At 46.9% G+C, this 121,896-nt stretch overlaps 3 protein-coding genes across 14 annotated transcripts in view; 2 read left to right on the top strand and 1 right to left on the bottom strand.

Annotated features, from left to right (window-relative positions):
• Nucleotides 1-4,274: 4,274 nt before the first annotated feature.
• Nucleotides 4,275-17,436, bottom strand: UBLCP1 (ubiquitin like domain containing CTD phosphatase 1). 3 transcript variants are annotated; one of them, XM_014610115.3, is made up of 11 exons: nucleotides 17,322-17,429; nucleotides 15,207-15,400; nucleotides 14,621-14,712; nucleotides 14,084-14,169; nucleotides 13,874-13,989; nucleotides 12,943-13,041; nucleotides 12,022-12,059; nucleotides 8,909-9,007; nucleotides 8,396-8,512; nucleotides 6,362-6,489; nucleotides 4,275-5,283 (listed from the first exon to the last, which is right to left on the bottom strand). In XM_014610115.3, the coding sequence occupies exons 2-11, from the start codon at nucleotides 15,358-15,360 to the stop codon at nucleotides 5,256-5,258; spliced, it is 957 nt and encodes a 318-aa protein (XP_014465601.1). In that variant the 5' UTR covers nucleotides 15,361-15,400; nucleotides 17,322-17,429; the 3' UTR covers nucleotides 4,275-5,255. The 3 variants fall into 3 exon arrangements, with proteins under 3 accessions (XP_014465601.1, XP_006268668.1, XP_019331524.1); XM_006268606.4 differs by having other exon boundaries at nucleotides 15,207-15,397; nucleotides 17,322-17,426; XM_019475979.2 differs by lacking the exon at nucleotides 8,396-8,512 and having other exon boundaries at nucleotides 17,322-17,436.
• Nucleotides 17,437-18,598: 1,162 nt separating this feature from the next.
• Nucleotides 18,599-84,809, top strand: RNF145 (ring finger protein 145). 3 transcript variants are annotated; one of them, XM_059712952.1, is made up of 12 exons: nucleotides 25,921-26,014; nucleotides 29,180-29,334; nucleotides 37,643-37,856; nucleotides 52,536-52,644; nucleotides 60,862-60,953; nucleotides 68,298-68,533; nucleotides 73,128-73,303; nucleotides 75,831-75,971; nucleotides 77,089-77,271; nucleotides 79,450-79,597; nucleotides 81,573-81,929; nucleotides 83,146-84,809. In XM_059712952.1, exons 3-12 carry the CDS (start codon nucleotides 37,673-37,675, stop codon nucleotides 83,593-83,595), a joined length of 2,076 nt encoding a protein of 691 aa, XP_059568935.1. In that variant the 5' UTR covers nucleotides 25,921-26,014; nucleotides 29,180-29,334; nucleotides 37,643-37,672; the 3' UTR covers nucleotides 83,596-84,809. The 3 variants fall into 3 exon arrangements, with proteins under 3 accessions (XP_059568933.1, XP_059568934.1, XP_059568935.1); XM_059712950.1 differs by lacking the exons at nucleotides 25,921-26,014; nucleotides 29,180-29,334 and adding an exon at nucleotides 18,599-18,650; XM_059712951.1 differs by lacking the exon at nucleotides 29,180-29,334 and having other exon boundaries at nucleotides 25,913-26,014.
• A 14,476-nt stretch (nucleotides 84,810-99,285) lies between these two features.
• The window catches only part of EBF1 (EBF transcription factor 1), a 296,884-nt gene continuing 274,273 nt past the window's right edge, over nucleotides 99,286-121,896 (top strand). For 4 of the 8 annotated variants that reach the window (XM_014610157.3, XM_019475980.2, XM_014610150.3 and 1 more), the window contains exons 1-6: nucleotides 99,288-99,715; nucleotides 99,906-100,062; nucleotides 100,147-100,210; nucleotides 100,374-100,429; nucleotides 110,687-110,760; nucleotides 118,501-118,569. In XM_014610157.3, the coding sequence (XP_014465643.1) occupies nucleotides 99,582-99,715; nucleotides 99,906-100,062; nucleotides 100,147-100,210; nucleotides 100,374-100,429; nucleotides 110,687-110,760; nucleotides 118,501-118,569 (554 nt within the window). In that variant the 5' untranslated portion in view covers nucleotides 99,288-99,581. Of the gene's footprint in view, nucleotides 99,716-99,905; nucleotides 100,063-100,146; nucleotides 100,211-100,373; nucleotides 100,430-110,686; nucleotides 110,761-118,500; nucleotides 118,570-121,896 lie in introns of all 8 variants that reach the window. The other 4 variants (XM_014610139.3, XM_014610131.3, XM_019475981.2 and 1 more) reach the window with 2 other exon arrangements.

Below are 121,896 nucleotides of genomic sequence, written 5' to 3'. Positions count from 1 at the left end.
GAGCAAGAAGATAATGCCAGGGAATGAAGGGTGCTCCAACAGAAGGCACCAGGCTGGGAGTCAGGATCCCAGATCACCAGACTACGATCAAGCCACCTTTGCCGAATTGATCTAAATAGATTGAGCTCGTTAAGGCCGCTACTGAGAGGCAGGTCCTCTGGACCTCGGATCATTCTTGTCGCTCTCATCTAAACCCTTTTCAGTTCAGTCCGTTCCCCTTTGTGAAGAGCGAGCATCAGAACGGGACACGTGAGCCTAGCAGCGATTCCCCCTAATGCTGCACTCGGCAGTCATGTCACCTTCTTTCTTCCGCAAGGACGGCTGCTCCTTGGAGAGGGATTTCTCAATTAAGTCTACCCGTTCTTCCCTAGCAGAGATGCTAACCTCCAGAGATCCCTCTCGATGCTGCTCCTTTTCCCTCCATCTGCTAATCGGTGCACTCGGAAAGAGGATCCAGAGCTGTGTATTTAATTAAACGAAGGGTGGTCACCCGGAGGAGCGAGCACTGTTGCATGTCATGATTTTGGCAACGCTGCTGGGATCTGCCACAGTAGGCTGTGCCCTTTCAGAGCCTTCTGCTCGTGTCTGGTTACAGTAGGTTAAATGAATCACTAAACTCTGCTTTTTTTCCCTTCTGGAGGCAGGTTTCTGCCTGGGCTACACCTTACTGGGATGGGACAAGGATTCAGAAGTGCTCGTGTCACTCTCAGGTGCATGCCAGATAGGTAGAGTGGGAATTCGTCTTAAATCCTTTGACACGTAGTCCGTCAGCTGCATATCAAATCAGGAACGAAAGCAGATGCTGACAAGCGGCTGTAGATTTCACACGGCGATGCAGTGAGATTTGCAGGGCTGAACTGGCAGCTCAAACCTGGCTTCAGCTGTCACTCCCAGTGATTTCAAGTCAAAGCATTCATGCTGCAGTCAGGCATCGGACGTTCGGTGCTTGAAAAGACATCTTCATTTGTGGACGGATCGGCTCTGTTATGAGCAGCCACAATCAGAAAGCCAGCCGTCCCCTTTAGGTCCCAGGGTAACGTACGTTGGTAGACGGAACTGATACAGATTACACCAGCGATGCCAGGCCCAGTGTTTAAATGGCTAGGAATGCAGCACTTGCCTGTATAGGTCACTTTGGGATATGTTTGTTGTTATACTCAAGTTGTCCCATTACATATGTTACAGCCCAGTTTGCCAGAGAAGGAGTACCTTGGTTAAGGGTCTAGGCTGCAATCCTAGCTGCACTGAAGCCAGCATCAAAATGCGAATAGACTACAATGGGGCCTGGATTTCTTTTTAAGTTTCCTGCGTATAATAGGGGCAGAGGATACAAGTTTTCTACTGCACAGCTGGGAATTTTTGAGCAGCAAGCTACAATCATGCATTTAAACAGATTCCTCTTCCTCTCTGTCTCATTTTTGGATTTTTTTTTTTCCACCTGGCTGCTATATTACTGATGGACCGGTTAGGTGTGTAAACGGCCTTAGGAGCCTCTTGGGTGAAACGCATCACATGAAGCGGTCGGGTGCATGCTCTAACATTAGGTCACTGCAACCTAACCAATTAAAGGATCAGTTTTAAAGCTTCCTGTAACTTCAGGGTTCCTGTCATTAGGTACTTTTCCATGCTGGGGCTGAGTTTGTAAGCCAGTTGGGAAGCACCTGGCTTGGAAACCCGTGGGAGACAAAGAAATACAAAGCACCTTTTTCCATCTACCCAAGGCAAAAACCAGCATTCATTTGATTTCTGTTCCACTGGTTTAAAACACAAGTCAGGTCTGCACCCAACCACAAAGAGCAGTAGATAGGAAACTGCCTTTTCTGACAAGTCATTCAGCCATGGCATATTGTGTTTGTCTTAATGGTTCATTTGTGACTGCTGCCTTGACACTCTGACACCGTCTGTCAGGTTCTCAGGGCAGCTGCACACTTCAGTATCCCACTCAACACCTGCCTCATCCGAAACAGCGCGCAGCCAGCTCCTATTTCAAATGTGAACACTTTACTGTGTGTGATGGATGCAATATCTATTGTAGCGTGGGCCAACCTTTTTGGCAGGCGTGACAAATTAGCCCTGCACCCTTTCCAAGGGTAACTCCAATCCCTTTCCCCTGTCCAGTCTGGTGTTTTGTGCTTCCAGCCCTATCTGCTGCTGTGCTACCTGTCCCCTCGCTGACTTGCCGCGTATCGCGCACACAGGCTGCCCAAGCCACTTGTGGAGCAGGTTGCTCGCCCCTGATCTATTCTACAGGACGATTAGATGAATGTGGCCAAATCTCTTCTGCTTGATCACTATATAATGGAAAAATGAAAAATGTTAATGGCTATTCATAAAAGATCAATATTTTATTTCTAAATCATCTACGTGTAATGAGTATGCAACTAAAATTCGGTACAGATCAGACAGTATTAAAGGACCTTATAGTCGATTCCAGCCTTGGAACCCTTCCACCCACGTGAAGTATTACATTACACTGGCGAGGAAAACATTGCTGTTTTGAACCATTAAAAGAAACAAAAACCTTGCTAAGGATGCAAACAGCTGCATTCATATGCATACATTTAAAGTTTAATAGTACATTTTTGCTTTGGTGTTACTTAACTCATGCCGTATTCTCAGACTTCATACTGGGAAGCATGTGGAGGAAGTATATCAGGCTAATAGCCTGAGCTCTACTCAAGTCAAATGTTAATTCCTCAGACTGATCTTACTGAAATGATTAGCAGCATTTGGCTTTGCGAAGGATATTTAAAGCTCTTTCTTTCTTAAGGAATCAGAGCTCTTAGTAGAAGTGGTACCTTTTATTAGGCCAACTAGATATTTGCAAAATAATTCTTTATTTGCAAGCTTTTTGCCACACACACTCTTCTTTGGGCATAGGAGAATGCAAAGATTATAAAATTTCTCCTAAGTGGAAATGAAAATTCATATTTCACAGGAAAGATGAAGGTGTTGCAGGATCTCTTGGTTGGAAAAGTTCATTTTGTGCAAATAAAAATTAGAGCGGTCTGTTTACCTCGAAGCTGTCTGACGGCAAGCGAATTTCTTAAGAATTCATCTCATGTGCTGATGCTTTTTAATTGATACCCAGCAATGACTTTGTTAGTTTGGCAGGTCCTGAAATATGGGGAGGGGGTGAGGCAAGTGTACTTTCCTGCTTTAAAGAAAGAGCTATTTAAAAAAGAAAAACAAACCACCCTAATGTGCAAAGTCAATGAGTGCTACATATCCTGCTAAGTTTGGAGAACTAGTTTTAAAATGGATGCTTGAATGTCCAGAACAGGCCTGGGTATTAAGTTAAACATTTTTAAACAAAAAAAAATGTAAAAGCCTTGTGTGAGCAATGGTAGAATTATTCAATTACAGGAGTGAATGGGTCTCCTTAAAGCCAGAAAATATAAGTGTTGCTTCTTTAACACAGGTTTTAAAGAACTGTGCATGAGCACCAAGGAAAGGCAAGTGAGAGACAGAGACTAGGACTAGTCACTGTAACCAAAAAGTTGTCAGGCACAGCGATGTGACAGTGAAGGCTGCCAGGGTGAAAGTGAGTCCCCCTAACCAAATCGAAGTATCTGTAACATATATGCAGCACTTAGAAGGATTCACTGAATTTCAATGTGGTGTTTAAATGACAGGCTATTAACAGTAGTGTATCTGACTGCAGTTTGGGCTGCTGTCCCTCAGTCCCTGAGACTGTCTTTTATAGTACTCTACTGGACTACCACAAATCAACAAGCCCCAATCCATCTAATGTCGTAACACAGAATTTAAGAGGTACGGGGTCATGGTCTCTATACTACAAATGCACTGTGCTACAGTGGGAAAGAAAAAAGAAAAAAAGGACTTGCAACCACTGCTAGTTGGAATTGTTTGTCACAGAAATACTGGGCGGTTACAAAGTGGATATTTTGAAAGCTTGACTTGGATAGGTCATTTCCCCTCCTTGACATTATACAAGGAAAACTTAATACTGAATAACCCCTTTAACAGTCAGTTTCTCAAGCAACACAAGTTACAGACCAGCAGATCCTGGATTTTGGCTCAAGTACTGTTATTTAGAATTTGCTTCCCCCCTTTACTAGAAAGTTTCTCGAAGATTTGACTGGGCCACTCTAAATTTTAAGCGGAAACCAGGCAAGAACAATTCTGTTTAAAACGCAACTCTGTTTAATATAACAGAGCTGTGATAAACGAAGGTCAGGAAGTCACCATGTGGACAGCCGCCTCGCTTGTGATGTCAAAACAGAAGTTTAAGACAACATAGGACACAAACACTAAGAAAAAGGTATTTATTATTTACACAACTGCTATAGTTCCGTAAGAACAATATACACCATCCTTATTTGAACGGGTCAGTCTTCTTTCAAACATCAGAACCGAACAATCCCAGACCATTGGTAATGCAAAACAGCAGTCACATCACACTTCTATAGTGCAGGCTGAAGCAGCGCAAGTAAATGATGCTTTAAGAACAGTATGGCTGAATATTGTAATTCAAACAGTGTTTGCACTCTAACAAGATTTAACAAGGGGGTTTTGCTCATGCTTTATTGAGAATGTCACCTTCTCATTTGAGGTTCAGTTTTTTATTGGGTTATGAGATTATTTCTTCTTTAGACATACTGCTTTTGACTTACCATCAAACAGGATTTTTTTCCCCCTTCAGTCTGTTTATTCCAGTAAACTACTGCTTTATAATACAAAATTTGCAAACTAGAGTACGTCTGCCATAGAGGTGGCAATTTCCAATCTTATTCTGCCTTGCACAAAGGAACACTGACATAGTGAAAATACATGTCAAATTTAGAGAGCTTGTAAATACTGGAATAGAAGTAGGAGATTGTTTATAAGACAGAGGGAAGAGATGACTTACATATAGGCTGCCAGGGCTGGCACCTCATTCAACTTTTTTGGTCTAAACAAAATATTGTTACCAGTTTTATAGAATGGTTTTTGGTCTTTAATAGTCATGGTGGTATTACAGTAGTAATGAAGGAGAAAACGATTTAGTCATACCAAAAGTAAATGCAAGGGGGGAAAAAAAAAAAGCAACTGGCCTATTTCTCCCAATTTGAGCTTATTGCTGTGATCTTAAAAAATAAGACTCACAAACCAACTGGAAGACCAAGTATAAGCAGTCATTCTGGCATCTGATTCAGTGTCCAGCACTAGTATACTCTAGCATAAAAGCAAGGAAAGGTCTGAAGATCTCCATTATGTTCCCTTCAATTCACTGCCACAGGAGTTTATTAAAGCTATTGTCCTTGCTTCTTTGAAAGGTACCTGAAAGGAAGAAATAAGTGAGAGTAAAACAGTCTGATGCTAGGCACCTGATGCTTCCAAAGAAATGCTGAAGACTGAATTAAGATGTCTTTTAAAGAGTAGAGCTTTGCTGGAGGGCACAACTGCTAAGCCCTGTCTCTGTAACAAAGCCAAAGTCTCATTATCCAACTTCAGCTTTCTCCTGCTCCAGTTGAGAGAGGTCTCACACTGCAGAAGCATCAAAAGCTTTTGTGTCTATTAAAATACCTTAACGTGCCCTTTGCAGTAACATCCAGAGAATTCCAAAGTACATTTGATGTAACTTGGCCTGTGGCTTTCCAGTCTAACTAGCAAACCTCTGGTGCTGCTCGTCCGAGTCGTTGAGCAAACATTTTCACAAAAGCACGTTGGGTAATGTCTGCGTATTTCGTGGGATAAGCAGTACCGATCCAAGCCACAGGCAATAGAAAAGAACAGTATGGAGAAGACTTTCAAAGGTACAATGGGGCTACATGCCAGACTTGCTCACTAGGTGCCTTGCCTGACTCACTCAAGGAAGATGAGCCTTAATACAAAACACTTTGCTATCCAAACGTGCTTCGCAGCCTAACTTCTCACTCCAGCATAGGCCCTGGTTATAACAGGTTTCTGAATGTTTTTATGAAGTGCCCCATATTCAAGCATCCTAGATCTCAATTTTATCTTCTCAAAAAAAAAAAAAAAGGCTGGTAGTATGCCCAGAAGATTAACCAACCAAAGCCCTGTCAGCATCAGGATGGAAAAGGAAGGGATTTAGCAGGAGCAGTCTGGGAACACAACTTCGAGGCAGCCTCCCCCCACCTCCACCTTTTTGTAAACTACAGAGCTGGTATTCCCCTGATGGTGTGGGAAGAGTTCGCACTCAGGCTGCTGGATCCCAGACCCCAAAGCATATTACAGCTTGGCTCTTTTACCTAAATTCCATCAAGAAACCAGTGACCCATCAAGGGGAAATGATGGCGAGGTTCCATGGTGTGGTCATTTCCTTGAACTAATCACGTCAGCACAATATAGTGGGAGGAGTAGGGAGCAGTGGATGAAACGGAAACTTAATCCTTACCTTTCCCAGTGCTTGTGATTCAGATCCAAAAAGTCATCTAATTTTGCTATTTCTTTGAGGTACTGAGTAAGCTTTAGAAGTTCCTTGTCTTTATCCCGATTTAAATGCGCTTTCATAAAAGGCCTTATCTATTGAGAAAATGATAAAAGTATCTGTTTAAAAGGAACATGCCACTTCAGATGCTAATGTTTTCTGTTCAGTACTATGCAAAGTACATTAGGTGTTTCTACTACTCACTTGTGTAAAGAAAAATTAGAGACACCTATGCCAAAACATGCAGATAAATGAACTACATCTTTTCCAGTACTTACATAGAATCAGGTAAGATCACAGCTCTTGAGAGCTAAGAAAGTCCTCATCTCTTAAAAAAGTATCTAATTGCTTCTGTATCAGTACAGAATATATTTCTTGTTGCCTGTTTTGCAAAAAGGGGCCAATGAGGGCACTTACCACAACTAATCTTTCCACTACTTAGCATTTGTAGACTAAACCTGAAACTAGAGCTTGCTCAACTCTTCTTATGTGGTGTGCACGCTGGATTTAAAATCTGGAAGCTTGCACTCTGCAAAGTGAAACACTAGACTTATTTTTTCAATGTCTCTTTGAAATTTGCTACCTCCAACGGAATAGAAACTGGGCACAGGACACATTTAACATGACTAGACATGAAGTGCAGTTAACTGCAAAGAAGGAACGTACACAGCTCTTGTCACAGTGATGTTTAATGTTAGTTACACCAGCATGTCTTTAAAAAAAATTGAAACTGAAAATTACTTAACTGGAGGGTAGCGATTTACAAAGGAACCAGGTAGCCCAACCCTTATCTTGCTATTGGCATGTATCATACGCTTTGGTGAAACTTCTGATGACTGCCTGATTACATTCTTTTGCTCTGGGTTGAGCATTTGATCTCTCCTGTCTCTCCTCCAACATCCTTCCCACTCAGCCACCTCCAAGGAATCTTGCTGTCAATATAACCTGGGCTGTAACATGTTTGTGCTGTACCCCACGAGGGGCTGACAATACTGTTGTCAGTCTCATGCTTCATCAAGTTTCCCTCTCGTTAGGCAGAGCTTTAAAGCGATGTGTAGTGGTCTTGTCATAATTTTTAATGCAACTTGATAGATTCTACAACAGGGGATGTGCGTGGTCTTCAGCTCTGTTTTATGGGCTTTGTGGTATCATTTGAAGGAGATGTCTCTTCCAGCATGAACATTTTCCTAACATGATAGCTTCTTGGGCAAAAGAGGGCAGAAATATAGCTTTCCTGACAACTACTTTTACCTTGGAATACATTATACCTGTGTCTTATTTTAGCCACTCAACACTCCTTCCTGCTGCTGTTTCTGAATACTCCTGTGAGAAACACCTTGGCAATCCCTTCTCAAGAATAGCACTGATATTCCCCTGCTCCTAGGACATGTTTCTTATTGGTGGGATGACAGGAAAACATCTGTTACTAAAGAATGCAATAACTGATAATTGTAGAAAGTATCTTTAGAGCCCTATATTTTCAAACATGTTTTTTTTTTTTTTTTTTAAACAAAAAAAGCATACCTTACTCAAACTGTACTCTTTCTCCTTAGTGGTTGGCTAAGTAGCATCAAGGATTTCACACGAGCAGGATTTTTGTTACCCAAAAGGCACAGCAGTAAGCTAGTTTCTGGAGACACTTTCTGGTCATTGGCATATTTTTTAGTCTTATTTAGGTTTGTACAGCACCTAGCTCTACAGGGCTCAGCATGGTTGGAACCTGAATGTGTGAGGGCAATTTAGGTATCAGTAGTAATTTCAGTCTTCCTTTTACTAACCTATAAATGGGATTTTTCTTAATCGTGAATCAAAACACAGTTCAGTACATCTCCAGTGTTACTAGAAAAAGAATATCTAGTCCAAATGAATTACTTTTTTCTCTGTACTTATTCTTAAGTATGTATTCTTATTACTCTACAGCTCATTAGAGAAGTTGTCTTAAAGTAGAAAGGAGCTATGGTAGAGACCATATATTTTCCTGAGAATATGACTGAAAATTACCTTTAATCCATTTTGTGGGTTCATTAGAAAGTTTCGTCCAATATCATCAAACATGATAGTATTTTTCCTGCTGTAATATTCTGAAAATTTTCCCCATATGACACCAAGGGGCTTGACCTGCAAAAATAAGTGTGCAGGTGTTTGAGATTTAAATTCATGATTTAAAGGTTGCAAGATAGAGAACCTAAGTACTGCAACCTGACTGCACTAAATGTTTGGATCTTTTTGTCAAGGAACTAATAGGTGTGTACAGCCTATGTTCTTCATGATAGCACCTCATAAATCACTCATCATTAAACATGTATTAAAAATAACAACAGATCCAATACATCCACCACATAAGACAGATGAACATTCTCTCAATAGTCCTATATGTTGCTTGGTTTGGTTATATCCTTGGTTTGGTTAAGGAAAATATCTCATCCTAAGAAAATGTGTGTATGCCCTCTTTCATACACTTATTAAAAAACTGTTAGCTTATGGGGGCGAAAAAAAAAAATCAAAGGTCCTTACGTCAATTAGGCCTCTCCTTGGTGTGTGCACTGTTATCATGGCGGCGCTGTCCAACATGAAGGTTATCTTGTAGTTTGCATTTGTGCTCACTCCCAGCTCCTGCATCAAAGATTAATTATTGAAGCTTCAGATTATGACAGTTTTACTGTTATATGCTAGGAACCTTGATTGTAATACATTACATTTGTGAAAGGATGACTAGAGATGGGCTAAAAATAGGTGTCTGTTCTTCTATCCAAGGAGAATGGTTACAGTATTCTACCAAGAGACAATAAAGCTGGTGGGAATGAACTTTTGCAGTTTCTAGAGTCAGAAAGTTAATGGTAGATGCCAGTATAAAATTGAAGTGGCTTTATGGAAGTGGTGAGAAAAAGAGCAAGCTCTTTTGTTCCTCTTCAGTGTCATCCAGTATGCACAACAGGAAGGGGAGGGGACATTCTCTTCCACCACTTCCAGATGTTTTGGATCCCTGCTCAATCTTTAAGCCAGTGATATTCAACCAGGGTGCCCCCAGGTCCTTTGAAAGGTGCTGCAAGGTGAGAGGAGATAAGCAGATATGCTTGTCCCTGTTTGGACAGTCCCTCACCCATACTGCCTGGCCCCTCTACAAGGAGGCAACACATAAATTAGTTTTGAAAACTGGGTGCTGCTTAATTCACAGAAGGTATGGCGAAGCACCTCATGTCAAGGTTGAGAACCACTACTCCTGGCCAGAAGGTGGCAGTTTGCCTGTACCCCACTTTTATTTGCTTCTATTGTTGCTACAACTGATCACCAGGTCCAGAGACCAAGTAAAAAGCATCATAGTTCACGACAAAAAAGAACTGCGGATAATGGAAAGACATCACTACTTAGAGTCAGTACAATGATATGCCTCAATCTCTAGTGGTTTGGCTCCTTTTGAAATAAGGATTGCAAAGACAATTTAAGTCGCTTTGGAAATAATCCTTGACTGACTGGCTGTGCATCATTTCCATTTCAAATCCTTTCCAGAACTCTAATGCAATGCTGAAATCTGCTGACCTGCTAGAACATAAGTTTTATACTGCAGACTATTATGCTACTGTGCACATCATATTTAAAATTCAGCCCCATACACAGCATAGGCAGAAACCATCCACTGAAACAGCACTCTTGCAGCCACACTTGAATGATTTGTTCTTACGCACAGAAGGGCATATCCTCCTTACACGCAAAGTACCTTCCACTTGGGTCAGTGTTTCTGTAATGCTGAAGCTAAAGATTAAGCAGACTCTGAATTCCATGTGTGTGTGCCTGGTAAGAATTTGATCTGCACTCCTTTTTTGCTGTTACTGACTACCTCTGAGCATTGAAAAAGACTCTGGTTACTTTTGACCACAGACAAAGCCATTTGTTTCTGCATCTTCCCTTTAAGGTCCAAATACTCTTAAGGCTGTTGTACCTAGATGTAGAATGGGAATAGTAGATTAGGAATGGCAAAGCTGAAGAAGGGTAAGGATATACAACGGGAGTCCTCCTTACTCCAATTAGAGAACCAGCAACCGGAGTCTTGAATGATCAAGATCCAGGCCTTGGCCACAGCAGGCTCCATGTACAGGGGGAGCCCAATAAAGGCTGTGCTTTAGCAGCATGTAGAAGATCTGAGAAGAATGTCTAAGAGGTAAAAAGACAGGAATAGAGTGAAGCAGGCAAAGCTCGGTATGTAACAAATGGCTGCTTCTTAGTCTAGGGACCCTGGACTGGCACACCTGGCAGATGGTAGTCACCCAGACTTCTCTGTGGCCACTGAGAAGTAGTCTGGTCACATTCCTGCAAGAATGGGGAATGACTTCATCAATGCCTGCAGCCAGCAGCTGATGACTGCACAGCTGCTAGGGCCTGGGTGCAGGTCAAATATGATGTGGGTTGTGGACCTGTGTCATTGGGCTTTCCTTATCTATGGAAGGACTTCAGTTAATTGTCTGGTTGAGAACCAGAGAGAGGAAAGTGAGGCAGCAACATACCTAGTGAACAAACACATCTCTTACAAGGATATGCAGTCACGTGCACATTGAATTGAAACTACATTTTTGTACTAGTGAACCAGTCATTTTAATTTCTTTGGCTTACCTTGGATTTTGGCCAACAGTAGCCACCCTCTTCCCCTCCCCCCATAAGGAACTGTAAAAAATTAGCAGATATTTGATAGGAGCACATATCTGGCTACAGTTAGGCTATGTAATATTTACCCTTCTAACCCTTACTTTGCTTTTTCATAACTCAAGAAGTTTCATAGCTTAGCTTGAAATGAGCTGAGCTGTACCTGTGATTTTTTTTTTCCCTCAAATTGAGCAAAAATGAACACAAGCAAAGTAGAAAACATGTTTCCCTGTTAAATAATGTGAAACAAGGACAGCCCTGTAACAGCAGGGACACCAGGGTACAAATTTTGTGGGGAAAAAGAGCCCTCCTTGAGGAGGACATACGTTTGACTTTGCAACTAAGGAAACTGGTTTTGAGTTCACTGAATTATAAGCAATAGGAAAAGAAAAAACAAACAAAAAAAACTTCACAAGCTAAATACAAAGCAACTTCAAAGCCTATTAAGTAGATATTTAAATCTGACTGCAAATCTGCTTCCCAAGTTTGTTGTACCAGCACGTGTTTTGTTTAAAAGCCATAAAGAACTGAGTTTGAAAGAGGGGCTCCTGCAGACTTCGTAAGAAAGGCACCTCCCAGCATTCAATATGTATTTCTACTTTTTTAAAAAGCTGCCTTACAATTACAGAGCAGCATACGCTATCCCAATGAGAGACTATGCATGCATACAAGGATAAAGAAAGCATAACCGGTTTGAATGAGACCACTTCAAAACCTGTGTTCTAGCTGTGCAAACTGAACAGTTGCTGCACCGCTACTGCATGTGGAATTTTAAAGATTAGACTTGCTGTCAATTTTGCAAAGGAGACTAGTTTTAAAACTCATTTTGAACTTCTTGAAAGCTTGAACAGCCTTTGATCTCATCCTACCTGCTCCCAATTGCTAGTAACATTATCTGTTCTGCTGAGTGCAATCTGATTAAAGAACACGAACGCAAGGCTACCAAATACTGACAGTACAGAAGTATACGAGTTATTTCCAGAACAACTTACTTTCATTTTAGCTTCAATCCACTTCATGTTAGTAGCAGCTAAAACAAGGGGAAGAGGGGGGAGGGGAAAGAGGGAGGAAAGAACACTATTGAAAACAAAACTCTTTAATTCTCACAGATTCATTTTTTTGAACTATACAATCTGCATACAACACTTAATAACTTTGATGTGCAAAATGAACTTTCCTCATTATACTTTTCTTCCACCACTGCATTCAATTTCATTTTGACTAAAATATTTACATAGGGAAATTCACCAAACTAGTCTTTCTTACCTAAAAGAGAGACTAGATTAAATATTTGTATATTTGAAACAGATTATTCTAGACTGTTCAAGATAAATTAACCCTCTTGTGATACGACTAGGGCTAGTGCACACCCCAGCTCAGCTAAAGATCTTTCTCCAACTGTTAGACATGAAATGAATGAACTTGTTGAAGCAGATTAGCTACCATTTTTTGTATATAAATGGGATAGTGTTGTTTGTTTCCAGCTTACCTCTGCTAGAGGTGCTCATTGCTTATTGCCTGGACTGGGATATTTCCACAACAGAAAGTTATGTATCATCAAGCAGTGCATGGGGGTCGCTTATACAGCTTCATTCCTTCAAGTACTTGTTCATCTGCACAAACTAACAATCGTCATACGGAAACTACTTTATTCACTTACTTAAAAGAACAGCGTGTGATACTTGTCCACATGAGATTTACCATCTTAGTAAAATTATAGATCTAACTACTCCTCTGTACAGACTCAACTCAGTGAATACAGTACAAGTACCATTAAACTATTGCCTGACACTCTGTGATGCATAGCAAGAGCTATAGATACCTTTAACTTAGAATCTCCACTGCAACATCCAGCATTATGTATGCTGAACGATTTACAAGAAAACTTTAACTTGCTAACAAAAATAACTTACACCAAATTACAATATCATAATCCTCATACGCAGATGTTAGGAATTCATGAAGATATGGCCTCATTAACTCTACCCCAGTTTCAGCACATGATCTGTGGTCTGAAAAGAAAACAAGTGTTTATCATTAGTTTACAATGTTCTAGTCTGACATTTCTTCCTAGCTAGATATTTGTAGAAGCCCCATCAATTAAGCTTCCGAGCACTTTGAAAACATTAGTGAATTTACTTTCCTAAAACACCACTATGCAGGGACTAACACCCATGTTCCCTCAAATCCAGTTGTTAACCATAAGACAGTCTTTCTTCCCTCATCTCAAAAAAGGACAATATTGGTGACTGTGCACACCTGACTACAAATATAGCAGCCTGCCTTAATTAGAAAACTACTGTTTGTGAAACTATTAAATACAGATTTATTAGCGGCATCCTCACCTCAAGCTGTAATTAAAAGCTTGAATCGGTCTCTCCTGATGCCCCCAAATTCCAGTCCAATGTGAAGTTATCAAGAGGAAATGTTGGTTTTTCAAGGGCATTGATCTGATAGCTTCAAGGTGAAGTGTGTCTGGGTGGACTTTTCATAATCAAGGAGTCTCCTCTCCCTTCCCCCCCCCAACCTGCCTCCCAAGAGCTGGACTCACTTGCAGGCTGAGTTGCCCTTTTGCACTAAGCCAGTTCCTCACACATGTATCACCTAAATGCTCAGGACAGAAGATAACTGGAAGCTGACTTGGTACAATTTTACACTATTTTTTGTAAGTCTTTTTTTTACATCCCCATGTAGCAACTATATGTAGTATCACGTTAAATCATCAGTACAAAATGCTGGAAGGGCACAAGACTATTTATTTAAAATAATAGCAAGAGAGCAATACAAGCCAATATAACCAAATGACTTACAGAGCAAAAGCAATCAAAAGGTTCTTCAACTTACCAAACAGTGTGTAATCAACATCTAGTACCAACAGCTTTTTCCCTTCCCTAGGTGGATTCAGCACTTCCACCTTGTATTCTTTAACTCTGCGGGAGATTTTTAGTAGGTTTTCTTCCCTGATACAACAGTATAAACAATTATGGTTAACGAGTGCAGACTGAACATTGAGTAACAGTGCAATCTTTTCTTAAAATGGCTAGAACAACACACCTATTTTCTACTTCAACAACTTCTTCCTCGATATCAAAATCATTAATGACATCATCATTATCTGGGGGTGGTCCAAGGACATCTTCCTAGACAATAATAAAAAAAACAAACCACAGCAGCAATAAATGAACCTCATGCCAGACCCATAGATTTTGTTACAACACATCACAGGAAAAGTAACACTCTTTAATCTAAATGCTTTTCACTTCAGTAGTAGCATAATTATTTATAAATACTGATAAATATTAGTGACAGGCTTGAGAAATATTATTGCCAGGATATCACAGCAACAGGACTTGCACATAAATTCGGTCACTGCACAGCAATTTTGCAAAGCAGTACATTTTCTAGCGTGTGGAAATCAATTAAAGTTCTGTAAGAAAACTCACGTTCCATACAAGTGACAGCAGCACAGAGTTATAAATGTGCCTCTATTTGTACATTACTTTCTGGAATGTTAGCATTTCTCAAAGGCAGAAAACAGCTGACAAAAATGCAGTTCATTTTAAACAGGAATAAGGGAACAAAACAATTTACCAGACTCTCTTCACGAGTTCCCATCATCATAATTTTAGTATTTGGTTTCAGCTTGAGAGCTCCGAGCTTAACGTCGTCATCTGCAGGTCTGCCTGCAATAAAGCAGATTTTTCTATTTTCTTCCCCTCTCTTGGAAGTTGCACGATCACATTTGATCCAAGATGACACACACAATACTATGCCATTGGAGCCTCAGTTTCCCCTTGTATTGATATAGTCAAGGCAGAAGTGTTATAAATGCATTGACAAATTAATGCTAGTCCAAATTACTTGCCATGTAAAGGTACTTAGAAGCCCGACCAAGACTGGGGCTCCACAATGCCACATTCTGCACATATGCAGCTCCTGTTGCATTTATAGTTTAATTTGCAGCAGTTTAAACTGCTGATGTACACCATGATGTGCTACATGTTGTAGCATGTTGACATACTAATGCTAAGCAACACCTAATGTGTTAACCATCCAAAGCGTTCAGGCATTAGGTGGGGAAGTAAAAGCTCTGTTAGTGCGCACCCCTTGGACAGGCTAAGAAGAAGCTCTCCATGTAACGATTGAGGTATGCCATCCACAAATTCATGATATTTACCTTTCATTTTGAGGCCAAGCAGTTTTTGGCGCTCTGGTAGCACTCCAGTAAGACCTTTGAGAGACTGCTTGAGATCTAATACTGTATCTTCTTCTGATAGTGAGGTGATGGTATATTCCTGTCCACCCCATTTTATTGTGAGAGACAGAGACATCCTTGAAGCATATGTTCGGTACTGCTGCCAGAAAAACCTGCTGGGGTGAAGGTGGGGGGGAAAGATGTTCATATAAAACACAGAACTAAGAAGAGCAGTTAGCTGGAAGGGGAGATTACATTACAAGTAACAATATTTTTGAACGTATTGTAGATTATTGTGAGCCCTACACACTTTCTTTATGCAGTTGTGCTTCCAGAATTATGTTTCTAAGCCAGGGGCGAGCAATCATTTCGGGCGGAGGACCGCTTACTGAGTTTTGGCAAGCCATCAAGGGCTGCACGACAGGCAGCCAGGGGCAGATAAATATTAATTTTCTAAATTTTCTAGGGGCCCTGTGGACTGGACAGAATGGCCTGGCGGGCCACATCTTGCTCACCCCGGTTTTAAGCACACAGTTAGGATTGAGCGTTGGCCCTCCTTACTCACTTACACAGATCTGTGCTCTACCTGCAATAATACACACTCCAGGCCATATTTTATTATGCCACTATCAAGGCAGGTGTTTTTGAAAACAAAGCCAAAACACACACCCACACAATGCAATTAGACTGCAACCAGTTCACTTTGATTACAGTGCAGACATCATAACAGCCATAATTACCCAATCTCTAATTTAAAGTAGCATCCTTCATAAATTGTATTCAAAACAATTGAGTTAGTTTACAAGCACAAGAGCAGATGGGGAGAGATTTTGAGTGAGGCATTCAACCAATATTATCCTTGGGGTCTGTCAGAAAATAGCCTTACCACCTGCATAACAGGAACACGACGGAGCCAACAAAGATCAAGGCCTCGGGTAGACACAAGACCGCCTGTGCCCCAAAAGTCAATCCAAAAATCACTAGGGGAGAAGAATGCTAGTATCCTAACATCACCGATGAGAAATCAAGCCCCAAACAGACTAAATAATTGCCCAAGATCACGCTGTACATCAGCGACTACGCCAGGAGCTAAAACCTCAAGCGCCGGCACCATCTCCTCTACCAAGAGCATCTTCCTCCCCGAGCACGGCCGTGCAAGCAATGACTTATTCTTGCTGGGATGCAGCGCCTGCAGTACGAGCCGTATCAAAAGCCACTAACGGAGCCGGTTGCCGGTGGAGTTACATTGAGTCACCGGAGCCACCTCGGTTTCTCTAGCACGTCCAGACCTACAAACAAATCCCCTCGGAGCAGAGAGAAGCGAGTGCTTCGCGCGGAGCCACCTCTCCATCCTAACCTCCTCGATCACCTTCCGCCCGCCGCAGGACGCGGAGATGAAACCAGCTTCGAAGGGTCTTAACGGACACGTCTAACGCTCGCGTCCTACAGAAACGCCCTCCGGGAGCGGCCGCGGCCCCTCGCAATCGGTCCGCGCCGGCCGCGAGACGGACGGGGACGTGGCTCGGGGGCTGCCGTCGCAGCGCCGGCGAGTGCCGTCTAGAAACCTGCTGTCTAGACTTCTCCAGATGCAAAAGCTCTTCTCCAGAAAGGAGAGGGATCTGCCGGGGAGCGCCAGCAGCTGGGAGCCACCGGGCGGGCTGCCGCTGAGGGACGCCCGTTGGCCGTTCAGGGAAGCAAACGCTCCTGTTTCTCGCGGGGTCGGTCCGACGCGCCGTGGCGCTTCCGCGGTCCCCGAGGAGGTCTGCGAGCAACGGGGCGCGGTTCATCCGGCACCGACTGGGTCCCGGGAGCACGGCGCGCACGCACGCCGATGTCCGATTCGGTTTCGTGGACGCTGTTTTCCCCGCACCGAGGTAAAGCGTCGAGGTGGGCACTCAGTGAGGTGATGGGTACCCTCCACCTCGCCCCAGCCCCGCGCTGTTTGCTGTGCTGAGAAGTTAATGGATGTGTACCCCCCTCCCCACGGGGGCCGCCACCCCCATAGCGTTGAGGGCACCCCACTCGTGGGGGGAGCTGAGGAGGGCCCCCCTCCCCCCAAAGTGACGTCACCCCTGGGGACGAGCGACCCTGGCTCACCCAGGGCTGCGGAACCGGCACCTTCCCAGCAGCAGCCGCACCGGAAGCGGAAGTAATCCCTGCTCGTTTCCCCGCGAGCCGGAAGTGCGTGTGCGGGGAGCGGGGAAATGAAAGACCCGGATGTGGCAAAACTCAGCTCCTTCCCCATAGAACGTGGCCCGCTCTGCCGACTTCCGGTGTGGCCCGGAAGTGCACGCCGCCACCCGGAAGTGCTCGTGGCGCGGCCGCCGTTGCCGGGGCAACAGTGGGGCGTGACTGAGGAGGCCTGGGCCTTGGGTTTGGGGGCGCTCCGTGCCCGGCCGGGGGTGAGGAGCGCGCTTGAGAGGGGCCCCGCACCACCACACACACACACAGTTATCTGCACACACGTGTCTATATACACGCACGCACACAGGTGTCTACCCACACACACACATATGCGTGTATGTATGCGTACGCACCTGTGTGTGTTTGTGTATGCAGACTCGTGCAAATTCACCAAATAACCCCACTCACGTGTGTGTGCATGTGTGTAGGGGGATGTATTTGGCTGCTGTGTTGGTCGGAGACAAAAAGAAATGCAAAACTCCAGGCCTCTGGGTTCAGGGATGATCCCTTTTCTTACACCAACTGAGAAAACTGCCAAAAAAAACACCCCCAAAAAGGTATTTTTGGGGCTCATGCGCCCTTCATCAGGCTCAGGGAGATTTAAAGATGGTAAAAAATCCCCATGGGTAGGAAATAAACTTCATTTTTGCGTGTATACGCACCTGTGTGTGTATACACCCACTTGTGTGTGTGTATACGCACATTTATGTGCACGTGTATATATGCATGCCTGTCTGTGTATACACCCACTTATGTCTATGTGTATACACACACGTGTGCATGTGTATACGCATACCTGTGTGTGTGTATGCACACACGCACCCCACAATGTGTGTGTATGCACATGCCCACCTGTGTGTGTGTGTGTAGACACATGTATACCTATGTATGTCTATATACACACATCTATACAGACATGCACACACACAGTTTAACGAGTGTACACGTGTGCAGGTGTATCCCGCCTTCAGGGCAGAAGCCAGCCGACGAGGCTTCGGGGCCAGATCAGCTGTTGGGCGGATGGAGCGTGCTCATGGCTCAGGCCCCAGATGAGAGCGTGTGGCGTCTGAACAACTGGGGGATAGGGAGGAATAAGGGCTTTGCCCCCAAACCCTGCTTGCCTCTACACACCTTTTCAAGTCGATCTCGGAAATTGTCATTTCATCAGCTCGTGTTTCTGAGAAGAGCGGTATGAGCCGGAGAGCGAGGGCTCCTACTTCACTCGGAGGCGGCCCAGAACAGGTACCCGAACTTGGCTAAAACGATGTGTACGTTCATGTACTGAAATGGTTCACTTCTTCGGTGTACAGAATTCTGCCCCTGCCTATTTCCGATACCGATCCTTTAATTTCACGTGCACGGTGCTTCCCTCCATGCATCTCCCCAAGCCCTATCTATCCTGAAGAATACAAAAAAAATCCCATCATTGCTAACACGAGTTCCGGACACGGGGCTTGAGCATGGTGGAGTGGAGCTGTCAGCGTGGTGTAATTTACCCTTGCTGGGAGCCCGTCTAAGGCCTTATCTGCAGCAAACAGAATGATTTAACTCGGTGACTCTCAACCCCGGTGCTGCGGCTTACAGGCGTGCTGTGAGATGCCGTACAACGTTAGCGCTGTTAGGTGTGATAAACGAGATAAACCCAGAGATTTCAAACAGGAATCCGTAGCGTTAAAACCCTCCTGCTCTGCTGTGATATTTCCGAGTTCTTTGTAACAGAAGAATCATTTTACTATTTTTCTGTTGTTAAAAAAATGACTGAAAACACCTGGCATTTTCCAAGGGCCTTACCCTGAGCCAGTTGAGGGGTGCCTCAGGTCTAAAAAGGCTGAGAACCACTGATTTAATTAAAATGGTGTCTAAGTCATTTTAGTTTAATCAGTGCTGCCTCATTGTTTGGGCACTTAAAATCAGTTTTGTGAGGGTTTAATATCATTTCAGCCTGTTCCTAGATTATGCTTAAACTCTAAGTAACACTAACACTGCAGCACCCTCAGAAAGAGGTGTGTTTTAGAAAGGCATCATGACTCAGAAATTAATATTATTAATGTTAATATTTTTAACTTTTGGGCTGATTCCATCCAGCCTAAGGGGTCTTCTCTTTTTCAAGATTTCCTGGGGTGATTCCTGAGAATTGGCTTCAGTCAGGATTCAGGGTTTTTTTGGTTTGCTGCTAACTGAAGTACTGCAGAAAAATAATTTTCTCAGCACAGAAAGGATGTCTTGTACCAGAGGGCATTCTGTTTGATGAAAACTGTTTAAGGATAATTGTTTAGCTGCAAACTGCTTTCTTAGATAGGAATTAAACCAAAGTCATACAGACACTTGATTTGATTTTTAACATCATTAAAGAGACAGGACCAGATGGAAAAAAAGAAATTCGCAAAGTATGTGCAGAAAGGTAGGAACTATGAGCTTCCTTCTCAGCAAAATAACTTCACTTTTCAAATGCATGCCTAGCATATCAAATCCTAATATTTAGAAAATAAGATGTAAACAGAACCTGCTTGGGACCTAATCCCTGCCCCCCCCCCCCCCCAATTTGTTTCCTCTTTGCAGATTGGAAACACATTTAACATATTTGAAGTTCTAAAGTATACTCTGTCTCAGGCACACAAATACTTTTGGCTTCCAAAAACAGCATAACAAAGGGATACTATTGTAATGAATATTCCTGTCAGGTTTAGCTCTTGTCTGCATGCAAATCCAGGTAAAACGAAGGATTACGCCATCAGTCAAGACAACACATTCCTTACAACGTGCAGTTGCCCTCTATTGAGACAACCATTTCAAGTCATGCTGGAAACCTTCCAGAGCTGTAAATGATAATGAAAAGTCACACCCTAAAAGGATGCTGGACAGGAGCATTGCATCCCCAAGGCCAGTTCCCATTTCCTCTTTAAAGATACCGAGTAGGAAATTGATGCCCCAGCTCTGAAATTTTTGTGATAGTTCTTAAATGTTTGGCAGAAAGATGATTTCAAAAGAAAAAAACAAAACCTAGCATTTTCATTTGCTCTGGGGAATGAAGGTGAAGAAAGAGACTATTTTAGGCCCCAATATTAATCAGGCATGCTTTATTCCTGGTATACGATGCACACAGCTTTTTAAATTATTATTATTTATGATCCATTAATGCCTTAGATCCCCTGTTACAGACCAGGACTTTGTTGTGTGAGACCTTGACGAATCCTTACAATGTCCTGTGGCATAGGTATGTGTTATTACTCTGTTCAGCCTACCAGGGCAACATAGTGGTAAGTCTAATTTTGCCCCACTTTCTTGGATCCAGAATGGGGGAAACAACAGAGAAGTTTTCTAATGCATTCCTTTTCTCTGTCTTTTCTTGATATGCTCCTTCTGCTGGCATGTTCCAGACTGAAAGACTTTTTATTTTTTTGCAAAAATCTTGTTGGTCTCATAAGAGAGAGAGCACCTCTACTGGGAGCCCCAACTGCTTTTTCCTCTAGACCAATATGACTATAACCTGGATACCTGACAGATTGATTGAAATAGAAAAATTGATAGCATAACGATATGGTAGCATGCCAGACTGATGCCTGCTGCCCTTACCAGTGTGTCAGGTCCACGGCACGCATTGCTGAGCACCCCGAAAAGAGCGCTCCTATGCATGAATGTTTGAGTCCAGCGGCTGCTTTCCTAAAACATGGCGGATGCTGCCTATTAAAAAGAAGAATCCTTGCAGCAGCTCCAGTATGTGGCAGTTCTAGGAATGTGATGCCAGGAAAATGTTAGTTGGTCACTGAAAACAGAAAGCAGAGAGTAATTTCAAAGACAAGGCTGCCTTCCAGAATGATCTATTAAGGAAAGATTTTAGCTCAGGCAGAGTAAGTTAAGAAGGAAAGGTAACAGCATACTGAGGCAGAGGTGTTGAGAACCTGCCATTTTCATGAGCTGTAATGAGTGCGAGATCAGAACCTGCTTGTAGTGCAGATTATGGATGAACCAACATCCCTGATATTAAAGGCTTTCCAAGTCCCTCAAGCTATTTGGTTCATAAATGTCATTTGAACCTCTGACATTTCCCAATTTTGCACACCAGATTAAACACATGCAAGGGAGAAGGTCCAAGATTGCAGGTGGCACTTGCTGGTCCCCTGTTTATGTTGTTTTTTATTTGAATATATGTTTCATTCCCCTGCACTCCTACACTTTGTCGCTCGGCTTTTCTTTTGTCCCACTTCTTGTTCCTGACTTTGAGTATCCAAGTTGCACAAAATGACAATTAGTGCCAGATGCAGATTTAGGGGTGTAGGTTGTAGCCGTGTTGGTCTAAGGACATAGGCAGACAAGGTTCCTTGGGTGAATTTGATATCTTTTATTAGACCAACCCAAATAGTTGGAGAATAGTTATTAAGCAAGCTTTCGGGTTCAAAAACCCTTCGTCAGGCTAAGGAAGTTTCAGCAGTCGGTGTGTGCTCTTCCTGGATGGAATGAAAAGTAAAGAAGCCAGGGGCTGGGCTGGGGAGTCAGATTGCAGATTTATGCAGGCATGCTCTTTATGACCAGTGATGCTAAGTGTAATGTAACAGGCTCTGTGGCCTACTGGATTGTCTGTCATGGCTGAGCATTAAGAACTGCATTTGAAACCTGGATTTGAGTCTGATTTTTCATGTGGCTTTGGGTAAATCACCTAAGGCAAAAATGTCGAACACAATCCCTAATTGTGGGGGTGCATCTGTTGCCAGTATCACAGCTGGAGAATTGGGTCTTTGTCAACTTTAAAATGAAACATTCAGTATTAGTGGACACTTGAAAACATAAGACCTAACTACTCTTTGTGTCAGATTGTCTGTCTTCAAAGTGGAGATTGTTAATATTTCTATAAGTACTCCATCAGAGTGCTGTGAGGATTATTTAATCAATGCTACTTCTCTAATATCCTGCAAGTCCTAAAAGGGAGTATTAATGTATATTGCAGTCCCTTGCTTCCTTACTGTAATTGTTGGCTTTCTGCCACTTTTGGACAATTATTTTATTTATGTATTTATTTATTGTCTTAGCAACCTAGAGGGATCGCTTAGTAAGGAAGATAATTGTGGTTCTTTTGCTTGCAGAACAAAAACAGATTCATCACTTTTCTCACATCACCAACTCTCTCTCCTACCCAGCTCTGAAGTGTCTCAATACAGATTGGTATATTTTTCCACCGTAGGCAGTAGTAATCTCTGCATACAGTGGAGTCTCTATGTCTTTCTGCAGCCAGGGCATTCCAATATCCTGAAAATGTTAGGACCCTGGATTTTTTTTTTGCTGAGCTAGATTTTTCCCATATACTCTTTTCAGAGATGTGAAAAAAGTAATGTCGCGGAAAGTTCAGAAATAGATGAGAGATGGGTGGGGGGAGAAGAGAATCCGTTGAATGGAGGTGGATTGAGAACTGGGACTGTTGGGTGGGGGGAAGCCAGGCGTTGGACAGAGACTTGGAAAGAAAAAAATGAGAGGGGAGAGTTCAGGGACCCAGGAGGCTGAAGACTGAGATTGGATAAGGAACCATGGGACGACGAGACTAGGACTGATCGGAGAAGAAAACGGGATAACGTGTATAGGAAGAGAGACCAAGTCACAAGACCGAGTTGAGGGAAGACGAGGGCTGGCTGGTCAAGAACACCTGAACTGGGAGCCTGTGATGGGGTGGGGGAATGACCAAGCTCAGATGTAGGAATTAATAGGATCACTGTAGGAATGATACTGGTATAAGGAGGACAGGGTGGTGAGAGAGGACTGCAACTGAGTAGGCAACAAGAAAGATTGGACTGGGACAAAGACAGGTTAGATTTCTTGGGGAAAGAAGTGTTGTGCTTGGGGGAACAGTCAGAGGAACACTCCCCTCCAGGAGTGTGAAATACCTGATCGTGTACATCTCAGACTGAGCACCCAAAACTAGCAGGTATCTTTGACCTTCTTTGTTACTGACTTTCCCTGCCCCATCTGAAAAATGGAGATGCTCATATCCCTGTGCCTGTTCTAGTGGTGTTGTGCAGAAAAATGGGTTGTGAAACACTCCTGTGCCATGGTGATGAGTCCTACAGAAACAACGGTGAGGCAGTTCCTAATTGTGTACTCAGGGGCGGTGCACTGTGTTACTGTCCACTAAGGCAGGCCTAGGCCGCACACCTACAATGAGCATAAAACAAAATCCTGAATAGGGGCTCATGAAGTGAGCCCTGTCTAACCTCTGCACTGAAGGAAGCAGGAGTCCCAGGGAAAACCAGTAGGTGGTAATGTAATTAAAGACCATACCATAATGAATACTCACAAGGGAGCCACATTATAGTTCTACAGGCGGTCTTAATTCTGACATTTCCTCACTTTGACTGCATGACGTTGAACCTCCCTGCTGTTCCTTAGATGTCGTTTTTGTACGTTTATTACACTGCGTTGTATCAGGGTATCTAGGGCACACTAAAATATACTTTTTATACGTGTACGTATAAGTTTCTTGCAATAATTGCATGGAAACTCGTGAAATAAAATCCCTCATGTTATTGTCCGTCTTCAGCATGGAGGAAAGCATCATGCACGCTCATGTTTCTTCTGCTCTTGAAATTCCCTCTGAGGGACTTTTTGTGTCTGGTGTTGGCACATGTCCAGTCTCTCACCAGTGAGCTCTGGGAAGGTCCTTTGAAAGGTTTAATGAGACATCTCTGCACAGGGTTTTCTTCAGACCTCAGCCGAGCTTTTGTTTCCGAGATGCACTGGCTCTCTCTTTGCTGTTGGACGTTTGAAATCCAAATGATTATTTGCCTCGCCTCTGCTGATAACCAGAAGTAAATGACTGTTGAATTCTGGACTCATACCTACCACCACGTGGAATTGTAAAAGGGTCTTTGAAATCCCTGACAAACGAAGCAGGAGGGTTTTGAGAACTAGAGGACAGCAGGGCAGCGTGTAAAGCCTTGTACCTGGTCTGCCCTTTGGAAGCTCGTGCCTTTCTGAACTAAAACATTTTTGCAACGAAACGTTAACTCGGGAGAGGTGAGAGATGAAACGGAGGCCGAGGCTGCTTGTAAAATGTAACTGCTGTCTTGACAATGCAATGCATCATTACATTAATACTTACAAAATAAGAGGAGGAACGTTCAAACCGTTTTCCAGAAATCTCTGTCAACGTTTCACCGATAAGTACGGGGATGGGGAATGCCTTCACAGGTGTGCCGCAGGAAATTCTTACTCATATTAGCGTGCCTTGGGCTGGAAACGGTTGGGAAACACTGCCTTAGAGGGCTCTGACCTCGGCCCAAACAGTGCTCAGATGGCAGGAATGAAGTCGTGCGTGTTATTTGGTCAAGATTTGTCTCTCTCTTATGCTTGCTAAAATCAAGAGTAATTGTGTCTGAGAGTCCTTACAAAGTTTGCTTTCCAGAGTCGCATGGATCATCATCATAACCCGCAAAGCACCTGCGCAGGGGGAAGGGACGGAGCGGCAATGCACCTAAAGCTGCGGGCAGCTGGGCTCTGTGGCCCCATTTCTGGCGAGGGAAGAGTCGGTGCGGCAGCCTGGTAGATGAAGAGAGCCAAACACCACCATGGGGGGACCTGTTAGGACTCTGCCTTTGGGGCATCCAAAGAAGATTGCGGGGCGCTCATACATGAGAAACCTTCAGAGCAGATCACGTTTTTAGAAGACCCCTTTCCGGGCTGAGCTTGCAGGACCTCTAGCAAGACCCAGCATCCACGCACAAAGTATGGATGGGGGGAAAAACTGGTTAAGTTGGACAGTTTCTCTCATAGTTGCCACAGGATTTTCCCTCCTGAACATTTTCTTTGTAGAGCAGAATTGCAAGTGCCTCGAAACAATGGCAGCGGGACTCGTGGTGGAGGTGATGTCTTTTATTGGGTGGGCCAACTAGATTTTTGCCAAAAAAAATTAATTGCTTTTTTGTGTGCAGAAGTCTAGCTGGCTCAATAAAAGATACCACCTCTCCCACGCGCCCCGATTCCTTCCTCCTTTAGTCCAATACGGCTACAACCCGGATGCTCGAAACAACGGGACTTGGCAGCTAATTCCATCGTGCTCGGATGTGGCGCTCGCGGCTTCTCCGCCGCGTAAGGCGCGGGCCAGGGCTCGGGTCCGATGCAAGCAGTGGCCACGAGCAGGGTTACTGATGCGAGCCAAGGCTGCAGGCCTGGGCCCGGAAGCAGGGGTCCTTGGCGCCGGGACAGCATGGGCTCCGCTTCCCAACGCTGGAAAGAAAGGACGCTAAAGCGCCGCCACCAAAGGTCAGCCCCGTCGTGCGCGGAAGGAGGCATGCCGCCGCCGCCGCAGGAGGGCCCGGGGGTGCGCTCGCGGCCTGCGACGGAGAGACAGGCGGAGATCGAGACGGGCTGGCTCAGGCACCGGCCGAGTCCGAGTCACAGCTCGCGGAGGAAGGAGCCCGCCCAAAGGGCCGGGCACGGCGCTTGCCGGCCGCCGGGCTGGGGAGGGGCGGGGCGGGGCGGGGAGGAGCTGCGCGCCTGCGCCGTGCGGCCGCGGGGGCGGAGAGCGGCGCGATGGCCGGGGCCGCCCGCCCGTGGCGCCGCGGGGCCGCGATGCTGCCGCCCGGGGGACGAGCCGCGCCGCGCTGAGCCGCGCTCCGGCCCCGGTGAGCCCCGACCGCCCCCTCCTCTCCCCCTCCCCGGGCTGCAGCCGCGCCGGCCGCCGGGCGCGCTCCCCGCCGCCCGCATTGTGTGCGCGGCCCGCGCCCGGCCAGGCCCGCGCCTCCGGCCCGCCTCACCGAGCGGGGCGGGGGGCACTGTGTGCGTGCGTGCGTGTGTAGTTAGTGCGCATAGTGTGTGTACTTAGTGTGCATAGAGCGTGTGTGCAGTTAGTGCATGTAGTGTGTGTACTTAGTGTGCACAGAGCATGTGTATAGAGCGTACAGCTTGTGTATAGTGTGTGTAGTTAGTGTGCGTAGTGTGCGTGTAGTTAGTGCACATAGTGTGCATGTAGTTAGTGTGCGTAGAGCGTGTATAGTGCGTGTACTTAGTGTGCGTAGAGTGTGTGTGTGCAGTTAGTGCACGTAGTGTGCATGTAGTTTGTGTAGAGTATGTGTGTAGTGTGCGTAGAGCGTGTGTATAGTGCATGTAGTTAGTGTGCATAGAGTGTGTGTAAGTGCACATAGTGTGCGTGTAGTTAGCGTGCGTAGAGTGTGTGTGTAGTTAGTGCACGTGTGTAGAGTGTGTGTAGTGTGCGTAGAGCGTGTGTGCATGCAGTGTGTGTCGTTTGTGTTGATTGTGCACATGCAGTGTGCATAGAGTATGTGTGTGTGCATAGTGTCTGTAGAGCATACGTGTGTGCAGTGTGCATAGAGTATGTGTGTGTGCATAGTGTTCATGGAGCACGTGTGTGCATGCGGTATGTAGTTGTGCACAGAGTGTGTGTAGTGTGTGTGTACTGCATGTAATGCGTGTGGAGTGCATGTAGCGTGTGTGCCCAGAATGCATTGCATGTGTGTGGAGGGTGTGCGTGCGTGTGTAATGTGCCCTCTGCGTCTGCAAGGGGAGAAGGAAACTAGCCTGCTCCTCCTTTCTTGCTTGTTTTCCCGAGCGTCAAAGGAAAACGAGGAAACCTTTCTCTGGGAGATGGTTTCCCGCCGTGGTGCCTGTCGCCGCGCTCCTTCCTGCCTGCGATCGCAGGGCTGTGTGGGAAAGAGGTGGCACGTGTGCGTTGTGTGGCGTGCTCCCGTGGCGGGGCAGCACGGCGCGGGGCTCTGAAGGGGCAAGGTGCTCTCTTCTGGCACGCAGCACCATCTGACTTTGCGTATCGCGACGTTTGTCAGCCCCCGTGATTTGAGAGAGGTGCTGGGATGCAGCAGCATCTCCACTGGCCCGCAGTACAGAGCAGCCTGAAAAGTTTGTGTCCAGAATAAAATGCCCCTGCTATTGATCTTGCTTGTACCAGGTTCAGGCTGTGCGCGCACGCTCCGGTTACACTCAGTCCTCACCTGCTTGAGGTCTTGGGCATGGCCGGTTGGAAACATAGCTGTGTTTTCACCTCGTGCAGTTAAACCCTCGGGGTCCTCTCTGTCCCCTGTGAGGGTAGTGTGGGGGAGCTCCCACAACTCCCCACCGTATGCACATACAACACGGGTGCAGGAGGTGTGCACCAGAGAGCTGTAAAAGCAACCAAGCCTTTGGTTAGAAGCTGCAGAGTTGAACCAAGACCCGCAGATCTCTCGGCCTCCCTGTCCATCCATAGGAGCTTTCACTTCGGTTTGTGGTTTCTCAGGGTACGTCGTTTAATCAGGTGGATTTTTGTCTTCTAGGAACTGGGCTGAAGCCACCAGCTAATTTCCCGTGGGCTCACAAAACAGGCAGCCATTCTTAAGCCGGCTGGATTTGCAGTGGTGCTATTTGGGTGAAGGGCTCTGTTCCTCCACCAGCCCCTGCCTGATCCAGCGCCATCATGTCTGCTACCTCTTTGTTAACAAATTTTAGGTCTAAAAGCCTTTGGTTGCTCATACCAAATAGAATACATAAGAGCTGTTATCCTATTTTTAAAGCAGCAGTTGAGGGCGGCCGTTGGTTGGCATTATAGGAATAGAAAGAATGACACTTTTTTGCCTTCCTCTTACAATGTGGAAGTAGTACAGACAATACGTTAGAAGCCAAATCCTGGCCCTGCACTGCACGGGCACACCGGCCCCCTCCGCTCATGTTTGTTAACACGGTTATGGTTTGCAGGATTGGTGTCAGATTCGCTCGTGGGTTGGACGTCCCCGCGACACGGTTCAGACTTGCTCTGTGTGTGTGCATACGTACATGTGGGCACCAGGAGTCGAGGAGAGGGCTGGTGGAAAAACCGAGGTTTAGGGAAACAAGCAAAAAATAATCTTACAGCTGTGCGGCTGTGTTGCATTCTCCATTGCGAGCTGTGCTGGGGTAATGGCGTTTAGAAATGTGAACCCATTATGCTTCCAGATGGCACCAGACATCAGTCTGGAGTTACTTGCCCTGCCATGTTTCTGATTATGCTGTGGAGAGGCTCTTGTTCACTTATCTTCATGCGTAGTCCTCTCTTGAACGTAGGGGTGACCCACGCTTGAGATCTGCTGGCAGAAAAACCACCTACGTTTTGTTGCCTGTGTGTACCAGCTTGAGTTAAATAACTGCAACCGCTTTAATTCACACTTGTTAATTTTGGATGAGAACTTTGACCCCTGACTGTGTTTTTGCTTTGATTCATTATGTAACGCTCGCTTCCTCTTTAGGTGAAAATCACACTCATCCAGTCACTTGATCTCATCTCTGCGGTAATTGCTTTATTGCGCTGTTTGGATGGAAGAAAAGGGGAGGGGGGAACCTATTGGGTATGCTTAATAACTTCTTGGTCAAACAGCAGAACTGCTGAGTCTGCTCGCTGCGTTCTCTCCCTGTAAAACTGCCTTCATTTGAACTCTGAAGTCTGTCTTGATGTGATTTGACATTGCTGAGCTGCTGTAGTAAATCATGAACAGAACGGGCTTGGAGGGAGGTGGTGACCAGATCCAGACTGTAACGGTGCGGTGCATAATCCTAATTTTTAATTGGCTGAAAAAGTGTAGTTATTTGCAAGGCTACGCTGTATTCAGCTTTCTCAGCAAAAATGGTTGAAGAGTGCTGTCACTGTTAGCTCAAAACATACCCCAGCTTAAATTATATGTCACTGATGCACCTTTTACTACTTTTGCTGCTCACTGCTGCTGGGCTGGGGGGAGCATTGTTCTCCTGCACCCGTCACCAGTCATCACTCCAGAGAACTGGACTTTTCTGTGGTTTTGTGCCTGCAGCTGAGCCCATAACAATTGTCCACGCCCCCCAGAAGCCAACATCATGTTGCAGCGTACAAGAATCCGAGGCCCTGAGCAGCTCCGATTCTTCTGTTTTAAATCCCCTTCTGCTCCCGGGAACAGAGCAGACGTGCACCATGGAAGGACGCTGAGAGGTACGCACAGTCTCCGGAGCACAGCTGGTGGGTCTAATTTTAGGCTTCCCGGCCGTGACATCAAACCTTTTAGTAGATCTTAGTCCAAATAAAATCCCTGCAGCTAGGTGTCTCTCCCCCCTCCCCCATCCTCTTTCTTCTTTAAAGATATATTTAACTAAATTTAGCTTATTCCACAATCGGAGCTTTACATGGTAGCATTCTAATTTTAATTTTAGAACGTCTTGTTTAATGCTTCTTCTTTGTAAATGGAGATCATGACCAAATGCTGCTCTTGCGCGCAAACGGGTACCCCAAATCACTGACATTTTGCAGGGGTTAGACTTTAGGCAGATGTTGTTTTTTGTTCTTTAGTTTCTTGCAAATTTCTCCAGGCTGCTTATGACATAACTTGGTGAGGTACTAAGTGCTGCCTCTGTCCATAAAAGTCCATTTAGAGACTAGTGCGCATCTCAGGAACTGCAGTTTTTTGAAGTCTAGTTCCTAGTGCTTAATCTGGCTTCACTAGGAATCCTACTGTTGTCTTCAACTGGGAACAAAGTTAGACCGGCACTGCAGGTTTTGAAGATAATCCAGCTTTTACCCTGGTTCTGTAGCTGCTTGCAAACTTTCTTATTTATGGGCTTGTCTAAATGTGGAAACTGCCAGTTTAACCATTAGATTTTCTACCTGTTCACTTGAACCAGGGCAGCTTGTGTTTGTGTGTGCGTGCCCTTCTTGTTGGTTTAAAATCAGTTTAGTCCAATTTATTGTAAGTTGAGTGGTGCATTTTCAGTTTAAAAAAACTAACCCCAAATCCACATTTTTCCATGGTTAAAATGAAACACCACTAATATATAGATATACGGTGGTGTTTCATTTAAATCATGGAGAAATGTGGCTTTGGGGTTAAAATGAAACCCCACTAATATATAGATATCTATATATTAGTATATATTAGTGGAGTTTCATTTTAATCATGGAAAAATGTGGATTTGGGGTTAAAATGAAGCACTACCTTATTTATTTATTTATTTATTTATTTATTTATAGCTATTTGTGGTGTTTCATTTAAATCATGGAAAAATGTGGCTTTGGGGTTAAAATGAAACACCACTAATATATAGATATCTATATATTAGTATATATTAGTGGTGTTTCATTTAAATCATGGAAAAATGTGGATTTGGGGTTAAAATGAAACACCACTAATATCTAGATATATATATAGCTAGATATTAGTGTATATTAGTAGTGTTTCATTTAAATCACGGAAAATGTGAATTTGGGGTTGCTTTTTTTTAATCGAAAATTGGAAATTATTTTAAATTGGAGAAAACCAGGATCCCTCCTGATAAAACAGCTTGAAAATCACACCAAAACATTGCACTGATTTAAATAAACAGGTATAAAATTGCACCATTTGTCACGATGCTACAGTTCTTTGCATAGACTGAGACCTATTTAAAAGGAAAGTTTGTGAAGGTTTTACTCAAAAGGTTGCTGGTAATCTTTCCACCAATGAAACTGGTAAGGTCCACGTTTGTGATAAATCCAGTAACTTTTTTTTTTTTTTTAAAATAGTTGCCAAAAATTAGACATCTGAGCAAAGCCGTTTGGAAATGCTGATTCACGGAAATGGGAACTTAACCAGAGTTCACAGGAAACGTTTCTCAGTTCCAAGACGTAGTTTCTGGGCAGAGGAAGACCTAGGCCTGTGCCGTGGGGTTTCACTCGGCTCTTGGCTGCCTGGGCTCAGTTCCAGGGTTCACGCCATGACCATGCGAGTTTTGGGGTGGGGGTTGCACCCCTGCTTTTGCTTTGACTGGTTTCCATCTCTCCCGTGATTGAGAATGGGAAGGGAGTTGAAATGCTTAGTGCAACGTGCTTAGAGCGGTGTTATTTTTTGCTTGCCTCTGTTCTGTCTTACTGGAACTCAGCAGCAACTTCACCTGAGCCCTGAGGATACATGTGTTTGGACTGGAGTCAGTTTAAAAGGGTTTCTCATTAACAGTAGATATGGCAACAGGATTTGCTACAGTGTTTTGGAGTGGGCCACTCTTCTGTAATATGTAGCTTATTAATTGCAACATTGTGCTTATCACAGTTGTTCCTTAAAAGCACAAGTAGGGATTTAAGCTGCCTAGTTAAATAAGAAAAATACCATTCACTTTTCCTAAGGTCCCAGAAATTGGTTTGTGAATTTGAAAGGGTAAAAGAAGCTTGGCAAAGATGTTCAACTTAACTTGGATATTCATGGTCTTATTTAACCCCGTGTTTTGGAAAACTTGCACTGAAGTCCACAGAAGTTTGCTTGGGTTTGGAGAATTAAGGAATCTGAACAAGACTCATAGAAAAACTTTGCTCTGTACAGAGAAGTTATCAGATGACCGACTCTCTTCAAGTACGGCACTTGTACATGTTGAGAGCATTTTAATCAGATTCATGGTATCATAGTATCATAGTGCTTAGGGTCGGAAGGGACCTAAACAGATCAGCAGGTCTGACCCCCTGCCCCGGGCAGGAACGGGTGCTGGGGTCATATCGCCCCAGCCCAATATCTTCCCAGCCTCCTCTTGAGAACCCCCAAGGTAGGAGAGAGCATCATCTCCCTTGGGAGCCCATTCCAGAGCCTGGCAGTTCTGACTGTACAGTAATGTCTCCTGATGTCCAGCCTGAACCTTTTCTCTTGAACAATTTGTGGCCGTTATTCCCAGTAACCCCAGGGGAGCAGAGCCCCTCCCCCAATGCCTGTTGGCCCCCCTGGTGAGTTTGTAAAAGGCCACCAGATCCCCTCTCAGCCTTTTCTTGTGGAGGCTGAATAGATTCAGGCCCTTTAGCCTCTCTTTGTAGGGCCTGCCCCGTTGCCCCTTGACCATGCGGGTGGCCCTCCTCTGGACCCTCTCAATGCTAGCCACATCCCTCTTGAAGAGTGGTGCCCAGAACTGGATGCAGTACTCCAGCTGTGGCCTGACCAGCGCTACATCAAGGGGGAGGATTACCTCCCTGGACCTGCTTGAGATATCTGTAGATGCACGACAAGGTGCGGTTAGCTTTACTGACCGCTTCCTTGCATTGGCAGCTCATGTTCATCCTGGAGTCAGCAATGACTCCAAGATCTCTTTTCTGCTGCTGTATTGACAAGACGGGTGTTTCCCAGCCTATAGGTGTGTTGCTGGTTCCTTCTCCCTAGGTGCAGCACCTTCCACTTGTCTGCGTTGAACTCCATCCTATTCTTATTTGCTCACCTCTGTAACCTGTCTGGATCTACCTGGATTCTGTCCCTCCCTTCCAGCGTGCCCACCTTGCCCCACAACTTGGTGTCGTCAGCAAATCTGGACAGCGTGCTTTCCACACCCACATCCAGATCGCTGGTAAAATGTTGAACAGTACAGGCCCCAGGACCGAGCCCTGGGGGACTCCACTGCCCACGTCCCTCCAGGTCGAAAGCGACCCGTCCACCACCACTCTCTGGGTGCGACCATCTAGCCAATTTGCCACCCACCTGACTCTGTAGGCATCAATGTCGCAATCACCAAGTTTTTTTTAAGAGAATGTGGTGGGAAATGGTGTCAAAGGCCTTCTTAAAGTCCAGGAAGATGACATCTACCCTAGATCACCCTAGATGCATGTTTTTACAGCAAATACCATAACTTTGTAGGCTAACATTTTTTGTCAAGCTCTAACTTGGTGGCCTTAAAAGTAATCTTGAGAAACTTGTAGGCAATTTCATGTTGATGAATCAGTGAATTTACACAACTGGAGAAGTAAAGGGTTTGAAAAATAGCTTTAACCCTTTCTGCATAACCTGTTTGAGGCTGTGCATCTATTAATCCCAACTTTCCTTTTGATGATAGGCTAGTCATTTCAGTTGGAATCCCCCTGAAATTTCTCTTCAAAAATTAGCCTGGGTTGAAAAACCTGTTTTGCTGCAATAGGATCACAGGAAATTTAGGCTGGAAGGGACATCACACAGTCATGTAGCCCAGCTTCCTGATCAAGGCAGGATGATCCCAACCTAAATCATCTGAGCCAAGTGTCTGTCCAACCTGCTCTTGAAAATTTCCAAAGCTGGAGATCCCACAACAATTTCTCTAGGCCACCTATTCCAAATGCTTGACCAGTGCTACACACAATAATTAATAGCTTTTCAAGATGAGCAGCTTGCTTGATAGGATAGTAGTGGTAGTTTATATACAGCATTCACCAAAACACTACAAGAAAATGAACAAATAAAATAATCTAAAATAACAGCATTTATAGAATACATAATTTTTACTAAAACACTTGATAGGGTAATTGGGCTGCTATTAGTTTGGGACAGGCATCACTGGTGTCTGTTTTAGCTCTAAAAGAGTTAAAACATTATGCATCATCATGCTCTAGGCAAGTGTTCAGGCCAGCTCTCTGTACACAGGCAAGTATCAACTCTAAATTATGATTGTTAATCATATCCTATCCTTGAGGGTTTAAGTTGGATGTGGAATTATGCATGTGCCTTATGCTGGCCCTTTGAACAAGGGCAATTTCATTCAGTCTGAATAAATGGAAATGTAATTGCATTCTATTAAAATGCTGTATTTCGAAGCCCGTGTGTACCGTTGAGCATTTCAAGTAAAAATAAAATCTGACAAGTGAAGCAATATCATGAAGTAAGGTCCTGTAAACTGTATTCCATCTTGTAGTAATTAGAGTGTAACAGTATTAGTGAAACATTAATATTGCAGCGCAGCAGCAGCTGGTGTGGTTTACTCGGGGCTCCCAAACTGCTTCTGTCGCAACCGATTGTTATACAGTTTATTCAGCAAGAAGGCATCTTACGGGATTCTCCAAAGTCACGCTTGAGGTTTTGGAACACCCTCTCCCAGGTCTTTTAAAGTGAGAAGCATTTCTCGTCTTTGCAAGTGTTTTCATGCAACTGGGCAGAATCCTGTTCTTTAAGCTTGTCCCCCCAAGACGGAGACTCTCAGCCTTTTGCAGATCCTGAGCTGAGGCTGGGTTGTCAGCCTGCTGCAGTGGTGGTTTCTGTGTGTACGAACAGATTCATAGATTCATAGATGTTAGGGTCGGAAGGGACCTCAATAGATCATCGAGTCTGACCCCCTGCATAAGCAGGAAAGAGTGCTGGGTCTAGATGACCCCAGCTAGATACTCGTCTAACCTCCTCTTGAAGACCCCCAGGGTAGGGGAGAGCACCACCTCCCTTGGGAGCCTGTTCCAGACCTTGGCCACTCGAACTGGGAAGAATTTCTTCCTAATGTCCCGTCTAAATCTGCTCTCTGCTAGCTTGTGGCCATTGTTTTTTGTAACCCCCGGGGGCGCCTTGGTGAATAAATACTCACCAATTCCCTTCTGTGCCCCCGTGATGAACTTAAAGGCAGCCACAAGGTTGCCTCTCAACCTTCTCTTGCGGAGGCTGAAAAGGTCCAGTTTCTCTAGTCTCTCCTCGTAGGGCTTGGTCTGCAGGCCCTTGACCATACGAGTTGCCCTTCGCTGTACCCTCTCCAGGTTATCCGCATCCCTCTTGAAGTGCAGCGCCCAGAATTGCACGCAGTACTCCAACTGCGGTCTGACCAGCGCCCGATAGAGGGGAAGTATCACCTCCTTGGACCTATTTGTCATGCATCTGCTGATGCATGATAAAGTGCCATTGGCTTTTCTGATGGCTTCGTCACACTGCCGGCTCATGTTCATCTTGGAGTCCACTAGGACTCCAAGATCCCTTTCCGCTTCCGTACCGCCCAGCAGGTCATTCCCTAGGCTGTAGGTGTGCTGGACATTTTTCCTCCCTAGGTGCAGCGCTTTGCATTTCTCCTTGTTGAACTGCATCCTGTTGTTTTCTGCCCACTTGTGCAACCTGTCCAGGTCTGCCTGCAGCTGTTCCCTGCCCTCCGGCGTGTCCACTTCTCCCCATAGCTTTGTGTCATCTGCAAACTTGGACGAGGGAGTCAAATGTACTCTGTCCAAGTCGCTGATGAAGACATTAAAGAGTATCGGTCCAAGGACCGAGCCCTGCGGGACCCCACTGCCCACACCCTTCCAGGTCGAAACTGACCCATCCACCACGACTCTTTGGGTGCGACCCTCTAGCCAATTCGCCACCCACCGGACTGTGCAGTCATCCAAGTCACAGCCTCTTAGCTTGTTCACCAGTATGGGGTGGGATACCGTATCGAAGGCCTTCCTGAAGTCTAAGTATACGACATCCACCCCTCCTCCTGTGTCCAGGCGTTTCGTAACCTGGTCATAGAAAGAGACTAGGTTGGTCAGGCACGATCTGCCCACCACAAACCTGTGCTGGTTTCCCCTCAGCATAATTTGCCCTGCCGGGCTTTCACAAATGTGAGCCTTGATAATTTTTTCAAAGACTTTGCCAAGGATGGAGGTGAGACTGACCGGCCTCTAGTTGCCCGGGTCCTCCTTCCTCCCCTTCTTGAAAATGGGGACCACGTTAGCCCTTTTCCAGTCCTCCGGGACTTGGCCCGTGCGCCACGAGCGTTTGAATATTCCCGCCAGTGGCTGTGCAATGACGTCGGCCAGTGCCTTCAGCACCCTCGGATGGAGCCCATCCGGGCCTGCCGATTTAAAGGCATCCAGTTCTTCCAAATGACTCTGCACCACCTCAGGATCTACGTATGGAAGTCTGGCGCCTTGCTGCTGCCTCTCTACAACCCCAGTGAGAGACTTGTCGTGCCCCTCACTTAGGAACACTGAATGGCCTTTTGCTGCTGGGTTTGGCCTTGTAGCTGCTCACCCCGTCTCATCCCTCCACAGAACTTTCCTTTATCAGCTTGCTGTAATAACATCAGTAATAATAATAGTACAGACCTTGCATGGTAGTGACTTGGATATAAAGGTTTGCCACGCCAAAGCAACGTGTGGGCCTGACAGAGCGCAACAAAAAACAAATGCATGAACATTTTTGCTAGTTCTTTAGTTTGGAGAAGAGAAGACTGAGGGGGATTGAATAGCAGCCTTCACCTCCCTGCAGGGGGGCTGCAAAGAGGATGGAGCTGGACTGGTCTCAGTGCGGGCAGATGACAGGACAAGGAGCAATGGGCTCAAGCTGCCACAAGGGAAGTTGAGGTTGGATATAAGGAAAAACTTTCTCACTAGGAGGGTGGTGAAGCACTCGAACAGGATACCCAGAGAAGTGGTGGCATCTCCATCCTTGGAGGTATGTAAGACCTGGCTAGAGAAAGCCGGGCTGGGATGATGTAGTTGTGGCTTTGAGCAGGGGCTTGGACTAGATGTGACCTCCTGAGGTCCCTTCTGACCTTCATTTTCTATGATTCTGTAGCCTCTCCTCCCGGCCCAGCCCCAGGAAAAAAAGAGTACATAAGTGTCAAATGGAAAAGGCACCAATTTGCCATTCCTATAGTGAGCATGTGGCTCAAGAAAACCGTTGACAACTAGTACTAGCTTAGTAGTGTCAGCTGAAGGCCATGGACTGAATGGAGAAGGGAACTCTGTGTCTCCTGAATGGGGTCCCAAGAGTTCATGGCTGAGGTACATGTCCAGGTGATTGTGGGCAAATTTATCTTGTGTTCTTTCAGTAGCTAAACATGACCCTTCAGTCCCTACTGCTGTCAGTCCAGCTCTGTTCCCAAGCACCAAACTCACTTTTCAAACCAAACCTTCATTTTAGAGCACCAGAATAATGTGCCGTTGTTATGAATTATATTGGTATAATTGGTACGGAGCTGCGTTACGGATCTTAATCTAAAAAAAAGTGTTTGCCTAAATAAACACAAAAAAATAATAAAAAAACCAAGATTAGGTTTTTTAGAAGTTATTGCATGTGGCAGGGAGGAAATGCATCTAAATTGTTGTGATTGTAAAAGCTTTTTCCTCCCAAAAAGCCTTCAGTTGTTAATGCGTACCACTATAAAGAACTGTCCTCATTGACATTTTTCAAAAGTTGCTTCATCCGAAAAGGCTATAGAAGGAAATGGCCTTGTAATTCCCCATTTAACTTGAACTCTCAGAGTCCCCTTCATCCCTGCTCCCTACTTGGGTTTTAGAGCCAACATTTGTGCTGATGCTTTGTACCGCGCCGAGCACAGTGGGATTGTGGCGTGTGACTGTGATAATATGAATAACTATGAGAGTTTGCAAAGCATGCGCTCTCTCTCGTAGTGGAAGACTACCATCAAAACAGAAGCGCTCCAGCAAGTTGTTGTAGCGAGCTGGTAGCCAACTGATCTTCTGATAGCAAAAGATAAAAGCCCTGTTGATGGCCACACAGAGAGCTACATTTGTTGGCTTGGGAAGCTTGTACAGTGAAATATGGATTTGCTTACTTTCATCTGTCTTGTGCTATTTACAGTCTGCTGTGAGTTTGCTGAAAGGGAACAGAATGGCTGTCAAGGAGAAGCTGGAGGCAGTACTAAACGTGGCCCTGCGGGTCCCTAGCATCATGCTTTTGGACGTCTTGTACAGATGGGATGTCAGCTCCTTCTTCCAGCAGATCCAAAGAAGTAGCCTCAGCAACAACCCTCTCTTCCAGTACAAGTACTTGGCCCTTAATATGCATTATGTGGGTAAGTGCACATACAAAAATGCAAACATGGTCCTGAAATGAAGCTTTCCCTCTGCCAGAGTTTTGGGAGGGCTGCACAACAGCAAGGTCTTACCTTGTTTATTCAATACCAGACTCACCTTCTTCCTGGAAATGAGCAATTGAAAATTGTGGTGTGCATCTTCAATGAGGGCCCTGATCTGAACAGTTTGGTTCAAAGGGAAATGTTTCTTCTTCATTCTGCATTTCCAAAACAGGGTGCATGTCTCATTTGGGCATGTGGCATATGAATAAATACAGTAGCGTGGTTACAACGCCAAAATGCTACTGTTTTTTCCGTTAATGATCAAACCGTCCCATCCTGTAGTCTCCCAGTGCTTTTAGAAAGAAGTATATTATATAGTCTCAAAAGAATTTATGGTATCATGTGAACTGAGTGAAACTTGAGGACTGAAACTGCTAACAACAGGTTGAAAGAACAAAAGTTTGAACTGGGGATGGGCTCATCTGTTTTTGACCTTTCCTTTCTCATGTCCTTGTGACAAGGTATTTAGCAGAATTTGCAGATTTGTTGGAATCTGACATGTGTAAGACATTCCTTGCCGTGGCAAGGGCTGAAGCCACTGGTGACAGCCCTGTTCCCCCTGCTCTCTTGCTGGGGAGTGTTGTAGTTTGAAGCCTTTTGTTTTCTTTATTAAATATCCTGGTTTGGTGCCAGGGGTTGGTGTGATGCGTGATGGGAGGAGGAGGCGCTGAAATCTATGTGCTGATGGACCTCTTTGGATTTTAACATCTATCATATAGTTGCCTATAATTGCAGAGGATTAGACTTGATGCCTCTGTGGTTCCTCTCAGTCCTACATTTTCCTATCTTGTGGGAGAACAGTAGAGAGGGGAAGGAGAGAGAGTGGCAGTAAATTGTTATGTAAAAGCCAAGTATTATAATTTACCTAGCTGCTGGGAGCTAAATAAAAGGCTAGAAGGAAGGAAATAAGTTGTTGCCTCTGGCTCATGACCTGCAGCTTGACAAAAGCCAGCTTTCAAACTTTATTACTTGATTTGCAGCGCAGATATGGCACTTTAGCTTAAAACCTTAAGCTTTCAAAAGAATATGAGCCGTGTTGACAGTGGGTCGGTATGTGTAGTGCATCCACATACTGCACCCAAGTGGACAACTTTCCTAGCTCAGTTAACTGGAATTCAGGGAGCTGAGACTAAAAGACGTGGCCCAGAGCTCTAGCTCTGGTGGTAGAGGCCTGTTTTGGGGAGGTAAAAGGACCACACTCCTGGGGCCATGTTCTCCAATGGGTGTGTGATTATTTTGCAGAGTGTATATTTATAGCAATTGTAGCTTACCACACATATATATATATATATATATATATATATATATATATATATATATATATATTACCAACTTTTTAGGGATAGGATTAGCATGTAATTTATTTGGCGTGTGTTTTGATGTTACCTCCTTGTATTAGTTACTCAAGACAAGATACGGGATCAACTACAAGAGCCTGCCAAGGGGAATACCTTTTAGGTTTAGTCATTGGAGGCCAGTGTTTGGTTTTGTCTTTTTTCTGGAGCAGTGTGTCTAGAGTTTTAATCCTGCCTCAAGGGGTGTTGATATATGATTGTTATCTTTTTTTCATTTCTGTTGCCTTCAGCATATTTTTTCTCATTACAAATGCAAATGTTACATGGCCTTTGGTTGCTCTGACTTACTGTATTGTTGGTGGAGAATTGTAGGAATGCACTTGCCATTCCTTTAATAGAGAGGGGCCAGTGTTGTTTGTCTGCTTTTTGGGGGCTGGGGCAAAGAGCAGGGTAGAACTTGCTTGATGGCTCAGATGACAAGATGCGAGTGGTCTCTCGTTGTACCCATGAAAAGAAACACTCTTTGCAAAATAATCTATATTTATAGCATTTGTACCAGTCAGTTTTGATCATTAAAGGTAGCTGTTGTACACTGAGATAACTGCTAGAGCAGTATGTCCAGTGAGATCTTTGAGCTGTCTTTTTTGTGATCATTTGCTGATACTGATCTTTGTTAAATTCTCTGAGGTTTTTTTGATAACAAGCACTTTATCATTGATAGGTGCTGTTAATATTAGCTACAGCATCACTTACTTGATGTCTGCTTAGATATTTGAATAGTGGTTTCTCCCTTTGCCTGTCTTTAACTGCCATTCACTGTTTGGCATTTACATACTTAGTGTACAGTGATATAGCAGTACTTTCACACCTTGCTTTTAAAATATTGAGTCTCTATAATGATACTGTGTCAATTTGTAATTGCTTTTCTGGGAGGTTTTTAAAGCATTGTTTTACTTACAGGCACATGCTTGTGTTTAAAAACAGATCCCAAACTCATTTTTATAGCGTCCCAGACCCTGTGGATACTCTGAAATTAAAATTGATTTAATTTTGAATCAGCAAGGAATTGTTATAAATCAGTATAAGCCAAGGTTAAATTGATTTGCGTGTCCACACAGGGTTTCATTCTGCTTTGACTAAATCAATTTAAAAACGTGACCTTAGCTAAGTTGATGCAATTTGTATATAAACTGGGTTTATAAACCAGGGTTTATAAACCATACTCCTCCCATTTGGAAAACTAAACTCCTTTCAATCCATTTGGGCAGGAGATCAATGTGTGACTTGATTAGCTTAGCAGCATGCTGCAGATATATGGAGATGTGCTACATTTTTAAATCTATATTTGTATTTCAAAAATTCCCATTGGTTCAATCTTTGTCCATGCCTATGGCAACACAAATATAATAAACTGCAACTACTTGTTTGCAGTAATAGGCAGTGGCTGGGTTAATAATCCCTTAGTGCAATAGGCTACAGTTGTTCTCTTTTTCTTACCCTGTCCAAGATTAGCAAATTCTTGATAGCCTCAACAAAAGCAGCACCTTCCCAGTAGAGAATCGGTGCTAGGATGCAGCCCATGAACTCTGGTCCGTGAGTAAACAGGGCTATTTTGGCTGTCAAGTGCACTTCTGGATTCACCTCCTCCCCCCTGTTTACTTTTTCCCTAATTCAGAGTAGCTGGAAAGGCTGTGCTGGCTGCCAAAGTCAGAAGAACTGATCAGGTTTAGGCATCTTAAATGGAGGATTTAAATGATACTGCTGCTGTGATTCACAATGCAGCCAGCAGCACTGGGAACCGAGTCAAGCCTGTAGGTGCAGCCAGCTCTGCAGCCCGGCCCTCCTCCCCCTCGGATCCTTTTTGTGAACAAACGCGGTCTGCGCTTCACAGATTATCTGATCCTGGTGACAGCTTTAGAACCTGTCTGGCTGCACCGAGGTGAACTCGGAGCAACGGGCCGGCAACCCATGGAGGCACGTTTCCAGACAGAGCCATCAAGCCCAGAGAGGTACATTGGAAAAGAAGTGCGTTTTTCTCTGCAGCTGAGCTGTCCAACTGGTGACCTGCAGGCTTCAAGTGGCCTCTGGAGGGTTAGCACATAGCCCACGGGCTCCTACCCCATTGCACCCCCCCATCCAGTTGCTGCTGCTGCTGTGGCCTGGTTCTTCAGGCTTCCCCCAGCTCCGGCTTGTCCTTCCTGCCCCTGCTTCTGGGGGCAGGCCGGCTTCGGGAAAGGGAGCTGAAGCACTGCACACAGCATCAGGAGGGGGAAGGAGGGGAGCTGTGCTGTCGAGGTTGAGGAAGAGAGCTGCCCACACGGCAAGCATGGTTGGGAGGGGGGAGCTGGGCTGCTCCTGTGTTGGGAGCAGTTGGGGGTGGTGAAGGCTGCCCACTTGGCTGGTACACCTTGCAGTCCCCAGGTCCGTGACCCGGGCTGTCCAGTTGAACAGCCCTGCCCCAGAACATCAATTTCTCCTTTCTGAAGATCCGCTAGACATGCCAGTCAAGCTTTCCTACTGTATAAAGACAGGTAGGATGTGGATGGGCTTTTGCAGGTGTTACCTGTTTGATATCCAGGTATTTCAGTCCTCGCTGAACCGGGATGCAGTGGGGAATTCTGTACTACACACAGACAAGCAGAGCTATTACGCTCTAGCGGGAACAGTATTGAGTTGTCTGTTAGAAACCCAAGCTTGCTAGAAATGAAAAATCATTTGGCTTGTTAAACCACTTCTATTCCTTTGCCTAAGAAGCTCCTTTTCCTCCCAAAAGTATAAAGAATTTAATAACATTGTAGAATTCCCTAATAACAGTGAACACTTGATATTATCTATAAGGAGATGGAAATTAATTTCTGTGTTAACTGCTGTTAATGCAGTGAAAACTGATCATTGGAAGAGATCATCAAGGAGAACCATCAATTCAGCATAACTTGAAGTCTTTAAATAAAAAGACGAGCATCTTTCTGAAAGAGAGGCTGTACTTCAGCTGTCACTTTTTTGGGTTAGATACTGGAATTTGTCTCATTGAAATTAGCAGCTGTTGCTATGCAGAAGGTCAGGCAACATGATCATAATGGGCCCCTTCAGGTCTAAAATGTGAGTAATCAAGACTAATGTTATCTGTGTACACCCTCTCACAGTAGGGCCTGTTTGCTTGATAATTTAATAAAGCTTATTTAAAAAAAACCCATTTAAAATGGTTGGCATTAAAAAAAGCTGACCTATATATTTGTGCTGTTTGGTAATCTTGACGTACATAATGGAGCCGTCTGAAAACACAAGCTGCAGGCTTAAACAAGTGAGGATTTGAGTCCAGTTCCAGGTGGAAAATGAAAGTACTAAGAATCCTTCAGCCACACAAGTAATTAAAAGTAGTGAAAATTGTTTAATCTTCTCTCCCAGAGACCTGGGGAAAGGGTGTAGCAGCACCCTAAGTCTTGTCTGTGCCTCTCCCAGCTACTCAGGTGGTCCAGTAAAAGATGTCACCCACAAAAATCTTTGCCTTTTCTATTCATTATGCATAGTACTTGGGAACATAACTCTGGAGGAGCACTGATCTTTGCAGGTCTCCTTGGAGTCTTTGAGAGCTCCTGGTTGCTAATCAGGATCAGGTCATGTCTGGCTTTCCCTTTACCTACGTCTCATCATATAAGAAAAGACCATTGCCGTATCCACTGCATAACATCAGCTGCTGTAGAAGCAGAATGTGATGAAACTTTTTACAGCGTGCTTAGCTCTTAGCCATATTGGCATAGCAACTCTGGGGATTGCTATAGCTCTATTAATGGTATCAGAAAGCTATATTAGGACAGAGTTATAAAAATAACCAGTTAGCAGTTTTGCTTCTGGTGCGGGACAGGCACGTGCTGGTTAAAAAGGTTTAATGTTAATTTTGAAGATTTAGTCCATTAAAACCAAGCTGTCCAGTTCTCAGGTCTGAAGTGTACTTGCTTATATAGCTTTCTAGTGCAGCATTTTATATAATGGAGACCTGTGGTGTTCCCGACTGTGCCAGCTGCTACTGTCACCTTCCATATTTTCTTCTGCACTGCAGTACAGCACTTGAGTCACCTGCTTTCGTGTCCTCCTCTTGGAGAGGATGGATGCTGCAAAAAAGCAGAGTGTTTCTCCAAAAAGGATTTGAGATGTGCTGGAGGTGCAGTGTAGGCTGGCAGGCAAGTATTGTTTGGGTTGGAGAGAAGAGAATAGCTGTGGTTTAAAGCTTGGTGTGGTTTGCAGCTAAAGTTGCTGTAATGTTAAAATAATGCAGTCTTAAAGTGCCTTGAGTTGCTGTTCTTCATTTTCTTAAGAGTGAAAATACCCAGGGATAAGACGCCAGGGAATGATTTAGTGCAATCAGTGTCTGTCCACCAAAGGTGAATTGCAGATCTCTGTTCCTTTCCTAGGACTTTATTAAGCTCCAAGACAATTGGGGCTTACTAATACAGCCGCCATAGATTTGTGCTGCAAAGTGACATTGTGTAGTAGCTACTTCCTGGACTGTGTGGTTAAGATCTTAATCAGCCAGCATCATCAGGTGGGGGAAGGAGACTTGTTGCAAATCCAGTGTTTGTGCAGAGCAGGGTTCTCAACGTTTAAAAGCACGAGGTATCTCTCGTGAGGCCCCTGGAAAATGCCAGCTTTGAATTTTCACTTGTTTTTTTTGATTACAGAAAAACAATATTCCAGTTCTTCTGTTGCAGAGGACTTGGACACCACAGCAGGGAACAATGGTTTTAACACTCCGCATTCTTATTTGGGATCTCTGGGTTTATCTTGTGACTCATGTACTCTAACATTGTTCGCATTATCCTTGAAAGGATCTCAAGACACCTCTGGGTACTCCAGCTCCCTGGTGGAGAATCCCTGGTGGAGAGGGCTGGAGGGAAGAGGAAGCCCCCTGAGTTTGCTGTCCTCAAAGGCTGCTCTTCCATTTTTCTCTTTTGCCAACCCCATTTCTCTTCACCCAGGGATTGTGTTGCCAATGCTTTTGTCTGCCTTGCCTCTTCAAAGGTGCCTCTTTCATCCTCGGAGGAAGGGTATAGCTAGCTGAAGCATGCTAAGCATTCTTGTCCAAGGGTCCAACTTGGGGGCAGGGGAAGAAGCTAATGCAGTCACTTCCAGCAAGGTAGATTTGTGCAACTAGTAAAGGGTATTGCATGAGGAGTTGTGGCTTAGCCCTCTGTCTTTGGAAAGTGTGAATCCTCTCAGTAACCAGGTGAAGCGTTGCCAAAGATCAGTCTTAAAGACGCATCTGCATTCCTTATGCTTGGGCAGCATTTAGGTAAGTGAGCTGGGGAACTATTTTTCAAGTGTTCTATTTTAAAACATTGCTATTTTTAAGTGAACACATAGTCTTATGACTTGGTCTTGTTTTATTCGTGCGAAAAAAAAAAAATCCTGTAATGTCTTTAAATTCCCTCATCATTCAGGGCTTCTTGGAGAATAAGCCATGCATCCTGCAACTGGTAGGGAGAGAGCCTAAAGAATTTCTCTTTCTGTTGTGCTCAGGATGTAGCCCAGTCTTTACCATAGCCCCCACTGTTGCAGCCAGACTTGCCAAAGTCTGGCTAAGCAGATTTCCCAGGTTGGCCATGAAGATTACATTGCATAGATTTCATAGGGAAGTCAGGCTGGAAGGGACCCCAGAGGTCATCTAGCTCAACCCTCTTCCTTGAGGCAGGATCATCCCTATCTAAACCTTCCTATACGAATCCATGATCTAAAATCTTTCTAAAGCTATTATTAATCATGCAAGAAATCATACCCTTATCTGCCACAGGGATGGCAGCCAACGTCCTGCTTGTACAAGCTGTTGTTAATATACACGTGCTGAAGAGGTCCCAGGCAGAGGCCATGCTGCAGAGGAAGGTAACCGCTCCCCCATAGTCTATACCTATCTGACAATGGGGTAAAATTCCTTCCTGACCCCAGATATGGTGAATGGTCTGACCCTGGGCAGTGGGGCAAGACCCTCTAGCCTCTTAAAACCTAGACCCTATAGACCCTCTTAAAACCTCCAGCTTTTAAGACCTAGCAGGAGCACTGGCACAGCCCAAACAAAATCCCCACTTTTGGCTGCTGCCATCACCCAGTGCCTCTGAGGGAGGCTTCAAAAGAATTTGACACATGGAGCAGAAAGAAGGGGAGGGGAAGGGGCAACCAGCAAAGGGATTTCTGCAGATCCACCTTCCAGTAAAAAGCTGCACTTTTGAAATGTGCTAGCAGTATGTTACTCTGATTTTTTTAATGCCCTTTTAACAAAGCCTTTGCTTAGGAAGAGAGACTTGCAATTGTTCAAAAATAGTTTAGGTTATTAGTTGGCTGTTTACCTGTTTATGTGCTAATAACTTAAACTATTTTTCATCATGGATGTTGCAGCCATCACGAGGCAAAGACCGTGCTGTGATAAGAGCCACTTAAATCACAAACCCTGCACTTGTGACAGGCACGAAAGAATCCAACAAGGTAAATGACGAATTAAAGAGAAGAAGTCCCTATCCAAATGCAGATTCATCATTTGAAAACCAAAGGACGTTCAGTGTTAGTTGGGGTCCTGTGTGAACAAATACTGGAGGCCTTGTCCAGTAGGAGTGTGAAAAGGTCACACTCTTCCCCCCTCCCAAACTCCCACTTGCAGAGCTGCATCCTGGTCCCCAAATGCTTGACATGAGCCGTGTTTGGGTAACCGGAGAAGGAAGAAGCAGTAGCAGGATGTCAGGGAAGTTTGGACGGGGATCGGCCATCTGCTTTATGTCCTTGTGGTGGCTGCCGCAAAGCATTTTTTTTTTCTTCTTTTGTCTGTAGGAATATCGTAGATCTAAGCTGGCAGTTTTCAACACATTTCCCTCAAAGGCAAGCGAGCAAAGGTTTAAGCTGAAGCCACAGGAGTTTTGGAGTGCAATTTTGCTGGTGCAGCCTTGCCTCGGCACGCTCGCTAACGGAGAGTGGCCTCTAGGTTATGAGGTGTGTGGTTCCCCAAGGCTGCAGGTTAGCTGGATTGTGACTCGCTGATCCACTGCACTCCTTCAGTGTTTCTTGAAGGCGTTCTCTGACGTTGTTTTACAAACTGTGGGGCTCCCAAGAGCAGGACTGAGCTAGAGTAGTTGCCCCTCTGGATGCTGGTGTCTGGCTGGCTGGCTGGCTGCAGTTTGTCCTATGCATTCTGGCATCTGTGCAGACTTTGTGGCTAGACTCTGGGTTCGTTTCAGTTTGCAGAAGTTTTTCTTTGTCTGAATTGTGCCTGGGGGCTACCTCTGAGGCAGGGGATTGTCTTGCCGTGGTAGCAAAGGCGTACTTAGAACTTCCTCAGCGTCTCAGTTACAAAAGCTGCTTTCTGCGGGAGGGCAGAGGACAGCCTTACGTCAGCCAATTCTGAAATCCTGTTTGTCTGGGTTCAGATGAAGGCTTGTTCATACAGCTCCGAGTGGGGCATAACTGTTCAGTGTTTTCCAGCTAGCTGTGTTCATTTGGACTTCTCTTTTCACGGGAGTTACATTAGTGGAATCGCTTGATGGGATTCAGGACCATTCAGATCATCCAGTCTGACTTGCTGCATCCCATAGGTGCTAGAACCTCTCCCAGTAACTTCTGCATCCAGCCCCAGACTCCTGCGAACAGAACCGTATCCCTACACCCGTGATTTAAACCATGCAACAAAGGATCTCCCTCTGGTTCCAGTGGCTAATTACCCTTGCCACTACACTTGTGTGCCTGAATCTGAGCCTTCTCATCTGAAATGATTTCGATTCAGCTTCCGGCCATTGGATAATGCTATCCCTCATCCTGGTAGTGATAAAGAGCAGTCTGATAGACAGCTCTTGTATTAGATTTATGATCCCTCTCTTGGCGATAGCTGGCCCTGGTTTTTAAGGAGCCAGTGTTTCTTTGGCACACCCAAAGTCAGTGACTTTTACTAAGAGACAAACATTGTAAACTCCTTAATTGATGCGTGCAAAGCTTCCATTCTGAAGCTAGATCTATATAGAGCTTCAAAGAAACTATTTGAAATGGGTGAAAGAGATTTGTGACCATGCAACCAACAGGAAAATAAAACGGTTCTTAAATATCAGGGCCTGTCACGTGGAGACGCAGTTAGCATTGTGCCCTTCATGTGTGTCCCAGTGGATGCCTGTCAATCAACTGACACCTAGGCCTTCTCGGAAGCAGCCAGTTGAGCGCAGGACAGTGACCCTTTGCCCCCCGTAATGACCGGTGGTAGAGACAGCGAGGGAAGTGCTGAAAGGCAGCCCCGCAGCTGCGGTGGTGCAGTGTGTACATTCCACCATCTCAGCGTTTTCCCCGCAGTTGAAACAACAAGCTGTAACTAAGCTCCTGTGTCTCGCTAAATGCTGAACAGAAACACATGTGTAACTTAGAGGAGTACTGAGCATTTCCTCTTTATTCCCCCTGGCATTTAAGGAGGGCCTGGCTGCAGCCCAGGCAGAGGGGGAGAGGAAGGCAATGGGTGTCTCATTCTCCCTGACCTTTGGGCTCCTGGGGGGATGTCTGCAGCAATGCTGCTTTCGGCAGTCTTTAGAGGAGCATGGCATGGACTTCCCACAGCTTTGGACCATCTGTCGCCCTTGGGGGCTAGCAGGGGAGATTGACTATGCTCCCTGGCGGCGCTGCATTGTGACCGACAGCAGGCAAGAGGCAGGAGAGAGTGCAGAGCTTGCTCTCCCCCTCCCTACTCCCTCGTGGCACACACTCATCAAGCTGGACCTGAGCTCCATCACATCCTCTGCTTAGGTTTAAGACCAGCTGAAAGAAATTAGTACGCTGCTGAGTCAGGAGAAAGAGAGGAGCATCCAGTTGAGCCCAGAGGCAGGTTGACTCCTCTCCTCTCTCTCTGGGCTGGTTATGGATTCAGAGCCAGTAACTCTTGCATGGGATTAGGCATAGCTGCAAGATTTAGACATTAACCCTGAGGCTCCTGGTAGTTTCCAGTCTGGTGAGTGTGTGCATGCATGTGTGCCAGCTATCCAAAGGGATGTTTAAAGGCACCATCTTTTTCTTCCATCAGAGGAGATGACAATCCCGATAACTCTCTACTTCTCCAGTCAGTGGAAATAGTGCTGCTGCTAAGACAGCACGGAGGAATTGAATTCCCCCAAATGTACTTACCTTAACTCTGTGGTTTGAAGTCAGATGTTCCACGTGTCATAAATGAATAGCATGTGTTGTGGGAAAAGTAGGGAATAAAAATACTTCTTTTGATGTGCCTTTTCATTTGCACTCCTCTTCTGTGTCCCCTTTCTTGCAAGGAGCCAACTTTGGTAATGAAGTGTTTACTTTCCTGTCGGTCAAAGGCATCGTAGATGGTAATGTGGGTGCAGTTCTGGGAATGGGGCCTTTGCAGCAAAAATGCAAATATTGTCACGTGGTGTGTTTCACGTCTGCCTTTTCAAGCTTTAAGAGGGAATTGCAAATAATGAAATGAAAAGATACCACTTGACTTTTTTCCTCCCATTTGAAAACTGACAATTAGAGCAAACTTTAAAAAACCCCTCCTGGAAATCAACAGTGAAATTCTGGCCTGAGCTCAGAAGCAGCAGCTTTCATCATGGAGGCTGCTGCAATAACCATGAGTGCTGTTCGGCTTGCCACTCTTTCTGTCTCTGAGGCCTGCCTGGTCCAGAGACCCTGTGTGTAAAAGCCATGTTGCTTTGTCTCTCCTCTGATTTGCACTTGGACACCTTTCCTCCTTGGGTTGCTTCTCCCATTATTTTTTGGAGTGCAGTGGAACACGTTCCTGGTTTAATTAGGGGTATATTCTGACTGCACTAACTGCATGACCTCTGAATAGCTCTGCTTTTCCAAAATGTTCTGCTGCCCTGTTTGAAGATAGCATCACAATGTCTGGGAGTCCAGTACAATGACAGGCAAAATGAGATAAAACCAAGTGACAGCTGAAATACTGGTGCAAAAGCAGTAAGTGGGATTTCTTGAATTATCTCTGTAGTGAAAGGGGAACAGAAACCTGCTTCATAAGGTGAAGGGAAAAACCAAACCTGGCTTAGGCTAAAGTAAAAGGCAGGATTTAAACTGAAACTTGAACGGGAGATAGCTGCAGGACAGGCGTGTGTTATCTGACTGGGCGGCACCAGTGAAAGAGCAGCTCCGAAGTTGGGAGGTCATGAGAAGGCGGCAAACGTTGGAGGTGCCAAGTGTTGTCTGGTCCGCCAAGGAGGCTGAGGCTCGAGAAGGTTTGTTGTAAGGTTCTGGTTTGCTACAGCGATGCCAAACTTTATTTTTGGGTTTCACTGTTTAGTGCTGAATAAATAATTATGCACAGCGACTTTAGGAAGGGCTTGCTGATGTGGAAGAAGTCGATCACGTGTAAACAGCCCAAACGAACTTCTAGCTGTACAGCCTGCCTGCCCCCTGATCTTTTTAGCAGCTGATGTCATATTTTTAATTTGCTTGCATTTTTAGTAAGGGTATGTCCTTCCTTGATCTTCAGATCTGCTCCTGAAACTTGCATCTGCTCAAACAAAAGAAATAAATGCCATTTTCTGGGTCAGACTATAGATCCGCTTGTCCTACTTATGGTTTGTCCTGCAGAATTAGTTGTTGTACATTTAGTGGTCTAGGCACTGGGGGCGGAGGAGGCTTGTAGTCCTGGGTGGGCCTATATAACAAGTAGGCCCGTTTCTCACAGAGAGCAGATAGTGAAGGGGAGGATGAAATGGGCATGTCCAAAATCTTCTATCCTCTGCCTCTCTTCCACTGGAGCTTCTAGCGTTTAGGATGCTCTAATTCAGAGGCTGCATCCTCTGCGTACCATGTTCCATACCTACTGATACACCTTTCCTCCGAGAATTGGTCCAGTCCAGTGTTACAGAGATGCTTAGTTGCGTCTCAGCAGGTACCATATAATGATAGATGGATATAGTTACGTAGATATCTATATTTAGCTAAAGATGCATATCTATCTATCTGTCTATCTATCTATCGCTAGATATAGATATGGATGTATGGATATCTATATCTAGCTAAAGATAGATAGATATAGCTATATAGATGTTTGCTCTGGGGCCTGGGATGTTGCATGCCGAATACCATGACCCTTCTCTATTAGCTGGTTCTGGATGGGGTGAAGCAAACTAGTTAAGGGCCTGCTCTGCCTTTAAGGGACAACACTGCCCAGCCGTTCTTGTGGTTGCTGCTCATATGTTTGTTGGGAAAGAAGGAAGCAAGCAACAAACCCCATCAAATCCTTGTTTGCTACTTAGCTAAAGAATAGACAAAAAATGTGAACATCTGTTTGCTTTATTAATTAGAAGTATGTGGTTCACACAAAGCATCTTAATTGCTATAAGCAAACGTTATAGTGCTAGACCTCAGGCTCCATTCAATAATTTCATTAAATTAAACTTCAAGCTCAGAGAAAGAGGGAAAAATCCAAGGGCTTTATGGAAATTCATGGGAGTTTCTCTTTCTTTAGCAGGGAATATGATCCATGCTTCAGACTTTGGGAAAGACAAATAGATAAATGTCTAACTTATGATAAGTTCAGGTTTTTGATGAACACGTGGAAAATTATGGTGAAATGCTGATATAATTGTAAATATGTGTGTGTGTACATATGCGTGTCTGTGTGTGTGTATGTAAACATATGTACATATGTGTGTGTGTGTATATAAGACACGCACAGTTTTTCAAGGTGGCTTTTATTTGCTTGTCTTTACCCAGAATAAGGAAGTTTTACATGCCTGAATGGACGATTGATTGCTGGGGTGTTTTTTGGGGGCGTGAAGCAGTTTTTCCCCCTAAAAAAAAAAAGTTGGGCAAATTTCCAGCACTCTTCAATGGGTTTACTGTTAATGTCATTTTATAGAGATGAAGCACTAGGGGTTGAAAAGACTTAAGCAGTGGGCAGTTGAACGAGTTGGACTAGCCTTACATAAACATTTGTCTTAGTTTATGATAGCAGGGCAGGATGTGTTTCTGGGTGGCTTCACAGTAGATAATTGTGCTGCTGTTGATGCAAGGTATTACAGGATGTTTGTTCCAGAAGCTCTGTGATGTCTCGACGCTAAGCAGCCTGATAACACACCACTTGGTCTGCAAAAATCTGCTCCAGTTAAAAGGTGGTGACCAACTTAACACAGCTGAGTGGATGGATCATATTGTAAGCAAGTGAGATTTGCAGCAGGTCTCTGATTTTGTGTACAATGAACCCGTCCATAAAGAGTTTTTTTCCGTTTAGCTGATGGGAAATCCTTTGTTGGTGATGGGTTTCTCTGCATGGACTCCACTGCACTGGCCCTTAAGTTAGTAACCTTTGAAATGAGCATCATCAGTGCCAATTCCAGGACAGAGAGATCGGACGGAAGAACAAGCCTGGCCTGTGTTGTGCCCTCTGTATGTCTGTGGGTGGTGCCAGCATGGGTACTTTGAGCTGAATTGTGAGAAGCAGCTTCCCAACTTGGCTCTATGTAGGCATCGTAATGGAGAGAGGTGCGAAGGGAAGGACCAGAGTTTGTTCTTTTGAGAGCGACTAGCCATGCTGTGTTCATGAAGAACGAAGCCATGTCTGCCCTGGGGGATTTTTCCCAGTTTAAGCAAATGCTAGTCAGCCTTTGAAGTAGCTGCCAGGGCCACAGGCAAGTGCAGGCAATGAAAGTTGCCGCTTGCTCCAGAAGAGCTTGATGCTGCGTCGACTGCTGGCACAGAAGCAGGTTCCAGCAGTGCGGAGAAGGGGCGAAATGAGATCGGTCTCAAGCTGTGCTGTTCAGCAGGTCTCTCTGCCTTGAAGATGGGTCGTGGGAGAACACTGAAATAACAGTGCAGTGCAGTTAATGCATATATAGGTTTTAGGCATGTTGTCTTTAAGGGCTCTCACACTGGTGTGCCTGTGTGGTTTTGAACGCGTTGGGTAGACAGGCCAGGCAGGTGATTTCCCTCTTGTTGCTTAGGCTAATTCAGAAAGTTATTTTCACTTCTTCCAGGTGCTTCAGGGAAGAGGGAAGACCAGGCACAAGGGCCTTTTTCTTTTTTCAGGTCTTGCAGTCCCCTCTACTCTTGTTGAAACATTCTGGGTCTGTTCCTCTTCTGACTGGTTCGGTCTGACTGAAGCCACTAGGCCTGTGCCCACATTTGCAAGCCACGTGGTTTTTTCCTTTCTCGTGGATGGGGCAGCTGCACTTCAGGGATGTTGAAGAGGTAACGCAGCTGCATGGAGTTTAGGGAGAGAGAGAGAGACCAGAGGGATTTCAGTTGTGTTAATTATGAACAATATGAGTCTTGATCTCGCTTTCTAAAACCAGCACTGGAAGGTTTCATTTCTGCTTCTGTTTCCTTTCTGCTCCAGGTTACATCTTGAGTGTTGTGCTCCTGACCCTACCGAGGCAACACCTGGTTCAGCTCTACCTGTACTTTCTGACAGCGATGCTGCTGTATGCTGGGCACCAGATCTCCAGGTAGGAACATGTGAAATTCTTCAGATGACTTGGTTTTAAGAATTGCAAATTCATTTCATTTTTTTTTTTTGCCAGTAGCAACTACAAGCAGAAGGGAAGTCTGGGTTTGTTTCCTTGTTGTTTTGGGGGGGTTGTAGTTTGCTTTGTTTGCTGTTTCCTCCCCATTAGCTGTCAGGAATGTATCCCTGTTTTGCAAATCAGTTTACAGTGACTGTGCACTGCCTCTGAAAGGTGTGCACAGTCTGATCCAACTCACTGAAAGTAGAGGGAACCTCTCTATCGACTTAAGGGGTTGGCTCAGGGTCATAAAGCGCATTATTTGCAGCACGAGGGAAACTTCTTTCTGAAGAGGAAAATGCACTGCTTTTTTGATGCACGTAATGCCTCTTGGACCAAGAAGAGAAAACATCCACAGTGCAGCTAAGTCTGGTCTGAATCTGGCAGTAGAAACTGGTAAGCCAGCAGAGCTGTAGCACTTCTCTGAGTTTCCAAAGTATTTTATTGGAAGGAAAAACACTTTTCCTCTCAACTGGCTGGTGGCTGCATGCAAGGGAAACTATGGAATAAAGAGCCTGGAAGCGTCCGTAAGTCAGTAGTTCTGATAAGAAATATTGCAGTAGTAAAAACAAAAGCAATTATGGGTTGGTTTCAAAATGTAAAGCAGCAGACAGTAAAGAGTGCTGTGACAATATAACTGCACCAGGTAAGTAACCTTTGTTTGTTCTTTGGGTGTTGCTGAATACAGTAAGCCCAAATGAAAGCAAGCTTGCTTTTACTTAACCACAGGCTTGGAGCCCAGCGGGGGAAAGACATCTCTTTGGTGTACTTGCTTCAGAAACTTTGTGCAGAATTGGGCCGTGTTATCTTGGAACCCAGCAGTGGGAAATGTTTTAAAGCACTGTGTTAAATCAGCTTGCACTAAGTGATAGGTTTGAAAATGGCATAGAAAAAAAATGTTTCAGCAAGTGCTTTGAAATGTCTTTTGCTTACTCTGTTGCAGCAGAGGGAAATGTAAACAGAGATTTTTGTGGTAAGAGAGCTGTGTTGATACTGTGGCTGTCAGGGCTTCTCTTAATGGTTTCCTGAAAGGGTGAAGGGAAGAATTATGGCAGTGTGTATTTCCTGGGTAGGCAGGAAAGAGGCTTCCCAAGGATTCCCCTGGGAGCCCCTGAGCTTTTATAGCTACAGGTTGTGGGAGTTTTGTCCTAGGATTTTAGAGGCTCCGATTTTGACTTGTTGGACGCCCAGTTCTAAGAACTCATGGTTTAAACTTTGTGGGTGGTAATGAGTTTTGCCATGACAGATGGGCACCTCGAGCTACAACACTGAAAGCCAACCCCTGGGGCAGGGTGGGCTTGATTTAAATCAAATTGATTTAAATCACTGGTCAGAAAGCCTCGATTTAATCATTGTTTTCTACAAAAAGTGCATTTTTGTTGTTTGATATCCTCTATTCATTTAACTTCTTGAAACTGCACTTTGAAGAGAGGTGAGGGCTTGACTGTGTACGCAAACTTGCAGAGAGACAGGAGGGCTGCTGGGTGGGTAATCAGGGCTGCTCTCTCTCGTCTCCACGTCCTGCTGCAAACAAGGATGTTACCTCTGGAGGCACAAACCCGCAGTCTGAGAACTGAAACTCAGCATCCCAGAGACGCCCACTGGGATCTTCTGGGCTGAGCATTGAGTCCCATTGGGTAGAGTGGTTTTCTTTAATCTTTACTAATCTATAGAGGAGCCTCTGGGAACCCTATCAGATTGGGCCCCTAATATAGTCCATGGCCTGTTGTATCCTATTTATAAAAACTTCTCTAAACGTTTACATGATTATACTGTCTCAAACAGTAGATAATTAGAAGTTATAATATGAATTCCATGATGATATCTTTGAGCTTTAACGTATCTTAAATTAAGACCGTCTTTATATAAGTTTCTTTTAAAAAAAAGCATCTTAAAAATATGATTACATCAAAAATATCTGATTTAAATTAAAAAAAAAATTTTTTTATTAAAAAAAAATTTTTTTTATCCACCCTGCTCTGGGGTTTTGACTCCTGCCCTGAAAAGAGAGTCAGAAAGGGGGACATAAACTTGCCTGGATTGATCTGGAGCTTGATTTTAATCCTGACTTGAATTCATTCTCATTTGAATGCGAGTTTTAACCGTTGTTGCATTATAAATGGCATGGTGAATGGGCGCTGTCGCAGGGTTACCATGTTGCTCGCACTGGTGGTGTAATGACACCAAGCACCTTGCGTCTATACAGCGCTCCTCACCAGTCAATTACCAGCAGTTCCAGTTAACTGTAGGACTTCACTTTTCCTAAATTTAGTGGTTAGTTTAAGTGATAAATAAATGGCCAGAATCCTGCCACTTGATCCTGGTTTGGGTCCTTGGTTGCTGAGACTGTTACATGGGATCTAAGGAACAAAGGCAAGTCGAAATTCAGGTGGGCCACCTTGAGAGCATGTTCCAGTATTGTACATGTAGTTGCACAAGCCTCTCTCTCCTAACCACTACCTCATGTTCTCTTTACTGGAAATGGCAGTGAGTAACACTGGAGAAAAATGCGTAGTTATGCCGTAGAATGAACGGAGCGTCATTTCTAGCTGCTTGTCTTCCTGTTGGCCTGTGGCCATATCTTGCATTTGGCAGGGTTTTTAGAGTTAAGAGGGTTCCCGTGCAGGGGGGAGACTTAGAGGGAGCCATTTGTTTTGGCTACTTTTTTAAAGTATTATTTGTAATAGGAGGATGTCCAGTGACGTGTGAGCTAATTCTGTTTCTGGTGCGCTTGCTCGATGTTGGGTGAGGCGACTGGCCAGCCAGAGTAGAAGCCAGTGGCCTGACACAGTTGGGCCAAATAATTGCGGTCTTGGGGCAGCTGGTTACAAAGCACCTTTTGTAAATAGGGGAAGCTTCCTTGCCTTTGCAGTAATGTAAAAATCCCTCGCATATCAAGCCCTGTCAGACGTATACCTTTGTTTAGAAATATAAGTTAGCTTAGCTGTTGCTGACAGCTGTTATTTTTTTGAGGTTGACGGCACAATGATATCCCTAGAACTGCACTCCCAGCCACAGAAAATCTGGCAGTCTGATACTAGCTTTATTTTTATGTCCTAATTTTGTGAAGTAGAAACACCATTTAAGAGTCATTTAATTACCCAGAAAATAATGGTTTTGGTCTTTCGTTTTCTTATGCTGTTTAAGTCAACTGAACTGGTCTGCAGTGTAAAAGCGGGCGCTTAATACAGCTCTAATGGATCAGAATTGAGTGTGCACACGCGCTCCTGTCAGCATCTTCGTGTGGCACTGCAGCTGTTCCAGGCATCTTCTGACTGGTGTCTCTGCCAAAAGATCATCTTCCTTGCGCTGCCGATGTAATAGTGAAAATTCACAGCATCGATTCTCTTATCTGAACGAGCAATTAGGGTAATACTAACCTTCCAGTGCTGTTAACAACAAAGTCTGCTGGGCTTCTAGGGTTTGCTGCATTACAGACCTGTTTGTTCTCATGATAACTTCTTTTCCTTCAAATGTTGCTGCAGTGGAGAAAAGTGAATGCTTCATTCCCCGGTGCAGGTGCACGTGCCTCTGGGACGCATGAGATCAGTCTTGGGAATAGCACGGTCCAGGGTGGTGCATACATCCGATGCTTGCTGATGCTCCTGTGCCAAGGCAGAGCAGTCAGAGGGGCGTGCTCAGTTCCTTCTAAGTGCTGGGGCAAAGAGGTGAATCCAGATGGTCTCTTCTCTAATTCATTATTGTCTGAATATTCAGTATTCAGCGACGTTTGTGAAAAGATCTTATCTTCACAGCCCAAACAAAGATAATCCTTTAGAAAAGAAGATACTTGAGGAACCCGCTCTGTAGAACAAGGCAGAGCATTTTGCCCTGTGCCACAGCTCATAACCAGCTTCAAGCCTTCAGGGTTCAAGTTTTGGCCTGCCCTGCGATGGTCAAGGGATGCTGTCAAGGGATGCTCATCTCCTGGACAAGTACTCTGTGCAGCAGTCCTGTTCCTCCAGGACTCGAAGATTGGAGATGCTTATGGCTTAAATGAGGGCAGCAAAAATGATTCAGGGGCTGGGGCACACGACTTGCGAGGAGAGGCTGAGGGAAGTGGGCTGATTGAGTCTGCAGAAGAGAAGACCAAGGGGGATTAAACAGCAGCCTTCACCTCCCTGCAGGGGGGCTGCAAAGAAGATGGAGCTGGGCTGGTCTCAGTGGGGGCAGATGGCAGGACAAGGAGCAATGGGCTCACGTTGCAGCAAGGGAGGTTGAGGTTGGCTATTAGGATTAATTTTCTCACGAGGAGGGAGGTGAAGCATTGGAGCAAGTTACCCAGAGAGGTGGTGCAGTCTCCATCCTTGGAGGTTTTGAAGAGCTGGGTAGACAAAGCCTTGGCTGGGATGTTGTAGTTGGGGCTGGTCCTGCCTTGAGCAGGGGATTGGATTAGATGCGACCTCCTGGGGTCCCTTCCAGCCCTCCTTGTCTGTGATTTCTATGATTTCTGCTCGAACAGTCCAGAGGGTACTGTGAAGTCAGTCATGACAGAGGGAGGCCATGTGAAGCTGCTTCTTTTAGACTTAACTTTTCACAGCATCTGAAGTGAGCTTGGGCTCACGGAAGCTCATGCTATATACATCTCTCATTTAGTCAGTCTATAAGGTGCAAATCTACCCTGCCTTCTGCCTGACTTTGTACCAGCACTGCTCACTACCTCTCTTGGGTCATGGTAAAGACGGCCAAGGTGGAAGGATTTGAAATGCTGAAGGCAGGGTGAGAAGAACAGAGGTTGTATGAGACAAAGAGGTCAAAAGGGGCATGTGTTGCAGCTGTTCAGTAAACCCGAGGTCAGCAGTGAAGCGTCTGGGACCCGCTCCCAATAACCCAGCAGAATGGGAGCAGCCATCTGATAGTTGGGTGCTAGTTGACCCCACCACTGCCACACAAAGGGCTGTTCCCGAACCTTCACGTCACTGTGCCCTTGACCCCTCCCCGTGTCCGAAACTGAGCTCGCCCCAGAGATGGCAAGGTTGTCTGAAGCCGGCAGTCTCTCGTGAGGCTGCCCGATGAGGAAGAAGCATCTTGTTCCCGTTCTGCTCACCACAGCGTGGAGGTGACCAGTAGCAGAGTCCGCGTGGGTCTGTGGTTGATGAGTCAGTGAAGAAGTGCCTTGTGTGTCTTCGGAGAGTGGGGGTTGGGGTGTCTCCTGGATTTTATTACGCAGATTCTTTGCTGCAGCCTGACGTAAGGAGGCGAAGTGAGTTGCTCTGCGTTGTGATTGTGGAGTCCCTGATGGTGCTCTCGCTGTCTGATGCAATTGCACATCCCAGGCACAAATGAGATCTGGGGTCAGCAAGTGGAAGGACAGTGAAGAGCGTGCTGGCAGGCTCCAGCGCCCACCACCTCCAGCATCAGTGAAGTCCTTGGTGCCCCAGGTGATGGTCCTCCTTCGCTGTCCCCACGCAAAAAGGAGATATGCCCGGGCTCAAACGCAGCTCCCGAATGGAAGGGAGGTTGTAACTGGAGAACAGAAGTGGCTTCTCCCAGCACAGAGATGTGGAGCTCTCAATTGCAGCTAGGAGCAAGAGACCTTGGTGCAAAAACCTGAGGATGAGCCAGACCAGGGGCGAGATCCACATCACCTCCGTACGTTCCTGACACTGTCATCTGGATTTCTAATTTCTCATGGCACAGCGGGATCAAAAGAGACAACGCGATGCATCTCGCTGCATTACAACTTGGCTGCTTTCTCCGGCACTGAACCCCGAAGCTCAGCCGATCGCAGATCCGGCCCCGTCCTTGTTTTCTAACGAAGTGTGAGCCGTCTGCCTCAGAAGCCTGCAAGGCCGCGATGTGGAGTGACCCCCCTGACTTCTGCCAGGCACCGTGTGCCTTTGGCTGAGCAGAGCGGTCGGGGAGAGCACTCCGCAGCGACCCTCTGGTGCCGCTGACATGCGTTCCCACCATCCTGAAGGCTCCTGGCCAGTCCTCCGGTAGGATTCATGCCGATTATGCTCAAAGAAGAGGCAGTGGCTTTTTAACATAGTCGCTCTGGCTCCTCAAGGGGTGCCTGTGCCAGTGGGCACTTCCTCCCTGTTTTGGGGCCTTTTACTGTCGCTGTCTCCAAACGGTGCAGGAGCCCAGGGAAGATCATGGCTTCTGCTCTTCTGTTCCCCTGGCATGGGATCACAAGGGATTTGTATGCTTCCAATGAAGGCTGCTATTCAGAAAGCTCCTCTTGTGCCCGGCCTGCCTGCTGTGATGCGCTCAATAACATCTGGAGCAAGTTGCTCTCAGGAAAGTGGCAGTTCCTTCCTTTTCGTGGTCCTATGCATTGGGGACGAGCCTTGCTGGCTGCAGGTGATGTAGGAGCTACGCAGGCACCTCACACCGGCGTCTTCGTGGGTGCATCTGAACTGTATTGCATAAGGCTGTCTTGTGACACGATCTGTTGCCTAATAGGTGCACCAGGAACTGCTGTGCTCTTGACTCTTTAGAAATAGTCCACTTGGATTCAAATTAGAGAATATTGTTTCTAATAGCAAGAAATTTTTCAATTGCAGTTTGGCAAGTTCAAAAAAACAACAATGAAAGAAGCAAACCGCTAGAGTTGTTGTTTTGAGCTCTAATGGGTTGTACTCAGCTGGAGGCGCGAGGTGTTTTGAATCTTTTGATGGTTCACATCAAAAACAAAGGAATAATACTTGTCAGAATTACAGTGCGCTGGATCATAGACTCATAGACAAGGAGGGTTGAAGAGACCTCAGGAGGTCGCATCTAGTCCGACCCCCTTCTCCAAGCAGGACCAGCCCCAACTACATCATCCCAGCCAAGGCTTTGTCTACCCGGGTCTTCAAAACCTCCCAAGCATGGAGATGCCACCACCTCTCTGGGTAGCCTGTTCCAGCGCTTCACCACCCTCCTAGTGAGAGAATTTGTCCTAATATCCAACCTAAACCTCCCTTGCTGCAGCTTGAGCCCATTGCTCCTTGTCCTGTCGTCTGCCGCCACTGAGAAGAGTCCAGCTCCAGTCACTGAGGACAGTCCAGCTCAGCGGTTCCCAATCCGTAGTACGGGTACCACCAGTGGTATGCAGACATCTTGTCAATGGTACACGTTAACAGATTTATTATAATTACTTTACAGGACAACATTTTACTGGTGGTACTTATGGGTGAACTGAAAAATTTGCTGGTGGTACGTAAGGTCATATCGTTTTAAATTTGTGGTGTGCAACCTGTCAGAGTTTAGGAACCGCTGGTCTAGCTCCAGGCTAGTTCTGGTTGCTGGGGAGAGAAAAAGGCATTGTATGCAGTAGATGTTGAGGCAAGAGGAAGAAATTGCTCCTCTTTTCTCATGCACTTTAATTACAGGTTACAGTATAAAGAGGCCCCTGACCAGCATACCTTGCATGTCTTGTAACACTTGAAAACCTGCTGTGAGTAGGCAGAGCTGTTGGGTGCCCAGAACGGGCGTTTGAAGTGTTTGCTTGAGTAGATTGAGATTGATGTCTGAATTCCAGAGACTTCTGTAAATGAGCAGGTGAATTGCTCTGGTTGGGAAAGGAAACTGGCTTTCAGGTAGGGCTAGAGGTAGAGTTGGGCTTTTTTCACGTGGCTGGCACAAGCTGGGATCCTAGGATGTATCTGGGAAGAAGCAGCCAGCTAACTTAGCACTGAGTCATATGCTGTGGTCTGCCTTTAAGTGAGGGAAAGCCCTTTCCCCTGAGCCTGGTTCGGTGCTGTTATCCATCATAAACAGTTTGCTTTGCCTTGACTAGAGAATCACTGCTGCATTGTTCCAGTCCATCCCGTTACTTGGACGGACTCGATGCTTTGTGCCAAGATCCCTGCATCTATTGCAGTGTCTACTGCAGCCTACTTGAAGTGTGGTTGCTGAACCAGACGCATCATTCGCTAACGACTAAAGAATGGTTCCCGTCTCCCCACCCCACCCCTGCTTCCCCAGCCCTCCTTGCTGCACAGTTTTTCTGCAAGAGATTGGGCTTTTTTCAAATGTTTGTGCAGACAGCTGTGTCAAGCGAAATGACCCTTTTGATACAGTGATTACATGGGTTGACACCATCGTCCCCTCTATACGTGTCCATCAAATGCAGGGTGTGTTAGAGAAGTGTGTGTGCGAGACCAGGTATGTTCCTTTCAATTGGGGCCACCTGTATCTTAATGTTTTTGTGTGTTTTCTTTTGTTCTTTAGGGATTATGTTAGGAGTGAACTGGAATCTGGGTACGAAGGGCCAATGTATTTGGAACCCCTCTCCATGAACCGTTTCATGACCGCCTTAATAGGTAAGTGCAGATAAAGGTCTGACCGGGAGGAGTAAGTAGTTGCCTCCTTATTCTTTTCTACCTGTGCATTTTCAACGTCTGGGTCCTGAATTGTTCTTGCTATTATAGCAATGATGCGTATACTCCTCCATAGAGAGAGTTGGGTCTATGCTACCTTCTCTTGCAATTCCCTGTTTGCAGGATTTATATACCACAGCTTTACCAATATATATTTTTTCTTATGGAGCTGAACTAATTTTGTGTGGGGTTTTTGAAATGCTAGAATTAAGTATTTGCTGGTTTCAGCTGCTTTTTTTTTTGTGTTGGATGAGCCTGTCAGGTAAGTTTTGCTTTGCACTTTTGATTAGAAATTACAATATTTTTTTATGTATAACAGTAGAAATAGGTTTAACTCATGCATTCAGGATGCTATGGATAGTCCAGCTGAAAAATTGCATGGCAGCTAACATTTCCATTACAATGGTTTGTTTCCTGCAGATGCTGGGATGGTATGTATTAAGTTTAAAAGCAAATCTTTGCCTCTGACACCTTCTAAGACCCCCCAGAAACAAAGTGCTGAAGAAGGAGGGAAGATTTTGAAGGTCTTTAGTCCTCAACAGCCAGGGTGGTGTGGAGGACGACACTTGCTGGCATTGCAACACTGTCCCATTCAAATCTAATTCACAATGCAGAATGTTTCAGTATTTGCAGATTTTACTACGGCACTTACCAAAGTAGTTCCTTCCCCCCTCGTGTCTCACTGATGGACTAACAACTGCTCTTTGGCCCTGGTTTAGAGCGTCTGTGCTGCGTCTGGAATATAGCAATAAGCACATTTTGAGTTCCTCAGGTTGAAGGCACTACAGGGATTCTAATATTGACAAGCCCTAATGGGCTTTTTTCACTTTAAAAGCACAGAACAAGAGTTTATTCTCAGCAGTTATTTGGGTTTGGTAAATATCCCCATTTTACATAGCCAGGGACACCGAGATGGTGAGAGAGAAAGAGAGGCTTTCTGCCATGCAGGTGTGTGCACCTGAGCTTTATTGAGCACTTTGATTTCCAGGATTACAATTTCCCTGTGATTTAAACCTAGTCCATGCTCAACAGCTCTTTTGGTATGAGTTCTTAGAAGTGCTCTGGAGCATCTAAAGATCCTTCTCTCCCAGAACTGGCTTCATGTCACCTTTTTTTTCCCCCCCCTGTGTGATGAACTTTGGAAAAGAACGTGGTAATTGTTAAGGTGTGAGCCCTGCTCTGTGCTAATGGGAGGATGGGTAAATATTTACACGTACATTCAGTGATGATAAAGTCCAAAATCTCACAAGACAGATCCTCAGCTCCTCTTGCTGAGGTCTGTGGGTTCTCTCAAATGATTGAAAACTGCATGCAGCCAGCCACGTACTGTTTATGGATTCAGCTGCTTCCTTTCTGCTTGCCGCTGCTACGACGTACAGCGAGAACTGAGGCTGGCTTTTTGCAGAATGCTAAAGTTAGCAGGATACATGCATGCACTTTTGTGCTTTGGTTATAACTTGTAGACAGGACTCTTTCTTCCTTTGGGTTTCTTATAGAAATACCACTAAACCTGTCAGAGCGAAATGTATCTTTTCTTTCTCATGCTCTTTCTCCTTTTCTGGATTAAACAGTTCATTTTTATCTATCCATGTTTTGAATTTCCTAAATTATTCCTGCTCCAAACAAAATTATGATGTTAGGATTGCTGGGCTGAAGTCACCATGTGATTCTTACCTTCTTAAGTTTTTATCTTCTTTGGCAAGGTGGTCCAGAGACCGCGTGTATCATCCAATGATCCCACGATCACCTCTTGGTGAAACTGGCCAATTGTCGCCTTGGGTCCCCCACGATCCACTGGCTGGAAAATTGGCTCCGTGGTCGGACCCAGAGGGTAGTAATTGATGGAAGTCACTCATCGTGGTGTCCTGTGACCAGCGGGGTCCCCCAAGGCTCTGTCCTTGGACCCATACTGTTCAACATCTTCATTAATGATGTGGACACTGGAGTCAGAAGCGGACTGGCCAAGTTCGCCGATGACACCAAACTTAGGGGCAAAGCATCCACACCAGAAGACAGGCGGGTGATCCAGGCTGACCTGGACAGGCTCAGCAAGTGGGCGGATGAGAATCTGATGGTGTTCAACGCCGATAAATGCAAGGTTCTCCACCTTGGGAAGAAAAACCCGCAGCATCCTTATAGGCTCAGCAGTGCTATGTTGGTTAGCACTATGGAAGAAAGAGACTTGGGGGTCATCATTGACCACAAGATGAACATGAGCCTGCAATGCGATGCTGCGGCTAGTAAAGCGACCAAAACGCTGGCTTGCATCCATAGATGCTTCTCAAGCAAATCCCGGGACGTCATTCTCCCCCTGTACTCGGCCTTAGTGAGGCCGCAGCTGGAGTACTGCGTCCAGTTTTGGGCTCCACAATTCAAAAAGGATGTGGAGAAGCTTGAGAGAGTGCAGAGAAGAGCCACGCGCATGATCAGAGGTCAGGGAAGCAGACCCTACGATGACAGGCTGAGAGCCCTGGGGCTCTTTAGCCCGGAAAAGCGCAGGCTCAGGGGTGATCTGATGGCCACCTACAAGTTTATCAGGGGTGACCACCAGTATCTGGGGGAACGTTTGTTCACCAGAGCGCCCCAAGGGATGACGAGGACGAATGGTCACAAACTACTACAAGACCGTTTCAGGCTGGACATAAGGAAGAATGTCTTTACTGTCCAAGCCCCCAAGGTCTGGAACAGCCTGCCACCGGAGGTGGTGCAAGCGCCTACATTGAACACCTTCAAGACCAAACTGGATGCTTATCTTGCTGGGATCCTATGACCCCAGCTGACGTCCTGCCCTTTGGGCGGGGGGCTGGACTCGATGATCTTCCGAGGTCCCTTCCAGCCCTAATGTCTATGAAGTCTATGAAATCCAAAGCGGCTTCTTCCTTCCATTTCCTGGTAACTGTTACCAAAATGTGGTTGAGCCCTTTATCGCACTTCCGAGAGAGAACAGCTGGAGTTAGCTAATGAATGCTTCTGCCCGAGTCCTGCCAGGTACAGGTGGCTAAGTACAGCCAGGCAGATATTTTAAGAGTCGCAAGCAGGCTAGAGGGAGCGAATCAAACTTGCGTGGGTCATTCAGCAGCACTTACACGGACACTGAACCAGGAGTCGAAACTGTTTTCGTCGGCCAATGTGTCTCTCCATGTCAGTCAGTAACAAATCATTGCCATTTGCTTTATTCATTCGTGCTTTGGTTTTACTGCCCTATCAGGCTAACAGACTTGGCCTGCCTTCAGGAATGCAGGAAGAGCAGGGGAAAGGAAGCGAATATAAAAGAGCCAATGCTTAAGTCCTTCTCTTAGACAGTTCAGCACAATTGCTCCTGCCCCAGAGTATTTACTGGTACTTTTCTCTTCCTCTTGTTTAACAAAAAAACACCCTCTGAGAGGGCAAAACCTCCTCCCCGACAAAAGCTGTTCCGGTGGGTTGTAAGGTGTAACCTCACCAGTATCAAGTGAGTGTGTCAGAGAATTTCACACTGTTATCTTCTAAAAGATTTAAACAAGCATCACATGCCCTGACTGAAGAACTTGCTGCCCTCCCACAAGGTGAAAACATGGGTCCCTGGGTCCATCATTCCCCACGCAAATTGGTTATGTCAGATGAAATTCAGCATCAGTAACAGTAATAGCACAGAAAATTCAGGCTGGAAGGGACCTCAGGTCACATCTAGTCCAACCCCCTGCTTCAAGCAGGACCAGCCCCAACTACATCATCCCAGACAAGGCATTGTCTAGCTGGGCCTTAAACACCTCTGAGGATGGAGATGCCACCACCTCTCTGGGTAACTTGTTTCAGTGTTTCACCACCCTCCTAGTGAGAAAGTTTTTCCTAATATCCAACATCAACTTCCCTTGCTGCAGCTGGAGCCCATTGCTCCTTGTTCTGTCATCTCCCACCACCACTGAGACCTGTCCAGCTCCATCCCTTGATTCAGTCTGGCATGAGTTTGACTGCTTCAGATGCTTTTTTTTTTCTTCTTTTAATGTAAGATTTTCAGCTATATTCCCTTGTTCACATGGCTCCAGTAGCGTCAGTCAGGGCTGGGAGGGATGACAAGTAAGGGGAGGTCATCTGTGCCAGGCATGATCTTTGCTTTGCATAGCTCGTAATCTAATCTACCCTTCCCTTGAGCTGTGTTATTTAGAGGTGTTTGGTGCTCTGGACTGCAGCTTTTGGAAATGGGCCTTCAGGGCTCATTTCTCTCTACACGTCTGTGACTCAGTCTGACTGCTGCAGCCTGGGATCACTAACACGCTCCAAGTCTGCCAGGGATGATTTGAGGGTTGCTTCTTGTCTATCAGTGTGCTGTCTTGTCAGCGTGTTAGCTGAAAGTTCCAAAGCGATGTGGGTTTGGAAAATATGCCACCCGCAAGACCGCCCTTAAGATGTAACCCCAGCAGCAGGCACGGACTTTAAACCCTCGCGGCTCTCGTACCGTGGTTGGTGTGGTAACCAGGGAGAATTTGTTAGCATCAGCTTTTTGGAAGGGGAATAAAACAAAGAGAGTCCCATCCCATGTTAGGAATGATTCGGAGGAAAACTTGACCACTTCTTCCTACTTGCACCAAATTTTCCAGTGGGTTGTGAGCTAGGAGGTTTCGGGCACTCAACAGCCCTGGTCAGTGTATACAGAGTTCTTGAAGAGAGCAAAGTTTTTGTGGTTTTGGAGCTCAGGAGAATCACTGGAGCCAGGCTCCTTCCCAGACTTTTCCTCTGCAAAGCGTTTATTTTCTGCAGGAAAATTTCCCTCGCAGAGCTTTTATAAGCATCAGATTAGCGCAGCATTCAATCAGTGGCTTCTCTTTTTCAGCACACAGGTAGGTGAGTGGGTTTAAGGTTAGCAAGTAATTAAGCCTGCTTCGTTCTTCAGTGTTTTGACATTCAGGAGTTCCCTTCTAGACTGATGATGGCATTACCGTATGTTTTTAGTGGCTTTTATCAGGCAACCCCCCTCCCCAAGTTAGAACTTGGGCAGGCAAATTTAGACTCTGCTGCCTGCGCGCGGCACCTTTCGTTACAGGGGCTGTCGGACACTTTTGCAGATTCTCTGAGGGGGCTGAGAATTGGCTTGAGATAAAGCGCCCCACTTATTTATTTTAGTGTCATGCCATTGTCCTTCCTACCTGCCAGCTTTCAATCAGCATTTAGATTGCAAAGGTGGGAAAGGAGGTGTGGGGTATTCTCGGGAGTGACCTGACCAGGGACTCGCAGAGTGGTGGCACATGGAAAACCGTGATAATTCCCCTCTGCTGAAGTCCCAGTAAGTGTATTGATACTGGTCTTGGGATCCCTTGGTGAAGTGGGGTTGAGTTGTGGTAATTAAAGCACACCAACTGTGCAGACATTTGAGTAACAGAAAATCAAGCAGTTTTAACTCTGGCTCTTGCAAAAAATATTTCTGAACAAAGTTCACGTGTTAGGGGCCGAGAGCAGCAAAGTGAGGAAGATGGGACTTGGGGAGGGTGGGCCAGGAGGGTGTCTGTTCTGGTTTTCATGAATGTTAAGGAAGGCAGCACCCAGTGGCAAGTCCACCATGCTGGTTTACTGGGAATGTTGATGCTTAGCTCCTGGAAAAACATGCTTAAAATACGGGCAGAAAAAGCAACGTGCAGGTATAAATGGGTCTGTGAAGGGGTGGAAGCCTTGCGAGGCCAGCCGTTGGGACCTGGGGAGTGGCTGTCCTGGAAAGTACATGAAACGTGATGCATTCTGGGGCAGAAAATGGCTGTATGAATACTGTTACACCCCTGGTAGTGGGTGCAACCTCAGAACAAAGGCATTGTGCTTCAAGTGGCCAGGGGCCTTTTCACTTCTGGTTCTCATTCAACTTTTGCTAGAGCTGCAGCTGTGAGCCAAGTATATCCTGTCTGGCAGAAATGAGTTAGCAAGGAAAAGAGTGAATGCAGTCAGCAGTGCTGAAATCATCAGTCATGAGTTACATGCTCCACTGACTTCACCAGCAGTGGGATATATCCTTTTATAGCTGAGAGATCCTATGTTAAGCTGCCACGTTTCAACACGTTTCACCACTTAAAAAAAAATACTGGGCTCGCTTTCTTTGCACTTGGCTTGGCTTTCCTGTCTTTACAGGACCTGCAAAATGGGCAGGTGTTTGCATGGGATGGGGAGAGCTGGTTTTTTTTCCTCCCAAACTTGCAGTTCGGCCACTTCCATTCAGAGTCAGCGGAGTCTAAAAGTGGAAAGCTTTGGTCTAATGAGAAAGTTTAAGCAACTGGAGAGGGAAGGGGTGGAACAGAAACTGGAGTTCAATCTCTGTGTTGAGTTCAAGTCAAGAGGGTGGCGTGGCCTGTCATGTTCACAGTCGTCCCTGCTTGCTCCGGCCATGAGTATCGGCACTTCTGCTAGCAATAATGGCCTGTACAGGTCAGGCTGAATGGAGCTGGGTTCCCTCCCAAGCAAAGCCTCTAGACTTGATACACAAGCTGGGATTGTCAGATATCCCTTGGCAGTCGTAGGCAAGGTTTTTCCAAAGCAGTGTGTGGCCCCAGCGCTGCTCCCAGTGAAATCCCTGGAAATCTCCCACTGATTCAAAGTGGAGCATGAGCTCTCGTGAAAATAACACCCTGCGAGGTCCGCTCAGGTATGGTGTTAATGTAGGTGGGGGCATGCGTGATTTCATACCTGTGCACGCATGCAGACACGCCAACTGTTCCAGGAGCATAGTTGGTTTTAATTGGCTTAATTATCTGCTACTTGCCACCTCCTGTGGAAATTGTGAGTGTCTGCCCTCGGGCACTTTCCGAAGTCTCAGCTGCTGACCTAGATGCCGCTCTGCTGCTGGCCGGGCTGACAGATGCCTGCTCATTCTGTAAATATTATTGCTCTAAAGGCCACTGGGGACCTTTTAATTACTCTTCCTTTTAGCTCGGGGAGGCATGGTAGCAGAGCAGGGCTTCAGCAGCTCACTGTAGCAGCACGTACACGTGTGCGGGTGACGTTCACCGGAAGCTCTCAGGGTAGACTTGCCCAGCAGGCCCGAGGTTCACTCCAAGGTCCTTCTGTCTAGCAAACTGACACACTGAGCATGTCTTCTGCCCTTACACTGGGATGCTTTCTCTGGTGAGGAGCTGAGATCACGTCTGGCATGCATCCCGAGAGAAAGGTCTTGGAGGAACTTCCAAAGAGGCAAAGGAGTCCTGATTTCATAGCGGAGGCGCTCCAGTTAGCATAGCTGTCACAGTGGTCCTGGGTGCTGCTAAGAGCTTTACCAGGCAGCTAAATGGAGGTGCAGGCAACTGGCTGTAACGCAGCGTGTTGTGTTTCTAGGTCAGCTGGTGGTGTGCACGCTGTGCTCCTGCGTCATGAAAACCAAGCAGATCTGGCTCTTCTCTGCTCACATGCTCCCTCTGCTGGCACGGCTCTGCCTGGTCCCGCTGGAAACCATCGTCATCATCAATAAGTTTGCCATGATTTTCACTGGCCTGGAAGTTCTCTATTTTCTCGCGTCCAACCTGCTAGTGCCGTATAACCTGGCAAAATCTGCCTACCGAGAGCTTGTCCAGGTAAGTTGCGCGTCACACCGGCATCTCATGTCCCCCAGCGGGGTAGTTTTACTTTGTAAGTGCAGGGCTCTAAAAAGCAGTGATGACAAATTATCTTCTGTGCTTCAGTTTTAGGTGTTAACATCTAGTTCTGGTTAATGCCAATATGCAGTATTGTAGTATTACTTTCTGTAACCTAGTTGCACTCCCCTCCTTACCCCCATCCCTTTTATGTTGGTTCCTCGCTCAGGCACTCGGTATATGCCTCATGGCTTTGTCATTTTTTGGTTCATGACTCTTAACGTTTACTAATAAAATTCAATATGTTTAGTAAAAAGGATATCTTTGCTACCGAGACAGTGCCTTAAACCCTTGTTTCAGGGGTATAGGTTGTAGCTGTGTTGGTCTAAGGATTTCTTTGGGTAAATCTGATATCTTTTATTAGACCAACTCAAATAGTTGGAAAAATTTATGAGACCCCTGGAAGAATTCCTTGAGGACAGCACCATCAAACCCTTGATATACTTAAGGTATGTTGATGACATCTTCATCATTTAGACTGAAAACCTGCAATCTCTGATTGATTTCCATCAGAAATGCAACAATCATCACCCCTCCATCAGACTCTCTCTTGAATACTGCAGCACCAACATTTTCTTTTGAGACACTGATCACTAACTATCCAGAATGGTAAAATACAAACCACCTGCGGACCAACATACATATCTGTGCAGAATGAGCAATCAGCCTAAACATGCCAAGAAAGCTGTAATATGCAGCCAAGCCCACCAGTACCACCGAATTTGCACTGAGGAGAATACCCACGATCATCACCTCGCAAATCTCAAAAGGGCTTTCACCCAACAAGGACACTCCTCCAGAGAGAGAGATCGTACTTTTGAAAGAGCCACCTGGATACCACGTGAAGAATTGCTGCAATACAAAAAGAAAACCCCCATGAACTGCTGGTTGTGACGTATAACCCCTCCCTCGAACCTATATGGAAAATTGTCAAACAATTGCAACTCATACTAGAAGGAGACCCAATTTTTAAAGAGCTCTTCCCAGAACTACCCATCCTAGCCTTCAAATGAGCACTGAACCTCACCAACCTCATCACCAGAAGCAAACTTCCTATGGCCCAAAACTCACTGAATGGATCCAGACTACGCCATGACAAGAAATGTAAAACCTGCCAACGCATCTCCACCACCCCCCTAATAAATATACCGCACAACAGAACAGTCATCTCTGGATCTTACACCTGCACGTCCAGAAATGTAATACATCTCATCCCGTGCACCAAACGCCCTGATGGAAAACATGCGGGAGAAACCAAACAACAACTGCACACCAGAATGAATGCACACCGAAAATCCATCAAAGACAAAAATACCCAATTACTTGTGGGGGCACATTTCTCACGAGACAACTCCGATCTCTCAGTTCTAATCCTCAGAGGGAATTTACAAAACACCTTTCTCAGACAAGCCTATGAACTTCACTTCATCAACCTACTGGATACAAAAACTCATGGACTAAATATAAACATCGGATATATGACCTGCCTAACATCTGATACCCCAGGTAACCACTCTACTATTTACCAGCTATCGTCTTATCACCAGCTCTACATTCCCCTTCCCACCCCCCCCACCTGTTTCTCACCCATTGACTGCCTCAATGTGCATTGTCACTGTCTGGCTTTCTTGCATATTGCCCTCTGGCTTCTATTCTGTTCCATCCGGGAAGACCACAGACCAACTGCAGACACTTCTTCAGCCTAACAGAAGGTGTTTTTACTCGAAAACTTGCAAAGAAGAATGTTCTCAGCTATTTCAGTTGGTCTAACAAAAGATATCGCATTTACCCAAATAACCTTGCCTACCATCACCCCTTGTTGACACTTGCCTCTGGTCAACCCGCAGGGCCAGCTCACACCACTGCTTGTGACAGGTTTAAATAAACTGCTTTCACCTGTGGTCCACAGTGTCTCTGTGTAAACACCCGTCAAAGCCCTCCTTACCCTGCGTAGTGGGTAGGTGATGGGTGTGTGCAAATCTATGAACGTCCTACTGCTCTTTGGAGAAGAGGCTGTATTTTGGTTCTTTACTTGTGTAGTGTCCCAGTCCGTGACTAGGTAGCGTAGGCATTGGGGTAAATGAGCCATCACAAGGCAAATGGGAAGTACTTTCTTTCCCCTCACGTGATGAAAAAGATGGGGCTTGTAGCTGTTCATATCTCGATGGAGGGGGGGCAGAAAAAAGAGTAAGAGAGCAGGGAAGGGGGAGGGAGTTCTTCAGCTCGCCTTCATACAACGCTAAGAAGCAATGGGCTAAGTCCAGCTTATAAAATACCCTTTTGACTATGCTAGCCATAAATCCATGTCAAACTGGAAGCTGCTTTTATAAACCCCAGTCACCCAACACCATAAGGTACACCAAGTCACAAACATGCTCTGAGCTAATCTGTCGGCTTAGGCACTAGGGGGTTTAAGCACACACCTTGAGGTGGTTTTAATTAACTGAGTGCCAGAAAGAAAAACTACCCAAGTGTGTGTTTTGCTTATTCTTCTTCTAACATAACAACCCAGGAATTAATCAGGCTGGTTACTAATCACCTTAAAGATCTGGATTTAAGTGATTTTTGGCTTGACTTGCTGATTCCTTTTGTCGTTCTAATATTCAGTTCTTGAGGGGAAAAATGTACTTGTGCAGACTCTTCCAGAAGTACTGCTCACACCAGGTATCCACTGATGCATATGCAGCTCCAGGGCATAACTTCCCGTGTGTGTCGGACAAATAGGAAGGTATTTACAACATGCTGCTAAATCTATACCAGGCTATGCTCAAGAGTAGTGGAGAGCTGGCTGGAGCTAAGAGAAATGTGATTTGCTGCTGACTCTCTTTAAGACCATTTGAAGCAAATTGGCTGAAACGTGGGTGCAGGCAGTGAGGACCAGATTATTATGTCATTTAACTGCAGGCTGGAAACACAAGAACGCCTTTTTAACTTTTATTTTTAACCTCGCTGCCATGGAATTTTTTATAGTCTTGTGAAATAAATCAGGAAGAAAGGATGGGCCCAAATTCAGACCTGGCGTGACCAGTCAAGGAAGATGATGCCACTCACCCCAGGCTGGAATTTTGCTCCCGTTCTGCTCCATGACCTGCCCCATCATGCGTCTCCTTTGCCGTCACTTGTGCATTGGCCAGATTCAGGGCTAGGTGTGGGGTCACAAATAATTGGCTCGAGCTACTTACAGCTGGAATGCTGATACTGCCCAAAGTACTTTCTGGGGCAGGGAGAAAATTGGGTGAAATGAAGGTATTAGACACCTCAGTTCTTGACTGCATTTCCTGAGCCATTCTTCCCCCGGAGGATGTCATCTGTTCACCAGTATGGTGGCAGTACAGTGTGGGGAAAAGGGTCCTGTGAACACGTTAACTTCTTGTGCAGCCTGTGAAACCTGTCCTCAAAACTGATGACAGTGAGTGAGACCCAAGAGGCACCTGGGGGGCACTGTGCCAGGGTGATTCGGAGATGCAGAGATTGGGGTCAGGATGCACAGGGGCCTTAACCCTAACACAGAGGCTGCACCTCAAGCCCTGCCATCTGCTTGGGGTCTAGGGCAGAGCCGCTTCCTATGGGCTGACTCCTACTGAGCTAGTTTGCTTTTACCTCTCCTTATTGAGGCATTGAGTGTCCCGTGCAAAACACATCGACAGTGTAAGTGCCTGTGGTGCCTCTCTGGATCTTGCCCTACTCACTTGTGATATGCAAGTTTGTTTCCGTAATGCTCTTCAAATACATCTTTCCTGGTAGGTGTTCTCCAGCCACAATGAAATTAAAGACTTTTTTTTGCAAAAATCTTGTTGGTCTAATAAAAGATATCACCTCTACCATGAGCCCTGATTGCTTTCTACAGCCACAATAGCATTTTTTGTCTGGGGCATGAGAAACACCGCTGAAAATACTTGAGTGAGGTAAAAGCACCTGTGGAAATATTAAGCTAAGACAAATTTCTCTTTGATGTAATGGTGTTAGCCTTCTGCCACTAAGTCACGGCTTCCCAAGAGCTGCTCCAGAATCCCCTAGTATTAACATTGCAGAGGAAGTAGTACAAACTTAAAAAGAGCTGCTGCCCAGACGGGAACAGCGGTAAACGGGAGACGCACCAATTGATGATATTTAGCCCTCCGCTGTGATAGAAGTCTGAGTCACTTAGCACCTGTCTTTATATGGAGGTCAGAAGAAATACTAAGTCATAACATATTTGTCACCGATCAGCTGAACAGCTGAGTGCACTAGCATGGCAGTGCCCATGCTACAGTATTGAGTGGGTATGATTCATTAGTTGAGCAGCAGCTGTTGTGGGGGGAAGGTTGCAGGGATTTATGAAACCTGCAGTCTCTGTTACCCTTGAGCAAGGATATAAGAAGCAGACTGTACAATAGGCCATGCCTGTGGTTTAACCTCCCTCCCCCTTCCAGGGTAGCCAATACCACACGCATTGTTCGTGGCTTTGATTGCAAACTCATTGAGGAGTGCTGCTCCTTGAACATACAGGCTATGGACATAAGCACTCAATGGGTCTTGTCTCTGTCTTGCCCAGGTGGTGGAGGTCTACGGGCTCCTGGCGCTGGGGATGTCTCTCTGGAACCAGCTGGTGGTCCCCGTCCTGTTCATGGTATTCTGGCTCGTCTTGTTCGCTCTGCAGATCTACTCCTATTTCAGTACGCGGGATCAGCCGGCCTCCAGAGAGAGACTTCTCTTCCTCTTCCTTACAAGGTAATTCAGTAGCATCTTCCTACTCCCTCGTGTGTGTGAGTCCGTGTTCCTGAATGAGTGCGTGGCTTCTGTCAATAGGATGCTGCATCGGCTTCGTCTCATTCTAGTTGGGGCCCTCTGTCTATCATCATATTTAAGCCCTTGGTTTCAGGGTTAACTGAGGAAGTGTGAGGTTCCTCTCTTTCTTCGGTAAAATGGATAACGCTGCTGGTTCTGTCTTTCTGGGCAGCATTCACAGCAGTGACTAGCTTAATTTTCAGGTAACCTCCGGGGCTGGAATCTGCCTATTCTCTCTTACTCTTCTCCTCTCCTGAAGTTTTAATTTTGCTCCAGACTGTGGTATTGATTGTAGCTGCTGACACTGTGGCAGTTGCCAGAAGTGAAGGTGAAATGATCCAATCACTCTCCACCTCGGAGGCATGGAAACTGGAGGTGGAAGCATTTTCAGGATAAAAGGCCTCTGGATTTTATTGGCTGTTTGCAAAGAATTGGAAAGTTCTAGTCCTAAGGGGCACTGCTCAGAGTCTCTTGTCATCAGGCAAAGAGAAGATGGACCCTGGGAATGAAAGATATGGCAGCCCTCCCACGACTGAGTTGCTTCTGCTCGGAGCGCTGTGCTGTGCCAGGTCCCACAGCCTGTGCTCCGGTGATGTGTGGGCTTCAGGCAGAGAGAGCAGAGGTTTGCGTGACATGGCAGGGGAATTTATTTGCTGTGAAACCTTGTGCCTCTGGTAGAGGATGTGGCTGTTGTCACATGCACAGATCTCCAGTGCCAGACATTGCAGTGAAGTGCGAATATCTGTTAACGGTGGGTGATCTCTGCAGACTAAAACGATCGGCGGTTGAAATGATCTTAGGTTAAAGCGCAGGCTTACCCCACGTAACCTGGAGCGCTGCTGGTTCTCTGGAATTGTGCCACAGGAAGGAGAGTCTGGAGCGTGAGTGATTTACACATCAATCCACGCACACCCAGCAGAATGAGTGTTATACCTAGCAGGGGGATGGAGCGATATGCAGGAGATAAACCAGCTGCCATCTCAAGGGGACTTGCTCAGCTTCTCTGTTTAGCTCAAAACAAGGAAGGACAAAACTTAACGGACCCACCTTCACCCCTCTGAGTCATCTTCAGGACATCTTCTGTGGATCCCTTCTGGCCATTGCTGTCATCTCTGATGGCGCGAGAGCAACAAACAGAGTTCAGAAAGCGCTGTACCAGGGTGCGAAGGATAAAGACACTTTGCATTGCTGCAGTAGCAAACCCAGCGCCGGACAGGGGCTCTTCTGGAGGGAGAGCTCCAGCAGCAGTTCTCACCTCTGGCAGTAACCGATAGGGAAGTAAGGTAACACATTATTTGTCAGGCCAGCTGATTAAGATTCTCCAGGCAGTCAAAGGACTTCACAGTAATATGATCTACTTAGCAAGATGGGGGGAAAAGATTTTCTCTGCCAAGGAAGAGAGCAGTCTCTCTGCAGGTGTGCTCTTTTATTTGCTGTAATGACTTATTTCCCAGAGCTGTGCAACTCCAGAATTCAAGCGAGCGCAGTCAGTGCATTTAATAGCAATATCAAGTTGCCATGAACGCACAGCAAGCAACAATATGCAGCCTCTGTGTAGATGTTTTTACAGGTGGCAATGATTCAGGCAGTCACGAGAAATGAAAACTCACGCTTGTGGCCTCGGTACGACTCTGACCGTTCTCCGGCTCCTCCTTTGACCTTTTTAAGTTTCTCTGGGTCCCTTCCATGGCAAATCCTCTCTGCTGCTCTAACAAATGAAGTTACCTGTAGAGTTTTAACCTTCTGACAAAGGTGCTTTATAATAGAGCCCACCAGAAGACTTGGTTACGTCGGACCAGTAACTGGGGGCTCTGCCCTGACAGCTTTGAAACAAAGTTCTCAGGTTATTCAGGCGCCTTGTATACAGCGGACCTTAGATATCGCACGTGGCTGGGAGGGGTGACTTGCCCCAGTACAGCCTGCGCGGAGGCTAGCACTTTCCCAGCTAACTCTTTCCACACACAGGTTACAAGAACAACGGAGATTTGGGGAGTCTCAGTTGTGCCCTTTGCCTTAGCAAATCCATCTGCTGTAACTGCATGTCTCTGTGTGGTAACGGGATTGTCATGTCAGCAAGTAAATCAAACGGAGTGATTGTTCCTCCTAATAGAAAGTACAAGCAAGACAGTGCCACCCCGTGGCACGCTCCTGCAGCACCGGCTGAATGAACAATGGGTTTCCCCAGGGACTTCCTCATGCAGCTGATGGGTGTAACTTGATGATGGAGTTGTGATAGAGTAAGGCGATCTCCTGAAAGCGTGATTTGAGCCCGCTGGCATGCGAGGAGGAAATAATAGACTAGTGTCTTACATAGCTGTCCCTGCAGGAGAAAGGGACACAGTTGTGCAGCTTGCTGTGTTGCATTTAAATGACTTGAGTTGTGATTTTTTTTCTCTCCAAACCAGCTTATACTCTTCATTGAAAAGATAACAAAACTTATATTAATCATCTTTTTTCCCCCCTCTTACAGCATTGCAGAATGTTGCAGCACCCCGTACTCGCTGCTGGGCCTCGTGTTCACCGTCTCCTTTGTTGCTCTGGGAGTTTTAACGCTCTGCAAGTTCTACTTGCAGGGCTACCGAGCGTTCATGAATGACCCCGCTATGAATCGGTAAGTGCCAGGGAGCGTGTTTTTTAAGAAGGCAGCACATCGATGGCTGGGAACTGGCAGTCTCTTGGCTTTCGATGAATTCTGTAGAGCGAACAGGGAATCTGACAGGCGTTTTATTAATGAGCCCGTACGTGCTGATGGGGAGGGACTGCCGTGCAAACGTGTTCAAAAGGCCTTCTGCAGGGTTCAGCTCAGTTCAGTTCTGTAACCAAGACAGGGCGCCTGCTGTTGGGGGTTGAGGCAGTCTCGTCTGCTGTCTGCAGCATTTTCACGCGGGGCGAGTCGCTGGAGAAATGTTTAGAAGAACCGAATGTTTATGTAGCAGCTTCTGTTTCCTGTCTCGTTTGTCCCCCGTTTCTACATGTGAAACCAAGCTACCCTTCTGTGGAACTTTACAAATACCACAATATTTACACAGACCAGCTAAAAGCTACTGTGGGAACCACCCAGGGCCGACAGACCACCTGTTGTTCTGGTGTTTGTCCCGACTGTCTGACATGCACGTGGGAGCTGGGTGGTAGTGCGGTGGGCTCGACCTCTGCAGGAAGTTCAAACTCTGATTCAAGCCTCAAGTGAAAGACTCGTTGTTTGGACACCAGGTTCTGAGATAGGAAGGAGGGAGCTGGAGTCTGTGAAGGGGGCACTGCCCAAATGGCACAGGAGCATCTTTGGGAAGAAGCCCTGGGCAGACTGTGCTTTGTCTTGCAGCAGTTAGAGCAGTGCTGCTCAGGCTCCTGCCTGGCTAACTTCACTCTGGGTTTCCAAGAGAGTAAAGGCAGCTCTTTACAGGAGACTCCTTTTCCAGGCCCTGTGTTTGCCATCTTGAACCTGTCCTGTATCTCCACCCTGCAAGGCACTGCCTTCTGAATGAACGCAGCTGGCAGCACACTTAAAGAGAAAAATCAGCAAAGCATAAACTGCAGAGTTCAAAGCAAACATCCGTGTTTCATTTCTTAGAGGGCAGAAAATAAATTAAGATTGAAACAGACTGCAGTGATAGGGCAGCAAATGTGTGTGGGTTTCTAGTGGTTGCCAGATGTGCATATATAAAAGCTGGAGCAAAACCAGTGATGCCCTAAATTTTGCATTTTTTCTCCTTTAAAATGCGTGCCCGAAGGGGGATGACAGAAGGAGTCACGCTCCTGATCCTGGCCGTGCAGACCGGCTTGATCGAGCTGCAGGTGGTGCACCGGGCGTTCCTGCTCAGTATTATTCTCTTCATTGTGGTTGCATCCATCCTGCAGTCCATGCTGGAGATTGCTGATCCCATTGTTCTGGCACTGGGGGCTTCAAGGGACAAGTAAGTGATTGCCGTGACGAAGCTGGCCCCATGTTGCCTTTTGCCTCCCCATATTCTTGAAAACTGGGACGGAGACTAGCCCGTGTGCACTAGCCCGTCTCATTTATTATTGCTCTTCTCCCCTCCCCATGTCTCTGTCCTGCTGAATGATGTACCTCGGGCAGGTAAGTGATCTGGGTCCCACAGGCCTCGAGTCATCCATGAGCGTGTCCCTTGTGCTCTGTGCTGGCACTGGGCTCTCTGCTTGGCCCGTGGTGCCGGGGAGTAGCTAGCACGCCGCAGGGAATGGCAGGCAGCCTATCACCTGGTTAAACCAGTCCAGGAAAAATGACCAGTTATTCAAAAACAGGTTCCATAATTAAACAAATAGACCGAAGATTAACGCCAGTCTCGCATGGTACCCAGGCAATACCACTCTGCTGTGGGCTCAGACTGGGAGTTAGCGAGGCCAGGTGGCAGAGGCGTGCACAGCCTTCCCTCTGGGCCTCGTCTTGGGAAAGCCACTCTTCTCTGCACCCTCCCTCAGCAGCAAGAGCCGTCTTAAGGGACTGCCTGAGGCTTGTTGCCTGCCCTCTGTGCTCCAGCCTTCCCTTGGAGAATCACGGGGTGGGAAGGCAGCCTCCGGGTTCATGTGGTCCAACCCTCAGTTCTTTCCAGTTCAGCCCTGAGAAGGCGTTCCTCCCTGCATCACTGACCTCGCTCTCCCTGTCTTTGGGGAAGGAATGCGGTCAGCAGCCCGGGAACGTTTCCGGCACCCCCACACTGCTGGGGCGACCTCCTCTGGGCCTGTGCAGGTCAGACGGTTTGGGAGGGTGGTTTCCTTGCGGCAGGAGGCGGCACTTAGGAGCAAGGGCATGGAGCCTCGTGGGTCTTTACCAGATGTCTCAGTCATGTGGTGTTTTCTTTCCTGTTATCTTTTGCTTTGCGTTGTAAGGTGCTTTATTTGCCTTTGGTATTCTGGCATGAAACTGTTTCTATTTGTGCCTTCTCTGTTCACTGCATGCATCTCTTCCCTTTATGTAGCCCTGACTGTTATAAATAAAAGTGGTTTATTTATAGCCAGCAAGTTCGTTTAGCTTAGAGGTTCCTCCTGGCCAGCAAGGTCTGTCTGCACCGGGTTAACTCTACATACGCTAGTACGGGGTGAGGGAGGAGGATACAAGCAGCTGGCGGGTGCAGACAGATTGTCCCTGGTGACAGCAAACGACGTTGGTATTTGCAGGGTCCAAACCCACCTTTATGCAGATTTCTGAACGGGGGGGATGGGGAAGGTGATAAAAACAACAGCAACAAATCTAATCCAGAAATAGCATCCTGATATAAACCTTCGAACCCTGGCTTGCAGCAGACTAGCCTAATTCTGGTCTCTGCTGTCTTCCCTTCGAGTGCCATCTATCGGGTTAGTGCGTGCTATTTCTGGAGCTAGAGGCAGTTAAAAATACCAGCGGTGTAGCATAGTAAATGGTCGGGATCGCTGGCAAGGTTTCCCGATGGGGTGTGTGCAAAAAGGTTAGGACTGTTTAATTTACAGCAGGGACATGATTTAAGTACCCAGAATACATGCCAACATGGAGGAGAGCACTCAGGTGCTTCTCTTCCTCTTTTCTCTTTAGATAAGAAGGTGACATCCATTAAAAGGAGCAGATTTAAAACATGATAAAAAGGAGGGCATGTATAGTTAACGTGTGAAACACTTCACCCCGTGATGATACCAGGCTAGCAAAGAGTCAAGTAAGAATTAGACCTTTGCACGGGGAAAAAGATCTCCGGATTCATTTGACCGCCTTGAAAATAAACCTGGAGCAGGTTATTCTGCAATTGCTCTGAATGTTTTCTTGGACTTTCATCTGAGGTTAGCCACCTTTAGACCAGTTACAAAATGAGTTAAATTACTAACCTGATCTGCCGTGACAATGCCCGAGCACTTCCTAGTGTAATCCCCGCCCCGTTCTTGCTAGGGGGAGTCCTTGTGCGGAGATCAGAAAGAAGTGAAGTCCTGTCCGCGTGAGCTTACACACCCCGAGAACCTGAGCGCACTTGAAGATATTAAGAGTTTCTTTCCTTTCAAGTAACTGCCTTCGGCAGGTGCCTCGGCCACTGCTGTTCCAGCGAGAGGATGGGGTCTGAATCGCCGCCCCCGTCTGCTTTGATAACACCCCCTTCCCTTTGTTCCTGCAGGAGCCTGTGGAAGCATTTCCGTGCGGTCAGCCTGTGCTTGTTCCTGCTGGTGTTCCCAGCGTACATGGCCTACATGATCTGCCAGTTTTTCCACATGGATTTCTGGCTGCTGATCATTATCTCCAGCAGCATCCTCACCTCGCTCCAGGTAAGGGGCAGTGCTCTCCTGACAGCCCTCGTATTTTCTCTCTAGAGCGGTGCAGGGTGGATTCAGTTTAAATCACTGGGCAGGAAGCCTGGATTTGATCATCGTTTTCTGCAAAAAAGTGCATTCTGGTTGTTTGATGTCCTTTATTCATTTAACTTCTTGACATTTTGCACTTTGAGAGGTGAGGGCATGACTGTATGTACGCAGACTTGCAGAGAGACAGGAGGGCTGCTGGGTGGGTAGTCAGGGCTGTTCTCTCTTGTCTCCATATACTGCTGTGAACAAGGATGTTATCTCTGGAGACATCAGCCTCTCCCTGTGCCTGAAGAGGGGTGTTTGTACCTGAAAGCTTGCAAAGAACAATTTTTTCAACTACTTAGTTGGTCTAATAAAAGAGGCCACATCTACCCAAAGAACCTCATCTGCCTATGATTTCTGGGGGGACAAGCCCACAGTTTGAGAACTGAAACTCAGCATCCCAGAGATGCTTCATGGGATCTTCTAGACTGAGCACTGAATGCCATTGGGTAGAGTGGTTTTCTTTATAATATGTACTAATTTATAGAGGAAGCTCTGGGAATCCCCTGAGATTGGGCCCCTAATATAGTTCATGGTCTGTTGTGACCTATTTATTAAACTTCTAAAAAGGTTACATGAATATATTGTCTCAAATACTATACCATTAGAATATATTGTCTCAAATAGTATATCATTAGAAGTTATAATCCCTATTCCAGGATGATATCTTTGAGCTTTAACATATCTTAAATTAAAACTAACTTTATATGTTGTTTTTTTTTTAAAAGCATCTTAAAAAATAAAAAAATTACGATTTAAATAAAAATAATCTGATTTAAATAAAAATATCTGATTTTTTTTTTTTTTTTTTAATTTAAAAGTTGATTTTTTTTTTTTACCCACCCTGGAGCAGCAGTTTGAAACCTTTTCAGACTCAAGGCTACCCTCTGCCACTTTTTTGAATGAGGTGGCATCCCCAGTTGAGAGCCACTGCTGGTGGCACGTCAGCTCGCCTCACTGCTCCTCAGCTGGGTGCTGCTGCCCAGCCGGTCTGGGAAGAACTGTGCCACATGTGCACGGCGCCGCTGCATTAGGGCTCTCTGATAACCCCAAAGCGGATCGGGTTGCTTGGACTGTAGCCCCTCCTGGTCTGCCCCCAGACTGGAAACAGAGCCATGCAGGTGAAACCGGGGGGAGGAGAATTTGGAGAGGCAGGGGAGCCGGACTGGGAAGGGCTATAGCCCGAGTCAGTTCTGTGTGCTTTGGGTTTATCGGAGAGCCCTGGAGCAATAGGAGTGTACCTGCATAATTGTATCTGGCCACTTGCATTATAGGGCCCCAAGTGAGAACCAGTGCCCTAGAGGACTGGGGGGTGATGAACCAAAATTGGGTGGGGGGCAAGAAGGCAGAAGCTGGGAGATGGGATATAAAATGTTTCATTTATCTCCAGTGGTGGCTAAAGGAATCCTGGTTACTTTTGCTCCCAGCCCGGGGTAGAAATTGCTGTTTTCAGCAGAAGTGCCGTCAAACTTCAAGGACACACAAATGGTTCCAGTAATAAGTGTCCGTTTTATAACACACTTTTATAGGAGGCTTCGAAACTGGGGTGCTCTGAAAATATTTGGGCGGCCAAAACATAATATGAAATAAAGACACAAACACAAACCCTACACTGGAAGTTATTCAGCTTAATGCTGTCGGTTTTTTTCAGTTATTATAGACTAACCCAGGGCAGCTGACGCTTGTTTTCTGGCTGGTAGTCAGACCTTAGTACTGGGCCCCAAGCTGATGCGTTTTGCTGAGTAGGACTGGATTAAAAAGGATCTGCTTAGCTTTTTAAGCACACGCTTTGCTGATTTGGGTTTGGGGAGGGAGCGGAGCCTTGCACGTGCAAAACGTGCCGAGGCGGTGTTGGACTGGAAGGCCAAGACCCAGCTGTCGTTCTGTCTGCTTCTAGGTCCTTGGGACGCTTTTCATTTACGTCTTGTTTATGGTGGAGGAGTTCAGAAAAGAGCCAGTCGAAAACATGGATGATGTGATTTACTATGTAAACGGCACGTACCGGCTGCTGGAATTCCTCGTGGCACTGTGTGTCGTGGCCTACGGCGTCTCGGAGACCATCTTTGGGGAGTGGACTGTGATGGGCTCCATGATCATCTTCATCCACTCCTATTACAACGTGTGGCTGCGTGCCCAGCTGGGGTGGAAGAGTTTCCTTCTCCGCAGGGATGCTGTGAATAAGATTAAATCGCTGCCCACTGCTACGAAAGAGCAGCTGGAGCAACACAACGATATCTGTGCCATCTGCTACCAGGTACGCACTTCAGTTCGAGGGGGAGGACTCTTGCCGTACCTGTGGGCTATGTGGAGGCCACATCTCGAGTGGCGAAACAAACTTGGGTTGTTTCTTGCCTCCAGTCCCTAGAGAAGTCCACTATGTCTGACTTGGCTTAGTTCAGAATTTAGGGTGGTCACTTCTGTGACGGTCCAGAACAGGTGGACATGGCTGGATTTTTAAGTAGAAATGAAAGTGTTTTTTTTTAAACTTTAAATTTGCTTGGGTGTTGGCTAAAAGCAAGTCTTGCAAAATCTCTGAATTTCTGAGACGCTTCTGCTGAATTTGGGTCAAGCTGTTCTTGATAGGACTGGCAAGCTCTGCTTGCTGTCACCAGGTTTCTCTTCCACATCCTGGAAGACTGGGTTTGCCCCGCTAGCTGAAGGTGCCATGTTCGTTCACATAAACAATTCAGTGTGTGATGTTTCCATTTCCATTTTGCTTAGAAGACCTTCTGGTTCTAATAGAAAATGAAACCTCATGCCTGTGAAGCAGGAGGTCTAATAGACACCAGCGGAAGGAAGGAAATAAAAAACGAACGCAGAGAATAATGTTTTTTGCTGTGTCTCAAGTGCTGAAAAATTGGGTGCTTCCCCATGGAAAGTAGTGTTGGCTCTGAATGGAAGTGAAAGAGGAACTGTAGGATGAATGACAGGGTTTATTGCAGCTTCTCTGAAGTTGAGAGAAGCTTCCCTCCCCACCCCAAAAAATCCCAGCTGATGGCTTCACCTCATTAAAATGCTTTGTTGAAAACAAAGTGGCTTAGATGGCATGAAAGCGTCCGACCTCTGGTGTACCTCATTGCCAGTCCCACGCTAAGTAGGCTGACATTTTTGTCACATCACGGGGTTCAGAAACACGCAGCTGGGGACTTAGACCCTGGGGGTTTTTCTCTTCTTAGTCCCTTGTAACACACGCCCGACAACTGCCTCCAGGAGCACCTGGCCACAGTCCTTTTGTCCGAGTTTCTCGTCCATGCGGTGTTGACTTCCATGGCACTGAAGTGGTTTTATCATTGTAGCCTCATGCTAGCGCTTGCTCTGTTCAGCTCTGGCAAGGCAGGGACCCAAGCCAATGTTTCACCCCCTCTCAGGAAGCTCTTAGGTCTGGGGTGAAGGGAGTTATGCGCGAGGTAGCCGAGTGGGATGGGAGTGTGCCCACCTGTCCCGTGACGCCATCGTTCTCTGTCTTTCAGGATATGAAATCTGCTGTAATCACACCGTGTAGCCATTTCTTCCACGCGGGCTGTCTTAAGAAATGGCTGTACGTGCAAGAGACCTGCCCTTTGTGCCACTGCCAACTTAAAAGCCCCTCGCAGCTCCCGGGACAGGGACCGGAGCCAGTTCAACAGCCAGACCCTGCAGTGGAGCAGAACAGGAGTCATCGCGAAGCGAACGAGCCCCAGGGTGTCGAACACAGCGAGGGGCCAGATACGCAAGACAGCCTTAGTGCCAGTGATGGACAAGGGGTGGAGGAGCCAGCTTGCCAAGAGGACTCTGTGGACCCTGTCGAGGATGCTCAGAGTCGAGATTGTGGCCTGTGGCCTGCGGAGGCCAGGCAGAGGATGCCTATTGCAAAAGAAATTGTGCTGGAGGATCAAGAGGAGTCTCCCACCCCAGACCCACGGGCTTGTGTCCAGATTTGAAGCGACAGTGGACGATGCTGGAGCAGACGCGTTTCGGAGACCCAAGCCTGACTCAACAGAGAACTTGTCCTTCCGCTGTCGTGATACAGTTTAGCAATTATTGCTGGTCAAGATTGTACTTCGAATATCCTATGCTGATTACCGGTGGGCTGCTTGGTAGGGGGGGATGCCAAGGGAACTCAACTAAAAGGACTCCAGAAGCTGCCTCTGGATTGTGAGGGGAGGAAGAGCCTGGAAACAAACTAAGTGGAAAGAGTGTTTTCGGGGGGTGGGGGAAGGGCAAGACGAGCAGGAGGGGGTGGGAGGCGGCAGAGCGTCCAAGGAAGTGTTAGCGTTCGTTTGGGAGGGGGGGGGAGCCGTGTCCCAGGGTGCCGGGGGGGTGTTACCACACGTTGGCCTGCTTTTCTGCAGTGACCAGAGTGCAGCCACAATCACTGATGTTTTGTAGAGCCCTGAAGCAAGCAAGAGGCAAAAGCCTCAGAGCATCGATTGTCCAGGAAGACAGAAGCACTCCTCCTACGTCATGTACCTGCTTCGGGCATTTCTGGTGGGGCAGTTGCATTTGCATTCACGTAATCTATAGCGACTCTCGACTTTTATGACAGAGTCCCCGATATTTTGATGTACATGAAACTTTTGTTAATAGATGAGGACGCACCGTCTGGGCCGTGTGAAGTAAACTAAAGCTCGCGTGAGCACTTCGACCTCCGCCGGAGGGAAGTGGGAAGAGCTTTAGGGCACGGATAGAGGCCGCACAGTGCTGTCCAAACCTGTGTAATGTTCACTTCCCGCAGCTGAATTGAAAGCAGTATTAAGCTCTGGCAATATTTGCACTTTTGGGAATGAGTACATTAATGTGTACGATCAAACTCCGCAAATGCCACTTTGACAGCTGTTAATTAGGGTATGCACCTTTTTTTCTTCTACAAAGATGTGTCCATACTTCAATTTTTACATTCATCATGGCTTCAGGTAGAAGTGGGGAGCGGGGAGGGGTGGGGAGGTCGGGAGTAGGGGGAAGGCAGTTTTTTTATGTGAATTTTGATATGAAATGAACCTAGTCACTTATTTATACGATAGGCTTGACTCAAGTGTTTTTCAAAGCTGGTATTCCTAATGTGAGACGTGATACGGTTTTATTTTTAGCAGTACGTTTGGATGTAGACTGACAGACATAGCTGAATGTCTCAATAAATTACCTTTGACGATTTTTATATTTGGTTTTGTGCTTCTTATGCAGATGCTCCTCTGAATTTCACGTGGGTCTGGACTGGCTGCTGTTCCTTTCCAGGCCCAGTGGACCTCTTAATTTTTCTTTCCTAGGCTCCTGCTCCAATGGCTGTACCTGTGTTAGGGAGCTAAGGACAGTTCAGGTCCTTCAAGACTTGGTCGCCAGTGCCCGGACCGCAGAGCGAGTACAGAACAGTATGTTGTACGCTTACCCCAGGGCCAAGTACGTACCTTCGTGGGGCTACCAAGGCAAAAGCCCAGGTCTGGGGGTGCCTCCTCCTTGACCAGTGAAAATAATGATTGTGGGAAACTGCTAGTTTCTTCCCGCTGGGATTTGCTTGCATGCCGTCTTAGTATGTGGCGGTGAGGTTTGCCATGAACTTCCCTTATCATTGTGGTTCTTACTGGATTATTAATATTGCTGGTTGGAAAAAAGCAGCAATAAAATAGGGAAAAACTTTCATTACTTTCACCCCGTCCCCCATCCTCATTGGTATCGATGGGTGAGTGGGCTCATGATAAAATGTAGTCATGGCTTCCCTAATAGCCTGACCTCTTCAGGGACAAAGTACTGAACTCTGTGACCCTCCAAGCTTCCCTTTGATGCACATACTTAGATTGATACTCTCCTCCCGCCACCCCCCATGTTTAACAGGTCATTGCAGAGGAAACAGAGTATGTGGATAGACCCTGTACGGATTCCTGTTTGCGTAGCAGTACTGATCAGGATTGCAAAGCAAGCCCTTCCCTTTTTAAGCGCATCCTGCCTCTAGCAAAGAAGTTGTTGTGAGATCCAGGGCCCATGTCCCGTGCGGGAAACTATCCTGCAAAAACGTCCTGAAGGGAGGAGAGCTCAGCGAGGGAGCATCCCCATGCGGGGTGTTTGTGAGCTCACCTGAGACTCATGGCACAAATGCTTGGCTCCATCTTAATTGTTTTTTAATGCTTTGCAGTCCGTGGAGAAAAGGCATCCATCCCTGTGCAGAACAAACCTGATCTTAACTGAAACGCTCCCACTTTGGGGGGCACGGCTGGGCAGGAATACACGCAGGACACGCTTTTGAATGCAAAAGCAAGGATGGGTAAAAGCAAGTGAGACTTGAAAATGTCCTTACCCCGAGCTCCCTCTGCTGGCCTCCCCATCGCTTCGGCGGCAGACCAAGGATACAGCTATTCAGATGTATTTTCTCTATGGTGATGATTTTATGTTTGCAGGAGCTGCAGGAAGCCCTGTCTGCAGTAGAGGCAGATGCATAGGAGGAGATGCAACTGGAAAGGATGAGCAATGTGTCCTGCAAACTCCAGTTGTCCAGTGGCTGGGACACCTCCCTGGGATGTGGGGACTGAGGTTCATGCCCTTGATCCAAATTGAACAGGCAGGAACTAGTACCTGGGTCTCTCCCACCCCAGGCGAGTGCCTTAAACACTGGATAATAGGCTGATGTGGGCTGCTAGAGCCTTCTGACTCCTGTCTTTTCATCAAAATTAAGCAAAAGGAAAGGTCTCGGTTTCATCAGGACTCAAGAAAATCTTTGAAATTCCTAAAGTTTCTGTGGGGTGGGAAAACTGCTTCCTGGCCAGCCCCAGTCCTGCTTTTCCAGGGACAGACCATTTGCAAGTTCATCAAAGAGTTTGTCCTTCTTCTGGTTGAACAGAAGTTGGAAGTGGAAGGAGCTCGACTTGAATTTAGTTCAAAAATTTAGATTGGAGGAAAAACAAACCGAAAACCCAAGCAGTGTCTATGAACACTCCTTCCTCTGTTTCTTTTTCTTGAGGCAGTGGAATAGAGCGTGTTTTAAGCACTGCCCTTGCAAGTGTTGCCAGACCAAAGGTTTCCATCTGATGAGTGAGACTGAACTAAATCAGCGCGCACCTGATGTTGCTGGCTTCTGCTCAAGCCCAGAAAGTAAGCAGCGTCAATAGTGAGCGGTGGGACGGGTTTTAAAATGGCATTCCTGTGTCGCTCCCCTGGTGCTGCACAATACAGTACCGTTTGTTTCCACCCGATTGTGGAAGCTCTCCAGCTGCTGTGGTCCGTGGTCTCCAAAGCACTTGCAAAGGTTTGTGGTGAGGTGGCTAGTGGTTTAGTGCTAACGCCCCCCAAGCTTTAAAGTGCATGACGAGGTGGTTCACAACCGTTCTCTAATGTCTCTCCTCCGTGCGCCTGCCGGCTGCAGTTGTTTGTCGCAAGGGCTGTTGTGAACTCACCCGTGGAAGAGAGTGGTTGCGTACATCGCAGCAGCTGAGGAGGAGATGGTGGTGGGCGTGAAAGTCCATTCCTTAAGGACTTCTAGTTTTCCAGTACTGTCCCGTGGAAAACAGGCAGGGCCTTTTCAATTATTTCAAGTTGCACGTCCAAAAAATGATGGCTGCCCCGTCCAGGTGTCGCTTGATCAAGAAGGGATGCTGCACAAGTGTCTGCGGGCCCGTCTGCAGTGCAGCCCCACAGAGCTCTGCCTAGAGGTCTCGCCTGCGTGCTGCATGCGAGGTAGGAAACACATGATGACCTCCTGAGACCCCTTCCAACCCTCATTTTCTATTATTTTGTTTGCCTGATGTGTGCAACCTGTGCAAGAGGCTCCTCAGGGAAGATGCACGATCCCACCCGGCTCCAGTAACCTCTCGCCCCTCGCTTGATTTTGCTTGGAGGAGAGGAACGACTTGTTGAGAAGTTGCTGGCTAAGGTGATTTCAGACCCAGCTTTGCCCCTAGCATGGTGATGCTGGCAAAAGCCAGCTGGTTGTGACCAATCCTACTGCCCCCTTTGTACAAAACCATGGTTCTTATGAAGTTCTTATGAACTCCTGCCATGCTTCCTTGCATTCAGCGTGCCCTGGGGCGAGAGATGCACCTTGTTTCCAAAAAGCAGAATGGAGAGAAAAGATCCTTCCTTGTAGCTGAGCAGCAGCAGGAGGAGCTGGGCCTGCTCACTGGAGTGCACGCAGATTTTACTTTCCCTTTTGCTCCTTAAGTTGCAGAGACTGCTTTTACCAAATGTCTTCTATGTAATGTGCACAAGGGTGCGTGCTACATGCAAGAAAGTATGCTATTTCAGAAAAAGCATGGCCTCATGCTTGTCTTTGCAAGGCCGTAATGGCTGATCCGTGAGTCCCAAACTGTACTCCTAAAGATCGTCTCTGTTCTTGTTTGGGGTTTAGTGTCTTCGTATGCAGGCAAATATCCAGTGAGGACTCAGACTGTGCATGACCAGGGCGTATTTCAAGCATCTGCTGTTAAGAAGCAGTTGTGACTCAGTTGCAAACTGCTCAGCAAACTTTGTTGTGTGGCTTAACCTCTTCTGAACATAACCCTTTTAGAGCAGCAAGCAGCCTGCAATCAAGTAAAGCTCTCTCTTCACTGGGAAGGGTTGCCTTGCATTCAGCAGCCTGTAGAAGGACACGATCGACACGGGTGTGAAAGAGCTGTTGAACCAAACTTGGCACACAGCAGCAGGGGGAGAAAGGAGCAAACCCTAATGTACGTGCAACCAATTTAATTTAAGAAAAAAAGCAGCATCCTCTAGTCTAAAATGTTACAAGTAGCTAGAGCAATGTGTTTTTTGCCAACGGTTGTTTCCAAGAGGCAGTGACACATCCTCAATATTAGCAGTACGTGTTGCAAAGAGCTTGAGCTGCAGACGGCCAAAGAGCAGACGATCCAAAGAATTCGCGGGAACAGATGTGAAAGGCTTGAGGTAGGGAAGTCACTCACGTGGTTCCTTTACAGGAATTTAAAATGTTTTCTGTAGGATAAGTTCACTGATTGTACAGGACAGGGGGAGAGCTGCATGGGATACAGCTTTATTTCGAACTTAAACTCTCTGTTTATGATGAAAGCTATCGTTTTTAGTTTTCTTTAAATAGCCTGTTCACTATGAGCTTGGAAAAAAAACCCCAACTCCCGGCTGGAATGCAGAAGGATTAAGTTTTATTTATTTTTCTTGCTAAAAGCTGCATTGCGCAATTTAAAAGGAAATGTCCTTGAAAGATGGGTTCCTTCGTAAACGGTTTCGGCCCTTGTTTGTTTTTACATGGAAATTAATTTCTCAAAGACCCTCCGTGTTAGGAAGTGTGTGTTAAGTGAGGGGAAATGAGAAATCGCAGCCTGCTAACTTGGTTTCACGTTAAGTTCTCAGGTTGCGGATGAGTTTTGAGCGTTTTGTACTTCTCTGTGGGTGCGTCTACACATGCAATTAATGCTATTTGGCTTTACTGTGCAGTAAATTTACTACCTGCGAATACACGTAGTAAATTTACTGCGCAGTAAATGCCTGCACGTGTAGACAGTGACACTTTACTGTGCAATAGATTAGTCTACTGCACAGTGAAGTATCTCATGAAGACACGGCTTGTGTGTCTTATCTGTCGGAAGTACAGTAACATCCCAACAACTGAACGGCGGAAGTGAGAAGGAAGACCAGAAAAAAGTTGCACGATAGGAGCAGAAATCTTAACTCTACCTTATTGTGTCGCAAGTTCAGAGTCGTGCCGATGGACTTTGTCCCTGCCCCAAAGGCTTGCGCATCATCACTGTTGTGAATTTGAACCACACCTAGCCCGTGAGGCCTTGGCCCCGGACAGGGGCTCCTAGGAAGTAGGGCAATACCGGGCCCGGTGGGTGCTAAAGCAGCTGTTTTACAAAGCCCAAACCTGCGGCCAGTACTCACTGAAACGAGCCCCTCGGGCAGCTGCCGTGGTCACGCTGATTAACCGGATTGAAGTCGATAGGTCTGCTTGTCTGAACTCCAGTTACGGAGCCAGCGCCTCTCAAAGGAACGGGGGTTTTACTCTTTAATGCGAGAGGCGCGGATGTCTGCGGGTGGGATCTTCATTGGACCAGCCGTACGCTTGGGAGGGATGTAGACCAGCTTCTGCATAGTGCATATCACATGCCCTTCCTCGGGCCTCACCTTTCTTGGGTCTCCTTCAGGCCTTTGATTCTTCAGAAATCCAGCTGCAAGGTGCTGGGTAAGAGCTATTGCGCCGTGCGAGGAACAGACTTCCTTGTCTTCCTGCTTAAGTTGTTTGATATTCTGCATTTTATTGGCCTGGAGGAAATGCCACGGACAGACCTGCAGGGTGCAAGCAGGGGTTGATGCAGCCCGGTGTTCCCACGCGTGCTCAGGGGGTGCAGGCGCATTAGTAGCAACTGAGCCAGAGTTCCCGTTGGCTTGTTCCCCTCGCCCTTGGTTTTCTACCTGCTTCATTGGCACCAGAAGCCGAGGGCACAGCCCCGGCGGTAGCAGAAACTGTCCTGGTGCTAGAGAGCGGTGCATGCAAGGGAATGGCTCGGGGGAGTCTTCCTCCAGAAGCAGAACCTCACCCCTATGGTTGGATCCCGTCTCGCGGCACTCCCAAGCCTGTTCATCTCCATTGGCGCTCATGCAGCTGGAGGCATTGGTGACTTCTTCTCAGGGCCATCTCTTCTCCTGCGCCGGCTTTCTGCTACTGCTCTGCTTGTCCGCGTCCTTGCCATCCCTCGATGCTGCCCAGCGGTCACTGGAAAATGCCCCGGGCTGCTGGCATCTCCTCCAGGAGCTGCCTGCGACGGTGCAAAAGGCTTCGCTGGAGGTTGGTGTGGACAAAATGCATTGCCCTTCTCCGTGGACCCAGCCGGAGAGCCCTGCTCTGATGGAGGGGGTAGCAGGGTGGGGAGAGACTCCACAGAGCTGGGCAGGACTCGCCGTGAGCTGGGAGCGCCGAGAGTCGTGCGTGCCCGTCTCTGATCCTGCAGGAGATGAACCCCGGCTCTGCAGCCGTTGCTTTGTAGCGGCCCTGACCATGCGCGTCCCTCTGGCTCTTGACCGCAGGGCAATCGCCTGCGGCAGGAGCGAGGCAGGTCACCGAAAAAAAGTCACAATCTGCCAGGTGGTTCATTCATTGCCTTGATGCCGGTGGTTTGGGGTGGTTGATTCAAAGTCTCCTGGCACTAGCGAGGGCCAGAATCGTGGCTCTGGGATGCTGCTGAGCTGATTGCTTGGCATGGGGCAAAAGAAATGGCACCGGTGCATTTTGCTCCATCTGAACGTGATGCTTGTCCTAAACTCTTGCAGCTTTGAGCAAGCTCTCGGCCTCTTGGAGTTGTTCCAACGTTGTTGACCACTTGGATCAACCATGAGCTGCCTTCGCATCCCGGTGTGGATCCGGGCCTTTCCGAAAGTGCTTTGCTGCTTCTGGGCATGGAAACTCGGGGAATACGGTCGTTCTTCTCGATCGACACTGGGGACGTAACTGCACATGGCGGGGACGCGGGGAGCTCCACTAGGCTTTGCTCATACTGCTTAAGCCGCCTCGAGAAGACCCCCAGACATCACGGCATGGGACCTGAATAGTTCAGATGGCGCGAGCTGTGAGCAAACCTTGTGCACTGCCCCTCTGGCTCGGGGTATGTTTCTGTCCTCCTTTCTCTAGGAAATCATCACATGACAGGTATCTTCTTTTTTAAAACTGTCAAAAGCTGTAACAGAGCCTCCCTGGGGTGTCTGGAGAGCTCTGGAGAAGGGTTTCCCTTTTTTTGTCCTGGCCAAAAAAATATAAAGTCATTATAGAGGCTTGATTTGGAGCTCGTCCTCTTAAAAAATAAAAAAAATCAATGTAAAAACCTCCCCAGGCCGACAGGAACACCCCTGGTGTGCAAGCCGTCACTAAGGTTTTTCACACCAAGACCACGTGCCAAACCTCGCCGTAGGCTGCTCCTTTGCAAGCGGAGCAATCCGTGGCACAAATCGAGCGTCGCCGAGACGTGCGTGTCTCGGGCTGGACCGCGGGCCGGCATCAGCCAAGCGATTCCAGCCCAGAAATGGTCGTTTCCTATTCCACCACCCAAATCCCGACGCGCCCTCTGCATCCCGGCAGGACGGTCCCGCTGCTCCGTTCACGGCTCCGGCGGCGGTCGCACGGGCCTTCTGCGACGGACGGTTTTGCTCTGGAGCCAGGATTTTCATTTCAGTTTGAAAGATTCCCCCCTCCCCTCCGCTCCTCTTGGAAGTCAGATAATGTATTTCACTCTTCTCAATGACAAAGCAATTATAAGCCACAGAGCAATTTCTTATGTAGGAAATTCCTACAGGTAAAGATTTATATGATAAAAATAATATGATTGGGGTCAGGGCTGTTGCTCGGTGTAACCCGAGGGGATTCTCACAATTGCTCGCGTTCTATTCAAAGCCTACCGGGCAAAAACCAACAAACTGCCTGGCTTCGGAGATGGGGTTTTTTTCCCTCTTCCTCTCTCCTACACGATTTTAAAGTGGAGCTATATACACACAGGTCACTGACATACATTTTTTTAGACTCCCCACGTGTTGTAGACAATGTTTTTCTTTTATATAAATGGTTATAATGGCTAATTTGTCAGTCACAGCTAGCACAGGTTTGCGATTTTGTCATTTAATTTTGAACTTGCGCACACTGTCGTCTCGGCTATATATTTTAATGCATAAATAAAAGGGAAAAGACCACTGTTGTTCAATTATTATAAATCAAGGTCAAAATTGCAATTCAGGGACTCGAAGACACCGGGGGGGGGGAACTGACGCAGCTAAATGCAGATCTCAGAAAATGTGGGCGAGGGCTTTATTTCTGTAAAACCCATAAAATAGCTGGGGCTAAGTATGAGGATTGGTGTTAGCCTTCGCTGTGCGCACCACCCCAGCAGTGTTGTACAGCGACAGGGTCCTGTTTGCCCCTTGGACTCTGCTCCATTTTTTCCAGGATAATTACCCCAGCATCACCTCCTGCAAATCTTCCCGAGACATTTTTCTAAACCAGCTGCAAAACACGAATAACGTGACAAATCAAGCAGTTATCGCAGGAACATTCAGGGCAAGAAAAACCCCATGGTCAACCCAGATGTTGAAGCCTAAACGTTGGTGCACATGTTTGACTTCGTAGAGCGGGCAGTCGGAAGGGGACTATTCTGCTGCCTGAAATGAAGCCCAGGGATGGACTTCGCAGGTCCAGGGCTGTAGCTGGCAACCTCCGTCCCATCCCCATGTCACCGCGGTTTCTTTAACCTCCAAACAAAGCGCATCCTGCTGCTGGGTAACATCTGGATGGCATCCAGGCAGCAAGTTTGCATTTCAAATTGCATTCGTATTTTCTGTCTCTGCTTCTTGGGCTTAAAAATTGGGGCTTTCTTAGTGTGTGACCAGTCTCTAAACCAAACCTGGGATAGACAAAATCATCCTGCCATCTCTGGAAAACAACTAAAGTGCTTTGGGAGGCCGGGGAAGTTTTAAATTCATTTGTCAGAGCAGCTGCGTCTCTGGCTAACGTGCTGCTCGTACGTTTGCGTTCTGGTACCGGGCCATCACAGTCGCTGCTCCATCGCCCTGCTCCGTGAGATGACGCAGGGAGAGGAACGGATGAGTTCAGGTCCCGATCCTTCAGCTGGGATTTGCAAAGCCGAACCCTGTGCCGGGCCCATCTCGCCTCGGGGAATGAACGCCTCGGCAGGGTTGGTACTTCAGGCCGTGTTGCCCGGAGATGAGGTGCTGCGCAAGCCCCGAGTGCCGTTCCTTTGCCTACGCCCCAAAAGCAGACGACGGATGGTGGTGTTTGCATCCCGCAGCGGATCTACGTGATGCTGTGCATGTCTGTCTGCGGGTTGTGTGCCCCTAGCCACGCTTCAGGCCGCATGATAAACTAGGTACCAAGCTCAGCACTCAGCACTGCTCTTAGGAGCATTCCCGTGTCTAGGTTTCCCTGGCAGGGAAAGGGCTGTATAATCCTAAGGTAAAGCCAACCTGTACCTAGCAGTGCGGGCCCGCCGTTGCTAGCAAAGGGGACAAAATAAATAAATAAATATGGAAAAGAAGAGAAATCCGTGTGCAGCCGATGCTTGCTCTCACCACTTCATCCCACTGGAGGGCTCCCTTGCTTATTTTCCTCTCTAAACAGGCTGGAGTGGGCTTTTTTGCCAATGGTTTTTGAGTTTGGAGGGAATGCAGTTTTTCTTCCGTGGCTGATTTCAGCAGCGGGCGACGTGACTGCACAGCACCCTGCAGGCTCGTGTGCGTAGAGGAGGCCACGCAATTCCCCGAGATGTCCCTAGTTCTTTGTTTTTCCCTCTTCTTTTTAACTTTTTGTGGGCCCGTGTGCCTTTGATTCTCCACCTGGAAATCGGTGGCGTAGCTCTGGCTGGCTCCAGGTGACTCGACGCCTGCGAGTTCGCTAGATCAGACCGTGCGCGCACCTTTTCGCAGCCCCGGTTCGCTGGAACCGCCCTGCCCCTCGCAATGAAAGCCGAGCCGGATTCTCACTTGTAATTTCATCCTTGGTCTCTGCTAAGCAGAGATTGCCAAATGCTACTAATTACATTTTATGCTCTTCTAGGTGAGACAGCTACTTGTGTGGGTTTGAATAGGCCTTGTTCTTATTTTACTGTCGATCACAGCTTGTCTCGAAGATAAAAAGAGAGGGTTTCCCACTCAGTTACCCAGGTTTCACTCGCAGCCGAGTTTCAGCGCTTCACTTGTAACCCACCAGAAACTGAGATGAGAACGGGGCATTTTCAGGTTGGAAAACTCTGCTTCAACGGGAGACGACGGTGGCACCGACTGCCTGCTTGAGCCTGGGTTTCGTTCACACCCAGGGCATTTGCTGGGCACCGTGGCCATTCGGCGCCTGATGCCATTTGGGGCTTGGATATTTTAGTATAAATTAGTGGGGGTTTTTTAAATGCATTTAGCTCTGGATTTGACTGAAGATCAAGAAGCCCCCCAAGAGGCATCGCGCAGGCAGCAGCAATAACACCTCTGCTCATCAGCCCAACTTTCACCCGGCTCTGCTGTAGCGTCGTTCAAGGGTTTGTTCCTCTTTCGGGGCCCACTCAATCGCTGCCTTTGTGTTGAGGTTTCCAGTCCCAGGGCTACATTGCTGCGAACACCTTTCAGGCAATAAATGGACTGAGACCTATCAGCAAATCTCATATTCTTACCCACCCGTCGGATGGGATTGGTCATTGCTGAGCAGAGCTAGATTTGAACTGGTGACCTATAAGTGTATAAGGTTTTATTATCAATATCCCGAGCCATAAAGTCACCACCGATGAAACAGAAGGGGTGTTTTCAATGGCATCTAATGGGTCTTGCAGTACCTGCTAATACAAAAAAATATAAAATAAAAATGGCCATTTCATCTTGTGCACTGCTGCTTTTCTGCGATGAAGATTTGCTCACTCAAACAGTCCCAGGTGGATCTATGACAGTGCTTCTCAGCCTTTTTCGACTCGAGGCATCCCTCCGACAATGCCAGGTCCATTTTCTGACTACAGAAAAATACTAGAGAGATTCCTCTGTTGCAAAGAGCTCGGAGAGATGATTTCAGCAGGCGAGGATGTTTTTAACCCCCCCGGATTCCTGTTTGAAATCTCCGGGTTGATCCTGTGAATCGTGTTTGCACACCTAACGGTGCTAATATTGTGTGGCTTCCTTGTGTAACGATCTCCAGGCACCCCAAGGCATCCCAGGGCCCTGGTGGAGAATCGCTGGTCGGTATGGTCACTTGTATCGCCGCGTTCCCCTTCCAACACCCCAGGTCCTCACAAGTGCGGGTCTCACTTAGATCAAAGCACCTGCAAGTTGAGACTGTCACCAGCTTCCACCGTCTTCCTGCATTTTCAATTGAACATTTTCATCCAATGGAAAATATATTTATTTTTTTCTTCTTATGCCCTTGGGAAATATATACTTTTCTTCTTATGCCCCAGATGTATGGTACATGCCTGTGCAACACACAACTATAACGAACAGGCCTGTTCCCCCTGGCTCGGAGAGGAAATCCTCGCTGCTCATCAAAGGGCAACTTGTGGAAGCAGTTTGAAGACTTTGTGGCTGACTTTATATATAAAGATTCAGTCTTTCCTTGATCAGCATCTCTCTTAAATTCTCCGGTTAGTATAGAGTGGTCCTCTTGATGGCAGGAAGCGCTGGTAAAGCAGGCTGTAGGCCATAGCTACCCCAGCACCCGTATCTGCTCAGGCAGGAGTCGGGTGGAGCTCTGCTTCTGCAGGGGACAGCCCTTTCCGTGACTTCTGAGGCTTCAGGATTTATTTTTGTTGCACATTGTTTTTACCCAAACACTTTTGGGTTCTTTCCAATGTGAAAGCGGTTGTCCACGTGCGGCCAGCTGGCTAGGGCACTGGACGGGGATAAAGTTCCTGCCTTCCATAGCAGAGCATTGAATCTTACTTCCCCACATCCCAGGCCAGTGCCAGACACGAAAGCCCCTTTCTCCAGGGCATAAAATATGTTCAGATGGATATATTTGTGCAAAATGCCTCAACAATATCTAATGTCATCAGAAATTTCGTTAGAATAGCTGAGCTGTAACTATCCGAGCGCTGCCACTGTTGTTGCAATCGATACCAGTTCTCCGGAGAGAGTCAACAAAAAACTACCGTCTACCCCAGTCGTGCTGGTGTTGTAAGTCAGATCTTACTGCGTAAAGTATCTCAAACAAGCACTGCGAAATAAACTGTCTTTCACCCCAATTACACCGCTCTGAGTACAGAGCGATGATGAAAAGCAGAATTTTTTGCTAGGTTATAAAAGTCACAAATGCTATGAAGTCTCAGACTTTCTCTCTGATGTAACAGAGAATTTAGCCCAAGGTAAAGGGCTTGCTAAATGTTTTCCTTTTGAAACAGAGCATGACAAAGCAATTGAAACTGCCAAGACAAACCCCAAACATTTTTTCTCACTGCTCAAAAATGGAGAAAAAAAAAAAAAAAAAAGCCTTTGCCAAAGATTTGTTTTTTTGCAAAGAAAAACCAGAGCAAAGATGATCCGTTCGCACTGAGAATGTGCAGCCCAGCGTCCGGCCGGGTTTGAACTCTGTGGCTGGATCCTGCTTCTGCCGGAGTTGGCAGGAGTTTTGCCATCGGTGTTGGTGGGAACGTGCAGGCTCCAAGACGGTAGTGGTGCCTCCTTGCAGAAGAGGGCTTGGTTTCCAACCACCAAAGTCAAATTGTGATTTGAGATGAGATTTCCTCTTATACCCCGATGCCCGTAAGCCCTTAGTCTGCACTGCAAGGCTCTAGCCTGCTGTATGCTGCTTAACGGCATTTCAAAAGGTTGGATATTGAAGACGAGAGTAGAAGCAAAAGCCACGCTCGCCAGCCCCAGGAAGGCGGCTTGGGGCCTGTTCTCAAGGGGCCTGTCTTCAGTTGCTTCCTTGGTCGGTTCAGATTGCGAACGGTTTGAAGAGAGAAACACTTCAAAACAGCCTGAGTGACTTAGGAACCAAAATCCCATTGCCTGCACATGAGCCTTGGGGCTCTACCGTACTTAAGAGCTTGTCTTCCAAATGAGACTAAAGTGCCCTTAACTTCCTGCACGTGCTTAACTCCGTCGGTGTGTTGGGTGAGCAAGGAGGGATGCCCATCCCTACCTCTCACTGGAGTCCACCGGCATTAAGGGTTTTCCAGTGCTTCGCTGAATGTGCAGGTCTGTCTGCGACTGCCCTAATTGTGCCTTCACCAGTTACCATCAAAGTAAATAAATACAGGCCAGTGGTAGCCTGTGATTCGGGTCCCCATGAATGAATGTCGTGGAGCTGGACTTGGATGGTCCTGAGCCTTTCCCCTAAGGGATGCAGAAAACCTATTTCCTTTAGTTTCTTTCTAAGTGAACGGAGATGAGGCTCTCCCTGTGCAAGAAGCTCACAGCCTTATGGTGTGGACGGTCTAGGACTGGGTCTCGGAAAAAGCCTGCTTCCAGGCCCAGAGTACAGCTCCCGCCTCCATAGAGCTGTCCCAGGCAAGAGATGCAGGAAGGGAGTGACATTTACCCTGAGCGCGCTGTGTTTGGTGCTGTACTAGACCTAGAGATCTGCCCCTCTTCCTGGCACCGAAGTGGGGGGGTGCTGCATGCACAAGTACATACCTGCGTCTATGCTGGAAGGGGGAGAGATGTCCAGGGGGCTCCGAGTGCGACCTGCCGCCTCCTTTCTTCAGCATTGCCAATCCCCCATGTCACCGGCCAGCGCGAGTAGCAGCCGCTGGGCAGCGGGCACGTATGCCCCTCGCCCGCAGACCGTCCTTGCGCTCGCCTGGCTTGTCCCTCCGTCTCAGGGAAGAGGGCGAGGTTGCCCCCGACCCCGCAGAGGCCGCAGGAGCAGGGTTTGGGGAAGGGCTGGAGGACGGGCCGCACCTCGCGGCAGGGCCGAGGGGGCTGCTCCGCGCCTGCGGGCCGGGCACCGCGCCCGGTCACACGGCCAGCCGAGGGAGCAGACGCCGCGCTTAATGCGGAGTAGTCCCCGCCCGTCTCCTGCGGGTCCGCGCTGCATGCGGCGCGGGCGGCGGCCGGGAGCTCCTCTCCGCCCGGAGCCAGCAACCCGCCGCCGTGTGAACACAGTCACTCCGGAGTGGCGTGCCCCTGAGCCCGCACTAGACAGCCTGGGTGTGCACACACGTGCAGGATTAGCACGCGGGAGCTGCGGCCGCCTTGCACGCAGGTGCCCGGGGCGGGCGGGTAGTGCGCGATAGGAGCGGGCGCAGGCGCTGGGTGAAGCCGGCTCCTCGCAGGGCGCGGGCCGAGGTCAGGGCAAGCCCACTGCGTTTTGCAAACCTCCAAGCGGGGAGCGGCCCGGTCTGCCCGCACGCGCCGCGCGGGGAGGTGCGGGGCCCGCGCAGGCCCCGGGCCAAGCCGGGCAGGAGGAGGCGGTTTTCTGCGCCGCTTCCCAGTCGTGCGCGCGCGGTATTTTCAGTGGGGAGAGGGGGGGCCTGCTCCCAGCGCCCCAAGCACCCTGGCCCCATTACTGCGTGCGCCCAGCCCCCCTTGTGCGTGCGCGGTATTTCCAATGTAGGGAAGGGGGCGGCCGGGTCCCGGGCTCGGAGCACCCTTGCCCTTGTCTTCCGTGTTCCTAGCGCCCCTTGTGCGTGCGCGGTATTTTCAATACGGGCAGGGATGTGTGTGTGTGTGGGTGGGGGGGGTAGATCTGCTTCCAGCGCCCCGAGCACCCTTGCCCTTGCCCTCCCTGTTCCTAGCTCCTGCTATGCATGGGTGGTATTTTCAGTGCGGGGAGGGTGCGGGGGGGAGCTCTGCCGCCTGGCACCCGGCCCCGGAGCATCCTCCACGCTCCTAGCTCCCACGGTGCGTGCGCGGTATTTTCAGGGGGGCCCTTGCCCCAGCTGTTGTGGTGCCTGCGCAATATTTTCAGTGGGGAAGGCGTTGGGGGGGGCTCCCCAAGCAGCCTGGCCCTTCCCCTCCACTGCCCTGCGCGGTATTTTCAGGCTGGGAACAAAGCCCCGGTCCCGTTACTCACTCGGCGCAACTTTGCCCCTGGCCGAGCGGAGCGGGGCGGGGCGGGCGTGGGCGGGGCATGCTGATGAGGGGGGCGGGCCCCCACCCCCGCGGAGCCGCATGCCGGGCGCCCATTGGCTGTGGGGGGGGGCGGGGGGCGGGGCGCGGCCGCTGGCCGCCGGGGTGCGGGGCTGCGCGGCGCTGCGCGGGCAGTGCAAGTGGGTCCCGTCGGGAGCGCGGCGCTGCGCGGGGCTGCGCGGCGCGGGGGCAGCCCCTTCCACTTGCCCGCCTGGAAGATGCCAGCGGCGGCGGCGGCGGCGGCCGAGCCCATTGTCTGCTGACCTCCCGTGCGCCGCCTGCCCGCCCGGCCCCGATGTGCGAGGCGCTGCCCTAACCCGCCCGCCCGCCCGCCGCTCGCCCGCTCGTCCGCCCGCCCGCCCGCCCGCAGCCGCCCCGCGCCCGGAGCGCTTCCCCGCCGCCGCCCCGCAGCCGCCACCGCCGCCGCCGCTTCATGTTTGGCATCCAGGAAAGCATCCAGCGGAGCGGGAGCAGCATGAAGGAGGAACCGCTCGGCTCCGGCATGAACGCGGTGCGGACCTGGATGCAGGGCGCCGGCGTGCTGGACGCCAACACGGCGGCGCAGAGGTAGGCACGGCCGGCCGGCCGGCACCCGCACACCGCATCCATCCCCCGCGGGTCGTCCCGGCGCGGGGCGCGGGGCCGGGGCCGGGGCCGGGGCCGGGGCGAGGATGGAGGGGCCGGGGCGAGGGGAGAGAGAGGATGGAGGGACCGGGGCGAGGGGAGAGGGTGTCTCACGCGGTGCCTGCGCCCGCAGCGGCGTGGGGCTGGCCCGGGCGCACTTCGAGAAGCAGCCGCCCTCCAACCTGCGCAAGTCCAACTTCTTCCACTTCGTGCTGGCGCTGTACGACAGGCAGGGGCAGCCCGTGGAGATCGAGCGCACCGCCTTCGTGGGCTTCGTGGAGAAGGAGAAAGTAAGTGGCGGGTTGCGGGGGGCGGGTTGCGGGGCTGCCCTGCGCCGCTCACCGCGCTCTCCCTGTCCCGCACCTTCCCCGCAGGAGGCCAACAGCGAGAAGACCAACAACGGGATCCACTACCGCCTGCAGCTGCTCTACAGCAACGGTGAGCGGCGGCGGCGGGGCTTGCGCGGGCCCTTGCGCGCGATCTTGGCGCCCGGGGGCGGCTTTGCGCCCCCCGCGGGCAGGATGCGGAGCCGGGGAGGGGGCTGCGGGCTCGGCCCGGGGGGCAGCGAGTGTGACCCCCGCCTGTTCGCTCTGCCCCGCAGGGATCCGCACCGAGCAGGATTTCTACGTGCGCTTGATCGACTCCATGACCAAACAAGTGAGTCCTTGCGCGGGCGGGGGGGCGCGGGCCCGGCCTGGCCGCGGGGTGCTCAAGGCACGGAAAGAGCAGGACAAATTAAAAAAAAAAAAAGGAAAAACAACAAAAAAAAAAAACAACCCTGAAGTTTTTAATGAGGTCCCGTTGATTTAAATAATAAGAATAATGATGATGATAAAGATGTGCCTGGCTCCGCGGTCCCTCCGGGCTGGGCGATCACAGGATTGCTTTCTTTTGCTTTTAATGATGAGAATGAAAAGCACCAGGAAAACCAACACACACCAGCCGGGCAGCCCCGCAAATATTCACCCCTTGGTTATCGGCAGTGATTTTGTTGGTTGTTTAAAAGGGACCGGTTTCCTTTTTTTTTTGTGTGTGCCTTGGGGAAGTAGCCACGGAAAACAGGCGAGCGGGCAGGGAGCCGCTCGGCGCCTCCGTTTTGCATTCGGAGAGGAGCGGGTTTTAGCTGCAGCACAGCAAGCCTCGGGGAAGGATTGCAACTCGGTTTTAAGGACGGGATGTAGTCCCCCCCTTCACAACAGGGAGGAATAAAGCAGGGAGATGCTCCACCAAAAGCTCAGTTGTTTGGGCAGGGCTGCGTTTCTTTAGTCTCATCATTTTCTGGGATAAAAAGTACTGCCTTCTGTTTGTGCAAAGTAACTGGCATTTGGACGAGGCTGGCGTTTAGCTTTGCTCCTGTCGCAGTCTCGATCGGTTATAAATCCCGTTGGACCCCACTGAAACTTTTTTCTCCCCCTCCTTTGTGTTTGGATCTTTTCCATGAGCCGCTGCTTGGGGTCTTTCCCAAATTCTCTCTCTCTCTGTTGTTGTTGTTTTTTTTTTTTTTTTTTAAAGAAAGATCTCTTTTTTTTAATTTTTGGTGTTATATTTACAAAGCAAAATATTCAGGTCCTTATGTAAAGGGGAAAATAAATCAGTTCTTGTCTATTCAAATCTGGTCATTTGTTGAGACGCTCTTTGCTTGGCTTGTTTTGGTCTCTCTCTCTTTTTTTTTTTTTTTTTTGACACCAAAATGTGCTGGGTTTGTTTTAGAAAGCTGTCTTTGGTGCTCCCAAAACCTCTTTTCCTGCTCCTAAAGAATGTCTGTCTTTCAACAGAAGGGTGAAGGGGGGGAAATGTGGAATAATTTTAATAGACAACCTACCATGCATCTGTACTCTGTTAAAATATGCACTTCTGAAACACAGAGCATAGCCTGTACACACTCAAACAGCAACAACAGCCCCCTCAACAACAATCTTGGAAAGCATTTGCTGCGTCACTCATCGTTTTCAGGCAGAGCCTGGCTAGTCCATGTTTAAAGTAACAAAACCTTCTGATGCATAAACTCTTTTTAGTACTTCTGGAGCTGACGTATCGCATTGTGGACCGTGCACAAAGCATTATCGGCAAATATTATTTTTAAACAGCTTTCCTATCGTTGCAGAAATGGAAAAGCCATGGTTACCCTCTGTACGTAATCCTATGGAAAGCAGATCTTTTAATTCACGTAGAGCAATGGATTCAAAATAATTTTCTTAACAAAGGCATCTTGCATATGAAGAGTCCATCCTAAGGCACTGTTTGACCTCTTGATCTCTCGTTATTATCAAGTCATCAGAGGGTCTTTGGAGAGAGAGGAAAAAAGAGGTACACTTATGTGCACAACCTATATTGGAGCTATAAAACCTATATACAATGAAGGGAAAGTCTGTCGTCCTATTTTAGTTAGTTTAAACAAATAAAGTTAGGGAACGCCGCATAGATTTGTGTGTCGGTGCTTTAAAGTTGAGGCAGGCAGTGCTGAAAGCATCTATTGAATGAAGAATAAGAAAACAGGCAGATAAAGAATATTTGTAGGGGAAATCTCCTTTACTTCCACATTATTTGAATGAAGATCCTGTGTGTCGATGTGTTTGTAATTGTGTCACCCAAAGTAGCGGATCATCGTCTCGTTCCAGTCGTGTGTCCTGCGATTTTTTTTTTTTTTAATTTTTTTTTTTTTGAAAGTAAATCTGTTTGTTTGTTGGGGGGCTGTTGTGCTTTTTTTTAAGTTTAATTGTTTTTAGAGGTTCCCTAACTTCTGTTCCGGTTATTCAAGCACTCGGTAGCAAGCAAAGTACAAGACAGCGTTACCCAAATGTGCATGTATCCCTCCCATTTTAACCAGGGTGAATTATAGAGAGGAGTCTCCAATAACTCTCAAACCATCAAAATGTAATTTAAATGTTGCAAACTCGGTCTTGAAATTTCTCCAGTCTTTAATGAAAGTTAAGTATATGTTGCCAGCCTACTCGGAGGTGTCGTGTTTTAATACACGTGGCTCAGAACAAATTGGATGATGAAAAGATGACTTTGAGATGAAACTGTTGCAGGGGCATGCATGTTTCATGTGGCAGGAATCTTCTCAATACATGTGTGCGCGTGTGTGTGTGTACACACACACACACACACACACACACACACACACACACACACACACACACACACACACACACACACACACGCTTTCAATAATTATGAAATCCCAGACTGAAATTACAGCTGCTCGGAGGTTTCTGGTGACAAATTAAAAATCCCACAGAAGCAAACCTTGGGTGGGTTGGGTGCGCAGAATGCATAGTGAGGCACCTTCAGCTGTTTTTTTTTTTTAAAGAGCTATTTGATATAATTTGATGGATGTGATTAAAACGTACTTTCCTGAGGTCACCGCCATAAATTTATCAAAGTTGGATGACTGTAAATTGTAAAGGATATTTGTGTTTAGCAAATCCAATCTACAGTTTATTTATAGAAAAGTGTTTCTTTGCTTTAGCAAAACTTCTGCATGAATAAATATTTTGCAATATAGATACCCCACCAAGTGAGATCAGGGCCCTGCTGCTGGAGACTGGAGACGCACAGTCGGAAGCAATGCTGGCCCTGGAGAGTTCATAGTCTAAATAAATTGGACCGGGATGTATATATATTTTTTCTTGAGGCTGCATGCAGTCAGGTCACATCGTAGTGACCAAGAGCATGGTCACGGGTATGATGATAATCCATAGTGTGCGTGCCCGTGTGTTTTCTGTCATCTGGGATGTAAATATAGAGTCAAAGGCCAAATTCTCAGTGATTTTTCCAGTGGATCAGGCACGTTGTTTGGTATTAATTATATACATGTGCCCCCAAACCTGCCACTGCTTTGTTTGCAGTGCCCAGAGCTCAGCGGGGGGCTCTGTGCCCACCCAGCACAGTGCTCACCGCCTTATGCCCAGGATAGCGTGCTCGGTGTTTGGTGCTAGCACCAAAAAGCAGGGGAATTGCATGTCTTCGAGGTTTCTTGCTAGGTTTATAAAATGAGCCAATCGTTTAAAAGCTGTCAATACAACATACAAACCATTGTTTTTGCGGAGAGATTTATTTTTCCTTAGGGCTATGGCATTGCACGTTAATATTGTCTTAATTAAGTTTTCCTTTACATTATCTTAGCACCTTCTTTTATGCCAGTGTCACATTCCTGCTGCATTCAAAACCCTGTAGGATCCCAAACTTTATAGCTGTTGCTGTTAGTAAACCAGCAGCTTTGACTGCAGCAGGTCTGGCTCGAACAATGATGCATTTTGAATTTGCCTGCAATCGGTGCTGTGCACCTACTCCAATAAAACAGGAGTTTTCAGACAAGCCTCCAGATTTTAATTCCCTAAGAAGGGATGCCTCCCATTTCTGTAATTGTATTTTCCTAAGATTGAAATAATTCTCTATTAGAGAACTGTGTAGGAAATAAATCTGAAACACTCCCTCATTTTTCATCCATTAATATGTGTACAGATTTGATGGATAGTAGTAGGGGTAAGGAGTCTAAACATCGCAGCATTTATGGGATACTTATTGTCTAGTATTCGGCGCCTTAATGAGTCCGAATCCTCCGCTCAGCCTTCCCCTCTGTTTATATTTTGATTTTTTTTTTCTTTCAATGCTTTAAACTCTAGATGTAAATGCTTTTCCTATTGATTGCTCGATCATATTCTGCCATGCATGTGGACATTTGATCGGGTCTCCATTCTGCGCGTAGCAAGGCTCTTCCCTGGCAGCTCCCTGCCTGCACTTGGGGGCGGGAAGCGGTATCGATAAGTTCAGGAAAGAGGCAGCCGAATGACGAGAATCCTGCGGGAACGTGAAAAACCCCAAATCCAGCGACAGGGAAAGTTTACATCGCGCCAGATTTTAGCAGCTTTCTTGTTCCTTTGGTAACATGTCAAAAGCGCAGGTGATTTTAATTTCCTTGCACGGCGAGGAATGAAGAAGTTTGGAATTTGCATGCATGATCAGGACCTGTGTTTGGGAAAATGTAAACTCATCACAGTGGAAAATGTGTTGTTTGGAGTCTGGGGGTGAAAACAAAGCTGAGGATTTTGGAGAGACTGCCTGAGCCAGATGGCCTACTGCATTCCCAGTCTGGCAGCCCAACTGCTCCCTCCTGTATAATATACAGCCATTTGTTCTGGGGTATTTACGCTAGAGCTGTTTCCATGCGAATGTTTGAAAACCATTAAAAATGAACATATTAGGAGGGAGAAATTTATTTAATTTGTATGAATAAGTTGATAAGCAGGCTGGCAGATCGGACACAGAAAGGGACTGGATAAAATAATTAGATGGTAGTTAAGGCTATCTGGAGCTGCATAGCAAGAATTAAACTGAGGCTCTTTGGGACCCAATGCTACATGACTGACCCAAGCTAAGTCCCTCTTGGAGTCAGGGGAGACCTTGCTGGGGGAAGGACGGCAGGACTGGATAATTAATGTTTAATCATTGTAAGTCACAATAATTTATTGCACTGTTTGGATAGCTAGCATTTGGGGTATAGGTGATGTAAGCCGAGTAGATTGAGCGGGGGGGAGGGGATTCTGGGCTCACTGAAGTCGAGAGCCAAACTCCTATTGAATTTAGTGGCACCAGGATTGTATCTTCTCTGTGCTTACAAATATCATTATAAATCTCTCTTTCGGACGTGTGCATGTATAGCTGTATGTCCATATATCAGTACAAGGTTCTTTGGGCAAATGTGATATTTTTATTAGACCAACTAGGTAGTTGGAAAAACAGCCCTGTCTCAGTACAAATCTTCTTAGTCCTGGCTTTTCAGTTCTTTTCTTTTTCATCTCATTGCCTTTTTTTCCTCCTTTTTCCTTTTTTTTAAGGAATGACATCTTTTTGTGAATCCTACATGAAGCATTGACGTGTAAGGGACTAGGCGTAGGCTCCCGCGCGCTCTTTAAATCCGGGCGGTGACATGACTGAAGAGTTACTGAGCTCCTTCAGGGCTGTTTCTAGTCCGGACGGCCCACCTGGGAGCCAAATGCTCCCCTTGGCTGTATTGGGGCAAATCTGGATTAGCCCAGAAGTAGCTCAGGGCAAAATCTCTCCTCCCTCTCTCTCTTTCCCCCCCCCCCCCCCCCCCCCCAGTTGATTCACCAATTGTTTCCTAGCCTGATCTTGCCGCCTGTGCTTGGGCAAAACTCTCGCTAGCTTGATTGACAATTAGCTTTCTTTCTCTTTCATGTGCTCAGTATTACTGGAAAAGTTCAGCTGGACACTCGAGGGGCGCTCCGCGTGTAGGAGCGAGTGTTGTGTGCTCTGGTTTTGTCGTTGTTCCCCCTCCGGTGGCAACCAGTGTCTTACAGCTGATTTTTACTTTCTTCCCTGTTTCATTTAACTGGATGAAATCAGGAAGTACTGTATGTGGCACGACGTTGTTAGGGGCTCATCTTGCAAATCCCTTTGCACATGAATAGTCCTCGCTCAATGGGACTTCTTGCATCAGGATTACTTATGAATAAGGATTTACAAGGCAGAAGGTGAATCTGGAGACTAAATATTTAAAGTTGTTTAGGAGGATGAAGAGCCACTTTCTAAAGTGTCTGTTCTTTGTATGAAATAGTGAGCTGAAACTTAAAAGAGGTGAACGAAAAGGGGGGGGAAAAACCCCCCAAAGGATGCAGTAGTGTGTTTCTTTTGCGGTACGATGCCGGTGTGTATTTGCAAGCTTATTTTTAGTCCCACTGTGGTCTTACTCTTTATGCTGTGACTTTCACTTTATCTCTTTAATTAATGCAATACCAATTGGACGTCATTGCGACTGCCCGAGCTGCATGGGCTCCTATGAAAACAGCACTAGTCTAGGCTGAAGCCTCACTGAAGAATAATAATAATAATAATAAAAAAAATCAGAAAATAAAGATAAGTTTGTTGAAACAGTGCCTTTATTTAGCAAAATTCAGATTTTTTCCGAAGGGCAATGTTCTAGCTTCTTCCTGTAAAGTAATCTGTACTTGTGGCAGCTGTAAAGATCTGAAACTTTAGCACTTCCTGTTTCCTTTTTGAAACAAATTGTAGAAATCCTTCTGTACAACAGCACCGTTTGAGAGTAGCCAGGATAGCTGTAAAGCGAACAGATATGTCACACAGTTGTTTTCTCTTGCCAGCCCACTCAGCACGTGCTTCTTGGAAGTAAAGGACGGGGTTCACGCACCCTTTACACAAGGACATTAGGAAATGCCCTGTGGCAATATGGGATGGGGACAACTTGCTTGGAAAACTTTCTCATCAGTCCCACGTGCCTGCCAGTTAGCGAGAGGGATTTATAGCAACCCAGATACTTTATCTGGAGAACTTGCAAGGTGCCTGGCTGTGCCACTAGCCGAGGGCAAGCCAAGCAAAACCCTAGCCCTTCCTCGAAGACGAGAGCGCGCCACGCACGCAGGCCGAGGCGCTCTGATGTTAAACACAACAGACAAGGTGATTATGCCGCACACTGTTGACTCTGCACGTTCATTATTGCTATTTAGCTGAGTTATTTAAGTGGGTACCTGGAGGTTAAATAAGCATAGCGGCAGGAAGAATTGCGGGCGAGGAGGAAAAGGGAAAGAGGAAATTAAATTGACTTGTAGTTTCTGGTGGGCCTAATCCTGCTTCTGTTGACTTTGCTGGAGGCAAGATCGGCCCGTGTTGGGTAAGCCCCATTGTAAAATGCCAGGACTTAAATGCGACGGGCCAGATCCTGCAGGCTGTGCGTGGGCGAATTCCCAGGAGCGCCTGTTGGGTCGCTGTAGCGAGCCTCGCGGGGAGCTGTGCCGAGGGACTGCTGGTTGCAGGAGGTGCTTTGCCCTGCAAAAGTTTTCCGGGACGGGTCTTCCAGCCTTCTTCTCTCTCTCGATGAGCTGTATCTGGAGGGACCTTCAGCTATTTCTTAAATCCTACAATTAATATGCATAGTTACTTTTCCCTCTTCCTCTTCACCCCGTCTCTTGTTATAGCCTAATTTGGAGTTACTTTTGCTTTCTCCTCGCTCTGCAGTCTCCTCCCATGCTTGGTCCCTTATCCAGCTGGTTTATTTGTTTCTTGCCTTTGATGGGAGCTGATCTCTATTAGCACCTCTGAGGAGGACGAGATCCACTCTTCTTCAGCCTGGTCCCAAATTTGGGGACTCGGCATTGAATGCTGGCAGTTGCAGACTTGCTGCTGGCCGTGGGTCTGTTGGGCGAGCTCTGGGGCTCGGAGGGAGCTGGGCCAGCGAAGTCTGTGTCCTTTAGCTCGGTTCCTAGTGTTTGCATCCCACTTTCACTCAGTTCAGGGGCAAAGCGGAGAGCGGGGATGTAGCTCCACCCCGGGAGGCTGCACTAGACCTGGGCGCTGGGCACTGGCAGGTCAAGAGTTTGACATCCTTTGTTTTACCCAAGTGGTGAAAATGCACCCGTGATTGCTTTGGGGATGGATGCACCCAAAGTAGAGCAATGCAACCACAACCAGCATGGATGTGGCAGCAGGATGATACATCACACTCCTGATATAATTTATGGTATTATTGGCTCATCTTATAATGCATATTATTAATACAGCCATTAGCAGGAGCCCGCTCTTGTAATCTGCAATTCACGGTAGCTGTGGAGGGAAAACCCCTCCTGACTTGGGGAGATAGTTTTGACTGCAAAGTTCCCACAGCTTGCAATCATTTCATTTTGTGATAAATTAAGACATTCTAATTCACTTTTCCTCCGTCATTATTGTCTGCCACAGTTCGTTTTCATTTTGCCTCTTTCCCTAAAAGACTTTTGTTTCCCCTTTACACAATGGCTTTTGTGTTAGTGATGTTTGGGGCACCTCCATGGCATGTAGCTTAGTTGAAAACAAAAAAAAAAGTGAACAACCCAACCTTTCAGTGCCAGCAAATTTACATTAAAATATAGGGCAATGCTTTTAAGTGTTGTAGCCCATACTGGTAGGTAGGGGTCGAATCTCTGATTCCTTTTAATTGCTGTATTTCTAAATACAATAAGTTACAAATGGTTACAATAAGTAATAGTGCAGTAATGGAGCAGCAGGAGAGTGATGCTCTTTAATGGAAGGGACCTGCCTGGACCTCTTCTGCGTCCGCCTCGCGGACCTCTCTCCTGATGCGTGCAGGGTGGGGTTTACTAAGATGAGGATGAGGAAGAAGGCATGAACTTTTGAAACACCAAAGCCCGGAGAAGTTATTGCACAAGCACCCTCAAGCCCCGACAGACGTCAGAGAGCCATTGTTTTAGGCAGGATGCACACCCAGCAGATCCAAAGAGCCGGCCTTCTCGGTGACCAGCAGACGAGCAGCAGGAGATGAAACGGGCACAGGAGGGGAAGGAGGCTCGCCCACAGTCGCCCCTCGGGTCGATGGCAGAGCTGGGTGTAGACGGCAGCTCTTCGCCCCGCTCCTGGGCTGGAGCTGTAACCACTGAGCATGCTGCTGCGTTGGCATCTGTAAGGCACTTTCCCCTCGACCTCCTGGATCTTGGCCACGTCTAACATGGGCTTTAGTTTCCCCAGTAGCCGCGTGGCTTTGAAGGGAGCTGTGCTCTCCTGGACATTGCTTCTGCTCCTCTTTCCCTTCCCGGGGAGGGGATGGAGCAGGCTAGGGGGTGATGTGGCCTCTCGCCCATCGTGCCTCCCTCAAGAAACAGCTCCACGCAAGGTAGCAATAAAACATCTTCTCCACACTGCTGGGAAGGCAGATTCATTGCTCCTTTTAAGACTTTGGGTGGCATTTTCCAATGCATCTAAGTGACTTAGGGGTGTAGGTTGTAGCCGTGTTGGTCTAAGGACATAGGCAGACAAGGTTCCTTGGGTGAATTTGATATCTTTTATTAGACCAACCCAAACGGTTGGAGAATAGTTATTAAGCAAGCTTTCGGGTTCAAAAACCGTTCTAAGTGACTTAGGAGCTTAAATAGACACTTAGGCACTTTGGAAGATTTTCTCCCTTCTTTTCACTTGCTTCGCTCCTAAGGGATCGGTTTAGAGGGCATGGTTAGCAATGTGCACGCCGTGTTAGGATGACATTGGGATACGGTATTACCCTAGTTTAAATGTTTCTAGGGCAAAACAGTAGTGCTATACCATGCCTCCTTGCTACCGGCCGGGAGCGCGGCTGCGATGCATCGCTCTCGGTACTAATCAGATAGGAACACTTCACTGAATCAGATGCAAGTGGTTCCTGTTGGCCGAGTCTGCACGGTATGCCAGCCGCTCGCTCGGCGCCCTCCAACAGGATGCTGTTTCTGCGTAGGTTGCAAACGTGCCCTCAGCTCTAGATGTGGTATCGTTTCCAGCGCTTTTGCAAAAATCAGTACGGTTCCCCAGTGGTCTGAGTTGCCCGTTTGCTTTCTCTTTATCCACTGCCCATAGTCTTTGCATCCAAAGGCGCCGGTTCTCACGTCACTCATACCGTTGTGAATCGGGAGCGACTGTGCGGAAGTCAATGGCACTCCGCCGGCATGAGTGGAGAATCAGACCCAAACTCTTCCGGCTGCTAGTAGTAAAGTACACAGACCGTACAACATACATGCTTTGGAATTAAAAATACATGAACTGTTTCTTTTTTTTTTTTTATGAATAGGACTTGAAGGATGCTAACCTCTTTTGTTTTTTCAGTGCTATTAGGTTTATATTTTATTCTGAATTGAAAAGAAAATTGTGGTTGTCTTGACTACTAAAAAAGCCCAGCCCACACACTTCTCGGGAGATGTGCATAATGTATTGGTTGAAATGGAGAGGAGGGAATCTAACTCTACTCGGCTCGTGTTGTTTTCCAACTACAAATCTTGTAGCAGTTTTTATGGCAACACAGTCTGTTTAAGCAAGCTTCTCAGCCAGCAACTAGACTTAAGCTTTCTGTTATTGTGATGCATTTTATTTTCTCCAAACTCAATTTGGCATGCAGCTAAAAATGTATTTTGTTTCTAGGCAATAGTATATGAAGGCCAAGACAAGAACCCAGAAATGTGCAGAGTTCTGCTCACGCATGAAATAATGTGCAGGTAAGAAGTACTCTGTTTCCAATTAATTAGCACAGAGAAGATGAATTTGTCTCTCAAAATCTAGGCTGAACCTGAAGCTATTTTAGGACTTAAATTTATCTTTCTTGCATTAAACACTCCCCCAAATAACACCGTTCTGTGCTTGTAATTAGCAGCAAAGTCTTGATCCTCACAGAAGTTTTCAATTATTTATAAAGATTTGTCTTTAACGGTATGCTGTTGGTTTGCATTTTGACACTGGAACACGAATGGGCCCTCACCAAAAATGATAAAATAAACTGCAGTCTTCCTTGCCGCAATGATCAGCCCTCCCCTTCACCGGTGCAAAGGTCTGTTGATGGCACAGGTGGCTTTCATTCAGACGGGACATTTCTAGCTCGCTCTCCTTCCACATCAACCCAGGCTTCCTTGCCTCTTGGCGCGGCTTCTCTGAGGTGCAGAGCTAGGCCCACGTCCAGGTTTGCTGCCCCAGCTTTTAAGTCTTTTCCCCTAATGTGTGTTTCTAGGGCCGGCCTTTAAATATAGGAGACCCAAGTGGTGCTAGCTTCCTTCCTAATAGGTCCATTTTGCAGTTGGCATCTGCATCTCTTTTCCAGCCAGTAGCCACGTGTAGTCCCTGTTGTTCTTCCCCCGTATTGCCGAGGAGATGTCACCTTCTCACACAGTCGTTAGTGCACGTAAAGGGCCCTGCCCCCTCAATCCCGTTGAAGGTAGCGGGCATTACGCACACCTGGGAAATGCAGGTATACAGCTGCAATGCAGAAAAATAATCCTTCAATAGGACGCAACGACTTTTTGCATGAGCTTAGGGTCAGGATCGTTTTAAAAATCTGTCCATGCTGAATAGAGAGATGTCTGTGCTAAACTAATAGCAATTTGAGGCGAAACGTGAGCGCCCGCTCCTGAGTGGAACGGGGTGGAAGTGAGGGTGCGTGTATGAAACCTCCAGGTACGAGGATGCCACGGGCTCTGCTGGCGGTTTTGGCTTGTGGAGATGCACCGACGTCAGTCCCCTGTCGTGCACCCCAGCTCTCCGGCGGTAGTGCTCTGCACGGAGTAGCGCCACGCACAGCGTGGAGGCAAAGCAGCCTCCTTGCCTGGCCATTGCCTGTTGGGAACCCCACACGCTAAACCCATACGGGATCCTCCGGCTTTTGAGTCCATCTGCAGGTCTTGTTGCTGGTTTTGGCCCCTGCGTGTACAGGTCCTCGTTGCTCGTATTGCATGCTTTGAGGATTTGTTTGTTTTCAAAATAAATTTTCGGGAACCGGCTACAATGTGCAAATAGTGAGAGCAACCTGAACCCTCTGGGAGGGACCTTGTACCTGCAGCTCCTCATTGCAGCTGGAGTTTTGCTTGGGCAAGGACTCCTGGCACGCCCTCGTTAACGCAAGGAAGCAAAATCGTGCCAGCTCTCCAGCCTCGCCCTCCAGTACGTTACCCCGCTGTACACACAGCTCATTGCCAGCCAGTGAGCAAGTAGTGCAGACATGCAGCCCTGACCTGCCAGCGTTTCCTACATGCTGGGCTTGTCTCGCCTAAGGGAGTTCAGTGACAACCGTGGGACCGGTCACTTAGGGCACAGACAGAAGTGACAGTTTTCACCCGATTTGGCCACAGAAAGCAGTTCATAGCCACGACCAAACACAAGCGCGTGGCTGCAGACTGCTTCAAAAATGGCCGATCGGGTGCAAATCTGACGCCTCATTGCATGAAGACGTTTCAAAACAGAGCCTCTTGTGTAACTTCTGTCTGGGCTGCCTAGCACACATTTCATTGCACTCGAGCGTTAGCCGTGTCGGGGCCCAAAGCTGCTCTTACTACTCAATGACAACCCCGGACTTCTCAATTCCAGGCTTTTTGGATGGGGACTGTGCTCACCTGCTTGTCTTTCCAAGCACACGGCACAGTTTGGCTCCAGCTGGGGCTTTTAGACAGGGGGCAAGACCAATAATAACTCCATATCAAGGACCTGACTCTACCACTATGATAACACCTTCCCCAGCCCCTTAACTTCGTCCGGGGCAGCCGCATCCCCGCTCTAAAAGCACTGGTGTGCGGCTTCATTTCTGAATAGCCAGTCCTAGCAGAAACCTCGCTCCGCTTTCCTGAGAAGGGTCAGAAATATATACTTGAATGCATTGTGTTTCCCAGACCTACTTTAAAAAAAATGGAGGCTTTGCACAGGCCTGGATTTCAAGCAGCAAATATCTGCATCGGAGATTTACAACCATGCCAATATCCTTCGACCAAGATAAAATTATTCCGTTCGTGCAATGCTGAAAGATGCGTGGTGTCATTCAGAAGCAGCCTTTTTCTTTATTAATGCAGTTTATACTTTTCCGTTCTTAAAATTCATTGGATCAAGCTCTTTGTTATTCTTCCTCTCATATATCTTTACTGCTGGTTGTTCCTTCGCATGTTTTGAAAACACAAAGTAAAGGGGAAGGGGAAAAAATATCAGACCACGGCAGGCAAACATTGCTGGCCTGAGAGAGAGAGAGAGCAGATTTAAATGTCTTGCAGCTAATGTTAGAAATCACAATTTTCCTGGCTGCCTATAGATTTGTAAAGGGTGCTGTTTGTTTACCAGGCCGCTTGACCCTATTACACAAATCTGTCATCTATTGTGTTGCTAACACTCTTTTAAATTGCAAATCTGATGCTCTTTAGGGGTCTCGGAGAGAAAAAAATCTCTCCACACCACTCTATTTCTCTTGATTTCTTGCCTGTTGTAAGTGGAAGTTGGGATGTGCTGAATTTGCACCGGGGGTGCAAATGCAGCCACAATTATAAGCATAAAATTAGAGTCTGTTCCCCATTAATCAGCCTAGCTAATTGCTATGCACTACCATTAGCCATATGGTGTGAAAGACAGCTTGCTCTCCCTAAGATGAAATTTCTTCATTTCAGACATGAAATAGTGAGGGCCCTGTGTTTTAAAATAGCTTGTTTTAGATATTTAATTTCTAAACAACTTTCAGCAGTGCTTTCTATCAAGGCTAACGGCACAATAAAACTTTGCATTTATGTGGCAAAAGCTGTATATTCCCCCCTTTCTATAATCATGGCAGGGATCAGACAAAGAATTCAAATGTATAGAAGAGACCCTCGATTGCCGCAGAGGAGAGCGAGCGGGTTGCGTTGCAGGTACTTGCTTATTCCTAACGATTTCAGCCCTCTCGGAAGATGATAAAATAAGGCCATTTCTGTTGACTAAAATAGTAACGGTCGGGAAGAATTCACTGCCTTGCTGGAGTTTGCTGTTATTGTTGTAACTGCAGGCAGTGGAGGAAGCTGTGCCTATTGCCTATAGTCAATATTGCCCAATAATTTCCTTGACAAGATCTTCTTTTCACTGGCTTGTATCTTTGCCAAGCTTGAACTAGACTGGCTGAAATCTCCCTGAGAAGGGGTTTGCCTCGGGGACAAGCTTTTGGGAAAGTTTTGGCTGAAATGGCTCGGTCATTTCAGAGAATGAGGTTGCAAAGAAAATAACTTGTTTGCCCACGGGGGAAAAAAATAATAATACAGCTGCTCTGCTGGGAAGCCGTGGCGCCTTCGTGCCTTGGAGAGAGGACAAAGAATTTGATGAGGCTCTGAACTCGGGGAACGTGCCTTGTGCCCTCCCCGGGAAAACCTGCCCGCCCTGAGCCGAACTGTCGTCTCCTGCAGAGGCTGTTGTATGCGCTGTTCAAGTCCAGGAGCTAAAGGTTCATCCATCTCCTAGAAAAGGAGGGTTGAAGGGACCCCAAAGGTCACATCTACTCCAACCCCCTGCTCCAAGCAGGACCAGCCCCAACTGCATCATCCCAGCTGAGGTTTTGTCTACCTGGGTCTTCAAAACCTCCAAGGATGGAGATGCCACCACCTCTCTGGGCAACCTGTTCTGGTGCTTCACCACCCTTCTTGGGGGAGAGGTTTTCTCAATATCCAACCTCAACTTCCCTTGCTGCAACTTGAGCCCATTGCTCCTTGTCCTGTCGTCTGCCCCCACTGAGACCAGCCCAGCTCCATCCTCTTTGCAGCCCCCCTGCAGGGAGGTGAAGGCTGCTATTCAATCCCCCTCGGTCTTCTCTTCTGCAGACTCAATCAGCCCATTTCCCTTGGCCTCTCCTCACCAGTCCTGTCCCCCAGCCCCACAACCATTTTCATTGCCCTCCGCTGGACTCTCTCCAATGTGTCCACATCCTTTCTGTAGTGGGGCGCACAGCTGGACACAGGACTCCAGATGTGGCCTCCCCAGTGCTGAATCGAGGGAAGAATCACTGCCCTTGTCTGCTGGCAGCACTCCTACCCATGCAGCCCAGGATGCCGGTAGCCTTCTTGGTGACAAGGGCACACTGCTGGCTCCTGTTTGGCTCCCGAATGTTTGCTCTGGGATGGGGGGAAGCCCTTGTGTGCAAGCAGAGGCTTCGTGCCTGTTCCTCCCACCATCCAGCCATTGTCATGGGGCCCCTAAGCCAGGCAAATGCAGGATGAGGTATTGGCCAGCAGCTCGAGCCAGGGACATCGCAGGTGGCCTTGGTGTGGAGAAGGGGGAAGGACGACCGGGCAAGGCACCAAGGACCGCAGGGAGCTTAGCATGGGATGAACATGGGGAGAACTAGGTGAGAAGTGTCTACTTTCTACCCCATCCGCCCATATTTTTCCACTTGGTTTTTGGAAGAAAAAGTTGTAAGGGAGGGGAAAATAGCGCGCCGCCCTTTTCTGTGTCACATGGTGCACACAGGAGCATGCTCATTAAAAGGGAAGGGGAGTTACTTGCTTTTTTACCTTGGACATATCAAGAACATCAACTCTTCCTTTCCCTGTTTGATCAGAGACTTCCCTGAGCGATTCGTAGAAGTGCATTAGGAGCTTTGCCAGCTCCTTGGCAGGGGAAGGGAGGCTGGATCCTTAGCATGGAGGATTTTTTTTCCTCCCTAGTGTTAACTAGATTTTTAAAACTGAGGGTGTTTGAATTGGGCTGAAGAAAAACCATTTCCCATGCCATCTAATGAAGTTCTCAAATGCAGGGTTTCTGTGATGTCTTAATTTTTCCAGCTGTCTGTAGAATAAAAAAAGAACAGACTGAGCCCGTGTTTCTAATGACAAAACCAAGCAGGGGATACATTTTTAAACATAAAACATTTCTGGCCTTCTTTCACTGGTATAAAGTAGTACGAAAAGAAAGGGTGGGGGTGGGGGGACGGCGGCACCACAAAGACCAATTGTTTTTCCTTCCCAGGTCGCTTTTTGAACAATCCTACCCTCGCTCCTAGTTGCGGGTGAATCACTTTTTGGGAAGTCCCATTCAGATTGGTGGGTTTCAGTGAGTCATTCGGTGTTTCTGAAAGCGGAGTGTCCCTGCAGGAAAATGAAACCAAATCCATCCTGGCTTTTATCACCTCTCTGTGTTAAAAGCTGCTTTTAGACATCTTCCCCTCGCCTGCCTCTTCTCCCTCGTTCTGGGGCCTCTTCCAGCTGTGGAGCAAAGCGTTCGGCCTGGACCGTGGCTTTGTTTCCCGTGGCTGATGGCATGTGTCCCTGCAGGTCCTTTGGGCTGGAGACCTTCACCTGGCAGACTCGGGCTCCCGGGCTAGGTTGTGACCCCTGTCTGCCTGGGCTCCAGGAGCAGGGGCTCTGTAGCTGGAAGGACCTCTTGCAATGCAAGGGGCTCCAAACTAGGGCAAGAACCGTATCCAAATCTGGCTCTGATTTGCTTCATTTGCAAGAACAGCGCTGTCTGAACCCATGCCAGCGATGTTTCTAATTGCATTTCAATCACTAAAGAGTTTTCCCAGTCGTTACGACTTTGTACATGGGTAACTTTCTCACCCTAACCATCCTAGCTGGATTCTGCTGAGTGCCCCTTTTATAGGCAAAGAAATGATGTCTCCAGGACCATTTATCCACTAGATTGGGATATGTGTTGTGAGCCCAGGCTTTGTTTTGTTTTATTTTAATATTGCAGTATAAAATGAACCTTTTTGGCAATCCTAAACAATGTCACGTCTGCCAGATTGAAGACTGCAGGTTTTGAACTTTTTGCAGTTTTCCTTTTTGCAATGAAAGGAATCTTCCCCTCCTTGAAAACAATCCTTTTACATTCTTTTTTTTTAACAAAAAAAGCCAGGTTTAAACTGGCCATTTTATGCAAAAGGCTAAATTTGTATTGTTTCTAGTGCGGCCAGTTGCTTTTATTGCTAATCTTGGCGTGTAACTGTACACTAGTTACTCTATTGTTCTGCAGCACAAGAAAACCTTTGTCATATTCCCAGCAGAGCTATTTATATAGTGTGCAACTTCTAAGGATTTCTTCCTGTGTTGATGTTCTTCCACTTTCTGTGGGGGGGGGAAATAAGTCCCTTTTAGATGAAATAAGAGCAGCAGTAATTCCTACCAGTCGCCTAACCCTAAATGTTGACATACTGAAGTTAACGTGGAGCTTGGAGTTTCTTGGATCCTGTACAGAACGAAGCCAGCAGTTGCAATGTCCCAATGTCCCAGTCTTGGTCCCAATGAAGAAGCACAGGACCTCGCTGAAGATGAGTGTGGGCACAACCCCTTCCAGATGCACACGTGGATGGGATTTGCCAGCACATCCTGGCTTCTTTCTGGCAGGGAAGCTCCTATAGCACTTCCTCTACAGGGGCTGGAGCGGGCATCCAGGGCTCTCATCCTTTCTATCTGGGGCTTTTTACAATAGTAAAGGGCAAGGGGAGTTGCCAGGGTCCTTGGTGGGTACAAGTGTTGGGTTTTTTGGGTCTGGAAGCAGTTGTCCACTGGAGAGGATGGGCTGTGAGCCCAGGCAGGCACATCTCTTAACTTGCACAAATCATTTTTTGGGGTCAAATGGGACCGTTTAGAAGAGCCAAGTTCCTGGGTTCGGTCCTGGGCGCGTCCCTACCGGGTCGTGCCGCAGATGATTTCTGGCCAAAATGGAAACATGTACGGCGTGCGATACGGTGTGTAATATTTTAGTGAGTCAGGCACTTAATGGACAATAAGCTCTGACAAGAAATCATCGCCACAAACACCACTTTGGAAACAATGACCCATCCTAGTTCAAAGGAATACAAACCTCAAGGTCAGGAGTGGAACAGCGCTTTTGGCAGAGGGAGCTTACATTTCACATGCATGCTTTGTATCTGACTTAATACAGGACACCAGCCATCAGTGCAGGCTTCCCATAGTATTTGCCATCATTAAAATTCTCAGAAAACTTCGGGAAGTGGACGCGCTCGAGCATAAAACCACAGGGCTTTTGTTTTAGCTGCCCCGCTAGGAACAGCCTTGTTAAAAGGGAAAAATATTGCACTTTAAAGATTTCTGGGGCAGGTTTCCTGGCATTTGGGAATCCTGCTGGATGTGGAAACCGATATAATGATATAAACAGATGTGTTACGCTGCTGCTTGTTGGGGGAAAAAATAGCCCGCTTTTATCCTGCGCGTGTGTCGGGGGTAAGCTGGGGCTCCCTGGGAAGGGGACCGGAGGCAGAGCCACGTCATTCGAGCGCTCCCCGAGCTGTCATTCTGCAAAGGGGCAAAGCCCCTTTTGTTTTATATTTTCCGTTGCTAACCAGCTGTGCAAGAAGTTAAACATGGTGATTAACCCATATGTGACCCACTGAATTTGACTGATTTCCAGACGGGGACAGAATGGTAACTCTACCCGGCAATTTGAACCTCCCGGGTTCGTAATGATGATTTTACAGTGTAATGGTTGCACTAAATCCTTTCACTTTTGCTCTGCAGCCGCTGTTGTGACAAGAAAAGCTGTGGCAACAGAAATGAGACTCCATCAGATCCAGTGATAATTGACAGGTAAGGACGGCTATTGTTTCCTTCGTTTTTTGTTTTGTTTTTTATTTTTTTTTATTTGATGATGATGATGATGTTTTTACTCCTCATTATAATGAACCACCTGCCCTGTGTCGTTAATGGGGAAGGGGTTATGTGGGTATATGGATGAAATTTTGTTGTTGATACCGAATTAGTTGTGCTTTGTGATGGTGATTCCCATGGCAGGGCCAGATGGGCTAGGACTGTGAGACCTGCTCGCAGGAATGCTCCAGCCCTCGTCTCTGATTCATGTTCAGAAAGAGGAGATTTTTCTTTCTGACTTTCTGTGGCTCGATTCACATGCTGTGCCAGGGAAGCTTCAGGAATAAAATAATAATAGTTTGTGATTTATGAAATGTGGTCGGGTGCTTATAAATATTTAACTTTTATTTGAAAAATGTTTGAATCATTATCACTTTTAGCTACAGTAGTTCTGTTGGATGCAATCCATCTACATTTTAAGGTTGTTTTTTTTTTTATTTTATTTATGTATAAAACCAGTTTAAAAAAAAAATAGATCTGCGAACTAAGCTTTCCCCCCCATCCCCCAGTTATTTTCGGTGGTGGAAGTGCTATTTGGGCTGCGTTGTCAGTGGGTTAATTCATTTTGCCTGTCTTAATTGTTGTGTTTTTAAACAGATCCCTAGGACTAATCTGACATGACCAAGTAAATCATCGCAGCACGATAAATCTATTGTAGTTGTTCTGTGCTGGCAAATTATGCCAAATTGTTGCCCAACAGTCGCTTTTACATTTTAATTATTGAAATTCATTGTACAGAAACGTATATGATAATCAGTTTCTTATGTAGCATTGCTCCCCGGGAGTTCGATAGCTAGGGAGGACTGAAGCTGTCTGTCACCGGGGGAAGCGATGCCACGCGCCAGTCTGGGACCCCGGGGCCCTGGCGGAGCACGCGCTCCCCTCGTCTTCCTCTCGGAGTTAGCCCTCGCTGTGTGAAGTTCAAATACCCGATGGGCTGGAGCGCCCACTTTTACGAGGGAAGGTGAAGGGTGTCTGACCTGTTCAGCACCACGTCACAACAGAGTCGCAGGCAAGAGGGCACGTCCCCGAGCTCCCAATTGTCCCTGTGCTTGTGCAGCCTTTCAGATTTATAGCTCTTGTCTGACCGTGTTCGGAAAGTGCGTCTTTTGGAAGCTCCCGGCAGATGTTGGGATTAGTTGCAGGAAGGGATGTTTCTCTCTCGGAAGATGTGTTTTCCCCGTGCATATTTTCCTCCTCTTCTCGCATTAGGGAGCCGCCCGGGGAAGCGAGAGAGCGCCCGGGGAAGCCTCTCCGGGGTGTCTTGTGTCCGGGTGCTGTCGACTTGAGCGGTAGAAACCGGGCTAGAGTAGCATTTTGAGCTACATGAGAGCTACAAAACCCCCATGAATTTTGCATTGTGCTGGAAAATGAGCTGCTAGGATGTTAATGGCTGGTTTTACAGAAATACTTTGTTTTACTATCCAATATGCAGAACTGCGAGTTGTGACTCATTTCATATGAACTCCAGAGACCCGGGTTTTTGGGGGTTTGTGTTTTTTTGGTTTTTTTAACTGGCTTTGTACAAACGATAAAAACAGTGATATGAAGGAATGGCTTGAATGCTCCAGTTGTGATCATATTAGCGCTGGTTAATTCAATTGCTGCAAGGACGTATAATTCTGAATGCTGGGTTTAAAATACCGGTAGAATACAGTTTAGGTTATAATATAAACCCTACCTTGCCACCCCTACTGAATCACATTTTGCTTGTGAATGGGTTAAGCTTTTAAGTTCTTCACTTGGTTTTAAATTGTGACTTTGATACAGAGGGTTGATATGACTGTGGTTTGAATAACATTTGATTTTGACCTGTTCCTGTGGGTTGCAATGGCATAAGAAATTTGACTCAGCAGTGCTGTAATTAGCCCTCCCTGTGTTTTTGAAACAGGATTGTGTTACCTGGATTGCATTAGTGTGGCTTCTATTGTTGCCGCTTCGCATCTGTCCCAGTAGGGTACTTAAAACCTTTTCTTGGCCGGGGTTAGTTCAAACAATTTAGGCCAAATAAGTATGTGCTTTATACAGTTAGTGGCTTTAGTGATGTTTCTTGTGACATTTATCCTTTCATTTTTTTTTTTCCTCCCGTTTTGGTTTGAAAAAGTAGAAAGCCTTCTACATGGAGTCTCTATACCTTTAAAAGGAGTACTTTAAAAATGGTTATAACGTTAAAATGCCTGCACAAGTTGGAACATATGTTGAGTTGCACTGAATTGTCACTTCTGCATGCATAAAATCTTAAGCTATTATGGCAATTGATATGCAAAACCATATTTAGCTATTTTTATTTGCATGTGAGCTTGCAGAATTCATTTACCATTTGGGCTAAAGCACTCCCACATGCCTTGCAGCCTGATAAGCCTTATCTTTGGATTTAATCTAACTTTAACACAGAATTGCCACCTAAACACTTAGCAGGTTTTATTTAGACAACTGCACTTGTATGGAAAATGCTGCCTTATGCTTACTCCTTGAAAGCCTTTTTTTTTTTTTTGTCTTTTTTCTCCCCCGGATTGGTTATTCAGAAAAGCTCTTTGTGGGATAGACCGAGCTCAGTCTTTGTGGCTACTGGGTGTGTAGTAGTTTGTTTTGCAAGTTAAAAGTTAGACGTGTTTGAAATGATTGGATATAGGCACTATACCTTTTCATCCTCAGAACATGTGGGATTTAAAATAAAAGGCAGTAGGTGCATGTGAGGACAACCTAGAAAATGACTTTTACTGCTATCGAGTACACTCGTATAATACAAAGTGACCTAAAGAATTTTTGCGTAATACAGTGACCTGTCTTGTCTCTGGAGAAGGGGTGTAAGTCTGTTATTCCTATACACCAGAGGTTCCCAAACTTTTTCTTACTGCCTTGCCCCCCCTTCCAGATTTGCCAGCCGCCCTGTGCCCCTACTAGCATACGGGTTATATTTTAACCCCGTAAATGCCAATTATTATTGTAATGAAAATTAAATCTGCCATGACACCATTTCTCCCACGTACCCCCCAGAGATGTTTTGCGTCCCCCCAAGGTACCGCAGGCGGGGAACTCCTGCTATAGACCCACGAGATCAAATAAGTTCCTTTAAAAGGACACTGATTGCAGGTACGGGCATGTGGAAGTGTCCTTTTAGAGCAGTCTATATATTTTATCTCCAGCTCACTTGCATGTGTGCGAATGCAGCTCTGATGACCAGGAACTAATATTAAAAGGGTATTATTGGTACAAAACAAATGAACAACAGTTCACATTGGAAGTGAAGCCATTGGCTGTGGGGTA

Source organism: Alligator mississippiensis, chromosome 9, assembly GCF_030867095.1.
Source record: "Alligator mississippiensis isolate rAllMis1 chromosome 9, rAllMis1, whole genome shotgun sequence".
NCBI classification, from domain to species: Eukaryota; Metazoa; Chordata; order Crocodylia; family Alligatoridae; genus Alligator; species Alligator mississippiensis.
This window is presented reverse-complemented; position numbering and strand designations above follow the sequence as displayed.

Excerpts from the sequence above, each read along its gene's own strand:
- UBLCP1 (XM_014610115.3), bottom strand. The coding sequence starts at position 15,360 with ATGTCTCTGTCTCTCACAATAAAATGGGGTGGACAGGAATATACCATC. Across the intron at positions 14,170-14,620 it reads GAACTCGTGAAGAGAGTCTG|GAAGATGTCCTTGGACCACC; the intron begins GTAAATTGTTTT and ends ATTATTGTCTAG. Across the intron at positions 5,284-6,361 it reads AATCACAAGCACTGGGAAAG|GTACCTTTCAAAGAAGCAAG; the intron begins GTAAGGATTAAG and ends TCTTCCTTTCAG.
- RNF145 (XM_059712950.1), top strand. The coding sequence starts at position 18,600 with ATGAGCCGGAGAGCGAGGGCTCCTACTTCACTCGGAGGCGGCCCAGAA. Across the intron at positions 75,972-77,088 it reads AATGACCCCGCTATGAATCG|GGGGATGACAGAAGGAGTCA; the intron begins GTAAGTGCCAGG and ends GCGTGCCCGAAG. Across the intron at positions 81,930-83,145 it reads TCTGTGCCATCTGCTACCAG|GATATGAAATCTGCTGTAAT; the intron begins GTACGCACTTCA and ends TCTGTCTTTCAG.